We start from the raw sequence: 101095 nt of genomic DNA, 5'->3' as shown, positions 1-101095 counted from the left end.
CTGAAGGTTGTGGGAAGCTGCTGGATCTGATAGCCGCAAGGAACACAGGTCCAGTATCTCTTGTCACTAGTTAGGACACTGGGGCTTGAGCACATTGGCACAGGTGCTTACTACAGTGAGTATGGAGAGTTGAAGACTGTGAATCTATCCTCTTATTGCTGAGGGTTGGCACCCAGTTCCTCTGAAGGAATCTGTCTTAGCTGCATTAGAAAGGAGAAGGTTAGGATTACCTGTGGGCCTACAGAAGTACTTATCCTGGTTGTAGGACCCTGACTCAGAACACTCCTGGAGGGTGTGGCTGTGAGACAGCAGCATCTTGAGAGAGCTGGGCCAGGCTGCCTGCAAAGGCTCAGACATGGAGAAGAATACCCTGGTCATTTTTGCTGCAGATTCTTGGAACCCTTGTGAATGTGATATCTAATATAGATATATCGTATATGCTTTTTACAGTTATTATTTTAATTGGAGAATGAGGTGTTGTTGGAAATGGGATGGTCCGATCCTGGGATACTGAGTGGAAGATGAGGTGTGAGAGAACTGTGGGCACGATGGGAAGGATGAGGCTGTGTAGAACCTCCTGCCACCTGGCCTGGAACCAACAGAACCCAACAATATACTGGGAGAATTTGGCCCAGAATTGGAGATTCTAGAGAGTGGGAGCTCACTTGTATTGGAGGAGGAAACTCTGTGTGGCCTGAAGAATACCTCTTTGAGAATTCAAGACCTCACATGCTGCAAGGGCTGGGCACCTCGCAGAGTCAACAATTGTCTCTTGGATGCTAGCTTTTTCTTCCGACTTACCAAGAGCTCAGAGTAATGTCTTTGAAGCTGGTAAAGGGCCAGATGGTACAGGCAGCCTGGGAGAGACTTGTGGCTGCAATCTCTCTGCTCTCATCCTGCTCATCAGCTACAAAAGGCAATACTAACTCCTCCTTCCCAACCAAAGTGTCATGTTACCCAAGAGCTTTTGTCTTAGGGAGTCTGATCATTAGACAGACTCAGATGCTTCAGCCACTGGAAGGGGCTCTCTTTATCTTTTGGGGGTTTTAAGGGAAGAGTAGATTAGGATGGAATTGGACTCTGACTTCTGGCCTGACTGCCCCCCCTACCCCCGTGTAGACCTTATAGGGCTCTGACATTCTCTCAGGCACTATCCTAGAGGCCCCAGGATAACTTGCTGAAAACACTTCTGATTTTCCAAGGATACTGAAGGAAAATGGGCTTTGTCCATGTAGTACAGGAAGGGCTTTAATATGAGTCCAGTTGGCTGTGTGTCCATCCTTCACTAACTTTTTCTGCAGTCTTCCAGGAGGCCAAAGGAGGATATAGCCACGTGTTTCTTAGTAAGATTTTTTTCAGGGAGGTTGGGCAAGAGACAAAGCAGCACATTCTATGTCCCTTCCCAGCTCACAACCTAACCCCTTCTAACCTACCCAAGCCTCCACACAAAGAGGGCTTTCCATTATTGGCTTTTGTTTGTTTGTTTGTTGTTTCTCTTAAAGTGATCATCCTTTCTTTGTCCATAAACCCTGTCCCATTTATGGTACTCATGCAACCAGCAAAATAAATCACTTTAGCATCCCAGGCCTCTCAGATATTTAGTACCCTCAGTAGATCTACAGTTGCTCTAAAACTCTACTTCTTCCCACATTATACTCAAGGCTTGATCCTTAAGAATCCTCAGCAGCATCAAAGTATACAAGGTCAAAAGTTGTTGACCACATTCCCATTTCATTCTTTAACCTTTAGTTGACTCTTCATTTAGGGAAAGAAAAGTGAAGACAGGGGACATAGCCCTTACTTTGGAATTTTGGAGCTTGGAGGGGATGTAATGCTTTCTTCTACCCTTTTCATGATCCTGGCCATAAGCCCTCAGAAAGATGGTGAGAAGATAGACACTGAAGGGGGGAAGGATAGATAACTTAATGTAGATCTCCAGTTTCTCTGAAGAACCAGCCTTTTACAAAGGCACAGGAAGCAAAATGGTTTGAGATCTGATTATATAGGGAGTAAGCAAGATTTCCTATCTTTGAACCTCTCAGTTAATGGAATGGGACAGGTTGATGGGATGGGTGCTCTGATTAGGCCTGCGAGGCCCATAGCCCCTGTTGGGAACATGAGCTGTTCTAAGCTCTAAGCCCAACATAAGCTTGCACCATGCTCCTTGGTCCCCCTGTGGTAGAAGGGATTTTGAAGGTAGAAGGGTTTTGCTTTTCCCTTTTGGTAGCTGGTGGCAGAACCTGTGGAGTTGTTTTACTTTTGCTACCTCTGTCTGCTAGATGGAACAAGAGTTTGGAGTAGACTCAGTCACTGGGAATTTTTCACCCAGGGATCTGGGTGGGTCATATCCTTTCCCTCTTTATCATCAACCAGGAGCTTGGGGAAGAGGGGTTTATCTATTGCTCTTTGGCTTGTTGGTAGGCCCTTCCACTCTCCTTAGCTGTAGATGTCCATTTTGCCCCACTTTGGGCAATATAAATATAAAAAGTGGGAGGTGGGGAAACAGGAGAGCCTGCACAGAACTCCTCTTGTCCTTAAGGGATTGGCCACGATACTGGACGGTGGGGGTCTCTCCTGCTGTTTAGTAAACCACACTGCAGTACCCAGGGACTGGGAGGGAATGCTTTATGGAATGATCTCAACTGCTGGAACTTTAGATGGAATGGTTGGTTTAGGGAAGAATAGCAGTTTAAAGCCTCATGTACCAAGTCGTATACATCAATCTCAAAAGATCTTTTGACATCTCATTCAGATTTCATTTCCACACTACCATCTGTGGGGCCAGAGACCAAGGGCAGCACGGATGGCATGCGCTTTCCCCCGTTGCTCCTTTTCCACAACCATTGACTCGCAGGGACCACATCCTGCTTCATGCCAGGGATGCTTGGATCTCTTCACCTTCAGCTTTTTCTCTTCTACCAGGGCAGATTCTGTCATCCTGAGTAGACTTCTTCCATCACATACCTGGAGGCAATTTTGTATGAATTTCTTCTGCCCATTTCACCCGGTGGCCTGTGGACACACAGAGGGTGGGGGTGGCTACGCAGTGCGGGCGGGGAGGGGCTCCCAATGCCCCCTCCCCAAGACCTCTTAAAAACTCCATACCTCCAGATGCCTGGCAGGCTCTTCTATGAGTTCTTTTCTGAGGAACCTGGATGTGACTATCAGTTTCATCATGGCAGTTCTTGCTCTCATTTCAACCTCTTTCTTCCCCTTATTCAGCTTTCTTTGGGAGTTGCTCCCTACCCATGCCAGATCTTCTTGTGAAGACCATTCAAACCTCGTTTCCATTCTTGAATGTCAAGTATTACCACATAACTGCGCTAGGGTGCTTTATGGTGCTGTTCTTGAAGAGGCCAGCTGGCCTGAACCTCCTTCGTCCCACTGGTTCCTTAAATCTTGCTGTATTTTGTCTTCTATTTGATTTTTTTTCCCCCTAGGGGTTGGGGGTGGGAGACATGGGGGTGGCTTTTGTGTTCTCTCCCTTTTCTTTATGTATGGACTGGTTAAAGTCAGTTATCATGGGCAGCTGACTTCATGGTATTGGTTGGCTGACTTTGGTTAATTATTAAAGACAAACCAACAAATTGTACAGCTGCACACAGAACACCTTTAAGTGTGAATTTGAATGGCAACTAGAGGCTTACTTTTTGAACTTCAGGTATGTAACTCAAAAGTAAATAAAAACACTATTTTTTCAGTAAGCTTTTTTTTTTTCTTCTAAGAGACAATTTAGAAATCAAACTATAAGAACATTAAATCGGTGCTGTACCAAAGCCTTATATGAACATACTTACACTCTGTTTAGCCTGTCTCTGGTGAGCTTCCTGCTCTCTCTCACCCTCTTCTCAAAAGTCTGGGAGTGCCAGCGTGTGCCAAGCCTGGGGCTGGGGCTAGGGCTGGGGGACCTGTGGGTCAAGGGGACACCTTGAAGCAGAGAATGATGGTGAAGATGGGATACTGTTCTGCTCTGAAAGGAAACCAGGCATTTGTGTATGTGTGCCTGTGTGGATGTGTACGTGTGTGTGCTTACAGGTGTACAATGCCAAAGTGAATGCACTAACCGAGGGTCTGAAAGGGAGACCCAGGTTGGCTCTGGAAGTGGGTTAGTTGTAATGAAAGGGGGAGTGTGTCATCTCCCTTATTTCCTGTCCTTCCCTTTCCTCTCTGTCGGGGAATGGAGGTGTATGGAAACAGCTACACTCTTAACCAGGTGCTTTTCCCTCAAAATCTCCAAATGCTAAGCATCTATGAAGAGCCCATCCAAGAGGCAGGCACCTCCAACCACCAAATCACAGACTGCCAAGATGGGGAGAAACCTTTCATCTCTCCAGCTCTTGCTTGCTTTCTTGGGGAAGGGGGCTCCTCCTGCAGGGTCCCTTGACTTCCATTCCTGGGCTCCAGGTCTATTCTAGCTGCCACCCCTCCAGATGGGTTTCAATTGGCTGTCCTACCCCTGCTTCCCAAACCATAAAGAAGACCCGGTTTGAGATGACCCCCAAGCCACACCTGCTCTGTGGCCCTAAGCAATAATGCCTGCCCTGGCTACCAAGGACTCCTTTGGCCTTAGACTCTTGCCAGTTAAAAAACCGAGTGACACCCCAAACTCAATTAGGGAGAAGATCTGCAGCCTGTGTTGGCTCAGGCTGCCATGCCAGGCTCCACTTGCTGGTGCTTTCAGGCTTGCTGGATACTAACCAACTCATCGCCAGTAACACTGCACGTTCATATAGTGAGTTAAAAATCAAAACAAGCAAACACGTACATACGCAAACAAAAAGAGGACAAAGGGCATATCCAACGACAAGATGTGTAGCCGGTGAAGGTATCCTGGGAGTGTTGCAAGTTAAACTGATTAAAAGAAGTTGAGTATTCAATTGCTCCTCATGTAACATTACTCTGCTTCAGAAATGTTTTGTATTTTGATATAAATAAACATTTGCTAAAAAAGTTTATTTTCTAATTTTATTTATACCTAGGAAGTATTTTCTGGTATCTTCTAATCTCACCTCTGGCTTTAGGTATCTCTGATTAACCCTAAAATTTTTAAACTCGTGACTAAACCTGATTCTGGAAGGATTTGAGGCTTGGAGATTAAGGAAGGACTCTTCATTCATTGAGCAAATATGTACTGAGGGTATATTATGCGTGAGTCTCTGTTCCATTCAGTTGGAATCCATCAGCGAGCAAAGCAGATAAGGTTTCTGTTCTTCTAGGGCTTCTAATCTAGTGGCGGGGAGACACAATAAACAATTACCACAATAAGAAAATTACGTAGACTATAATAAGATGATAAGTGCTTTGGGGGAAAAAATAGAGCAGGATAAGGGACAGGTGGAGTGCAGAGGGAGGGTGTTGTTTGCACCCTAAAACATTGCCTGAATGGGCCTCTCTGGGAGGATAACACTCGAGCAAAAACTAATGGGTAGCTCAGCTCAGTCTAATGCCGGTAAAGTTCTTAAACTTGGTAGATTTTTTTACGTTGCCCGAGATCCTTACAAACTAGAAGATATGCTGGCTTTTCAATTATGGGATGAAGACAGATTTTGTTTGATTCCATCTTTGTCTAACTGGGCCCCCACTCTAACAGAAGATGGCCTGCGGCAAAATGTCACCACAGGAGTCAGTAGTGCCCTGACTCCTATGCTTCAATTATTCTTTCCCTTCACTTGAAAGATGAGCAGGTTTCCCATCTCAGTCCATCATTCCCAAGGTTGATTTGGTGGATTTGATGGCCTAAATAAACATGCTTTCCCTCCCATCTTTATTATTTTTCTCTCTCTCTTTTTTTAGAGAGTGAGAGCACTCCTGTGAGTGTATGCATATGCCAGTTGGGGGAGGGAGCAGAGGGGAAGGAGAGGGAATCTTAAGCAGCACAGAACACAAGGAAGGGCTTGATCTCAGGACTTGAGTCAAAATCAAGGGCTGGAGGCTTAACCCACTGAGCCACCCAGGTGCCCTTTTCTTGTTTCCTGATATCCTTCCTGTGTTCTATCTCTCCAGTACTCTCTGATTATCTATCATCTCATAGGAGGCTTGGTTTTAATTTCATTTGGTCTTTGGGTGCAGGGCAAATACCGTGATATCCCTTTTATGCTCAGAGTCTCAAGTGAAGAGACCAACCAACCAACCCATCAGCCAAACAAGCACAGTCAAAGCAAAAATAGGTCCATCTGCGAATTTAAAGACATTTGCCATAGAGTAAAAAGTCTCCATATAAAATTCCCTGAATGCTGTAGGACGGGGCTGTGATGCCTGGGACCTTTCTATCTAGCATCAGGTAGCTTGCCTTGCCCTTGATTACTGGTCACAGTTCTCATCCCTACCTAATTTCCATTTCACGGCCTCTGCCCTCCCTTTTTCTTAGCAGGCCATAATGAAAATCTTCTTGATACTTTTTATAGACTCTGGACTTGATTTTTAAACGCCGATACATGAAGGACCATTTTACAGCCTCCTAGTCACATAAATTAGTGTGGCTACATCGTCAAACCCACCCCTGCACGGGCCAGCTGCTCAATTTTGACACGTGAGGTGACAAACCCCAGTTGTCGATTCATCTCCTAGTCGTGTGTATTTGACAGGAGGAACTTGTGGACGGAAAAGAACATTTTTGTCACATTTGTCAGCTCTGTGGCAGAGCTGAGTTAAAAAAAAAAATTAACTAGTGGGGAAAAAAAACAATAAGTAGTATGGGTCAGGAGGCCCCCTCTCTGTGTTAAATTGTGTCATTTTAGGGACTTCAATCTATTTTTAAAATTGACCGTAACTTCACGTTGACCCAGTGCTCTATGCTTTAAAGAATTCTTCCACACGTATTTCATTTGCGGCTCATTGTAACCTTACGGCTTAAGTAAGTTGGGCGTTTCTCTGTTTTTTATAGAGGAATGAGAGGGTGAGAACCAACAAATGAGTCAACCAATCAATATCCCTTTTTTCCTCTTCTCCTCCCCCTCCCTCCTTCCACCTCCCCCCCCTCGCGCATCACTTCCTCCCCCTTTCTCTTCTTTCCTCCAGCCCGTCCAATACCCCACCTCATTCTGCAAAGGCTTTAAGGCAGCAAGAAGTTGCTTAGAAAATAAGAAGAGCCCTTAGACATTAGTTCTGGTCCTGTACTTTTTCCCTTAGGCTTCCTTTCAGATGGACACGACCCAGTGCCTGGATACTTGTATTCTCCCAGTGAGGGCCGCCGACTCTGGAGAATGAGACTCTGGGACCCTGCCAAGCAAAGCCAGTACATTTATTAGTGGGAATTCAGCTAAATGACAGTGACAAAGAAAGATGGGGAAAGATCACGTGATAAGCAAACTTTGTAAGCTGTATAAACCTGTATCAACACGACTGATTTCTGGGGTCAAGACCCTTTGCTTTTAGGTTTTAGAATGAAACCAGGCTGGTCCTGGTGGTAAGGGACCTTCTGTACTCATGCAGACTGCATGGTGAGCCCACGTCAGACTTATAAACTAGCAGAAGTTTCCTTTTGTATCCCTGGCCTTCCCTTTTGGGATCCTTTGCTCTGTTTCCATTGAATCCATTGAATCTATGTTCAGTGCCCCATACCCTTCTCTCCACAAACATGGTCTTAAGGAAAGATCTCAAGATACTTTAGTTTCTTCATCAGGGGAGGTGGGCAGGATCTTTCCCCAGGACCCTGAAATTTCAAATTGTAGCTCACTCTGCTTTTGGGAAGTTGCCTTTCTCCTTTATGCCCTCAGCCCCAGTCTATAAACCAGTTGTATTTATGATGGTTTGCTCCCCATCCCTCCCAGATCCCTGACTCCTTTTGTCTTGGTTCTGCCATTGAGCCCGATGAGTTTAGGGAAATCATTTAACCTTTCTGATGGAGTTACTCTTGTCAGCACCCCTCCTTTAAGAAACACTGGGTGGGAGGTGTGCATTCTCTGTGTTGACGCTTACTCTCAAACATCAGGATGCACTGGTCATTCTCTCTTGGGGAGCTCCCTTAGCAGTACCAGATTGAGCCACAAGTTTCTGTGGCTCGGCCAGTAGCCATTCCAAGGAGAGAGACAACATTCTTTCCCTCTTGCTGGCAACCCCAAACTCTATGACAAGTTATTTTAGAGCCCTTATTTCATTTGGTTTTGGGTGGAAAGCATACCCTTTCTGCCCAGATAGGGAGGTGAGAGATAAGCCTCTTAGTATTGACAGACAATACCCATAAGGCACTGACTGTAGACTTGAGTCTGTCCCTTCTCTTCCTTCCCCAGGCCTCTATCTTACCAGCACAGAGGTATGGGGTGGAGGGTGTTGCCTCTTGGTAGGTTATGGTAGAGTCACTGGCCCTCTTGACAACCGCAGCTATCCTGAGGAGAGTACTTAACTTCCCTTTATCCTTGGTTTGGAGCCTTAGTTGCCCATTTGAAGACAGCAAAAGTGTTGCCTGGTATGTGCCCCTTAACACTGTTACACTAGCTCATTGTGTGTCTGCCTCACTTGTGTGTAAGCTCCTTGGGGATTGGGCCCTATCTGACCTTTTCACTGCTGGCGTCTGAATACCTCTCACAAGAGAGATTTAATAAATACTTATTGAAAGAATGAGTGACTGGTCAGAAAATGCCTCTTCTGTTTGGCAGCACTGAGTTTGCTCCTCATTGGGGATCTTGGTAAGAGCAGCTTCAGTGCACTGGTGAGATAAGAAACTAGACTGGATCAGTTGAGGCAGGGGGATGAGCATGAGAGACAGGTCTAGAAGCAATACTTTCAAGAAGCCTAGAGTTTCAAAAAAAAATATAGAATATCTGAGGTGTAGTAGGGCCAACAGATCAGTAGACAATTGTCATTGGAAAGATGGTTGCTTCTAGTTCCCAAGGGGAGGGGACATGCCATGCCATTAGGGGTTACACAGGGGCACACCAGAGTTGTTCAGATAGAGGGGGGAGCTGAGAGCATGAGACTTTATTGTAGTTTCCACAGGAAGGAATGAGGAAAACAGGGGAAACAGGTGAAGGATTGGCTAGTTTGGATAATTTTGGCCTGCTCCATGGCACAGGGGTTGTTCCTAGTCATCTGGTCCCTGGCCCTGGTGTAATTCGGGCAGGGGATAATGGCCTGGAGTATGAGAGTTTGATAAAGGAGCTGATTAGGGTGTAGACACTGGATAGGTTAGTTTGTATTTGAAAAATACATTTGTGGGCAAATTATCTACTATCTGTAGGTATAGGCTAGCCCTGGGAGGGATAGTCCCTCCAGGGTCATTGAGTTGCAGATGTCAGTGCCTCAGAGTATAGGAAACAAAAGACAGAGTTAATATAGCTTGTAGCAAGGGGGAGCGGCAAAATGGGATGGGAGTGAAGGAATAATGTCACAAGGATAAGTTTTATTTGTTTTCAAGTCAGGAGATTAAAGTATGCTTTATGCCACTGGAATGAGCCAATGAAGGAAGAGCCTCATGATATCAGAGAGAATGGGTGGTAACAAAAAGTAACACGGTTCTTGATTAAATATCAACAAAGAGGATCCAGACCACATAAGAAGGAACTGGCCTTGAGAAAGGGTGGGATATATTATCCTTTGGGATGGGAAGGAAGATGATGCCAGGATGTCACAGGAATAGTGGAGAGATCTCATTTGTGCTTTCTTATGAAGTGAGAGACAAGGTTATCAGAAAGATGAAAGATCAGAGGGGTTGTGGTGGTGGTGGAAAAAATATGAAGAATAAATTAACTTCCTTGAGAAATGTTGAGAATTGCTGGGCTGTTTTGTGTGTCAGTTTGAGGTTGGTGACAATATATTGTGCTTTATCCAGACTTGGGGATTTTCTAGAAAAGTGTGATTTGGAGGAAGACAGACAATATAGTTGAGGGAGATTATAAGATAATAGTTATAATAAACCAGAGAATCTAATATTGATAAGTAAATAAAATAGAACAAGATCGCTAAGTACAGATAAAGTATAATACAGATAAATACAGATAAAGTCCAGTGGTTTGGAGTCTTGATTGCTACTTGGTTTTTGGGGGTAGGGCAGTTTGGGCCATAGTGTTTGAAAAATAGGAGCTTGTGGTTAGATCCTGTTAATAGTGTATTCATAACTTAAAGGAAGCGTAATTCTGGTAATGACCAGGTCCATGCTGTCACTGTGGATGGATGGCTTAAATAGGGTAAGAGAAAATTCACTAAAGATGTAGAGCCCAAAGAGTTAAGAAGGGGGCTGAATGGCTTACCTGGGCAGATCATCGTTGAAAGTGATGGCAGAAGTTGGGAGGAAAGGAAGACTGAGGCATGTGCTCAGTGAATGGAAGGGTCTTGAGGATGGGAGATGTGAGCAACAATGAGAGGGAGGAAGTGGTATCTTTGAAAGCCACATATCTCAAAGGTGCAGGTTTAGGGAAGAGAAATGGTCTGGAACCATCAGGTAGAGTCTCTGCTTTCCTACAACTTACATTCTGGTGTAGGAAGCCAGCCAACCAATCACTTAATCCATCGATATTAAATTGTAGTGGGCATTATGCAGAGAGAATAATTATTTGGCTGGTTTAGATTGGATGTTTAGTGAAGGCCTTTCCAAAGTAACATTTGAGTCTTGTCTCATTGGTGGTAAGAAGGGACCAACCAGAAAAGAGCATCCTAGGTAGAGGGTGCAGTTAATGCAAAGGCCCTAAGGCAGGAATGAATTTGATATGTCTGAGGAACAAAGAGCAGTGAGATGTGAGTGTGGAGGAAAGAGTGGCAGAGGCACAGAAGATAAAGCTTGAGAAATACACTGGGACTTTGCAAACCTGAATAAGGAATTTGATTTTGTTTTAGGGTGATGGAAACTCTTAGGGGAGTTTTAGATTGGGAAAAGGTATGATCTGATTTTTGCTTATTTTATTTTATTTTATTTTATTATTATTATTTTTTGATTTATGCTTTAAAAAGATCCTTCCACTGCTTGTGGAGAGTAGTAGGCTGTAGAAGGGTAAGGGCAGAGGCAGGGAGACCAGTGAGAAGACCACGCATGTAGTCCAACGTTGAGAAGATGGTGTTACAGATTAGGGCCGTCATAGTACAGATGGAGAGAAGGAATGCCAATTTGTTACATGTTTGTAGGGAGGTTTTAATAGGCTTGCCGAAAGATCTAATGTGGGAGGTGAGGGAAATAGAAGAGTTAAGAATGACTCCTAAAATTTTTACCTAAGTGAGAAGACAGAAGGAGCACGAGATATGAAAGGGGAGGGAAATCAAGAATTTGTAACATCTCATGATTATTAAATATCCATTTGGAGATGTCAAGTAGCCAACTGGATATATGAGTCAGGAATTCCAGAGGGAGACTAGGGCTAGAGATATGGATTGGGGGATCATCCTCAGAGAGATGGTATTTAAGTCTTAGGAAGAGAGTAGGTAGAGAGGAAAAGGGGTATGTAAGGGGTGTACTAAAAGCTACTGAGTGAAGAAAAGTAAAGTAAATACAGAGAAGTGACTATAGATTTGGGCAGTGTAGAGGTACCTAATTAGTGGTGGTGACAAAGGCAGCCTCAATGGAACGGTGCAGACAGCAGTCCAGCTGAAGTGGGCTAAGAAAGTCAAGACAGTGACTATTGACTAATCTAAGGCTAGGAAGCAGAGGGAAAGTTCTGATAACATGGGAGAATTTGCTGACCACTAAATGGACATTTTCCAGGGCATTGTTTAAAGGTTTAGGAGCACAGTGGGTGCTGTAATGTCCTAATTTGATCCCCTATATTGGACAGGTGCTTCCATCCTCCAGCTTCTCTGGTGGTGGTAACTAATGGCTCAAGTTCTCCATTGCTAGAGAAGCGCCCTTGACTGATAGAGTCTCTTTGCCAAGAGATCATATACCCCTCCTCCTGGGACAATGACTGCACAGGGATACAAAAGACCACATGGTATTTAAGTCTTAGGAAGAGGGTAGGAAGAGAGGACTAGGGCAACTTTATGGTGATCTCCTTGGATTAGGGCAAGGCTAGAACTTGGCTGAGACCACATCTCTCCTTTTTTTGTTTTTAAAAAGACTTTATTTATTTATTTGAGAGAGAGAGAGAGAACACATGCTTGTGAGCAGGGGAGGGGCAAAGGAAAGGGGGAGAGAGAGAATCTCAAGGAGACCCCCCACTGAGCATGGAGTCATTGTGGGTCTCGATTGCACCACTCTGAGATCATGACCTGAGCCAAAACCAAGAGTGGAACACTTAACTGACTAAGCCACCTAGGTGCCCCAGTCCATACCCTTCTTTCTCCAATTCTGTCTAGCCTTTCTTACCCTCTTATGTGTTTCTCTTGAAGGGTTTTTCTACCACATACCACATGTACCCAGTTGCTTGCCTTAGGCTCTGCACATAGGGAACCCATTCTAAGACTGGCTGCTAGGAGACTCTAAGGACAGCATTCTGGTGTTGGGCCATTTGCCAACTTTCTGGCAATATGATTCCATCATGGTGGTGAATACAGCGCTAAGAGTCCCTTTACTCCCCAGGCATGTTCTTACAGCGTAAATGCTAAGATACCACCTGTATCTGCTGAACTGAGACAGAGTTCACGTGAATGGGATGAACTGTAGAATATCGTAGATATCGTAGATATCGTAGAATATCTTCTATTTGAGAGATACTGGGGAAAATTATTGAGTGGCTGCTGCAGAATGCCATTGATCCTCTGAAGAGAGAAAAATGCAGGATCTGAGCAATCAATAACCAATTTCAATTAAAATGTTAGTCAAATGCTTCCTTTGCACCTAGAAAGAGGCTTCATGTCCTGCAGCAGGAGGGAAAACAAAGCTGAAGAGCAAATCTAGGACTTAATTGTGAGACTGGAAGAGTTCTGGAGAAGGCTGAATTTCAGCCTGGCAAGTCTCTTACCTAGTCAGAGCTTTGATAGAGAAGTCATGAGACCCTGTAATCCAGAATGGGAATATATAGATGAATGCATTGGAAATTGCTAAACCTCCAGGTTCCTCTCAAACTTCTGACATCTTGCTGGAAGGAAGAACACCTTCCTCGCTTGAAGAACATGCAGATTCCTTAAATAAGGCAGGTGTCTTGTAAGACACTTCCTTACCAGCTACCTCATTGTTCCCTTCTTATCATCAGACAAAATAATAAGGGTCAAACCTCTGGGCAACTGTTGAGTCTGCTGAGAAGACAGGGCTTTCCCTGGGGCCTGGATAATATGCCCCGGGAAGGGATTGAGAGAGTGTGTCTGCAAGTTGATTCAGTAGGGACTGAATCAAAGGAGCCAAAACAAACCAACAATCACCTCCCCCCTCCACCGCCAGAACATAAAAACATCTCTCTCTCTCTCTCTCTCTGTGGGAAAATTTGTTAGCAGGGGAGCACTCTCCCATGACACAGGACTTCACAATCTTGCAAGAGCCCTGGAAGGTGCTTCTAGTAGCTGCTGGAATGATCTTTTTTTTTTTTTTTTTTTTTTTTTTGAATGATCTTGAAGGCTAGATGAATGTGATGGCCCACATGAAGTGAAATAAATACATCAGAACTCGACTGCAGAATGTGGAAGAAGGAATCAAGAGGGTTGGAGAAAAGGGCATGCTAGAATGCACCATTATAGAGAATGAGGAAATATGTTGGTGAGAAGGGCACCCAGATGGATGGGAAGCTCAGCAGTGGCTGTCCTCTGAAGGCTGGGGCTGGTAATTGATCACACATTTTCAGAACAGAATGTTTACCAAAAACTTATAGAAGGTACTCTTATTAATGGTGAATCATTAGACGCATCCTTTTAAAGCCTTGAATAAGAAAAGAAACAAGGCATCAATTCTATTATGAAATATTGTACTGGAAATCCAACCACTGTAGTTGAAAAAGTTAAAAGTATAAGAGGGTTAAAAATTAGAAAGTAAAACAATATTTTCCCTTAGTTTCAAATACTATGAATAGCTACATAAAAAATCCGTGTTCATCTGTGGATATTTAGAAATAGTAGAGTGTGATTGGGTTATGGACATTGGGGAGCGTATGTGCTATGGTGAATGCTGTGAAGTATGTAAGCCTGATGATTCACAGACCTGTACCCCTGGGGCTAATAATACATTATATGTTAATTGAAAAAAAAAAGAAATAGTAAGAGAACTAAGTGAGATTGCTGGATTTAAGACGAGTGCTCTTTCTTTATACTAGCAACAGAAAATATAAATTAAAAGTCACCTTTATAATAGTGATGTCACCAACAAAATAATATACATGGGAATAAATCTAACAAAAGTTGGGCAAAACCTTTATGGATCGAATGGTAAAATTTAACTGAAAGACATAAGAAGGGACACCTGGGTGGCTCAGTCGGTTAAGTGTCTGCCTTCTGCTTAGGTCATGATCCCAGGGTTCTGGGATCAAGCCCTACATCTTGTTCCCGGCTCAACTGGGAGCTTGCTACTCCATCGCCCTCTGCCACTTCCTCTGCGTATGCTCTCTCAGTCTCTCTGACAAATAAATAAATAAAATCTAGAGAAAGAAAGAAAGAAAGAAAGAGAGAGAGAGAGAGAAAGAAAGGAAGGAAGAAAGAAAGAAAAAGGAGAGAGGAAGGAAGGAAAGAAGAAAGGAAGGAAGACTAAGGAAATCTGTGAACCACAGATTGACACAGACAAGTATCTCTGTCTCCCTGTGTTGGTGGCTGGATTTTTCCTGATTGTTTATTTCACTGAGGATATGGTTCTGCAGGGATCCTGGCTTTATGTGGCATATGAGGACCAACACTCAACCTTATGTGGGACTATGCCTTGGATGTTGTTTCCAGGTGTTAAAACCCCCACTCTTTACTTACAGGATTGGATCCTTCCTTCCCTCCCCTGCCGTCAGTTCAGGTCAACCATAGCATCAGTTTAAGCTTAGGATTCTAGTTTCCAATTCCCTTTTAACTTTTGGCTACTGGCAATTACTAGTACTTTCTTATGATCTCAGCTCCGCACTCAGAAATATATGTGCTTTATTTCATCCAACATCCTAGATTTTTTTTTTTTTTAGATTTTGTTTATTTATTTATTTGACAGACAGAGGTCACAAGTAGGCAGAGAGGTAGGCAGAGAGAGAGGAGGAAGCAGGCTCCCCGCCGAGCAGACAGCCCGATGTGGGGCTAGATCCCAGGACCCTGAAATCATGACCTGAGCCGAAGGCAGAGGCTTTAACCCACTGAGCCACCCAGGCGCCCCCAACATCCTAGAATTTTGAGGCAGGAAGGTTTCTAGGCCATCTAGTTAACCTTCATACCAACACTGACAGTCTCCAGTTTTTCTTTGTCTTTGTATTTTGCTTCTTTTCTTTTAAATAACATATTTATAATATATTTCTTAACTCAGTCTAATGGTGTCTTTTTCCAAAGGAACATTCAATTCATTTTATTCACACTGAGTCACAGCTATTACACTTTCTATAGCATTCTATCTTATTTCATATAGTTTTTCATTTCATCTTGTGGTCTCTTGGTTTTCCTTTTCTGTATTTTTGCTTGTTTGCTATTTACTTTTTGATTACTACTTATTGCTGTTTTGCCCTTCTATTAAATTTGGGAGTTTAAATATTATTTCCATTAATGATTATGTTTCTTTCCCTGAGTACTCAGTCTAGGGAAAGTCTACCTTTCCTTCACCACTATTAAATGGTGACAAATGCCAACAACTCCCCCCACAACCCCGATCATCTATTGTCTGGCTGCTTCCTACACCCTGCGTAAGAGGCTTTAGAACATTTCACTTTCCTACTTTCCTTTTCTCCAACCTGAAATAATAGCTTTGAATATTTTTTCTTCTACCTCCCCATCCTAATATGTTGTCCTGAGCGAGCTCAATACATTTACTCTAAGTTGTTTTTAAGATTTATCCTGCAATAGGTCTCTTCTGTTTTAAGAATCCTTATTTCTTAGATTATATATTCTTAGATACTCATTTTTAATATGCATTTGACTACATGTGCATATGTAGTCAAAATGACATCTAGGTGTGTATTTATTACTCACCACTTTCTTATCTCCATCACTGTCTATCTTGAAGTCTTTGACTTAAAGAAAATTGAGAGTAAGGATTTTCCTCAAGTTTTTTTCTTATATAGGGTCGTAGGTGTTATAGTGTCTGGACCATGTCTATCTGCAAATACAATTTTTTTAAATTTTTAAATAAACACATAATGTATTATTAGCCCCAGGGGTACAGGTGCAAATACAATTTTTGACTCCTTGTGATAACAACAGCAGGGAGTTTTCAACCCTCTTTTGAGGCACCAGAGTGAAGCCTCTCAGCTCTCTGATCATCTCTCACTTTTCTGGGCTTGGGGAGAGAGAACACTGAACTCATTTGCTCAGCCCTTCCTCTGCTCCTTGGAGAACTGAGAGAACAGGCACAGTCCCATGAGCTATTATTACTTCTCCCCTGGGGCTCAAGTATCTCTGCGCACCAATTTCCTCTCTGACCTTGCGATATTCTCAACACTTGTACCTAAGTTAATACGTTGCAGAGGAAGAACAAATGAAACCTCATGATAAATCATGGAAGTGGTCAAGATTGCTTGTGAGAACATGGCAAGAGGGATGAGCAGGGGGCCAAGAACAGAAATTTGGGAAACACCATATTTAAGGGGAAGGCAGAGAAAAGGGAACCTAAGAAGCAGACCTAAAAGGACAGGTCAGAAAGGGGAGGAGAAACAGGGAGTAGAAAGTCTCAAGGAGGAAGTGGTCAGTTGAGTCAAAATATAATTGAAAGGTCATTTAAATATTATCTATATGTCTTCACAAGCTGGGGTGAAATCACATTAGCTTTCCATTGAAACCAAGTATTTCAATGACTCCATGTCTCATTTGCCAAATAAGCAGGAAGGATACAAACATGAATGCTGTGCTCCACAGTCTAGAGAAAGCCACATATTGCCTACATGAAGTGCTGGTTCCTTCTGTTTTAGGTGTTTGTTTTTGTTTCCTGTGAGGACATCTTAATTCCTAAAATTCCAAGGGATAGGGATCAGGGACTCTGCATTTTCTCCCTCTCTTCCTCAATATAAATTATTGTATGTGATTGCATGAGTGAAAGGAGCAGCATCTCAGTCCTAAATGTAAATGGACATACGGGGATGGAGATAATAATGAATGATGCTACATTGTATCAGTTCGTGTTCCATAAAGAAGCAGATAGTGAGAGTAAGGTTTACTTATAAAGAGGTTGTTTGATAGGTGAGGGAGGGATGTAGGAAGATCACAGTGAGGTAACACAGGCACAGAGGGCAATTAGTGGCTGACTGACACCATCTTATGCCTGAAGGCAAGAATAGAAGGAGCAGTCACCATAATTGGGAAGGAGAAGGTGTCATATAGAGCGGGCCACCTTGAGAAGAGCAGTGACAAGGGCGAGAGCCAGCTCCAGGTGACCTCACAGGCTTAGAACCAAGAGAATAAATACCATGATTCCCTCCTTTCTATCTCCAATCTCCTGACAAGGATTCCAAGTTGGAGCCAATTAGAGGACAGAGGGTACAGGAATTCATTGATGTAACCCATATAGCAGAAGTGAGAATGGAGGAGAGGGGTGGAGAATGGATGGTGAGGGGCAATAGGAGGATTTCTGGCACAAACGTATCTGCCTACAGAATGTAAGACTTAGATTGATGCTCAATGAACAGGCTCTGTCACATAAGATAAGGACCAAAAAATGCATACTGGATTTGGAAATTTAGAGTCCACTGGCAACCTTAATTGAAAACAGGTCTGGTGGAAATATCAGAAGAGGAAGCCAAATTGCAGTGGACTGGGTTAAAGGGGAGATGAAGACATGGAGAGAGTGATAAAGACTTTGAAGAAGCTCCAGATGATAAGAGGAGATCTGGAATAAACTGGATCTGGGAAACATCAGGATATAGTAGATGTTGTCCATTCTTTATCCCTTCTTGTGTTCAAACCTTTTGCCATGTAGTTTTCTAGTGCTTTCCTTCTTGAACTCTGGAACTGATCAGGTACCTTGCTTCAGCCAATGAGACATCAGCAGATATTGCAGATATTCAAGCAAAAGCTTGAATGAGCCTGTGCTTTAGGGCTGCTATTGCCATGAAAACATGCTCTTGGTAGCCTGCTGGAAGATTACCGAGACAAGGAGCAGAGTGCTCTAATTGCTCCAGTTGAAGCCAGCCTCTGTAGAAGTCAGAGCAGATCAACTGATCCCCAGAAATTAAGGTGACTCAGGAGAGATATCTAGCTGACACCTGACAATTCTAGATAATTGGAGCAAACACTTAACTGTTATATGCCACTGACATTTTATGGTTGATTTTTAATGTATGTGCGTATGCATGTGCATATACTTTTTAAGTAAGAAAGAAAGGGAAATAAGAATAGATTTTAGAATTTCTCCTAGATTGGATGACAGCAGCCCAACTTTAAAAAAGCCAGAAACATTATATGAGTGTATTTTAAAAGACTTTGGAGATCATGTAAGCAATAAGGAAGAAAAGAATTGGGATTCCAGAGAGAATGGAACCCTTCTGAGGAAAGGCGGTCACTGCTGGTGATTTTCTCCTCTGGAGGCATTTATTGATTTTAGGACCAGTTCTATATTTAGTCTTGGCCCCCCACAGAAGGGACAATACTGGCAAACAGAAGTCAGGAAGCTTTAGGGTTCACACAGAGCTGGTGTGGCAGATTGGAAACGCAAGGATCCCCAAATGTATGGTTAAGTTCTCCCAAAAGGAGATTTTTCTGATATTGGGGTTGTGCACAGGAGGGTGGGGAAGTAGGCAAGGACTTGGAAAAGGCAGAGGGAAATATTCTATAATCTCGAAGGAGACTAAATCTAGATAGATTAAATTCAGTCTGCCTTTTCTTCAAGGCATTTGTCAGATTTTGAAACTGTAAGGGGGAAGAAGACTGAAGAACTAAAGTTAAAGTCTTCAAAGAGCTTAAGAAATTTCTAACAGAAAAATATATTGAGAAAACTGGACATGCCAGAAGACAGGGCTAAGGAACCAGAAGCCAGGATAATAGATGTGCAGAGACAAAAAGGAAAAGGGAAAGAAAGGAATGGAGTAAAAGAGACATGTGGAATACAAACAAAACGGTCTAATAGTACATATAATTGGAGGCCCAGACAGGGAAGAGACAATGAATGGGCAGAAGCAATATTGGAGGAGATAATGTCAGAGAAATGTTCTAAACTTGTGGAAGATATCTCACAGATTCAAGATGCTCAATGAATCATAAAGAAAGTAAATACAAAGGAAAATGCACCAGGCACATCACAGTCAATCTGCTGAAAACCAAAGAGAAAAAGAAAAATCTTAAAAGGTTCAGAAAAAAAAACAACCCAGTACATTATCTTCAAAAGAACAACAGTAAGATTAATGACAGCCTTTTCAGCACACACAATGGAAGACAGAAGACAATGGAATATCTTTAAAGTGCTGAAAGGAACAGTCAACCTATAACACAGTAAACAATGGAATAATTTAAAACACTTGATTTAAAATAAAATAAAGGAAAGGATAAAAAATACATGATACCAATAGAAAAATATTAATCCTAAAACTATCTAAAATATATTGGTTATTGGCTTTAAATTGGCTAAGAAACCCAATTAATAAGATAAACATTGTCAAACTGGATTTAAAAACCACAACTAGATGCTATCTATAGGAGCATATTATATAAGTAAAGGGAAAAGTGGGAAGCAATAAAATTTAAAAATATATACCACAGAAGTACTAATAAAATGGAAGTTCCCAAAACTTAATTAAATCAAACAAAGTCAATTTTTTTTCCAATAAGGAATGAGTTTTATTGGCTTGTTATCGCTTAATCTTCTGCTTTTCTTTCCCCTGAAGTTTTTCATTGGCCTAAACCTAGTGACTTTGAACATATGTGCTTTAATATGGGGTCCATGGCTCCCTGTAGACCCCAAGAGAGTCTTAAAATTTTTTATGAGGATTTATTTTAATTAGGGGTTTTCCCTTTGATCATAGTCTTAAAATTGAATTTTATCATTTTCTTGCATCATTCTGACTCCATATAATCAAATCATGCCATGGAATCCCAATGTCCTTGCTTGTTCCAGTGGTACAGATATAGACAGATTAAGTTAATTTTAAGTAAGAAATTATTTTTGGTCATTAAAGCTATTTGATGATAATAAAGCAGGCAATTTATTTTTATTTTTATATTTATTTATTTATTTAAAATATTTTATTTATTTATTTGACATAGAGAGAGACACAGCGAGAGAGGGAACATAAACAAGGGGAGTGGGAGAGGAAGAAGCGGGCTTCCTGCTGAGCAGGGAGCCCCATGTGGGGCTCAATCCCATAGCCCTGGGATCATGACTTGAGTTGGAGGCAGACACTCAATCATGAAGCCACCCAGGCGCCCCCACTTTTTTATTTTTTAATTAACTACTTTATTTTTCAGAGAGAGAAAGAGAGCACAAGCAGGAGGAGCTGCATGCAGAGGGACAAGCAAGCTCCCTGCTGAGCAAGGAGCATGATAGGGGGCTCCATCCCAGGACCCTGAGATCATGACCTGAGCTGAAGGCAGATGCTTAACGGACTGAGCCACCCAGGCACCCCTAAAATGGACAATTTAATAGGAAGATACATCAATGCTAAATTTGTGTGTACTTAATATCATACTTTCAAAATGTATGAAGTCAAAACTGACAGAACTAAGATTAAAAAATATGCAAACACAATCATAGTTGGAGATTCTAATATATTTTTCTCAGTAATTTATAGAACAAGTAAGGAAAAATTAGTAAAGATTTAGAATAACAGAACAAATGATCAACTAACTTGAACTAATTGGCATATGTAGATCTCTACACTCAACAACAGCAGGGTACATATTCTTTTTCAGTGCTCATGGGTCAGTTACCAAATAGACTATCTATGGGACCAGAACACTTATCTTGTTAATTCTGAAAGCCGGAAATCAGAGTAGTTCTAGAGTGGAATTAAATTATAAATTAATAATTATAATACTTCTAAAAGTTTTTCAGTTAAAGGATTCTAAGTAAACCAAAGTTCAAAGAAGAAATCACAATATAAGTCAGAAAACATTTTGGTTATATAATAATAAAAATGTTTGTGAAATGCAACTAAATTGATGTTCTGAGGGTAATTTTCAGTTCTAAATGTATATATCAGAAAAGGAAAAAAGTTGAAAATCAATGATCTGAAGCACCAGCTCTAGAAGCTGAAACAATAACAATGAGCTAAACCTAAAGAAGACAGAACAAAGGAAGTAATAAAGGTGTGTGTTATTGAAATTCAACATAGATACACACATGAAAGTTGACAAAAGATAGTTATTTGAAAAGATTAATAAACCAACAAACCTCTAGCAAGACTGGTGAAAATAAAAAAACAAAAACAACAAATTAGCATTAACAGGATTCACATCAAATTCTACAAAAAAAGTGGAATTCCCAACAAATTCTAAAAATATTATAAAGATGACAAAAGAATATCATGAACACCTTATGCCAGTAAATTTGACAACTTAGATAAAATAGATACATTCCTTGAGATACAGCAAAATTTACACAAGCAGAAAAACAAATCTGAATAATCCTATATATATTAAAGAAATTAGTTTTGTAATTAAAAACTATCCAACAAAGAAAGCTCCAGGTCCAGATAGATAGATTCACAGAAGAATTTCTTTAAACACATACGGAAGATACAATCTTATGTGAATTGTTCTAAAGAATAGAAATAGGGAGTGCTTCTAAATTCATTTTATGAATTCGGTACAACATTGATAACAATATCTGACAAAAAATATAAGAAAAAGAAATTATAAGTTAAATCTGTTATTGTCATAGATTCAAAAGTTCTAATAAGACTACATATTTATATATAATGTGTATACCATGTAATTTATATGATATGTATTATATGCATGTGTGTATATGTATCTATATCCTGAACAAGTGGGGTTAGCATAGAATTTCAATGTTGCTTGAACATTTTAAAGTCAGTTAGTGGAACGCACTATAATAATAGAATAAAAGAAAGCCCATATGATCATCTCAAGTAGACGCAGAAGAAAATTGGTAAAATTCAACACACTTTCATGCCAAAAACTCCACAAACTGGGAGTAGAAGGAACAATATTTAATTGGGTGAAGGAATTTACCAAAGACCTAACACCAGAGTTAATTATGAAATAGTGACCATTTTTCTTTTAAGATTAGAAACAGAGCAAAGATTATTTTTATCAGTTATATTTAACATTTTACTGAAGATACTAGCTAGGTCAAGAGGGGAAGCAAAAACAAAACAAAACAAAACAAAGCAGATAAACAAAGAAACCCCCCAAATTCCAAAACAAACAAACCAAAAAAATCCCATGATTTCATACTCAGAAAATCTAAAAAAAAATCTGTATGTGATTCGGCGGCGGCTCCTGAGCAGACCGGTCTTCTCTCGCTCGTGCACCTCGCTCCGCTTCCTCTGCAACTATGTCTGACAAACCCGATATGGCTGAGATTGAGAAATTCGATAAGTCGAAATTGAAGAAGACAGAAACACAAGAGAAAAATCCACTGCCTTCAAAAGAAACGATTGAACAGGAGAAGCAAGCGGGCGAATCATAATGAGGCGGGCGCCGCTGATACGCACTATACATTCCACAAGCATTGCCTTCTTATGTCTTTTTAGCTGTTTAACTTTTAAGATGCAAAGAGGTTGGATCAAGTTTAAATGACTGTGGTCCCCTCGTTCTTATCAAAGAATCTGAACTACTGACTGGGAAGCCAAACCTCCTATACATCGGCGGGGGAAGGAAAATAACTTGTATGCGGGCGAAGGAAGAAGCTGGGTGGACACAACTAGTAAAAACTAAGCTGGTCCAAGGTGTCTTGCCGGGCGGTAAACTGCAGTTTAGTCAGAGTGCCATTTTTTTCTTTGAATGATTTTAAGTATTGGAATGCATAATTTTTTAATACGCAAATAAAAAGTTTAAAATGTGAAAAAAAATCTGTATGTAATCACTATTAGTAAGTGAATTTCACAAGTTTACTGGATACAGGAACAACATAAAAAACTTCTATTTACTGCCAAAAATTGGCTGAAATAGAACCGAAGTAGAAAAGGAAATACAATTGGAAGCGCTAAGATATCAAATATCTAGAGATAAATCTAATGATTACTATACAAATTCTCTACACTGAAATCTATAAAACATGTTGATAAAATTAGAACTTACATAAATGAAAGAATATAGCATGTTTAAGGATGGAAATCTCACTTTAAATAAATGCCATTTCTTTCCCCTTGAGCTATAGATATAATAAAATACCAATCAAAATTCCAGAACCGTTTTGTGGTAACTGACAATTTAATTTTAAATATTTATGGGAATGCAAAGACCTAGAAAAGCCAAGATAATCATTAAGAAGAATGAAAAAGCAGGACTCACGCTACCAGACAGCAAAACCAACAGTAAGGTTAAAAGTAAGGAAGAGTGCTGTTGATGCTAAAGAAGAGCAAGAAGGAGGAGAAAGAAGGAGGAGGAGAGGGGAAGAAGTAGGTAGATCAGTAGAACAGAAAAGAAAGTCTAGAAATAGCTTGCACCTGTGCTGCCATCTTTTTTATGACAAAGGCACAATTATCATTCAATGGGATAGTATAAATGAATCTAGATGTATAACACATCATACAACACACAAAATTGATTTGACACGGATCATAGATCCAAGTATAAAACCTTCTAAAATGATAACGTTTCTAGAAAAAAAGCTGAGTATGTCTTCATGATTTTGGGGTAGAGATATTTCCTTAAACATGAAAGAAAAGCATAATATAAGGGAAAAATGATAAATTGACCAGAGGATCTGGAATATTGGTAATCCTGCCTGAATTGGGTTGTTTTGGTTTTCCATTCACCTTAATCATAGGCCAGTAATAAGATCCATCCTAGTAGATATCCTACATTCCAGACATACTCACTTCATAGCAGTCCAAGTTCCTCTTGGTAATCAGGATCAAGTACCCCAGCTAGTATAATTCAAAGGCATGAGGGACCCAAAATGCTGAGGTGGCAGTATTAACTACCACTTGATCGGAATCATTGTAGTGTCCCCTGGTGGAAGCATTCCACCCTTTAGAACTAAGGTCTCTAAGATCAGTAGAGCACAAGGTCATGGGGATAGAAAGAAAATTTTTGGTACTGGATAATTAGGGGTAATAGTGAGTAGTTCCACAGCCATTTCCATTCCTTGATTCCGGGACCTGTGAATCCTGGTTATGGTAGAAATAGCACAATACATTGGACCCTGATATAGAACATGCACCACTTCCTGTAGAATATTGCTTCAGCCCTGCAAGGTATTTCCACCTAGCTGGCACTATAAATGAATCTTCAAAAGGCCATTCCACTGTTCTACCAAACCAGCTTCTATAAGGTGGTAGGGAACATGGTAAGATGAATGAATATCATGAGAATAGACTCATTGCTGCACTTAATTTGCTGTAAGGTCCCTTGATCAAAGGCAATGTTGTGTAGAATACTATGATAAGGCATTCTGTAAGTCCACTGATGGTAGTTTTGGCAGAGGCATTGTGTTTAGAGGAGACGAATTCATATGCAGAGTAAATATCTGTTCCAGTAAGGACAAAACATTGTCTCTTACATAATGGAAGTAAGCCAGTATAATCAATCTGCTGTCTGGTAGCTGGCTGATTACCTCAAGGAATGGCACCACAGCTGGGACTCAGTATTGGTCTCTGCTTCTGTCAAATAGTCAGTTGTGGCTTATAGGTCAGCCTTGGTGAGTGGAAGTCCATGTTGCTGAATCCATGCCTAGCCTCTGTCCATTGCCACTTTGTTGCTGGGCCCATTAGGTGATAACAGGGGTACCTGGGGAATGAGACTGACTAGTATCTACAGAATGGGTCATCTTATCCACTTATTAATAAAATGCTCCTCTGCTGAGGTCACCTTTGGTGAACATTCATATGGGACATGAATATCTTCACTTTTTTCTCCCCACCCAGAGAGATCTAACCACATACCTCTTTCCCACACTTCCTTGTTACCAGTTTTCCAATCATATTTCTTCGAAGTCCCTGACTCTCTAGCCAAACCATTGGCTATGACCCATTAATTAGCATACAGTCACGAGTGTGGCCACTTCTTCCAAGGAAAATGAACAACCAAGTGCACTGCTTGAAGCTCTGTCCTTCAGAACTTCAAAGGAAGATTTCTCTTCACTAACTTTCCTTTAGGGATGTCCCAGAAAGTAGTGTTGTAACAGTATACTTCCCAGTTTTGAGTATATATTATGCAGATTCATCTGTAAATCAGGCCTCAGTCTTCTCTCTGTCAACTGATCATATGGAACTCTGCACGAGGCCATAGGCATGTACTGGGAGCAAGAAGGTAGTGTAGCTGGAATAGGGAATGAGGATATTTGGGCCACTTCCTCATAAAACTTTTTTGCAACTTTAGGGCCAGTTTGTGCCTGATTTCAACCCTACCACTTCCATTCGATGGTACTGTACTGCTGCATGCACACAACTTTATGGTGCAATGGGTCAGATAACATCCAGTTCATAAAGGGCTGCTTAGGTTGCATGGTAACTTCATGGCCCATGGTTAAGCATTCATTCTCAAGGGGCCTTGTAGTAAATAAAAAGCTGTATATCAAAAGGGGAATAGTTATCTACAGAGGATGGCACAGCTTTGCTCCAAAACTTAATGGTTCCCACTGTGATTTACATATGGAGGACTGCTATAGGTTTCATAAAACATCTCTATCTGCTACTGACACTTTAAGCACTATCAAATCTACTGGATCATATGGCCCAAGTGACAGAACTACTTCTGGTGGTTTTACTAGCAGATATTGAGAAAAAAGCATTTGCTGGATACATTTCTATGTATCACATACCATGTACAAGGGACCGTTATAATTTGCTCAAGCAATGAAACCACATCTGGAATAGCACCTGCAGTTGGAGTCACCACCTGGTTAAGTTTATGATAATCCATTGTCATTCCCCAAGATCTTTCTGTCTTCTGTACAGACAAAACAGGCAAATTGCATGGGGATGTGGTGGGAATCATCATCCCTGCATCTTTCAAGTTCTTAATGGTGGCACTAATCTCTATAAATCCTTCAGGAATGTGGTATTGCTTTTGGTTTACTCTTTTCCCAGGTAGAGGGTGTTCTACTGGCTTCAACTTAGCCACTTCTACCATAATAGTCTTCACTCTACAGGTTAGGGAAGTAGTGTGGAGAGATTCTCCGTTGCTGGATATGTCTGTTATGCATTCTGGAAGTACAAAATCATAAAATGGGTTTAGGGACGAACTGGGTTCTCTGTGAGAGAGACTTGAGCTAAAACTTCATTGATCATCTGACCTCACTAAGCTTCTGCTCTGAATTATGGTCTCCTAGAATTAGTATATGTTCAGAGCCAGTGTCCAGTAATCCTTGAAAAGTTTGTTTCCTTCTTCTCAACGTACAGTCACCCCAGTAATAGGCTCTAAGTCCCTTTGAGAAGGGTGGAAGAAAGATTATGCATTTTTGGTAATGTATCAGTGTTCTTACTCAAGGAGATCTAGATTGTCCTTCATTCAAAAGGTTCTGGGTCTATACATTGGCTCAAGTCAGAATTGGTCAAAGGGCCAAGACTGTTTTAATGATCAAGTTAGATTTCTGTTCACTTGACCTAGAATTCTTCCTCTCATATAGATCAGGCAAGACCTGATCTATGTGTCCAGATCAAGCTTTATATTCCTTCCACCATTATCTAGTAGACCACCCATCTATTTTACCTCTAACCAGCCAACACTATAGATATTTGGAGTCACACTCTTTTTATTACTGCTTGGACTTCACTGTCTATTATAGTAACCATGCCCACCTTACTTTTGATGATTAAGGCTGCTGCATGGCCCCTGCTACCTGGGTTCTAAATATCCCTATTGCTTTTAGAGTCCCTACATTAAATGGCAGCAGTTCCCACTTTAATTTCTGACCTACAGAGAAGAGTGAACCCAGAGCTCTTTAAGGAGTTTGAGGTTCCCTTCACAAATTTATTTCTTTCAGTCATACCAGAAGTTGTGTCCTCTGGACCCTCCAGGAGTGGGTGTGCATGACTTACATGATAAATACACTCTATATCATTCCAATCTTGCTAAATCTTTGGATACCTTCCTCTATAATATACCAAGGCAATTCTGACATTTTAAATTCATTTAGTGTAGGTCATCTTTTGATCTATATTTCAGCTGAAGAACCAAGCAAACCATTAGGGCCCTTTCTAACTCCCTGAACTCCCATATTATATGTAGAATCTCTGCATAGTGGGCCCATATCAACAAATGTGTCCAGATCAAGCTTTATATTCCTTCCACCATTATCTTCTATCTTTCATATTCACCCACAAACATGTTCTCCAAAATTATGCCTGCATAAATTGGAAAAATCATGTTGTTCTTTTGGAGTGTAGTGCAACACCTCATCAGTCACACTTTGTAACTCACCTGTTGGGGACTGCTGAGACTTAAGTGTAGTTATAAATCTAAGAGCCAAGTGGGGTAATGAGGATGTGTCTTGGAGGAAAATCAACAGTGTCTTTAAAGGTAAGTACTTCAGGCAAAGCAGGATCAATATCTTCAGATGGGATGGAAGGACTGTTTCTACTGGCAAAGAAGAGTAAGAATTATTTAGGATTTAAATATCTCTAGCCTTATTAGAATCTTTCCATATATCGTCATACTAATTTTCAGGATTCCACTACTTCTCAATTAAGACCTTGATTTTAACAGCAGAAGACATAACCTTATATGCAGAAAATTCTAAGGAAACAAAAAACTATTATAAGAAATGGGTTCAGCAACATTGCAGGATACAGATTAATATTAAAAATTGAATATATTTCTGTACACTAGAAATGACAATTTCAAAAATAAAGTTAAGAAAATAATTCCATTTACAGTATCATCAAAAAGAATAAACTACATAGGAACAAACTTAACAAATGAGGTGCAAGACTTGCACATTGAAAACTATAAAGCTTTGTTGAAAGATATTAAAGAAGATGCAAATAAATAGATAATCACCTCATGTTTATGGGATGGTAGATTTAGTGTTACGAAGATAACAATACTCTCAAAATTGACCAACAGATTCAGTGCAATCCCTATTAAAATATCAACAGGTATTTAAAGTTATTTTTAGAGAAACTGACAAGCTGACTCAAAAACTCCAGTGGAAATTCCAGAAACTAACAATAGCCAAAACAGTCTTAAATAAGAATGAAGTTGGAGACTCACATTTCTCAAGGTCAAAACATACTACAATCAAGTAATCAAATAATCAAAACAGTGTGGTAGGTACATATATGAATGGAAAAGAATTTACAGTCCATGGGGCGCCTGGATGACTCGGTTGGTTAAGCATCCAACTCTTGGTTTTGGCCTCTGCGTCATGATCTTAGGGTCGTGAGAAGGAGCCCCACTTTAGTCTCCATACTCAGCATGGAGTCTGCCCGAGATTCTCTGCCTCTTCCTTTCCCTCTGCCCTGCCCCTCACTCATGTTCTCTCTCTTTCTCTCTCTCTAAAATAAATAAATAAAATCCTTAAAAAAAAAGTTTGCAGTCCAGAATTTTTATATTTATGGTTAATCAATTTGTGACAAGGGAACTAAGGCAATTTAATAGCAAAAGAAATTCTCTTTCTCTGGGGCTGGGACAACTAAATGCACATGCAAAAAGAATGAAGTTGGATCCCCTACCTCACACCATATCCAAAATTAATGAAAAATGGATGATAGACACAAATGTAAAAGCAACAATTATTAAATTATTAGAAAAAAAACATGGGAATAAATCTTCATGACTGTGTAATAGGTATATCTTAGATATGGCCCCAAAAGCACAAGCATCAAAAGTAAAAATAGATAAATTGCACCTTATTAAAAGTTCAGTTTATCATTTTGTGTGATAAAAGATAACTTCATTTCTTTCCTTCAAATGATATAATCTAGAACGTGAAAAGACAACCTATAGAATAGGAGTAAATATTTGCTAATCATATATCTGAGAAGACACTTGTACACAAAATATACAAATAGCTGTTACTTAAAATTCAACAATAAAAAGACAAATAACCCAATTATAAAATCAAAAGTATCTAAATAGATACTTCCCCAAAGAAGATATACAAATGATCTAGCATGTGAAAATATGCTCCACATCACTTATCATCAGGGAGATACAAATCAAAACCACAATGAGATGCCACTTCACACTTAGTAGAATGGCTAAAATTAGAATGACAGATAACACTGTTGGCAAGGTTGTGGGGAAATTGGAACTCTTACACACTTATGGTGGAGATGTGAAATGGTGCTGCCATTTAGCATCTTGACAGTTCCTCAAAAATAGAGTTACCATGTAACTCAGATGTTTAACACCATTAACTGATTAATTATTTACAAATTAAACTATCCTTGGTTACCAGTTTATCTCCACTAATCTGGCTAAACAATAAAAATGCCATGCCAAGTAAACTTAATTAAAAAAAAAAAAGAGAGAAAAGGATAGAATCAGGGAGGGATACACAGGGGATATAAAAAATAACAATAATGTTCTTTTTCTTTAATGGGTATCCTTGTATTGTTATTCTTTAAACTGTACATAAATTGTACTTTAATTATTATTTCATATGGATTAAATATTCAATAAAAATGAAATACCGAGTGTTGGCTAGAAGTTGAAGCTACTGTTCCTTTCATACATTGCTCATGGACTGTAGCAGGTACAAGCACTTTGGAATACACTTTGGTAGGTAGTAATACTAAATATATGTAAAGCCTACGACCATGGTATGTATATACTCAAGCTTTAGTGCTTATGTCAACCAAAACATAGCTTTAAAAGTGTTTATAGCAGCATTAGTTTAAAAAAGCATCAAAGTAGAATAACATAAATGTCCATTAATAGAAAATTTGATTAATAATATGTGTTCTGCTAATACAAAGGAATACTAGGCAAAACTTACCTTTGGTAATAGAGGTGAAAATGTTGGTCACCTTGTGGGAGGGTCTTACTTGGGTTTGCAAGGGGTACTGGAAGTGGTTCATTGTGTATATATGTACTCACACCCACTTAATTTTTCTGAACTGTACATGTGTTTGTATATTGTCCTGTATGCACTTTATAACATATTAATAAAAGGTGAGAATAGATTTATGCATATCTTTCATTTTGGAAACAAACACAAGAGGTATATCTTAAAAACTTATGAAAATCTTACTTCTGAAGTAAGAACAAGGTTGAACAGAGAAGAGATAGAACCCCCCTGAGTATTCCTTCTCATTTAGTTTTAACTTTTGAACCACATTAATAATTTTTATATTCAAAAAATTTTATCAATACAGATCAAAACATAATTCTTAGGGTATAATGGCAGAAACAGAGGTGTTGACAAGTAATTTCATCTTCTGTTTTTCAATTTCAGTCCCCCTGGGAGTTAGGTTGGGGTCATATGACTAATACTGGCCAACAACCTATAAGAAGAAGACTTTGGGCTTCAGCAGAAGGCCTGATTTTGTTTCACCATATGTTTTCTCTCCTTGCTTTGGGAATCATGGAAGTGATATCCTGAGACCCTGGGGCCACAGGATGGAATTCTTTCCAGATCTCTAACTCACCACATGGAGCGTGACTACCCTGAAGAACCTCTCACTTTGTACTGGAGTATCTGAGAGTGAGAAGTAAACCTTTTTTGTTGTTATTGTTTTGTTTTAATTTTTAATTCTAGTTAGTTAACCTAGTAGTGTTACATTAGTTTCAAGTCTACAATATAGTGATTCAACAGTTCCATACATCACCCTGTGTAAGAAGTAAACCTTTTTGGGGACTAGTTTGTTGCCTCAACAAAATCTAGAGTATTCCGATCAATAAAGATGTAAAATTGAGGTGATTTGTTGAGAGGGAAGAGAAATAGTGGCTATATGAGGAGAATTGGGGAGAGAGATACTCTGATATTCTTGGAAAAATGAGAATGAGAACATTTATAGAATATTAAATCTAAAAACTACAGACATTATTCCATTCTTTTCATTTTGAAGACGAAGAAACTAGAATGATTTGAAGAAGAAGAAACTAGAATGAAACACATAATGAGTTAGTGTAAAGACAAGATTGCAACCCTGGTTTTTAGGACCTTGAGAATGGTCTCAGAGTTAGGCTACTGTTACTTTGGGAGCAGCTGAACTTTTGTTTAGTATCCTTTAGACATTCTGAACTTCATTCAATTTTTTGGTGAAAATTCTAGATAGGAAGAGCAGCAGCCACTTGAACTATCAATGTTTTCCCCCAACACTGAAGTCACAACACAATCTCCTTTCCACTTCCACTTTACTGTCCTTCCATTGAAGCAGTCCACTGGAAATCATTAGGAAATTTTTTTTTTAATCGGAAATGGCATTTATACTTTTTACTCTATACCTCTAATTGTTTGGATTTTTTTTTTTTTTTTAATGATTTGAATCACCACTGTAAACAAAGTTAAAAAAAAAAGAAAGAAAGAAAATGTCCTTGGTGAGAGTTTTGTTCCTCCATCTTTGATTTTTTGGGGGGTGGACAAGTTCTTTCTTTCCCCACATGTAAGAATAAGAAGTATCTGTGGCATTGTTTGAATCAACTTCTTGGGGACCTGGATTATTTTGTGACAAATTTACTCTTTTGATTCATAAAATATCTTTCTGCTTCAGCATTCCTTAAAACCAGGTGACAAGACATACTCCCCCTTCCCCAACCATATCTCTATAATTTTGGTAATTTCCTTCTGTGTCTTCCTCAGGTTTATATTGGTTGTTCCTTACTTTTTGTTCCCATCCCCCTAACTCTCCATTTCTGAGCTATGGCCATCACTAAGGCAGATACTTCCTTACCTCTTTTTCATCTGACCCCAGAGATTAAAGGATGCCATTGTCACATCATCATTGGCCAGCCAATCAGGTGGGCACCTCCTAGCAATGACCTCCTTGTTCTGGAGGAATTCTCAGGCAGCTTCGATGGAAGGAGAGAGCCAAGAAGGAGTCCTGGCATAAGTTCAAAGATGATAATTACAACATGGATTGTGTACATTCTTGCCCGGAAAGGTGCAGGGTTCCCCTTCCCACCAAAAATCAGTTCAGTAAGTAGAGCTGGGGGTAGCTACCTGGAATTGTTTCTCATCTATATGCTCCTTTCTGAGCCCCCCACTGCACTTCCAAGAGATCTTTATATATATAAAGATGTATAACTTTGGATAAGAATGGAAGAGGGCTGTGTCTCTAGGTATTCTGAGGGCATTAACTTACCAATTTTTTGCAGGACGTTGAAGTTGTAGAAAGCGAGGCTGTATCTGTAGTACAGCACTGGTTGAAAAAAGTGAGTAATATTCCTCTATGACTCAGGGTACCCCAAATTCTAGAGAGCTGGCCTCCATGGGTGCAGGAATCTAGACTCCTTTCCCCTTAGAACTGGGAAACTCAAGTTCATTGCTAAACACCCTGCCTAGAGTTGTGTCTAATTCACCAAATGTCCTAGAAGACCCTGGGGCTTATGTGATCTTTTGGCAGAGATGTGTTGGAATCACCACTATCACCACCTGCATCTTAAGGATACTGGGTGAGGGGTTTCAGATATGTCATCCCCAGCTACAGGGCATCTCAGGAATACTTGAGATAGGGCCATGGACTTAATGAGTCCTCTGGAATTCTACAGGAAGGTAGTAATAGACATGCTTATGGCAGGAACAGTGAGATACAGAGTATGTAAATGAGGACACGTGGGATGTGTGTTGTGACAGAAGGGAAAACAGGGAAAAGGCAGAAGAGACAGACTTGGACTCAGATACAATTTCAGGAGAAATTGCTCACCTTTCAGACTGAAGAAGAAGCGTCCCAGGACATAAAGGAGAAGATGTCTGCCGGCTGCCTTCCCACCCATGGCCAAGATGTGCATGTTACCAGAGACGTGGTAACTGAGAGTTTAAGATAGTTATCCTAGGGGAGCGGGCAGAGAGGGAGGTGGGCAGGCACAAGGTCCAGTTGAAAAGGGTCTTGGGCAAGTGGACAGAGCTTGTCCAGGCTGGGCTCCATCCTGGCTACGGTGTCCTTGCCGAATAGTAATCACATGTACACTACGTGGATTTCCTAGGTGAAGCACCATCTCTCAAAGTCTGATTTGTTGGCAAACCAGAGTCAAGAGGTCCTGGAGGAAAGAACAAGAATCCAGTTCATAAGATGGAGGTAAAGCGTCTCATTTGCCCTGAGTGGAATTGTGGGATGGGAGGCAAAAGTCCCGCACCTTTGGGATTCCTGGCCAACACAAACATAGCTATTCTTCTCCAGAGATGTTGACTTCTCTGGCTGAGAAATTTTCCCCTTACTTTGGGGTCTTAAGGGAATATTTTTGCTATCTTGAAAGCCCAGCTCATTGCTAAGATTTAACATGACTTGGGGGGTTGCAAAACTGGGCTTGTTCACCATTTCTTCAATGCTTCTGAATAAATTTCAGACTTCTGTTACTTTTGCACTTGATTTGTTCAGAAGTGGCTGCACTTTAAAGAGCTAAAAGAAAATAAGCTCTTAAAATGCAAAAGCCTGAGCCCTCATCTGCAGCTGAGGTGAGAGGAGGTTTCTCAGAGCCCGAGGCTAGAATTCTGTGCTCCACATTTCGGTGATTTTGCCAGACTCCTGCCGTGCCTGCAGGAGCACGGACCACCTCCTTCTGCCTTTCTTGGCTCGGAAGGGGCTGAGACCCAATGTGGAGGGAGCTGAGCCTGGAAGCCAGCTCATTCCCTCTGGCGTAAGCTTCCCTATTTCCTTTTCAGAACTGTGTTCACTTGCGGTCTCTTTTCCCAGCAGAAGAATTGTGGAATTAAACTGGTCCTCCATGAAACTGTGGAGGCGCTCTCTCTCTCATTTCTGTACTTTCTTCCCATGCCCCTATCGCCCCTTTGTTCACTTCTATCAAGGTGGACGCATTTCTCAAGAAATGTATTTTTGCTTTGGGATATCCAGTTTTCTTGTGTTTACCCTTTACGGTGCCATTAGCATTTTACAACAGGATTCAAAAGCTCAGGAAGGAGTGGCAAATGGTGGAATTGGAGACCATCCAGGGAAAGACTTTTTGGATGGGAACCCCATTCTAAAATTGTAAATGTTGTGGACTGTAATCCAGCCAGCCTCACACGTGGGAGCCTGTCCCTGCCCAACATGGCTGCACTGGATGGGAGCGGTTCCTTGCGGCAGTTCCTTGGTCTGGATAATACGAATATCATCTTCAAAAATTTAGACCTAGCTGTATGGCACAAGTAGGTTAAAGCTTTGGAGACAAGCTACAGGAATCACAATTATCCATATATAATTTTTCCACTCTGGACTTTTTAAACCCATAAACTGTGCCTGTCTCCCCCTCCAATCCACTGGTTTGGCATTCTTTTATTAGTTTTAGTAAATATGTAGTCAGGGAATACATACCCCTTCATTAAGCAACAGCAGATACTCATTTATTTGGTAGATGTTTTCTAGGTCTAAAGATGGAGTCAGTCCCCAGTTTCAAAGGGATAAAAGTGAACTAGATGAATAAGGTGTGTGAATATTAGAGAAAATGGCAGAAAATTCAAGAGGAGTGCAAGAGCAAGAGCATAGTCTGAGGGACCCCGCTTTTTAAAGTTCTAGGCATTGCTGCCTGGGAGACCCTGGAAAGGTTTCTAGCAGGGCATTTACTTGGACTGACCCATGGGCTGGGCAGGGACTGAATAAACAGGAGAGGGGAGGAAGGGGCTTCCACAGGTCATGAGAGCCTTGGGAACTTGGCCAATTCCATCAGGCCAGTGTGCAGGGCTGCAGCCTTTTCTCTGAGGCCTACCCCTTTCTGCCTTGGGCTGGGAGTAATCTTTATTCTTTCTTACCCCTCATTTTGGGCACTGACCCAACTTTACCTTGAGAGAGTGATAAATGAGCACATTTGTCACCTCCAGGCTTCAAGCCCTTGAGGCAATATCAGTGTCTTCACACTGAAAGCCCCAGAGCACCTAGAACAATAGAGGCAAAGTTGGAAAATTCAGCGGGCAAACTGGTTTTGCTGGAACGGAGGGTTTGCGGGAGGAGAGGGGATGGAGCTGAGGAGGACATGAGCTGGACCACAGAGACAGAGGCAAATCGGCATGGTGAGAGAATTTTGCAGAATTATCCCTAAACCATAGTAAGTATGGCATAAAGTAGGTGATAAAGAGGTGATACGAGATGGAGAGGAACTCGGGGTGGGGGCGTGAATTCCACATCTTACAAGATCACTGACCTGCTGTGTAAAGGCACTTAACCTCTCTGTTTCTTCAACTCTTCTTAGGACCATTTGCTGCCAGCCCAGGATTACTGGGTGGCTCAGGGGTACTGATAGTAAAAAACAAAACAAAACAAAAACCTTTGTGTGCCTCATGCAAGAGGAGTGAAGGACCAGCTCAAGAGTTCATGGCGACAGGGTCAGAACTATCGTTTGTAGGATTCCAACCCATTCACTATGCCTAGTGAAAGAGAAACTCAGGAACCCCAATGTCTAAATGGTGTTTTGCAGCCATACCCGTATCTTCCAAGTGCCAAGTGAGGCGAGGACTGACATTGTGCGAGAACGAATAGAGCAGGTGAGACGAAGGTAAGCTGTGGGACACCTAATAGGGTCGGGTGATGGAGAGCGGCGGCAGTGGGCAGGTCTCTCTTCTGCAGGTTCCCTGATCATGTGTGGAGCGCTTCGTAGGACTCTGCTCCAGGACCTGAATGGGGCAATGGCTGCCCAGGCACCCCAGATCCATACCAAAGCTGGGCAGGCTTTGCCATCCCATCTGCCTTGCTCCTCTTCTCTATCCCTGCAGCATATGCAGCCTTACAGATGAATCATCTCAGGATATTCACAGCAGAAGTTCCTATGCAGAATGCTGAGAGCTACAGGTGAGAGGGCCGACCGTGGGGAGCTGGGCAGAAGAGACAGATGTGTTGGGTGTGAGACAGGACACTGGGATGGGAGCTTGATCATAAGGTTTAGCCTTTCCTTTGGTGAGGGGGCCTATACTTGGGGCCAGGGAGAGTGGGGGATAGGGCAGCTGCCTCAGGGTCCTGCAGTGCCTCTCTTAAATTTCTGGAAGGACTCTAAGTCAAGCTCAGATTGGCCTGACTCTTTTAGCTGTGGTGTCACAGTGAGTGCTTCTCAATTACACACAGGCCAGGGACCTCCTGGGGATCTTGTGTTAGTAGGTTGTGGGGGGCCTGCTGCTCTGCATTTCTAACACTCCCAGGCATTGCTGCTATAGGTCTACTGACCCCACATTGAACCCCAAGATCACAGAGCACTGCGGTCAGGAGTGAGGGCACATAGATTTTGGCCCTGCCACCCATTAGGGCCTTGACATTAGCTCCTGTGACTTCTTGACCTGTCCTGGGAACCAGTGGTCACAAGTAGCCATTTATGTGGCTCTGGGAGGTAGAAGGCCAATGACACGGATGTACTACAGAGGCCATTCATTCAGGAAAACGTTACTGCACTTTTCCAGGGGTGAGGACTGAATTGGCAGTCACAGGGGGCTGAAGGAGTGTTTTAGACCCAGCCAACTCCCGACAGGCTTAAAGGAAGGCCGTGGAGATATTGCGCTGGCATTTATATCCCAGCTTTAGCATAAAGCATTGTCAAGATTTTTCATCTGATCCAAAAGAAACTTAAGAGAAGGGGCGCCTGGGTGGCTCAGTGGGTTAAAGCCTCTGCCTTCAGCTCAGGTCATGATCCCCAGGGTCCTGGGATCAAGCCCCACATCGGGCTCTCTGCTCGGCGAGGCGCCTGCTTCCTCCTCTCTCTCTGCCTACTTGTGATCTCTGTCTGTCAAATAAATAAATAAAATCTTAAAAAAAAAAAAAAAGAACCTTAAGAGGAAGGCATTGTTCATGCCCATTATACAGATGGCAGCAGTTAGGCCAAGCCTTAGGAATGGACACTGTCTTTCAGTCCAGCTCCATCCTGGGCGAGTTGAGTTATGCCTCTGTGCCTTGATTTCATCAGACTTCAGAACAGTGTCCTGAGGAAAATGGCTATCAACACTTCGTAAATGACATGATGTGCCATGTCAACTGTTTCCTAATATTAAACACATGAGGAATCAGGGTGCTTGCATGGTCTTCTGAAGTTTGAGGAAGCAGATCCAGGTCTGTCTGGTGCACCACCATCCTTTCCTGCTGTGGGTTTTCTGGTCTAACGCAGCTCTAGGAAAGTCGGGAAGGTGTGATCATCAAGCCCTTTAGCCATCCTGCATTTCTGTGACATGGCCCCTGGACATTCCTCTGCTTCCTAGGTTCATGTCCTTCAGGGTCAAGGAACAGCCTTTGTCAAAAGAACGTCTATCACCCCTTGACCAGAGGAGTGACCACACCTGGACAGAGAGGATCTGGCGGCCGAGCCCTCCTTCCTTGTGACAGTGGCACCACTGGAATCTTCCCGCTGAACTGTTAATAAAGAGACTAGCTATTTAATCACTGTCCTGGCCTCCAGTGTGAATGCTTTCTACTCATGGACTTGGCTCTGGGGACACATAGATGAGGGACACCCGGCTTTTGGGGAGAGAGACACCAAGCCAGCATAGAACTGTGTCAGTAGGCCATGCTGGGTGCTCCTGGAACACTAGAAGGGGTGTTGGACGAGGCCGAGACAGGAAGACTTACTGGGGAAGGTGTGGTTTGTTTGTTTCACTCAAGTATTTATTTTATCTTTATTTCTTTTCTAGCTTGCTTCCTGTCTTTATGTAGATCCAAGCTTTCTTTCTTTCTTTTTTTTTTTTTTAAGGTTTTATTTATCTGTCAGAGAAAGAAAGAGAGTGGGCACTAGGAGGGGGAGTGACAGGTAGAGGGAGAAGCAGGCTCCCCACTGAGCAGGGACCCGGATGAGGGACTTGATCTCAGGACCCTGGGATCATGACCTGAACTGAAGGCAGATGCTTAACCCACTGAGCCACCCGGTGTCCCTACAGATCCAAGTTTCTGACCTATATTCTTTTCCCTCTCTGAAGAACTTTCATTTGAGGAGATCTTTTCATTTGATTTCTGGCTGAGAAAGTATTTCTACTCACTCTTGAAGGACAATTTTGAAGGACATAAAATTCTAGTTTTTTTTTCCTTTGACACGTTACGTGCCCCACACTCTTCTGGCTTGCATAGTTTCTGAAGGGAAGTCACGTAATTTTTATCCTCACTCCTCCTCAGGCAGATTTTTTTTCTTTTTCTGGCTTTTAAGATTTGTTCTGTGTCTGATTTTCTGCAGTTTGAATATGCTATGCCTAGGTGTAGAGTTTTGGGTATTCACCCTGCTTAGTTTTCTGAGTTTCCTGGATCTGTTTTATGGGACCCACCATTGCAAAATTCTCAACTACTATTACTTTGAATATATATATTTTTTCTGTTCCCTTCGTTTTTCTCCTGGTATTCTCATTATGCGTATGTTACCTTTTTTGTAATTGCCACACAGGTTTAAGATACTCTGTTCCATATTTTTTTCTATTTTCTTTTTTCTTTTATTTTTTGCTTTTCAGTCAGGGAACTTACTATGGACCTTTTTTTCAAACTCACTGATTCTTTCCCTGGTTGTGTCTAGGCTACAGACGAGTCCATCAAAGTCATTCTTCATTTCTGTGACAGACTTCTTATTCCTGGGATCTCTTGTTCACTTTTTCATAAGGTTTCCATTCTCTCTGCAGACATAGTCTATCTATTCTTGTGTGTCACTCACTATTTCTATTCGATCTCTTTGTATATTATTTATTACAGTTTTAAATTCCCAGTCTGACAATTCCAACATCTCTGCCTTATCTGAGTGTGGTTCTGATGCTCGCCTTGTCTCTTCAGACTGTATTTTTACCTTGTGTCATACAGCGTCATGTTTCGTTGAAAGCCAGGTAATGCTGCAGGAGGTAGAGGAGTGGAGGTAGAGAGTGTGAGGTTTTATATTTCTCTGGTTAGGAGTTAGGCTGTATTTACTCTCCCCAGCAGCTATAGTTTCAGAGATTAACATTTTTTTATTGTGCTCTTGTTTTCGTCTCCCTTGTTGCCTTTAGGTTTCCCTAGAGGTTCCTTCTTAAACAGGGTCCGAGGCTTTTACCTCTTCCAGCTGAAATCCCTGTGGTGGTGGGGCCTGAGGGGAGAGTGGAGGGTCTTCTGATCAGGCCCCAGTCTCTTAGTGAGCCTGTGTCCTCGGCCCGTGTCCTCCTTGCCTTTTCCCCCTTCACTGCCCCTACTTTGGGAGAGACAGGAAAGTCAAAGGGAGCCAGAATGGAATGTTTTCCTTCCCTCAGGTTAGGTAGGCTCTGAAATAGCAGTCTGTCTTGAGGGCAGGCCTTTGTTAGGGAGAACCAATTGCTCTGGATATATTTCTCTTTTTTTCTTTATTTAAAAAAAAAAATTTTTTTTTTTTTGACAGGGATCACAAGTAGGCAAAGAGGCAAGCAGAGAGAGAGGAAGCAGGCTACCTGCTGAGCAGAGAGCCCGATGTGAGGCTCGATCCCAGGACCCTGGGATCATGACCTGAGCCAAAGGCAGAGGCTTTAACCCACTGAGCCACCCAGGTGCTCCATCTCTGGATTTATTTCAAAATGGCTATTTTCCTCTCCCCTTGCTGAAGTGGGCAGGAGGGTGGGGTTCCTTGATCTTCACTGTGAAAACCTAATGTGGCTCTTGGGGGCAAAATTCAGGAAGTTGGGAGCCTTCTAACACTGGGGCCTCTGGACTTGTTTAATCTCAAGCTTGTCCACATTCAGCCACCAGCAATTCTCAATTATATTTAAGCTTCCCTACTCTGGTGCTATTTCCTCAAAGTTTGTGTGTCTTCAAAGTTGTGATTCTCCATAATAACCTGTCTGTCTCTCTGATTCTCAGATCAGTGTTTTGCCCTATGACCTAAATTCTCTCGGATCTAGGTAGTATTGTTGGTTTTTGGTTTGTTTGGCTTTTTTTCTAATTGTAAAAATGGGAGTAAAACTTCCAAGCTCTTTACATATCAGACCAGAAAATGGAAGTCTTATTCAAGTCTTCATTGAGTGTCTGCTAGAACAACAACCAGCGTGGACTGAGCACCTACTGTGTGCCAGGTGGAGCTAAGTAGGTTCTTACCCACCCCGATGCATTATTCCCTGAGGTCAGGAGTACCTGCAGTTTCCCTCTCCAGGGTGGGAGGTAGGGGAGGAAGGATGCAGGTAGGAGTCAACCAGCTAGGGGACAGGGGCACAGCCCTGAGCAGAGGCAAGTAGGAGGGCTGTGGAATGAGGAGAGGAGCATGATGCAAAAAGGCCACTCTGGCCGGATGGGAGCAGGAGGAAGAAAGGCCACAGAGGAGGCTGTTGAAAGGGGACCAGGGCCAGGTCATGTGGGCTGGGAGCCTTGACGGAGCAGAGAGGGAAAGGGCAGGAATGTTGGGGACAGAAGAGGATCACACATGTGGAGGTGGGCTGTGGCACAGAGTGGAAGCAGGGACCCCAGGAGGGGACTCTTGGGAAGGTGAGGGGACAGAGAAACCAAAGGATTTGAGACAGGACAAATGTGACTTGGTGGTGTGTGGCAGCTGGAGAATGGGGGAGAAGGAAGGTCCTGGGCAGCTGGACACGAGCTGCCATTTGCTTAGACAGGGAGGTCTCAGCTGGGGGAGAGGAGTTTGGTTTGGGTAATGATTTAGGTCTCTGTAGGATATCACAGCGGTGATGTCAAGCAGGACAGACAGGACTGGGCTAGCAGGTGGGAGTCTTGGTAGAAAAGGGGCCCCTGGTGGCAAGGAAGAGCCTGTCCTTCTTGGGAGTACACTTGCAGGAAAAGAGGTAGAGAAGTAAGAACCCTTTCCTCAGCAGTTGTAGACATGACCTTACTTTACCAAACCCTCACTCTAGTTCTCAAGAGGCAAGGAGTAGCATGCATCTGGCCAGAGCTTCCCCACAATCTTCGTTACCCAGCTGAGACGCTGTTTTGCCAGAAACCACCAGATGGCGCCATTTCCACACAAAAATCATTTTCTGAAGGCAAACTAGTGGAGTCAGGCAGCGATTGCAGGGCGGGATTTAAATTTTAGCACCAGTCAGGAAGCCTAAACAGATGGAAGGCCTTTGAGTATCTTAGTTTAATGATGAATACAGTTCGCATCCACATACATGAACTACAGAGGGGCTATTCATTCAAATAAAAGTTATTGAGTGTTTACATCCAGCGCTGACTAGAGTATGGGCATACCCAGATGAATATTCTGTCATACCCTCAGGGAGCTCAGAGTGGTGGAGGGGCTGACATGCAAACACATTTTTAATGTGTGTAAACAAACAGAAAGCGTATATGTATGGTAGTGCAGAAGAGGGAGTGATTTTCCCTGCTTGAGAGGAAAGGTGCTGACTTCCCAGCAGCGGGGACATTGAAGCAGAGGTTTGCCAGCCTGTGGCAGCAATGGAGGGGTCTTCCAGGGAAAGAGAATACCCACATAGGAAGGCCGAATGTTCAGGGGGTTGAGTCTGGGCCTCAATGTTTAGAAATCGGGATACAGTGGGGGAGAATAGCAGGCCAGGAGGTTGAGAAGTGCACAGGTAGGGATCCTACAGGAGAGTGCAAAGTAAGCCCATGAAACCTGGCTGCAGGACCCCAGGGGAGCTGAGCCAACCCTGCAATGCTGGCTAGGCAAGGCTTCTCAGGAGACAGATGTGCAGAGGTTTCCAGGCACTTGGAAGAGGGGGAGCCCACTGCACTCAGAAAGAAAGGGAGCCCTACAGTGTTGGGCTCTGACTTGGGAGGTAATGGTTAAAGGAGCTCACAGGCCCCCACCGGTTTGTTCTCTCACACACAAACATCTGGAGTTTGGGGAGAGAGGGACCTACATTAGTATTATAGCCGCAGCTCCTTCAAACCTAGGGTGGAAATGAAATCATTAAGTGGCTCAAATGGAGTTTTGTTCTGTGCATGATTAACCCCAGGAGGGGAGTTTGGGAACAAATATGCCTCCTCTACCTGTATTACAGGGGGACTGAGCCATGGTAAATTAAAAGAAAATCACTGGCAAATTTGGGATCAGTCAGCTGTGACCAAGCCATTTGTGTAGTTAAATGGAGCTGAAAGAGCTAATAAAGGCTTTGTGGGTCATGGATCTTTCTGTGAGGGGAGGGCATGGGAGATGGGGGTGGGTTGGTGGGTGAGGGGCTGGTCCAGGCTGATGCTTGTAGAAGTCTTGTCTGGTGGTGCTGGTGGTAGTGGTAGTGGTGGTGGGAATGTTGGCTTCTTCTTATCAGGTGTGTGTCAAGACGTAATGGGGAAGTTGCTGATTCTAGACAGAGACAGTGACACAAACCCAGTCATATCTCTCTCAAAGAAGATAGCCTTGGGACACTAGGGGGTAGGAACCAGAGTTTCCTGACTCTGTCACTGCAGAGTGAGGCACATGTAGGGGACTTAGGAGCCACATGATGTAAGGATCAGCACCAGACGTAGGGGATTGCTGGAGGAAGACACAGCCATTGTCCACTGAGAGGTGGGATGGAGCTCTGGTCCATCCCCAGAGGAGAATGGAAGGCACCCAGCCAAACCAGAACATGAATTGGGGTGGGCTGGTCTGGCAGAGCCAAGGGTGCAGGACAGAGGGCAAACCCAGGAGAGGATGCCTGGCAAGTGGGCTACCCCAGAGCAGACAGCGGGAGGGCTTGGGGAGGAGGAGTCTAGACAGCAGGGAGGTGTTAAAAAACAATTCAACCTAGTTAATTAGAAGACTTAATTGTCTTCATCAAACTACTGGGCAGCATACCATCTAGCTAATAGAGGGGATCTTCTGAGGAGTTGTACAAATGGAAGGTTTTTATTGGAAAGGGGGATGAGGCAAGGAAGTTATTAACAAAAGAAAAGGATTGCTCCTCTTAAGAACAGGGGCTTCTATCATGCAGATTGCCTCCTCTTTGGGCGAGGGGTGGGGGTGGTGGGAGTGGGGTTGGGCGCTGCAGAGTGTCCAGGTAGCAGATTACCTCAGTGGCACTGCCAGGGAAATTCCTGACTGATTAGGACACCATTTCTGGGGGAGGTTGAACTGCAGGGAGCCTGGGTTTGAGGACTCCACGTGACGCCGGCGGTTTTCCTTTTCACAGAGGAACCGGGCTCCAGCCTCCTGCCGGCACCTCCTTCCGACTCCTGAGGCTGAACACCAGGGTGTGGCTGCAGGTGTGAAGAGGGGAGGGCACACAGTCTGGAGGGCCGAGTGGGGCCTGGGCTGACTTCTGCTCGACTGACCGGGGGATGCTAAAGGCAGGCCCCGCACCTCGGGGACTGGCTCTGCTTCTGTTTACTTCCCTCCCCAAGTGCTCTGCCACCCGTGCCCATGCCTTCTCCCCCCTCCTCTCCTCTACCTGGCGGCCTGGGACGGCGGGGGCCGACCCGGAGACCTCCGCTGAGCCACCAGACACAGTGTTCGACATGCTTTCCAATTACTTGGCAGGCTCGGCAGCGATGCTCGAAATTCATTTTCCATCCTGAGAGGGGAAAACAAAGGCAGGGGAGAGCAGCAGCTGCTCTGGGCCAGCTTGGGAAACTTTGCTCGCAGCCAGGCGGAACTGAGCCAGCGGGGCGGGCCAGGCGGCAGGGGGCGCTGTCGGACCCCCCTCCGGCCTCGGCCCGGGCCCCGCCTCCCGCTCCCCGCGCCTCTGCGGGTCCTCCCGTCTCCCCCGCCCCCAGACCCCCGCCGGGACTGCCCCTTGTCTCTCCCCCACCGTATCCCTCCCCCTCTGTCTGGCTCTCTTCCTCACCGCCCCATTCCCTCTACACTCTACCTCGCTCCCTTCCCCCCACGCTGCCCCTCTTCCCTACCCTCCTCTCCCCCACCTCTCCCCCACCGCACCTGCTCCTTCACTCTGTCTCTTCTCCCTTTACCCGACCTGCCTCCTCCCCAACCCCTTCTCCCACCTTGATCTCTCGCCACTGTCTTTCCCTTTGTCCCAGCTCCCCTCACCCCTGCTTATCTCCTCACCCTAGCCCCCCTCCTCTTGTCCAGTGGTGGGACCTGGGGACTTCTGTAGCACGACCAGACGGGGTGCACTCTGGTACTCTCGAGGAGGGTGGAGACTAAAGCCAACAGCCAGGAGTCCACAGTGAGTGCGCTTGGTCGGGGTGAGGGAGACCATGGAGGGACTTTGAGGGGAAGGTAGCAAAGCAGCAGCTGGTAAGTGGAGAAGGTCCAAACCAACAACTTTCTGAACAGCTCTCTTGGCATAACCCTGACCAGTTTCTTTACTGACTGGCTCCTTTCGAGCGTGCACCTGCAGAGGGTAAGGTGTGCTTTCCCTGTCCCCGCAGAGTGCCTGATAACAGGTGCTCAGTAAATCCTGATGGAAGGAACACGTGGCTGCAATGTGCCCTCCAGGATTTGTGTTACTATTTTCTTAGCATGCACCTCGGTTCTGGGGCCTCCTCCGCCCTTCCAGGGCCCATTTGCTGTGCCTCCCATAAGCTACGTGTTGTGGGTGGGCCTGGGGGTCTTGCAGTTGAAAGAATGAGTCTTTGAGAAGTGGTCTGGTCTGTGAGAGGCCATCATAGAGAGACCAGCAGCCACAGCAGGTTGTACCTCATAAGTGGAATGCATGGCAGGCCGGGCGACAAACTACATGTGGCACACTTCTGGTAAAGAGATTGCATTTACTAACTGGGTGTGCACATGTGTGCTTTTTCTGGGAGGCAATATTGCATGACTGCTGAGACCAAGCACTAGATTGCTTGCACTGGAATTCTGGTTCTGCTATTTGTTATGCCCCAATAATGGGTCCGTGATTAAAGGAGAGAGACATACAAAGCGAAGGTCAAGCAAAGCTTTATTTCATGCCAAGCATCAAGAATCTAACCAAACGTTTGGGCTGCACATCTTGCAAGAGAGGGAGACCCCTCTCTGCTTCACAGACTAGCTTTTAAGGGCAAAGGCCATGTGGTCAGGTCTGGCCACGCACAGGTGGCCAATGAGATTGTAACACACAGGAGATTGCACACAGGAAACTCCACAGTGATGCTAGGTGACCAATTGAGTTACAATTTACCCTAGTAGACATTTGAACCAGCCTATTACACCTTGATTGGGATTGGCGCCAAAAGGATTCCCAAAGAGCGGGGCCCATACTCATTGGTAACCAGGGAGACAGTATGCATCCCCCCACTGATGAGATGTGTCTCCACCTGGCCTGACCCACCTTTGTATCTGGGCTTTGTTACCTGTAAATCCCCTGGGGGAAGGGGAGCAGGGACAGTTTCTAAATAGGTCCTTACACTATTCAGTGGTGGTCTGCCTTTGAGCAAGTTGCTTAACCTCTCTGTGATGCAGTTTCCTTGTATCTTTGGGAAGATCCAGTGAGACCATCCCTGTACAGAAGATGCCAGGCACTTGGGAAAATGCCAACTGTCCAAACGTGGTGGCCGGATGATGATCATCCCCAGGAAGAGGCATCTGTCCCCGTGCAAGCCTTTTCTGACAGTGATGGATTGGCTTTTTTTCTTCACATTCGTAAAATACTCTCCTCAGCACTTTGGAGTGAGAGGTGGTGATCTAGTCATTCGGTAAAGGAATACTCAGTCCCTGGCCCGCAGGAGCTTATACTGGAAGGTGAAAGATTCTGGATACATCTAAGGATGCTGGGGGGACTACAGACAGTAGGTAAAATAAAATTGTTCATAATGCATCTGGGAGCCAGTGTGTGTTGGAGATCTACACAGAATCAGGGCAGGTTCTGCATCTCTTTAAGGGAGGCGGAGTTTGCCTAGAGGAACCAAGTCCCAGCTCTGCAGACTCTCAGGACATGTGCTCTTGGGGACGGGTTGTACACCATGACTCTCCCCTCATACTCTGGGGAGAAGCGTCTCTTGGTTAGTGTGCCAACTGAAAAAAGGCACTGCTTCCTCTGAACTCAGGCGTACTTGGGGTCTGGGGAGAGAGGCCCCCACATGGCCTGGACCAAGAAGGAGGAGGATGTGGCATCTTGTGGCCAGCAGGTGATGCTGTTGATCCAGTGTTACCAGCTGCTGGTCCCTAAATGGTGCCGCCTTCTCCCATTCAACCTCAAGCTGTGAATTTCTCAGCTGTGTCCACCGTGTGCACCATACAGGGAAGTCGTTGCCTTGTTCCCGACTGCAGGCAGAGACCTGGGGAATGCTGTCTCCTGGCCACTCCACAAAGTGGCAGCCCCTTCCTGCACACCGCTCCTGGCTTCTGGGATGCCCTGAGAGAAGGGATAGGATGGGGGTAGAGGTATGCAGAGTGTGTGTGGACAAAGGAAGGAGAATCACTGTGAATCAGCCCTAGGGTTTTGGAGCCCCTTTTTAAACCTAAGTCCCGCTTCTTCTTTGTGCAGAGCGGGAAGTAAAGGAGTGTTTCTCCAACTTTGGTGGGCAGCAGAGTTCCACCAAAGCACCAGGACACTTGTTAAAGATGGAGATTTTTGAGCCCACCTGATTTATTTGGATGGGTAGGCTTGGGGTGGAACCCAGGAACCTGAATTTTTATTAGACCTATCCAAGGATTCTGAGACAGCTGTCCTCAGCCTACACGTTGAGATGCACAGGGATTAAAATCACTACCTGCCTTTTCTTAATAGAGGAGAGCTTGGGAACTCCAGGGTTAGCACCAGGAGGAGAACATTCTGCTCAGTTCGGCTGCTTCCTTTACCAGGTCTTTGGTGGCATCTTTTACCAATCACCCCTGCATCCACCTCTGGACTTTCTCTTCTGCTTTGTCCAATAGAGTTAACAAAGGGAAGAGAAGCAGAGAGAGAAACAAGTCCTGGAAAATTGGGTTTATTTGTAATCTTATTCAACTTGAGACCATGAAATACCCCTCTCCTTTCCTGGATTCCTCCTCTTTAATCTCTCTCACCCAGGATCTCTCGGTTTCCAGCTTGTTCAGAGTCCTTCCTGAAGGGTGTGAGAGTATGTGTGTGTGTGTGTGTGTGTGCGCGCGCGTGCGCGCGCTTGATGTGCATTTTGCTTCCCTGGGTCTCATACTGTTAGCATCAAATAGCAACTGGTGAGGCAAAGGGAGTGAAAAGGATGCTTTTCTTTGTTTGCACTGTTTGGACTCCCTTTTCTCAGGACCCTTGGTTGACTCCCCGGGAAGCTGTGAGAGGGAAAAGAGGCAGCAGCTCTGTGACCATTGCTGATTTGCTTGTACCAGCTGCGTGAGTGAGGTTGAGTTACCTAACTTCTCTCGACTTGGGCTATTGCCAGCTGTAAGATAATAGTATCCTTCTTTCAGTGTTGGTTCAACACTAGGTAAGGCAGCATGTGTGAAGTCCCCTGTGTGGTGCTGGGCAAGGCAGAGCTGGTGTTCAGTGGTGTCACCTACTCTGACCTCTCCCTATGCTCCATTTCTCCAGAGTTCAGAAGGGCAAACCTTTGGGAAAATCATTCAGTGTGTCCAGAACCCAGCTTACCTGTCTGGAAAATGGGACTGTTGGAGCACCTGCAACCAGAGTTGGTCCTGGCTGAATCAGTGGAGTGGATAGATATTTCATTCCCTCCTGCTTTAGGGTCCTGGCCAGGACCTTGATGTCTGCCAGGTCTTTGCTCTGTCCAGTCTTCTGAGATCTGCCTGTACCCTTATCCCAGCCTGGGTTGGGCAGCCTGGCCTTGAGAGTCACATAGAATAAATAAATTGTGTCGAGGGAATCAAACTTTGGTTTGAGTGTGTGGCCTTGGGCTCATGGGCAAAATGGGAATGATACTATTTACATAGCAGGGACAGAATGAGTGTGTGTAGAACTTTGAACAGTGCCCTGCATACTTCCTAAGTGCCCACATAAATGTGACTATGAAGAGTGTAGCTCTGAAGGAGGGCCTTTCCTGTCTCCACCTCTCCAAGGACTTTTTTAAATCAAAAAAGCTGTGTTTCTGGGGTGCCTCAGTGACCCAGCTGGCTAGGCATCTGCCTTCAACTCAGTTTATGATCCCAGGGTCCTGAGATAAAGCCTCAATGAACTCCCTGCTCAGCGGGGAGTCTGCTTTTCCCTCCCTCTGCCCCTCTCTCCTCCTCCCTACCTCTTCCCCCCTGCTCACACGCTCTGTCTGCCTCTCTCTCTCTCAGATAAATAAATAATTTTTTTTTTTTTAAGAAAAGCTATGTTTCTATCTAAGCACACCCTACCCTGTGTTTTGAAGGGGTGGAGAAAAGGCTCAGAATGTCGCCAAGGAGTAAGGTTTAATTCCTGATGGATGGAAACACATTGTTTTCATTTCCACAGCAGGAGAGGAGAAAGCCACAGCACAGTTAAGGCTGACTCTCTGCCACATCCCCAAATCTGAGATCTGTCCACTTTCAACTCCAGGAGCCCCGAGGGTTTGCACCAGGAAGTTCAGTTTGGGCAATTAATTTATGTTCTTCCTTCATATGCAGTTATGGGCAGGGATTGCATGTGTGTAATTCTCCTTATGATGTTTGTGCATCTATGGACTTCCAAGAGTTATTTTATTTTGTTTAATTTTTAAAGATTTCTTTATTTGAGAGAGAGAGAGAGAGAGAGAGAGAGAGAGGGAAAGTGCACACATGGAGAGGGGACAGGGGAGCAGAAGGAGAGGGAGAGAAACAAACTCTTCTGTGAGCATAGAACCCTACACAGGGCTCAATCCCGTGATGCATGAGATCATGACCTGAGCTGAAATCGAGTCAGACACCTAACCAACTGAGTTATTTTTGATGATGAGGCAGGATCTCCAGATGTCATCTGATCTGTGCACCCAGAGACCCATTTCAGAGAGGCGCAGATCTGTAAGCTTCATTGGTACCTTATTCCTCTGTCCTACAACTCTGTGTGAATCTTCTATTCTTCAGGCTTAAATACCCTTCATACCTCCATTCTCTGTTTTGGACTTTACACTTGCCTTTGAGACCCCGCTCAAATGCCACCTACCCTGTGAAATGTTTCTCTTGTTCCTTGCTCCGAGCTTGCCAACAAGGATCTAGTTTATTTTTACATCTCACTGTCTGTGTCTCTATTTAGCATATTTTTTATATTTATTTTTAAATAGTTTTTTTTTTCTTTGTAATGGCTTTTTCCAGATTTGCTAGATTGCAAGATTCCTTAGGGCAAGATCTAGGTTTTGTTTATCTTTCATAGGTGCTCAATAGAACCTGATTTGATGCAGGGTGGTCTAAACCACCCCACTGAAATGCAAACTGATTTGCTTGTTATGTTCTGGGACCCATGCTAACAACACCCTATCTGTGTTACTAAAACTTGGATTTTTCCATGGCCCATCTCCCTCACCTCTGATCAGTGTCTGCAATCTGATGTGCAAACTGTGTTTCCTTCTTTGAATGCAACCCTGCCCTGGGTTAAATGAGGCTCCCCAGAAAAGAACCTTGGTTGTGAAAGCATCTTTCCAAATTCCTATAGTGATTAGCAGCCTCAGGGACGATCTTTGGGGACTGCTGTTTCTATTTCGTACTGAACACACAGGCCTCTCAAGGAACCGGAAGACAGAAAGAAGGGATGGACATAATGCGGTTTTTGCAGACTTACTCCCCTTGTGGGTCTCTCTCTTTCTATCTTTCCTCGAATCTTACCTTCAGCATTGCAATTCCTATCTGGATGCTTGCTTCCCTGCTAGGAGTATACCCCTCACCCCTTCTTTGTGATCAGGGTAAAAAAGAATACTTACAGGGTAATCTGCCACTGATACAGCTGTATTTGGCAAAAAGGCTGAAGAATTCCTTCAAAGAAGGACCCGAAGGAAGTGGTCCTGTGCTTTTTGGCCGCTTGGTCATGATCCTCTGAGTATGAGCCCAGGTCTGTCCTATTCTCTCAACTCTAGGTCACCCCTAAGTGTTGCCCAGACATGAGAGACTGGCTGTAGGAGAAATGGCTTCCTGGATCATTGCAGGTTGTCCTTGAGCATAGGAGTCCTCTTTGTATTGTCAGAAGTTTCTAAGTTACACAAGTAAAACCAATGAATCACTCCAGTAAGAATTAAAAGTTTATTGTGCACAAGCAAAGAAGATAGTTTGTAAACTGGGAGCCCTCAAACCAGAACATGGAATGAAGCTCAGGAATGTGTTGTTATAAAACAGCTTTCATAGAAGGCAGTGAATTTTTTTCTTCACAGTGATTGTTTATAATATTAGACTTTTCTTAAGTAGTAGAGAATTGGTTAGTGGTTATATCATATCAGTCTTGGGAACCAGTTTAACTCTTGCTTACCATTTCCAGAGACAGAACAAGAAATGACCCAGGTTAGGTTAGTCTTGCAAAATAAGCTCAATTAAACTTTATTTGACCAAATTAGTTTTGTCTTCTCAGAGAATTTCAAAGTTGGTCTCCACTGGTTTTGGTTTTAGCAATTCCTCTCTTTCCATTGTAGTGTGATTCTCATTGCCACGGATGATGTAGTCAGGCCCAAGAATCACACATTCACTGATTCCATTATGTGGCCACTGTCTCTATCACTTCTGTGGTTGTTGTGGATTTCAGGCAGTTGTCTGATCCTGATGGATACCATGTCGCATGTGGGTGACAGCTGATAGGCACTGAAAGCTCTTGAGGGTATACAAGGCACAGAGAGGACAATAGGATGACTATAAGGAGGCAGAGACCAAGGACTGAAATGTTTCCCGGAGCAGAGAGTCTCAGGAGCCAAGATTTAACCAAAAAAATAACTCAAGTGAGTTGTATTTATTTTTAAAGTGATCTACATGTGCATAGCATGATATATCATCAAACATGTATTTTTCACATATGATGAATGAATAGGACAGAATGAATAGGAGCATGTTTAATTCAGGAGGGGGTAAGAAGAACGTGAATGTCCACCTAAATTAGGGCTCTATATAATGTGAGCAACCAGGTGCATTTCTGAGATGCATTTCTGTAGGAATAAAAGAAAACAAAGGTCATTATTTGGAGCTAATTGTAAATTAAGTTTCTAAGTTTGGAGAGCAGCCATTTGAGAAATCTTCTAGATGTTGGGTTCTAAGCACCCTTGGGTAGAGTGAGGACAACCAGTGACCATCACATAGATGTTCTAGCTTATAGTGTGAATGTCTGGGAGTCTTTCTGAGAGGCCATACAACAGTCATCACAAAGGTTGTCCACACAGGAGCTATTGTGGTGACATCTCTGAAGTTTATGACGTGCTCTCTGGCTTTAGCGTGCATGGCTTCAGGAAAGGGGCAGTGTTAGTTTCATAGTGATCCCAAGTCAAAAGAGCAGGAGAACATTGGAGATGTTAATTTGGAGCATTCTAGCCAAATACTTGAGGAAACTGGAAGATTCTAGGATCCAGTCCAGTTTACAGGCAAAAAGCAAGACCTCAAAGACAATTAATAGCACCAGAATCTGATCCACTAAGGTGTGCTACTTTCCCCCTATAATCTTCGCCCTTGCTATCACAGATAACCACTGTAAGACTAATTTGCTTGCAAATTAATCTAGTTTCAATAAACTTGGCCTGATTATTTACTCAAGTGCAGCAAGAATAACAATTGATCTAATGGGTGCTTTTAAATCTGCTTTGCTGGAGCTTTTCATAAGGAATCTCAGATTAAACTTTCAAAAGCCTCTAGAGGCTAAGAAGCCAAGCCAAGGACTTGTCCAATTGTGCCTGTTACAAGGAGAACAGATTCTTAATTGAACTTATGCAAATACATATATTGTCATGAAAATCAAGAATATTAATAAGAATTTCTGAATTCTGGAGGGATCAGGTAGGAAGAAAAAGATAAATGTTTCAACCTTTGTTGCAAAGAGACACTTTACCAAATTGCTGTAAGTTATAGATAGCTTAAAAGAGAGGACAAAAAGGGGTCCTTTAAATCTGAAAATTAAGGACATTAAGGAACCAGCACTGTTTTAAATGAAGTCATACAAATTATAATCATCTTTATCAGTTCACTCAGTCTGATGTAATTAATTCTTATTTTGCTTCATCTTGGGCTAGTAGCTTTATGAATCAATCAAGTTTTCCATCAAAGTTTTAGAAATTCTTCCCCAGTTTACTGTTGGGATCTTAAAGTTATCAGAAACCTGCATTTTAGAGTACTTGCAGGGTTTTCCATAAGTCCCTTTGAAGATGAAGTTCTTCTTCAGGAACACTTCTATGAAAACATCACTTCTGTGAAAACACTTCATGTGAAAACATGAGCGGAACAGTAAATGTCTGTTAATACCAAAAAGACTTAAAAGTAGCTATGGTTAAAGATCTGGTGAGATTTCACCATAACAAAGAATGCGATTGACAAGTACATTTGTTTATTTTGTGATATACAAGATTTTAAGATAATAGCTGAAATCATGATTGGTAACATTATACCAGGATGTATCCATTTTTCCTAAAGAAAGTTTCACGACACTTCTTATTTGGCAATGCTTCCCTATGAAATGTAACATGAGCAAAAAAATTACATAGTTATTAAAAAACTTAGGTCTTTTGAGAGAGAAGATTCCATTTTCTTAAGAAATCGGAGACCTGGTAAAGACAACCCATGATGCTTTGTTTTCTAGCAGATCAAATTAAAGGTAAAGAAAACCTGTGTCTGTAATCTCTTACTAAGAGCTGACCAACAATCTAAAAATATTTGTGATTTTAATAGAGAGGAAATCAAATTCTTTTACACCCCTATACTTTCAACATTAACTTCAGTGAATCTATTCTAATCTTAGCTTGATCACACATAAAATTCCTTTCTCAACATTCTTACTCCACAGATCTTCCAGAATTGTCTATATCGATTCAGCTTTTGCCATTTCCCTTTTCTTATTCTGGAAAAATCATTTTACTTTAAGACAAAATCCACTTCCTTTTTTTTTTCAGCACAAAGCAAACTCATGTCCTTCATATCTTTCCTTATCCAAAAATAAGTGCTGTTTTACTTATCCACTTTAAATATACAGTGACTTTCTTTTTACCCCTACTATTTCCAGTAGTTTTATTTTTACAAATTAGTTATACATTTTAACAATTAGTAATTTTTGCTTCCCAGCAAAAACTGGGAAGCAGGCAATTGTGAACTATCTGTCATACATTAGCGTTGTGGAATACATTAGCAAATTTGTAAACACATTTTATAATTTTTAGAACTATATTCTTCCTTAAAGTAAATTTTTCTATGTGGCATAAAACATGCCTATTAATAGATCCAAATATATCCTGTCTGTTTGTAAATTGTCAAAAGGCTAAAAGCAGATAAACTTATGTTTAACATCAAATGTCTGTCTTGTTTGGAAATGATTTTGATATCAATGAATATCCAGTATATTAACTTATTCATATATATATCATATATTAACTTATTCATATATATATCATATATTAACTTATTCATATATATATATATATATATATATATTTTTTTTTTTTTTTTTTTTTTAATAAAGAGGGAGGAGGTGAGAGGGGCTGAGGGAGAGGATCTTAAGCAGGGCTCCGTGCTGGAGCCCAACATGGAGCTCCATCTCACAATCCTGAGATCATGACCTGACTGTAATCAAGAGTCAGTTGCTTAACCAACTGAGCCATTCAGGAGCCCATATTCATATTTATTTTAAATTACTTGCTTTTAACAGTTACACTTGGGTTAGATATCAAATAGCTAATCGTCATCTTAAGTTACTTTTCTTGTCAAATTTTGAGGACATGCCTGCTTGTATTAAGCCAACAAACTTAAAGTAACTCTTATTTCCATAATGAGAAAGAGAGGACAAGGTGGCTGGACAGGGAACAGGTAGTGTGGCTACAAGTCCGGGGGAGACAAAGGTGTATGTGGCTGTGGGTGGGGTGCTCTGTGCAGAGTGGGGTGAAGCTAGGAGAGCCGTCTGCTCCCTGTACCTCTCTTTGGACTGTGGAAAAGGGAGAGTGAGGGGCACTGTGACAGGAATTCTGTCTGGGGAGAGATGAATGGGCTCTGCTTCCAGCTGTGGTAGACACTTATTCTGTGACTTTGTTCTATGAACTTCACTGAGCCTTTTAAAAAATACATTTTTAAAGCATCATTATATTTATTGGGACTAACTCACAGGGTTAATACTCATGATGATGATGGTGACAGTTGTAATAAAGTCATTGGTCACGTGTACCAAGCACTTACTATGTGTTCAGTTATAATATTTACTTCTCGAAACAACCTTACGATGCTGGTGCCATTCGTATCATCACTTTACAGAAAATAAAACAGACAGAGGCATTAAGAAGCTGGCATAAGATCATATAGGTTATAAATGGAGGAATGCAATTTTAGCTTATTCTGTCTGGCTCCTAACCTGTGCGTTTAACTGTTAAACATATTGCCTCCAGGTAGCTGAGATGATTGTGAGATTCTTGTGCGTGAAGTGCAGTAATAGTAATGATCGCTGCTGTGTGTTGAGGACATTGTATTTGTCAGGTACTCTTACAGGACCTGAAGTTATGGTAGTGGGTAAAAGACATCCTGACTCTTTCTTCTAGTGAGGGCAGAGCAAATTGGTAGGTGATTGATCGATCGATTGATTGATGGAGAAATAGAAGAGCTGGTGGTAGTGTATGCTTTGAAGGAAAGAAAAAGCAGAGGGAGGACCCAGAGAATGCCTGGGAATTGTTCATCTGTTTAACATGGTCCAGATGGCAGTGCTGTAGAGGTAAGATCTGAGGATGGATTGAAGGAAGTGATGAGTGAGCGTGGATATCTGGGCAGAGGGGGCGGTAAGTGCTAAGGCCTGAAACACACGTGCCAGGCCTGTCTGAGAAGTGGGTGCTGCAGCTGGAGCGGACGTTGCCCCATGAACGGAGGACTGTGCAGCAACATGGACAGACAGGGCCGCTGGGTGGAGCAGGAGGGCCCCGCAGGCCAGGAGGAGAGCAGGGAGGGTGTCCTGGTCAGGCGAGGGGGGCCATAGGCTCCGATTATGATTCTGGTATGCCTCTTTCCTAAAGGAAAAGTTCAGGGCAGCTGCAGAAGGGCATGATCAGCTTTGCAGCTTGAAAGATCTCTTGGTGTCACTGTCATCCAGTTTCCTCATCTCCTAAACGAGGATATGAGAGCTCTGCCGCCGAGCCTCATAAGACATTGTTGAGATGATGAAATGAAAAGTTTGCTAGGGGCTGCTGAGAGCCCTGAAATCCGATGCAAAGGCAGACTGCCGTAATGTCAGCTAGGCCCTCTCCAGACTGTTGCATGGCTTTCTGTTTCTACAGGCTTAGTGGCCAGATAACAGTCTCAAAACTCAAAGAGCACGTTCCTCAGAGATGATCTCACGTAATCTTTATAGCCCATCCGGAGTGGTTAAATTCTTTATTGTTCCCATTTAATGAGAAAGAAAACTGAGGCTCAGAGAAGTCAGAGAGGTTGCTGTTACACAGCCAGTCAGCACTGGGAGTGTGCTTATAACCAATGCCTTCTGATTCAAAATTCATTTGGCCCTCAAAAGGTGTTAGGTGTTTTTGTACAGGTGGGGTGGGGAGGTCAGGTATTGATTTAAAATTTGATTGGATGTGGGCAGACATGGGCTTATTTAGAGTGATAACTGTTGTTTTGATCACACACACAGTCCTTGGAAAATAATGCAGCATTATATACAGCACAGATTAATACACAATAAAAATTGCTGAAAATACTCCAGGCAGATGCTCGCTATAACACAGAAAGCTTAGGAAAATAAGGCGAAATCATAACATACCAGCTGATGGCAATTAAATACAGATGACAAAAGAACAACACAGTTCTGCTAAGATCTGAGAGCCTTTCTCTGAATGTGACAATGTCCCTGAGAAGATCAAGGAGCACAGGGGAACTGGGTTGGCGGTGGTGCTTCCACTTACCAAGAAATGCCCCCAGCCCCAGCCCTGCCAGGAACACTTCTTAGGAAGCCAGAGGAGCCAGGAAGGAGTGGGAAATAGTCTCTAGGAATTTTACCCCCAAACCCTAAAGTCTACTCTATAAACTTTAAAGGCATGCCTGAGGTTCTTTGAAAATTGGAGTCTATAGGGCTTTTGCTGGTTTTGGAAGTGCCAGCAGTCATGGGAACCCTGCAAATGTCCCACACCTGATGGGCAGCTTACCAAGGAACACTTCAGAGAGGTCGCTTAGGGCAACCCTCAGCTTCCAAGCAAGACAACCCTTTATCAGAGCCAACGTGCGACTTTTGCATCTTCAGACTGTAGAGAACCAACTTTGGTATGTAGCCTTGATCCTTTCCTCCTCATCTGAATCTTCTCTGCCGAAATGGAGGCTTAGTTCTTCTTCTCATTCATTCTCCATCTCTTGTCCTGGCTTCCGTGGTTCTCAGACAAGCTCACTGATGCTGAGTTTGCGTCTTTGTGGGGAGCAGAAGTGAAGTAGGAGTTTGAGTGAAGAGTGAGAGGAGGAGGGAAAGGAGAGGAGACCAGCTATGGTTCTCAGGGGCCACAGGGGTGGGGGAGGTGTCCCTGGTGTGCTTTTATCAGTGTTCCCATGCACTATTCCCAGCCTGCTTTGTCTTTGCTTTGCATTTTATCAATACCACCAGCGGATCCTGCTGTCCCTTTCTGTGGGTTTATTAATATTGCCCTCTGATCTATGGGTAGCCGCCACACTTTATATTCCAGCCCCATCCCGGCTTCTCCAAACTCAGACACCATATTTAATTAGATTTTCTCCCTGGCTCAGGCAAACAGAAATTGAACTCCCAGTATATCTCTATTGCTCTGGAGCCTGCACCTGACAGAAGTAGACGGCTCTCTTTCCCTCTCTGGCTTTCTCTGCCTTGTCCCCTCCACTCCCACCTCTGACATTAATATTCCAACACAACCTCATTTCTGAGTTCAATCTTTGGCTCCAAATTCTGAAATTCATCCTCACACAAACCCCTGGCATTCAAAGGAACAATGTGCCGAAGGGTTTTGGGGCTGTGACTTTTTGACTGCCCTCCAGGCTGGCCCACCTGAGTGTTTGCAGGTGGTCGGGAGTGGGGCGCTTCAGGGGCCGGAGGGTCATCTCCATCTGTATTGCGAGGGTTGGTGGGAGTTCTGCCTGAAAACAGGAGGCAAATTAAATGTCCTTTCAAGATGATGACTCCATCCTTGGAAGAGTCTGGAGGAAAAACCACTTACTTTTTCTGTGTTAAAATTTCTCTGTCCATAAATTGGGGGAGGGGAAACAGAATGGGCTTTTATTGAAGTTACGAGAAAATGGAGACCTCTGATTTCACTTTTTGTCAACAAAATGTGGAGAAGGAAGGGGTTAAAGAAGAGATTTGGAAGGAGTTGGTCTTGGACCAGCTCTCCTGGGCCAAGAAAAGCCCCTCAGGCGTTGGTGGGGGTTGGTTTGGACTGCTGGGCTCCCAGGCAGGCCTTAGTAGTCCCAAGATCTTGTTTACAGAGCCTGGGACCCAGCAGGGCCTCCACCATTTCTCCAGCCATCGCATACTATTTCTCAGTCTCTCAAAACATTCATTTAATATATTTGAGACTCCGTTTCCTTATCAACTAGATGGAGATAATGGCAGCTGTGCGGTGCATGGCTGATAGATGTGAGAAAGAAAACTGGGCTTCATAAACTCTGCTTCTCTTCTTTAGGATCAAACATCCCCTTCTCAGTTAAATATTGATTCGCATTTGGTACTGGGGGAGAACAAGGGCTGGGCCCCATAAAATAGAGGACAGTAAAATAGAATTTACTTGGCTTTGAAGTGATTTTTATTTTCTTTAGCCAGGAAATTAACCAGTATAATTAGCATACATTGTCTGAGCACTTAGACTGGTATCAGAGGGATTTAAGCTGAAAAAAAAAAAGAAAGACAGAAAGAAGGAAAAAAGCAAGCAGTTATGCAAACGGTAGAGAAGGTATTTACTGGATCCCTTGGATAATGTTTGAAATGGCTTCATACCAGTCTGTAAAAATATGTACATTTACTTTATGTTATAGTGGTTATTTAAGAAATGTAAATGTGCCGAGCTGAGGAGCAGGCCTCAGAGCTTTGGAGGAAGGACCTCACCTGTCCACACACTCGGAGCATCGACCTGACCCTCACTCCCACCATCCTCAGAGCAGCAGGGGGCAAGGGGCAAGTGGGCAAGGAGAGCTCATCCCGATTTCAGTGGCCATGGTAAGTGCAGTGAGGGGCACGTGGCAGCAGAGAGAAGACCCAGCACATATCCTCACCCACTGAACAAATAGAGAGTGAAGTGGACATGGCATTGGGTTGGAGGAAAGGCTTTAGAGTCAGATGGACATGGATTGGAATCCTGGCTGGGCCACTTACTAGCACTGTGACTTCTGGCAGGTTATATAGCTCCCTGAACCTCAGGTTTGTTGTTGTTGTTTTTAACCTGCATCAAAGGGAAATGATGCCTGTTTCATGGGGTTGTTGTGAGGATGAAATAGAGTTGTACATTGGAGGCATCAACATGATGCCTGTCCCATGCTGCCTCTGGTCTCTGTGTTAGTGTTTTTGTTGTCTCCATGTCTGAGCTCCCAGAACCCCTCCGAGGCAGGGCTCAGGGTCATAGGTTGGGACATGCTCTGATCAGATTTTCATAGAAGCCACATTTGTGTTTTGACTGGGAGTTTTAACTGGCTGGCAGCCTGGTGTGAGTGAGTCAAGAGAGGGTAAAAGGATTTGAGTGCCATGGTAAAAATAAAGGTCCTCAGAGATTCCCACGGAACAGGGACCTCAAACTTTATTTTTATCAACACATCCTTTAAGATGTCATTTCTCCAAACAAAATTCTTACTTGAAAAACAACATAGACCCAACAGGTAAAGGTGAGATGATTCTGTGTGGTGTTGTCTGGAGCCCCAGGTGCTTAGCCTGGGAGGTGCTGTGTGGAAGCCCTGAGCAGGGCAGGCCTTCTAGGGCAGACCTACACTCTTAGGTGAAGTGACTTGTTTGGGGATAAGGGGATGGCTAATGGTAGTTCTGACTCTAGAACCAAACCATAATCCAGGATTATCTCATGATACCTTGAGGCGTCGGCAGAGAAGTTCTTGTTATTCCCTGTTGATTGGATTGCTGCATATATTAGATGAGATGATGCTAGCTGATCCAAAATGTCCGGTGTTAGTACAACTAGAGGTTTATTCCTTGTCCCTGTAACACTGGTATGGAATTCCTGATCAGCAGATGGTGTTCCGTCCCATGATGATTTAAGAACTCAAGATCTTTCATCTTGTGGTTCTTTGATTTGGAAAGTCTTGATGCCCCTCTGTGTAGATGACAGAAGGGGAAAGAGAGCAAGGTGGGGGCATGGGCACTTCTTAAAAGCTGTGGCCTAGACAAGAGACCCACCACCTTCACTCATGTTCTGCTGGTAAGAGCTCATATTTGAGGCCACACTTAACCACCAGAGAGTAGGAAACATAACCTAGCTGTGAGCCCAGAGAATAGAAAAAATCGGAAAACTGGATATTGTGGACAGCTGGGAAGCTCTACCACAGGTAGCCCTTCCCATTGCCAAGTGTCTGCTGGTACTCTGCTTCCAATACAAAACACTCAGGCACTGTGGCCTCTGAGATCCATGGTGTCTCCTGTCAAGCTTCCTTGCTCCTTCTCATAGTCCAGCTACCTATGAACTAGAAAGGCAAACTATCCAAGATACAATGGGGGAGTGAGGACGAGATCCTCACAAGACCCTGCCCATTTGGCCAGTGCTAATTGGCAGCCACACAGCAGCCATGGAATGGTGAAATCTTGCTGGGCAGGCAACATGAAGATGCTGACCCTGACCTGGGGGTGTTCATTCCTTGATAACACCCTCCTTGAGCTCTCTGTGAGAGGTGTCCCTGTCGGTTGCTCTCTGAAGCTCCTGCTCAGCCCTTTGTCTATCACCCTCCACAGTCATATCTGAGGAGGGTGCCGGGGAGATTGTCCTCTGGAGAGCTGCATAAATTTCACAGCTTGCTTCCTGCGGGTCCGAATTTTCCACTCACTGGCTCTCTTAGGCCAGGTAGTAGTTTCTTCTGTGTTCAATCACCCTAAAAACTTGGGTAGGTTTCTGAACAGTTAGCTTCCATTCAGTTCCAAATGCTATTGACAGCACCCAGAGTTCTCAATGTATAATTCTCAAGTGCGCTTGTTGTTTCCTCTTTGCCTCAGCCTTCTGCCTTCCTCCCTCTCCATTTCCTAACAGCCACCACGAGCATGGGCAACAGGCTGGGCAGGTGTATTCCTTTGCCAGGGCTGCCCTGAAGCAGATATCACAAACAGAATGACTTGAACACAAGAAATGGGTTGTCTCACAAGTTTTGGAGGCTGGAAGTCAGAAACGAAGGTGTCAGCAGAGTGGTTCCTTCCCTGTCTAGGAGGGCAATCTGTTCCGTGCCCCTCTGCTAGTTTCTGACTGTCTGCTGCCAGTCTGTGGTGTTCCTTGGCTTCTGCTGCATCACCCCAGTCTTCCTTGCATCTTCACACGGAGCTCTTCCTGTGTGGGGGGCCTCCTGTCCAAATGTCTCCTTTTCATGAGGGTGCCAGTCATGCTGGCTAGGGCCCCCCACTCCAGGGGATCTCATCCTCACCGATTTCATCTGCAAAGGACCTTTTTCCGAAGAAGAGATATGGGAGGTTAGGACTTCAACATATGAATTTTAAGGGAACGCAGTTCAACCCCTGGCAGGACAGGCAGCTCCTTCATTTGATCTTCATTACAGGGCTGAGTTCCCTTCCTTGAGAGGATTATTAATGGGCCTTTGTTACTGAAAGCTCCTTTGATTTCATCTCTTTTTCATTCCCCCTTCGCTGCCCCCGTAGCTACCAGTCTGTTCTCTGTCTACGAGCTCCTTTTTCCAATTGTTTTGTTTTTAGATTCCACATAGAAGTGATATCATTTGGTATTTGTCTTTTTGTGTCTGACTTACCTCACTTAGCAAAATGCCCTCAAGGTCCAAGCATGTTGTTGCCATCCACAAGCAACTTTTGAACCACATGCTTCCTCCCTAACCTTTTCAATTCTTTGTCCAGATGTCAATTTCTAGGTGAGCATTCTCTGAACACTCTATTTAAAATTATGCTGCTCCAGCATTTCTGAATTCCCCTTTCTTGCTTTTTTCCCCGTGGCACTTATCCTCACCACCTTGTCACAGGGTATGTCATTTTCTAAGTTTTATGTTTATTGTCTGCCTCTCGGCACTGCATGGGTAGTCCAAGGGGACAGCAGATGCTTGCCTGCTTTTCTCAGCATAGTGCTCTCAGTGCCCAGAAGAGTGCTGGACACCTAGTCTGTTCAGTAAATAAATGCCTGTTGAATGGCTGAATTGAAGGTATCTGGTTGTACCTGCAAGCCTGGGGCCGAGGATGTGTCCCCAGGGGCTGAATCAGTATTTTGGGTCAGCAGGTGGGCCAACCCAGATCTGGTTTGAGTCCTGGGTCCATGATTTCCCACGTGTGAATTACTTCATCTTTGTGTTCTCTAGTTTCCTCACTGGGAAATGGGAACAGGAATACTTCTGTCTTGGGATTGTTAGGAAGGTCTGTTGGCAGAATGCACAAGGAGTGCTGTGCAGAGGGTCTGGCATGCTCAATAAATGTTAGGCTTTACTTGTTATAGTTGTTAATAATACCAGTTCTCACCAAAGAAAACCTCTCTGCCTCTTCTCATGCCTTTTACACTGTTGATGTGTTTTGAATTCCACCCCTTATCTCAGACATCATGAAATGATAGCTCTGTAGGTAAGGACGCAAAGGATGGCTTTTGCTGTGAAATCCTGTTTCATCCCACTTTGTTTCTCCCTGGGCCCTCGGACAGTGATTCAGTCGTATGTACGACTGTGAGACCGTTGGACTGGCCAAGAGCAAACCTGGTCTCCAGGTACTGCCCTGCTCGCACCTGACTGGACCCCTTCGGTCCTGAGTCTTATCCTGTCTCTCGCCTCAGTTCTTCCTTTGTGAAATGAAAGGGTTTCTTTGTGGGTAGAATATTTGTAGCACATTCTGACATTTGGGGCTCCTCAGGGTTGTCATACAGATGGAACTAAAGGGGCTCTGAGGTGCACAGACCCAGTAATAAATTCAGTTAAACTAAGGGAACCAGATGATGTCCAACGTTCCTTCAGTCCTAACTTTTCCTGCACCTATGGTTTAGCCAGAAATATTTATCCACAGTGATTGTCTGGTTGCCCAAAAGTAGATTCTGCATGTTTGTGTGCCTGCCCACTCCTTGTCTTCTCCTAATGCCCCCTGGACCTGATTCTTCTTTGGCCTCGGGGAAGTCCTTCCATTAACCATCCCAGACCAATGGGATAACCTTTGATTCTGCAACTTCAATGTGCAGTTTTCCTTCCATGTAGGAGAACTGGTGCCAAGTTCCTCTCAGTCCAGGAGGGCTGGGATGTGCTGGGATGTGCAGAGACAGGGTTGCAAGGAAATGGGCATGTCAGAGGGAAAAGTCGATAACACCCTATTTTCTCTACCTTCCCTTTTGCACATGGGAGCTAATTCAGGGACAGGGACGATGGGACTAGACAATTACATTTAGAGTATGTGTTTATTAATGAAGGGAGCAGACAGTAGAGGAAGTGTAATGACATCATAGTGTGTCTGATCTAATTATGCTAATGGATTTTTACGGCTCATCACAGGGAATCCCAGTTGGGCTCGTGTCAGGAATTCCCCAGAGGATCTGGAAAGACTGTTGGGAATCTCCTTGTGCTCTTCAAGCACCTGTGGGCCCGATCCAGCCCGATGGCTGGGAGGTTTTGCCCTGGAGGCTGAGAACAGCCCTGCAAATTTAGAAATAGGCCTGCAGGAGCCAGGAGAGCTAGGGACTCCAGGAGCTATGGTTCCAAGGGGAGCTGCAGAGGCCTGGAGCTGCTGGGTGGGCTGCGTGCTTGGCACCATTCCTCTGCGAGCAGGAATGGTGACCTAACCACAAGGCAATGGACTGTGAGACAAAGGACTTTGCCCTAGTGACAATGCATGAACTAGGCCACCACCTGCTCCTCTCTGCTCTCTTCCCAGCCATAAACTTTAAAGCACACTTTTAACCCCCATTGGGTTCATGTAACCTAAATAATATCCGGTTCTATGTCTGTGCCTTCAATTCTGACCCCTTTCCAGCTCTCTTCTCCAGCCCCTTCTCTTCCCTCAAATGCGTGTATGTCATCGTGGTTGGGCTTGACATCATTCACAGGGGGGAAGGCAGCATATTGTTTGTTCAAGGCATCCTGAGAAAATTCGGAAACCCTCATAATATTTCTCTCACCTCACCAGCTGCCTAAAATCTCACACTTCATTTTTTTTTCTTAAATTATAGATTTATGTTAAAGGGGCCCATCTTCCATGGGCTTCTGTAAAAAACGTGTAGTCCTTTAAGCTATTATCCGCCAGGTACATATCCATCATATCCCTCAAGGGAAGTCATTTTCAGATCCTTTCCTGAGGGGAGATACTGAAGATGGTAGGAGGAAGGGAGGCTGAGAGCCTTGTGGGGCAGGAGGGAGGCTTCTAAAGAGAAGGGGGGAGAGGAGTGAGACTGGGGTGACCATATGATCCTAATTATTTATTTATTTATGTTGCTGAGCTGTGCAGGGCTCCATCTCCAATGGTCACTTGTAGGATATATTGATGTCCGTGTGGAGCCTGGGCCTGCTCTTCTCCAGAGGGCTCTGTTCAAAGACGTGCCTTTGGACAGAACAGCAGCAGTGCCTGGTCAGCCCGTGTATCTGCCCCAGCAGAGGCTGAGCTCCAGCAGGTCACGGCCATGACTGACAGTGTGTGCACAGAACAGTACTCAGACCCAGTACTTGCTGACTTCAGGGCAGCTCGCATAAATTCCAGAGGGCTAAAGAGAGTGGGGTGTGGACATAGCAGTTCAGAGTTCTGGTAGAGTTACCAGATTCAAGTTTGAAGACCATGGAGTGTATTTCTGTGGAGCACTGGATGCTACACACTACTGAGAGATTAGACTCAGAATTTAGAGCTGAGAGCAGTTACTGGCTGTATTAGTTTCCCATTGCTGCCATAACAAATCCTCAAGAACGTAGTGGCTTAAGAAGCAAATTTGTTTTTTGACAGTGTTGTAGGTCAGAAGTCCAACATGGGTCGCACTGAGTTAAAATTGAGGTGTCAGCGGGGCCTCATTCCTTTCTGGATATCCTGTCTGCCTCTGCTTGCCTCTTCCAGCTTCTAGGGTTCCTCGGCTCATGGACCTTTCCTTTGTTTTCAAAGCCAATGTCATTCATCTCTCTGACCCTTCTTTCACTGACATGTCTCGCTCTCTGACCACAGCTGAGGGAACTTTCTCTGCTTTCGAGGACTTGTGCCATTAGATTGGGCCCACCAGGGTCCTCTCCCCATCTCAAGGTCCTCAACCTTACATCTGCAAGTGAGGTAACATATTCACAGAATTGGGGGATTAAGACATGTACATCTTTGAGGCCGTTTTCCTGTTATCACCCTGGTCGTACCTAGACAAACCTTGAGCAAGTCTATAAGAAGAGGCTATTGGGAAGACCGAGCAGAGATTCTAGGGAGAGGGGTCTGTCAGAGCACAGCATAAATGTAGCGTTGTACTGTTGTGCCTGCACTCTCTGACTGTGGGCACAGTGGAAGAGACTGGCCAGCTGCCCATCAAACCTGTTTCTTCTTCCTGGGGTACAGCTGAGCCATGCAAGCTTTCCCCATAGTTATGTGGGACCATAGGACTGAGTTGTGCCAGTCAGGATGGAAGTGAGCTCTGCTACTTGCAGGCCTTGTCACAAGACAAACTACCTGTTCTCCATGCTGCAGGGTGCAGAGTCAAACTGAGTCGGACAGGCTCTCCCATCTCAACGTACATCAGATGTGATACGAGTGACAAAGAAGACTTTAAAATGTTAAGCTGTTGAATTCTGGAATTCTTTGTTATAGAAGTCAGTCCACCCCAAATCATATAGAAACTGGTCCCAGAAGTGGGTACTTCCATCACAAATAGTCTAAAACATGAGACATTGACTGCATAGCCAGGTGGCAAGAGGCGAAGAGACACCTGTGGAGGCCAGAAGGCTGGAGAGCTTGTGTTGCTGTGGCAAAGCATTTGAGAGAACCTCACAGTGATAAAGTGGAAAGGAGACCATGCACTCCTGAGATTCAGCTCTGGGAGCAGAGTTTAGAAACTAGAATAGCAGCAGTGTGTGCATGTTTATGTATGGTGGGCTTCTATTAGAATGTCTTCTTTGGCAAGGTATCACAAGCAAAAGGAAGTTAGGAATTAGCTGAAATTAGAATTAGCTGGCTTGCAAGAAACATGAAAGGGGATAGAGAAACTATGGACCTTTGGTCATCCAACACGTCCCAGCTATTACTACTGTGTAAGAAATTATAGATCTTCCTCAACTTAAGATGGGGTTACATCCAGACAAACCCATCATAAATTGAGAGTATCATTAAGTCAAAAATGCATTTAATATGTCTAATGTACCAAATCTCAGAGCTGAGCCCAGCCTCCCTTGCATGTGCTCAGAACATTTACATTAGCTCACATCAGGTCACAATCTTCTCACACGAAGCCTGTTTTATAATCAAGTGTTGAATGTCTCACGTAATGTGTTGAATTCTGTGAAGAAAGTGAACAACGGGATGGGTAAATAATGGTTGCAAGTGTACTGGTTGTCGACCCTTGTGACCGTGTGGCTGATTGGCAGCTGTGGCTCCCCCTGCCCAGCACCAGGAAAGAGGATCTCACTGCAGGCTGCTAGCCCAGGGAAGACCAACATGCAAAACTCATGTAGAAGTATAGCTTCTACTGAATGTGTATCACCTTCACACCATAGGATGGATAGTCAAAAAATTGTAAGTTGAATCACTTTAGGTAGAGGACCATCTGTACTTGAAAACTTAGTGCTGTAAGCCTAAGCTGACACTGAGCTTAAAGATTTATTATACTCAAAGAGTTTGTGCCTGAGGAATTCAGGCAAGGACATATTGTCTTTGCTCTGCAGTGTTTGGGGCTCAGCTGGAAGACCTGAAGGCTGGGGCCTGGAATCATCGGGAGGCTCACCTGCTCATGCCTGGTGGCTATTCTGGCTGTGCCTGGGGACCTCTTTGCCACTCCACAAAGGCCTACTCCATTTGGTCTCCCATATCGGTGAGTTTGAACTTCCTTACAAGATGGTGACTGGGTCTCCAGGTGGAAAGTGCATCATCTTTGTTTCATGGCTTCAGAGGTCATGCAGTGTCCCTTCTGCCTCATGCTCTTCATTTTTTATCAAATCTCTAAGGGCTGCCTGTACTTGGAGGGATGGGAAGCAGACTCTACCTCATGATGGCTGCGGGTCAAGGTTCTCGGAGAATATGTGACACAGGCGAAACTACTATGGCCATGGCTGTATTTGGGAAAGCATAGTCTGCCACAAAGGGTTTGGAAAAGCTGATGGCTTTTTAAACAGTAGGAGGTTTGACTGAGGGAGTTTGTGTGAGAGAGTGACCCATTAAAACTTTTCAGTTGTTCTGTTCACCGTAAGACCTCATGACAGCTGCTGAGAAAAAGGCACGAGAGTGAGAGAAGAAACGAAGAAATCACATTTTAGAATTATATTTAGGAAAGAACCCTGAATATGTGTGTGTTTGTGTATTTTAATAAATGAAACTGACTGGAATCAAATGGATCAGACGCTACTAAAGTTTTGAGGAATTTTATTGCAAAAAGCAAGGGAGCGAGAAAGCAAAAACCCATGAGCCTCACATCTCTCATTTGGCAGGAACCAGCAGTGCGCGTCTCCCAGAATCTGAGGAGGCATAACCCCTAACATCTAGTTAACACGTGGCCCAGAAGGATGGTCAATGGGGAACAACTTCCTGATGGTCAGAGGTAAGGGTCATAGGGAAGATATCTGCCCAGGTATATATCAGATCTGCTTCAGACTGGTCTCCCATTCTACTTTTTTTTTCTCTCAGATGGGACAGTTTAATGTGTCTGTTGTGGTTATGGTAGTTACCTGTCCCTATTTCACTATTTTAAGTTGGGTTTCTGGATGGCAAACAGCTTACCTTTACTTCATAGGCCACCACTCACAGGAGCCATAGCCACACCAGATGGATAGGGCTTTGAGGCAGGGAGTGTGCTGTTCTACCTGGGAGGGGGGTGTCTATGTGGTCTAGGCATGGGAAAAGGAATGAAACAAAAAGGTGGGCCATAGCACACACTAGCCAGTGCTTAGCAAAGCCTTTTAGTCTTCTCAGTGGTCCATGACTATGTGGTCCATGGTTAGCTGTGGCCAGGAGCCTGTCAGTGAAGGTAATGTACACCACTTCCAGATTCTTCCCTAGCCCTTTCCTCTCACTGGCTGCCAGCTGGGCTCAAAAGGTCCAGTTCAGGACGCTAAGATCCTGAAAAGTAGGGAGACTATAGATGGAAGGGTGTGTGGTCCCTGAATGACCATAGCAGCAGTGTCTCCTGGCCCCTCTCTGCCACCACTCTCCCCCACCCCCACCACACTGGTCTAAAGTAGACTGGGAAATGAGCAAGAAATCAGCCTTTGGGATTTTTGTAAATAGCAGTTAGTCTACCCTGACTAATACAGGCTGTTTTCCTGGCATATCCTTTGAAGAAACAGTAAATAACATTTGTAAGTAAGTCCATTTCTTTAACGGACTGGCACGTCAATTCCCTGCCTTTCTTGTTCCCGCCAGCCACGGCTGACTACTTCCAGGGTGTCCAGATGACATAAACTGAGTCAGCCAGATCACCTACCCTAGACATTTGGATTGGGAGTTTAGTCAGTTGGTGTTATGCATTACGGATGAGAGAGGTCCAGCAGGGCAGCCCTGGGTTACTGCTGTGCCCAGAAGCAGGGGACTGGGCTGCAGAGGCTGACACTCGGTGCAGAGAGAGTAGAGATAGGGCACCATGTGCCTTAGAGAGCTGTGAGCTGGCACTGGCCCCTCCTGTCCCAGCTATCCTTTCCTGGGTTCTAGGAGAGATTCCTGAGTCATAGAATAAATTCCCTTTGATTCTAGTTACACTGGATTTCTGGTGCTCTGAACAACTGTGGACTGAGAAGCAACATTGTGTTTCAGGTGGAGACAGTGAATCACAAAATAGATCGTATGTGATGAACTTGAACTTGTGACAATAATTATATATAATTATATAAAGAATATGGAACACACACTGACATAAACAATGGCTTTCTGGAAGACAGGGAGGGCAATGTAGGCAAGTTTTTAACTTTCCCGTGCTTTGGTATTTAAAATTTCATACTGCCAGCTCATTCTGTTCCCTGCTCTGATTGGCTTTTCTGAAGAGATAGTTGGCCAGATTTGAAGGCTGCCTTGTACCCTTTGGTTCCTGTTGAATTCTTTGGCTTTTGTTCCAGCCTTGTCCTCTTTGGCCTGGCCATATCTTCCTAGGAGCCAGGTGGCTTGGATTTATCTCGTTCCCTAAAGCAGGGATGATTGTCTTACTTCAGCCCCATGAATGTTCATTCTCCTTCCAGCTTGTCTCTCAGAGGCTTGATAGTTCAGAAGCCTAGAAATCACATTGCAAAAGCAGCAAACTCCCAGCAGGAGAGAAGAAAAAGGAAAAAAAAAAAAAAACCAACCTGAGAAAGTGCCCTCTTCTGGCCAAATCCCAGGTGGTCCCAGCCAGACTCTCGTAGAAGGACACAGGTGGTCTCCCTGCTTCTGAGGACTTAGGATGTTTGCCAAAAGGGAATTGTCCAACTTCCATATACAGTGCTGTTGGTTGAAACTTGTATTTTGAAAATGCTGATAAATTTTTCATTTTATTGTTTATTCTAATTGTCATGCTCTTATTGCCTTGCAGCAATGTTCCTTCCCCCTGCAGGGATGGTAGCCCAAACACAGCTGCATCCTTGGGTTAGTGTGGGAGAAGGGCCAGAGGAGTGAAACAGACTGCAGGCAGGAAATGAGTTTAATTCTCCCAGTCTGCAAGGGCCCTGGGTTTGGGAAATATCCCGACCACTAAAATGAACAGCCCCTGAGAGTAAACAACAAACTTCGAGGAAAAGGTAGATGACCAGTGCTGTAGAAGCTACCATATGCAGTCTCAGAGATGTTCGTCCTCAGTTGGATGTGAGGATGTGTTTTCAGTCTTCCTTTTGGGAGACAGGGGATTTGTTTAGGAAATTAGAAGTTGCAACTATGCAGGAATGCATAGTTCATAGTCACTGAAGCACAATTCAGAAATGACTTTGTTGCCTTAAATGATATCTCTGTTTACACAAGAGGCATCTTGTATAATTCATGAGGATTTTCTATCATTTACCAGTAAGGATCAACAAACATGGCTTTCACGTTCTTGTAATTTTGCAGGTCCTACTGATGCACTGCCTTGCCTGACTAGGGCAGTATTTTGTGATGACGAGAATTTTGTGATGAGCATGGCAGCCTCTCACAAATCACAAACACCATTGATAACAGTTAGTGGCCTCAAAATACACCAAAGAATATGACATTACTCCCATCCATATCCTTCTTTCTACCCCAGGGAATCGATGTTCTAAGAAGTTGAGTGTTTTATCCAAGGTTAAAACATTGTGGGCCTGCGGTAAAACTCAAAACTGCCTCATTCCCAGGTTTGTGGTATTTCTCTAAACATAGGGATAGTGGAACCCAAAGCCACAGCAACACAACATAGCACCTTGTTGCTTCCAGTGTTGGAGAGACAATTTCCTCCCCTGCGTGGTAGGAGGTGTCTTAATGCTTCAGTTTCCTAGTCTTCTTGGATTTACTCTTCTTTGACCTAGTTAGCCGGTGACTTGGTGAGGAGGGAGACATCACCTAAGTGTATCCAAATCCTCTGAATATTTTGATACTTATTTTGACATAACAGGATTTGGCAGGGGCTTTGCTAGGGAAATCCTGGGTTGGTGTGTAGCAGTGATGGTCAGAACTTGTAATGTGTGATGGTGCAAGAAAATATCAACAAGGATTAAGTAAAAATACCTTGAGTTTTTCCTAATGGCATTACTGTTCAACACTTATCCCTCCATTCATTTGGTCAGTGTCTTATCTTTCTGATTCCCCCCTCTCCTCATAAATTCCCCCAATTCTCTTATGGGTGGAGTGACACTACTATACCTATGCACTAACAATTTCAGAGCACATCTATGGGACTGTATGCTTAAGGCTTTCTCTCTTTATGGATTCTTTGAAATTTCATTGTCTCATCAGAGGATTGAATCCAGCGAATCTTTTACAATTAGGTTTCTACGGATCAGAGATGGAGAGAAATACCAGTATCACAACATTCACTTGCAAATATCACTTGTTACTCTGACAAGCCAGGGGGATTTAGGACGTTCTGAGTCAGACACTGAGAGACTGAACATTTTTAGTCTCCAAAGCTCAGGAACTGGGCCCAACAATCCAGCAGGATCACTTCCTTGCCGTGTAAATTTGTGGTTTAGCCGAGGGTCCTTCTCAGTGCAGGCAGAGGCCTCTGTCAAAAGGAGGCTGGGTATGGCAGCTGGCCCAGGCCTGGCTCTGTTCCCTTCCCTCCCCCGCTCCTCCTTTCTCGTGCGATTTTCTGTGGGGCTGGGACCTCTTGGGACTTATCAGGTGCACCTCATTCACTGGGCTCCACTGTATGAGATGGGGCTCAGCTGGAGGCAGCAAGTGTAGGGGGAAAAAGGGCTGATTGATTTTGCTTTGGGACCAGCTCCAAGTCCTGCAAGGCTTGCAAATGTTTGGGGGGTGATTTCCATATCACTCTAAAGTTGCTTGTCTCTCTCCCAAAAGCAAGGGCTGCTGCCAACGGTGGAGGACTTAAAGCTGGAGGCTGCCCTAAAGATGGGGAAATGAAATAAACTCCATTCCTGGAGCTCACAGTGTGTGTGTGTGTATGTGTGTGTGTGGCAGTCTTTGGCTCCTTGCTAATTCCCTATAATAGAGATCACAGTGCCGAGGAGAAGCCTAGGGCTTTGCTAGGCATTTGGCCAGTGACAGAGGCACAGTGTGACACCCAGAAAGGGGATTCTTGGAAGAAAATGGGATGTTGTAAAGTGCGAATCTTGGATACGACGGAAGGACATGCAGGGCAGGTTGGCGAGGAGTTGAGAATGACCCTCAATGAAACTATGCAGATGAGGAAATTAAGCAGAAGGAGCCAGAATGAGTATATTTGTAGTTGGATCTGTTGGAGTCTCTTTAGACAAGTCACTCGCTAGCTCCGTGCCACATAGTTTCTAGGTTGTGGACAAAGATAATCATCTTTTTGGAACTCTCTAGTCTAGTTAGTGGTTCTAGAGAGGAAGGAGATACCAAGATGAATAAGCTGCTGTCCTTGTCCTTGAGGAGCTCCCTACTGCCTGGGGAGACAGGTGCAAAATTTGGAAGAGGCTGTGAAGTGTGTGATGTGGGCATTTGGCAGCAGGCAAGATAGGTGACTTCTGGGTCCTTTTCAATTCTAAGATGGAGTTTCTACAGAGCCAAAATGGTCATATCATTGATCCATTGGTCTCTTTATTCAGCAGTTATATATTAAGCATGTTTAATAATCCACACCCTGGGGATATAGTGAGGAAGAAGACAGAAGTGTCCCTGCACATATGGAGTGTAGAGTTCTAACAGATGTTGACGAGACAGTTGCAAGGGCATTTGGTGTAAGGAAGGAACAATTTATATGATACACAGATTTGGGATGACCCTCTTGTTAGGGGTTTTAGGATGTGGCTTCTCAGAGCAAGGGGATGTTTAACTGCTAATTGACAGATGATTGGTTAGATGATGGGGGCTGAGGGGAAGAGGACAAGAAGCAGCTTTTTTGTTGATGCAGGTGCTGACACGTGGGAGAAAATAGCATTTTCATGGATTGGAGAGGTGTTCTCATCGCTGAGAGGGGAGAGCTAGAGAGGAGGAGGAGGTGAAGTTGGGCAGGAAGGGAAGCAGAAGCTGAACTGTGCCTGGCCTTGCCATAGATTACATTTATCCTAAAAAGGGGGGATAATTAAAAGTTTTAAGTGACAGTTTTCAGTCAAAAGTCATTCTTCCTGAGAGAAGGCCTGGCCAGTTGCCTCAATTTACATTAGGTTTCCCTAGTTAAAAAGTCTCAAAGAACACAGCTCTTTCCCTTCAGAGCCCGTACCCAACTTTTAGTGATTTTAAGCTTTATGTTTTTAATGGTTGTCATCACTAAAAATGCAAGGGCCACCATGGCTTTTCTAACTAGTGCCTACACAGGGCTTATACTTTGGCTAACGCATGGTGGACATGTTAGAGATGATGATTGAATGAAAACATAAATCACATTGCTGGTGTTTGGAGACTCATTCACCAGCATCATGGGCAACTCTTGCAGAAGAACAGGTGAGATGAAAGAGGTGGGAGATGTCAACAAGAAATGGGAAGCGTGGGCAAACACTGAGAAGCACAGGGGGTAGAAACAGTAGGATGTTGAGATGGGTTAAATGAGAGAGAATGAAGAAGGGTTGCTTGAGCTTCTGGTTAAAGCAATTAGATAAATAGCAATTAGATAAATATTGAGATCATAGTTCTAGGACAGGACCCCAACGGGTGGGGATAGTGACTTCAGTCTGGGGCCTGGCTCTCCTAAAGCTCATCTTTAGTGTTAGGTTTGACTTCTTATTCACATAAGGGTCTGCTCACAGATGGAGAAATTTCTCTCTCCCCATTCTCTATGCCATGCTACTTTTCTGCCTACCTCTCATTTGTTCATTGAGTCTGTTGTCCGTGCAAAGAGTCTAATGTGAGGAATTCTCTTTTTTCAACTTTTCAGATGGCCACTCAAGAAGTAGTGTGGGAAACATCCACATAAGAATGCTTCAGTGTCATATATATTCTTGAATTCTGAGCAGACTCCTGTTCTAATTCCATGTACTTTCCTTCCAACTTAAACTGGATTGTTGAACTGGCCAGAAAAGTTTGTGTACTTTTGTCAAACCTTGCTTGAGATTATGTCTTGCCCACAACTCCTAGGAGGGATTCATGTTGATCATAATCTCCTCTTCCGTCAGGTGAAGCTTGTTGAATTAGAAGTAGACTCTTGGTCCAAGGCCAGCTGTCCATAGCAGTGGTCAGTCAGATTCTTTCAGGAATTTGAACTCAGAGATACAGAAGGGGACATTGTAGGTATATGGGCTAAAAAGTCATGTAGTTTTGGGACTGGGGTGCTTTGAGGGACCAGGAAGATATAAGGAGTAGATAACCCATGGTGAAGAGACAGAAACAGGAAATAGATACAGCAAAGACCAGTTGGAGGGAGGGAGGGAAGAGAGTAGGCTCCCATTTCTAGAAGGTCCAGCTGTACTGTTTCAATGGGATTGACAGACCTTATTCCCTTTCTCTTCACATATCAACTGTGCAGCCCACAGAGGATGGGAATTTTACCTTTTTTCATGCAGGAGCAAGCTGGTGAGGAAGTCTCCAGTACTCCTTTCTATCTGCTAACTTTTCAAAGAAAATGTAAAAGAATTATGAAATGTTTCAGAAATACAATCAGATAAAGAGAATGATAGAGAACATTCATGTATTCACCAACCAGACTTACCAAATCTTAACATTTTCTCTCTTGCTGTATTTAGTTGAGATCCATTATACTCCCCCCCAATCCCATTCTTTTCCCCTTCCTCAGAGGTACCAATGCTCTACATTTGTTGTTTTTCTTTACTTAACAGTCAACAAAACCGAAAGACAACTGACAGAATGGGAGAAGATATTCACAAATTACATGTCAGATAAAGGGCTAATATCCAAAATCCATAAATAACTTATCAAACTCAACACCCAATGAACAAATAATACAATCAAGAAATGGGCAGAAGAAGAACCATAAGATACCTGGGAATAAACCTAACCAAAGAGGTAAAGGATCTGTACTCAAGGAACTACAGAACACTCATGAAAGAATTGAAGAAGACACAAAAAGATGGAAGACCATCCCATGCTCATGGATCGGAAGAATAAACATTGTTAAAATGTCTATGCTGCCTAGAGCAATCTATACTTTCAATGCCATTCCAATCAAAATTCCACTGGCATTTTTCAAAGAGCTGGAGCAAGCTATCTTAAAATTTGTATGGAATCAGAAGAGACCCCGAATTTCTAAGGAAATGTTGAAAAAGAAAAAACTGAGGGCATCACGTTGCCTGATTTCAAGCTTTACTACAAAGCTATAATCACCAAGACAACATGGTACTGGCATAAAAACAGACACATAGACCAGTGGAACAGAGTAGGGAGCCCAGATATGGACCCTCAGGAAAAAATGTACAGTGGAAAAAAGACAGTCTCTTCAATAAATGGTGCTGGTAAAATTGGACAGCTATGTGTAGAAGAATGAAAGTCAACCATTCTCTTACACATATACAAAGATAAATTTGAAATGGATAAAAGACCTCAACATGAGGCAGGAATCCATCAAAAACCTAGAGGAGAACATAGGCAGTAACCTCTTCGACATCGGCCACAGAAACTTCTTTCAAGATTTGTCTCCAAAGGCAAAGGAAACAAAAGTGAAAATGAATTTTTGGGACTTCATCAAGGTTGAAAGCTTCTGCACAGCAAAGGAAACAGACAACACAACAAAGAGGCAACCCACGGAATTGAAGAAGATATTCGCAAATGACAATATATACAAAGGGCCGATATCCAAGATCTATAAAGAACTCAAACATAAAACAGATAATCATGTCAAAAAATGGGGAGAAGACATGAACAGATACTTCTCCAATGAAGGCATACAAATGGCTAGCAGACACATGAAAAAATGTTCATCATCACTAGCCATCAAGGAGATTCAAATCAAAACTACATGAGATACCACCTTACACCAGTTAGAATGGCCAAAATTAACAAGACAGGAAACAATAGGTGTTGGAGAGGATGTGGGGAAAGGGGAATCCTCTTACACTGTTGGTGGGAATGCAAGTTGGTGCAGCCACTTTGGAGAACAGTGTGAAGATTCCTTAAGAAACTAAAAATAGAGTTTCCCTATGACCCTGCAACTGCACTACTGGGTATTTACCCCAAAGATACTGATGTAGTGAAAAGAAGGGCCATCTGTACCCCAATGTTCATAGCAGTAATGGCCACAGTCACCAAACTGTGGAAAGAACCAAGATGCCCTTCAACGGACAAATGGGTAAGGAAGATGTGGTTCATATATAGCATGGAGTATTATGCCTCCATCGGAAAGGATGGATACCCAACTTTTGTATCAACATGGATAGGACCAGAAGAGATTATGCTGAGTGAAATAAGTCAAGCAGAGAGAGTCAATTATCATATGGTTTTGTTTATTTGTGGAGCATAAGGAATAACACGGAGGACATGGGGAGATGGAGAGGAGAAGGGAGTTGGGAAAAGTTGAAGTGAGAGACTATGGACTCTGAAAAACAATCTGAGGGTTTTGGAGGGGCGGGGAGTGGGAGATTGGGTGAGCCTGGTGGTGGGTATTATGGAGGGCATGCATTGCATGGGGCACTGGGTGTGGTACATAAACTATGAATTCTGGAACACTGAAAAGAAATTAAAATAATAAATAAAAATTTAAAAAAAAAGAAGAAAAGAAATGGGCAGAAGACATGAACAGACATTTCTGCAAAGAAGATATCCAGATGGCCAACAGACACATGAAAAAGTGCTCCATATCACTCGGCATCAGGGAAATACAGACCAAAACCCCAATGAGATACCACCTCACACTAGTCAGAATGGCTAAAATTAACAAGTCAGGAAATGACAGATGTTGACGAGGATATGGAGAAAAGGAAACCCTCCTACAGTGTTGGTGGGAATGCCGGCTGGTGCAGCTACTCTGGAAAACAGTATGGAGGTTCTTCAAGAAGTTGAAAATAGAACTACCCTATGACCCAGCAGTTGCACTACCAGATATTTACCCTAAAGATACAAATGTAGTGATCTGAAGGGGCATGTGCACCCAAATATTTATAGCAGCAATGTCCACAATAGCCAAACTATGGAAAGAACCTAGATGTCCATCAATGGACTAATGGATAAAGAAGATGTGGTGTGGGGTGCCTGGGTGGCTCAGTGGGTTAAAACCTCTGCCTTCAGGGGCGCCTGGGTGGCTCAGTGGGTTAAGCCGCTGCCTTCGGCTCAGGTCATGATCTCAGGGTCCTGGGATCGAGTCCCGCATCGGGCTCTCTGCTCAGCAGGGAGCCTGCTTCCCTCTCTCTCTCTCTGCCTGCCTCTCCATCTACTTGTGATTTCTCTCTGTCAAATAAATAAATAAAATCTTAAAAAAAAAAAAAAAAAAAAAAAACCTCTGCCTTCAGCTCAGGTCATGATCCCAGGGTCCCAGGATCAAGCCCTGAATCAGGCTCTGTGTTCGGCAGGGAGCCTGCTTCCCTTCCTCTCTCTCTGCCTACCTGTGATCTCTGTCTGTCAAATAAATAAATAAAATCTAAAAAAAAAAAAAAAAAGATGTGGTGTAGGGAATGGAATGGAATACTACGGAATACTATGCAGCCATCAAAAAGTGAAATCTTGCCATTTGCAGTGATGTGGATGGAACTACAGGGTATTATGCTATGAAAAATAAGTCAATCAGAGAAAGATAATTATCATATGATCTCTCTGATATGAGGAATTTGAGAGTCACGGAAGGGGGTCGTTGGGGGTAGGGAGGGGTAAAATGAAACAAGATGAGATTGGGAGGGAGACAAACCATGGGAGACTCTTTATCTCACAAAACAAACTGAGGGTTGCTGGGGGGTTGGGGGTAAGGATAGGGGGGCTGGGTTATGGACATTGGGGAGGGTATGTGCTATGGTGAGTGCTGTGAAATGTGTAAGCCTGATGATTCATAGACCTGTACCCCTGAAACAAACAATACATTATATGTTAGTTTAGAAAAGAAAATAAAAAAAAAATCTGTACATTCAACGTGGGCTCAAAATCATGACCCTTAGATCAAGAGTTGCATGTTCCACTGACTGAGCCAGCCAGGTGCCCCTCATTTGTTGTTTTTACAATTTAATTTTACTATATTTATTACATGTGTTAACATCATAAATGATTGTTTTCCTTGGTATTAAATTTCATAAAATTGTTTTATTTGTAAAAAACAAATACCCTTTTTGGTCAATGATATATATTTTAGATTTGTCTGTGTTACTAACTGTAGGTCTATTTTTTTTTTTTCATGTAGAATTCTTTGGTGCATGATTATATCATAATGTATCCTTTCTTCAACTGCTGGTCTCTCAATTGTTTCCCTGTATTTTTCCAGTTACAAAAAATGTTGCAATGAATATTCTCATGGATGGCTCCTAATGCATACACATGGGGTTTCCCTGGGGAACATAGAATTGCAGTTGCTAGACTTTAAGGCTATGCACATCTTCAGCCTAATGGGATTTAGCCAAATTATTTCCTGAAGTGTTTGTACTAATTTTGCTTGCTGCTAGTTCCAATTGCTCCACATTCTCACTATCATTTGATATCATTAGACATTTTAATTTTTGTCAAATACATGGATATGAAATGTAATTTACATTTCTATGAGTGTAAGTTTGTAAATATGAGGTTGTCTGTATTTTCACATTTTGGCCATTTCCACTTTAATCCCCCTGTGAATTGCCTGTTTCTTCCAGTTGCCAATCTTTCCATAGGATTGTTTGTGTTTTGCTTATTTAGTTGTTTTTATTTGTTCTGAATAGAAATATTTTGTTAGTTATATGTCTTACATCTTTTTCTTATCTGTAGTTTGTATTTTCAACTTGCTTATGGTAACTTTTCATGTTACAGGTTTTCAGTTTTAATGGGAATTTTATAAGCCTTCTTTATAACTGGTGCTTTTTGTGCTTTAAATAATTCTTCCCTACCCTGAGGACATAAAGATTTTCTTTCATTTTCTTCCAAAGTTTTTTTTTTTTTTTTAAGATTTTATTTATTTGAGAGAGAAAGCAAGAGAGAGCGATTGAGAGAAGGAGTGTGGGGAGGGGTAGAAGGAGAAGCAGACTGCCTGCAGAGCAGGGAGCCTGATGTGGGATTCGATCCCAGCACCCTGGATAAAGACCTTAGCCAAAGGCAAATGCTTAACTGAGCCACCCAGGTGCCCCCTTCCAAAGGTTTTTAAGAATTTCTTCTGCATTTAGTTTTTAGATCTGTGTGGAATATATTTTTGGTACGGAGTGAGGAATATATGTTTTTGCCCCACATGAGTGCTGAGTTGGGTGAACACCATTTATTTATCATTTCACTCTTCCCTCAGAGACCTATGTCATCACTCTGTTAGGTAATGAACCGTGGTTCATTATATTGAAGGTTTTATCATTTGATTTTTTTTTAAAGATTTTATTTATTTATTTGACAGAGAGAAATCACAAGTAGATAGAGAAGCAGGCAGAGAGAGAGAGGGAAGCAGGCTCCCTGCTGAGCAGAGAGCCCGATGCGGGACTCGATCCCAGGACCCTGAGATCATGACCTGAGCCGAAGGCAGCAGCTTAACCCACTGAGCCACCCAGGTGCCCTCATCATTTGATTTTTATGTACACATTTTAGAAGTGGCTTTTCAGTGTTCCTGAAGATTCTTGTCTGAATTTAGTTAAATGACACATAATATTTAGATTAATTTGAAGAGAATAGTTTTATAATATCACCTTTTTCTTTTATGTTTTCTTTAACATCTTTCAACAAAATTTTATAATTCAGACATATGATGTATGGCTTTTTTATTATTATTCCTTGACATTATGATTTTTCTATTATTTGGTCAATTTAAAAATTTTAATATTATTTTAAGATATCATTGTATGTAGGAGCACAACTGATTTTTAGAAATTGATTACCTCTGTAACAAACTTGTCAAACTTTCTTATTGGCTCTAATTTTTGTTTTGTTTTGTTTTGTTTTTTAAATATATTATTTATTTATTTGACAGAAAGAGAAATGAGAGAGAGCACAAGCCGGGGGGGTGGTGACAGAGGGATAAGCAGGCTCCCCACTGAGCAAGGAGCCTGATGCAGAACTCAATCCCAGGACCATGGGATCATGACCTGAGCTGAAGGCAGCTGCCCAGTGACTGAGCCACCCAGATATCCCTAATCTTTATTTTCTATATATTTTGTTTTTAGTTTTTTTATTATTATCATTATTTAAGTTCTGTACACTACGTTGTTATTATTTTCTATATTCTTGCTATTTAGGTATTTTTCAATCTTTATTTTCTAGTAAATGCATTTATGGCTATATATTTACCTCTAAATACAACTTTAGCTGCATCCTGTAAGTTTTAATATATAAATATAATATGTATAGTTTTGCTCACTTTTAAATATTAGCTAATGATTTGCTATATCCAAGGATTATTTAAGAATGCATTGAAATTTCTAACATGTATTTATTAAACTTTCTTGCTTAGAATATTTGTTCTATATGTATTTACATATATATCATTTGATATCATTAGACATTAGACATATATATGTAAATATATATGTAAATACATATAGAACAAATATTCTAAAATATATACATATATGTATAAATATATGTATATATGTATATGAGATATTAAACTATCTTGCTTAGCTTAGAATATTTGTTCTATATGATGTTGATACTTTTAAAATTTCTGAGCTGTCTCTCTGTGCTGGGTCAAGTTAATTTATTCTTTTTGGTTCAAGTTCAATTTTTATGCATGCTCCATGGATAGTCTCTGTTGTTGCAGCATTCTTTTTAAAATTAATTAATTAATTAATTTTATTTTTAAAAAAGATTTTATTTTTTTATTTGTGAGAGAGAAAGAGCATAAGCAGGTGGAGCAACAGGCAGAGGAAAAGTAGGCTCCCTCTGAACCACTCAGGTGTCCCATTGGTGCAGTATTCTTTCTGCATGTCTGTTTGATCAAACTTCCTTACATTGTTGCTTGAGTCTTCAATGTCTTTAGTAATTCCATGTACTTGCTTTATCCATTTTGGATAGAAATATCTTAAATCTCCAAGTATGATTTTGAAATTTTCATTTTCTAAATGTAATTTTGTCAGTTTAAAAATATTTTGAGGTTTAAATAATTATTTGCATGAAATGACAGTATTTTTGTAACAGGTGAATTGTTTTCTTGATCATTCTGCAGTGGTCCAATATGATAGATAGTAGTATTGTTAAAATATTTACTCTCCCAACTAAGGTAAGATTTTACTTCTCTTCCCCTTGGCAAGATTTTGTTGTGTGACTTGGTTTGGGCAGTGAAGTCAAGTGGAAGTGAGAAGCATTACTTGCAAATGGATTTAATAGCCAACACATTGTTCATAATATCTTTTTCTTTCCTTCTGGCTCAGACACCAGCAGTTTTAGACAGAGACTAATCTGTTAGTCTGAATCCAAGGAGTGGACGTATTATAAAGCAGAGTTGGTCTCAATCTGTGATGAACGTGTTGCCGAGTGAGAAATGAGAATTTTTTTTTTCCTTTGGAAGTTACTGCAAATTTGGGGTTGTTTATTATTGCACCATAAGCTATCATGATTAATACTTCCAACTAATTCTTACTAATGCCTTTTGCCTCAAGGTTGATTTTGTCTGTCATTAATTTGGCTGCTCAAGGTTTCTCTGAAATAGGGTTTGCTGGAATGTCCTTTTCAGTCTCTCTTTCTTCAAACTTTCTGAATCTTATAATTTTGGTGTGTCTTCTGTAAACCACATTTAGCTAATTTTTTTTCCCATTCTGAGATGCTCTGGCCATTTAAATTTATTGTTTTTATGATGTATTTCTCTCATCTTATTTTGTGATTTCTGTTTACCAGACCTTTTACTTTTGCCTTTGTCCTCTCTTTTCTCATCTATAAGCTGGTATAATAGGCTGAACGGTAGCCTCTAAAAAAGGTATGCCCAATTCCTGAATCCCAGAATGTATGACCATTACCCAATATGGCAAAAGAGTGAGTATTAACTTATTGGGCAAAAAAATGTGATTAAAGATCTTGTGAGATTTTTGTCCTGTTTTATCCAGGTGGGCCTAAGTGCAGTCATGCACTGACAAACAGAAGAGGAGGAGGCAGTGTGACAATGGAGGGAGGATTGGAATGAGGCAGCTACAAGTCAAGGAATGCTGACAGCCACCAGAAGCTGGAACAGGCAAAGAGCAGTTTATCCCGTAGAGCTTCCAGAAGGGCTGTGACTTTGCCAATACCCTCATTGGGACCTCTGGCCTCCAGAGTTGTAAAAGAATAAATTTCTGTTGTAAATCATTCAGCTTGTGGTGATGGGTTACAGCAGCCACAGAAAACTAATACAAGTGGAATAATAGTGTTCTTATTCCATAGGGTCATTGTGAGAATTGTATGGAATAATACAGGTAAAGAACTTATCTCTCCATGTCCATTCTACATTAAGTGCTCAGTAATGTTTAGACATTATTCTAATCATTAGTACTAGTAAAAATATGTTTTAGGTAGAGTTCTCTAGAAGAACCTGAGATGGAGATTCTTTTTTAATTAAAAAAAAAATTTTAGTTGGTTAATTTATTATTTATTTGACACAGAGAGAGAGAGAGACATAGTGAGAGAGGGAACACAAGCAGAGGGAGTGGGAGAAGGAGAAGCAGGCTTCCTGACAGCAGAGAGCCTGACATGGGGCTCAATCCCAGGACCTTGGGATCATGACCTGAGCTGAATGCAGATGCTTAACGACTGAGCCACCCAGGTGCCCCTGAGATGGAGATTCTTATGCAACTTACTTACTGAAGGGACAAAACCTGTAACGGAGTGAGGGCAGTAAGTTAGAGCAAGGGAACAGTCTAGAGTCTACTTGTTAGACAAGAACTAAAGTCTAGTCTTAGTCCAGTCCTTGGGGATCAATGAATGGCACCAGAGGTGCCATTTCCACCTTGAGGCAACAAAGCTATGCTTCTCTACTCATGTAAGTCAGTCATTGGATGAGGCAGCGGGAATGGGAGAAGGAGGAGGAGGGAGTGAAGTGTGGGGGTAACGTAGCCTCCTTGTAATTTCAGGGTAAGCCAGCTCTTCTCAGCCAAGGGCAAATCTCCTGAGAAGGGTGTAGCTGTGACCTGTCAACAACAGTCCTCACAGCAGCTGGGGAATAAGCCCTAGCTCAGGTAGAGGATGTGTTGCTGGGACACACATATTGTGTCTATTACACAATGGAAGCTGAAAGACAAAGGGGTAGTATTTCAAAGTTCTAAAGAAAAAAAATCACTGTCAACTCAGGAGTTTAAGCTCCAATTCAAATATTATTCAAGTGCTAGAAAAAACACAATAGAGTTTTCAGACAATAGAGTTTTCCAATCATGCCCTCACAAAAAGATGTGTTAAAGAATGTATTTCAGCAAGGAGAAAAGTGAATCCAACGATGAATAAGTGGAATTTGAAATGAAAAACACATTACTGTTTGGAGTAGCACTCCCCGAAATGAAACATTTAGGTATAAATCTAACAAAATATATACAAGATCTATATGGGGAAAACTACAAAACTCTAATGAAAGATATTAAAGAAGAACTAAACAAATGGAGAGATATTCCAGGTTTATGAGTAAAAGGTTCAGTATCATCAAAATGTAAATTCTTCCCAACTTGATCTATAGATTTAATGCAATCCTAATAAAAATCATAGCAAGTTGTTTTGTGGATATCTCCATAGTTTATATGAAGAAGCAAAAGACAGTCAACATATTCTTGAAGGAGAAGAACAAAGCTGGAAGACTGATGCTACCCAACTTAAAGACTCACTGTAAAGCTACTTTAATTAAGACAGTGTGTTATTGGTGAAAGCATAGATAATAGATCAGTAGAATAGAGAGCCAAGAAATAGACCCAATAAATATAACCAAATGATCTTTGGCAGGGGAGCGAAGGCAATACAATGAACTAATGTTGTTGGAATAACTGGACATGTGCATGTGAAAAATGAATCTAAACACAGACCTTGCACCTTCACAAAAATCAGTTTAGAATAGATCAGAGACCTTCAGGTGAAGCAAAGAACTATAAAACTCCTAAAAAGATAACATAAGAGGAAATCTAGATGAACTTGGGTATGGCAGTGACTTTTTATATACAATATCTAAGGCATAATCCTCAAAGGAAACAACTGATAGGCTGGACTTCATTATAATTAAAACCTCCATGCTGTGAAAAACAATGTCAAGGGAATGAGGAGTAAGCCACAGACAGGCATAAAATATTTTTTGAAGACATATTTGATAAAATATATCTGCAATATACAGAGAGCTCTTAAAACTTAATAAAAATATGAAGAGCCTGATAAAGAAGTGACCAAAATCTTTAAGAGACACCTCACCAAAGAAAATATACAGATGGAAAATAAGCATATGGAAAGATGTTCCACATTATATGTCATTAGAGAATTATAAATTAAGATAACAATAAGATACAACTACACACCTATTAGAATGGCCAAAATCAAAACACTGACAGGACCAAATGCTGACAAGAATTTGAAGCAGCAGGAACACTTATTCACTGCTGATAGGAACGTGAAATGGTATAGTCACTTTGGAAGATGTTTCAGATGTTTCTTACCAAACTCAACATGCTTTTGCCATACCATTCCAGTAATCACACTCCTTGGTAGTTAGCCAAAAGAACTGAAAATTATGTCTACACAAAAACTGTGTATGGATATTTATGGCAATTTTATTCATGATAGCCAAAAATAGAGGCAATCAAGATATTAATTAATTAGTTAATAAAGATTTTATTCATTTATTGACAGGTCACAAGTAGGCAGAGGGAGAGGGGAAGTAGGCTCCCCGCTGAGCAGAGAGCCCAATGCGGGGCTCGATCCCAGACCCTGAGACCATGACCCAAGCCAAAGGCAGAGGCTTAACCCACTGAGCCACCCAGGTGCCCCCAAAATGTATTTTAGTAAGTGAATCAATAAACTGTGGTACATCTAAGACATTGAATATTATTTAGCACTGAAGAGAAGAGAACTATCAAGCCACAAAAAGACATGGAGGAAATTTAACTGCATATTACTAAGTGAAAGAAACCAATCTGAGGTGACTGCATATTGTATGATCTCAATTATATGACATTCTACAAAAGGCATTTAAGACCTATGGAGACAGTAAGAGGATTGCCAGAGGCTAAGTGGAATGAAAGATGAATAGGCAGAGTACAGAGAATTTTTAGGGCAGTGAAACTATTCTGTATGATGCTGTAGTGGTAGATATATGTCACCACACTTTATTAAAACCCACAGAAGGTACAACAGCAAGAGGGAACCCTACTGTAAACCATGGATGCTGAGTGATAATGATGTGTCAATGTAGTTTCATTGACTGTAACAAACGTAAAGGTGCGATGAGGGATGTTAATAGTAGGCGAAGTTTCGTTTGTGTGTGATGGGGGTGGAACACGAGGCTTACACATTGATAATGTGTTCCAATGCAGAACAGCATACAAATATGAATCCACATCTAGATACCACACAGTAAAATAGCAACATATCAAGGAAAAAAAAGATAAAAATTAATTTAAAGTTCTCTTCTAAAGAAAGAAATCAGATTACTTACAGATGAGTTAAATTAGAACAAGGTCCCTTTTGTTATCAACAGTGTTTGGTATGGGTAAAGGGATTTAAAAACAGGAACAGAAACTGTGTGTGGGTTTGTGTAAAGTGTTGGAAGGTCTAACATGAACTAGAAATAAGAGGATGGGGAAGAGGTTTAGTGGTATAATGATTTACTGAACTTTAGATGGGCTGAATGTGAAACATTGAGATCAAGGGAATGGCAGAAATGGAAGCAGATCAGATATGACCACAGAGCCAACTCAGAGTAGAGGATCCCATGGCCAGCTGTGTGTCCCACAAATGAAGAAGGCTGGTTGCATCCATGCTTTGAACTACCACATAGGGTCCTTGGCCCTGTTCATATGAGTTCTTAAATTGCTTATGGCTCAGCAAGATCTGAAATAATAGGGGCAAGTGAACTAGAGTTCAGAGAGTATAAAGAGCTTCACTCCAAAGGTGGGGATGAAGAGAAGGAGAAGAGCAACTGTAGAGGCCAAGTAACTGGGAATTAGAGGTCAAGTGGGGCAACCATTGATATTAGCGAGTCTAGAGGACATAATGCCTTCCCAGTGAATAAATACAATGACAACAAGATCCAGTTCTGCTTCAGGAGAGTTGGAAGGAGCTAGGAGAGTGTCAGATTTTGAGGTACAGACTAGAATCCAGTGTATGAAGCTGTATGTGGAAATGTGGGCAGATCTCCTTGTCTGGACTGGGAAGGAGAGTGGAGAGAACTGTGATTTGGGTGTAGAGAAAGATACGTGTGTTCTTAGACTTTTCTCTTAGCACTACTGGGTTTGTAACAATTAAGTCACCGTCTCCCTCACTGTCCCCCTTACTCCCACCACCTGCTTGCTCTTGCTCAAATGTGACAGTGCACACCAGACCTCTTCCTGCAGCCTCCATGTGGGAGAGCGCCGCCATCTTTGCATGGCTTGCTTGCTTCTATGGCTCAGGTCTTGGCTCCAGTGCCGCTTGCTTAGAGAAGCCATCTCTGACATCCAACTTAAAATGGTTCTTGCCTAATCTCTATTACTTTATCCTGCTTTGTTTTTTTCTTCATAATACTCATGATCTGAAATTATCCTGTTAATTTTATTGTTATTGTTGTCTTCTCCCCTAGAATAGAAGTGTCTGGAAGGCAGGAGTCTGAACTTGTAGTACCTGCCACATACTGCATTTTCAATAATATTGAAGGAGTGAGTATGTGGTGTTCCTTCAGTTGATCTTCTCAGAGTGAAGCTTTGTCCGTGCCACATCCTAATGAAGTGGATTGTTCATTGCCCTTCAACATGCTTCAAAATCTTCTCCAAGCTCCTTTATATTCTTATGCTGTATAAATGTCCCTTCATATCACTTGTACCCTACCCCAAGTGAGCTGTATGCTGTTATCCAGATACTCTGCTGTTTGTCACCTTTGAGATTTTCTTCACATCAGTTTCTCTACCGAGTATATCATTCCCCTCATGCCCTCACTTTTTCTTAAAATAAAGCACATCCCATTGTTTCTTCTTTTGTAACAGTGTTGCTCTACTATATTGCTCTGCTTAAGGAGCTCTGTATTTGTTAAGTTTTTGTTCTAATTTCAGGTAGACAAGGTATAATATTACATTAGTTTCAGATATACAATATAGTGATTCAACACTTCCATGTATCACTTGGTGCTCATCACAAATACCCTCCTTATTCCTCATCATCTCTTTTCTTCTCTATCCCCACATCCTTCATGGTAACTATCAAGTTTGTTTTCTGTAGTTAAGAGTCTGGTTAAAAATCTTTTTTTTTTTTTTTTTTAAATTCTGAATTGAGACTTTTGTGCTATAACTTATAGCATTTTACTTTGTACCTGCCATAATCATTCATAACAATATCCTGGGTATCCAACACTTGCCTCATAATAGGTACCCACTACATATTTGTTAAGTAGATATTATAGTTTTGTGCATCTCTCTCTTTTCTAACTTTTTCCAATTTTGAGATACAATTGACATATAACATTGTTGTATACAATGTGTTGATTTGATACACTCATATAGCAACATGATCACCACTCTAGTTTTAGCTCATGCATCTATCAAGTGACATAATTACCATTTATTTTTTTCACATTCTAATGTATTATTTTTTATTTTTTGATGGAATACAATGTTCTCATGCTTTTATTTTATTTGTTTTTGTTTTTATTTCTAATGCATTAAAATTTTTTTTTGTTAAATTCAATTTAGTTAACATATGGTATATTATGAATCTCAGGGATAGAGTTTAGTGATTCACCAGTTGTGTATAACACCCAGTGTTTATTACATCAAATGCCCTCCTTAATATCCACCACCATTTACCCCATCCCTCAATTCCCACCAACCCTGGGTTTGTTACATATAGTTACGTTTCCCTTATGATTTCCCTCTGTCTCTGTGTCATCTTATTCTGTTTTTCCTTCCCTTCTCCTATGTTCATGTGTTTTATTTCTTAAATTTCATTTATGAGTGAAATCAGATGGTATTTGTCTTTCTCTGACTGACTTATTTCATTTAGCATAATGCCCTCTACTTCCACCCACATCATTGCAAATGGCAAGATTTCATTCTTTTTGATGACTGAGTAATATTCCATTATACGTATGTATGTGTTTATCCATTCATCTTTGGATGGACATCTGGGCTCTTCCCATAGTTTGGTTATTGTGCACATTGCTGCTATAAACATCAGGGTACATTTGCCTCTTCAAATCTCTATGTTTGAATCCTTTGAATAAATACATAGTAGTGTAATTGCTGGTTATAGAATAGTTCTATTTTTACCTTTTTGGGGAATCTCCATTATTGTTTTCCAGAGTGTCTGCATGAGTTTGCATTCCCACCAACAGTGTAAGAGGGTTCCCTTTTCTCCACATCCTCACCAACATCTGTTATTTCCTATCGTGTTAGTTTTTGCCATTCTAACTGGTGTGACATAGTCTTTCCTTGTGGTTTTGATTTGTATTTCCCTGATGCCGAGTGATGTTGAGCACTTTTTCATGTGTTTGTTGGTCATTTGTATGTCTTCTTTGGAGAAATGTTGTTCATGTCTTCTGCCCATTTCTTGACTGACATTTTTATTTTTTGGGTGTTGAGTTTGATAAGTTCTTTATAGATTTTGGATACTAGCCCTTTTTCTGACATGTCATCTGTGAATATTTTCTCCCATTCCATAGGTTGCCTTTTAGTTTTGTTGGCTGTTTCTTTAGCTGTGCAAAAGCTTTTTATTCTGATAAAGTCCCAATAGTTCGTTTTTGGTTTTGTTTGCCTTAGCTTCGGAGATGTGTCTAGTAAGACATTGCCACAGCCAAGGTCAAAGAGGTTGATGCCTGTGTTGTCCTCTAGGATTTTGTTGGATTCCTGTCTTACATTTAGGTCTTTCATCCATTTTGAGTTTATTTTTGTGTACAGGGTAATAAAGTGTTCCAGTTTCCTTTTTCTGCATTGTAGCTGCCAGATTTTCCCAACACGATTTGTTGAAGAGATTGTATTTTTTCTGTTGGATACTCTTTCCTGCTTTGTCAAAGCCTCATTGTCCATAGACTTGAAGGTCCATTTCTGGGTTCAATTGTTCCATTGATCTACGTATCTGTTTTAGTGCTGGCATACTGTCTTGATGATTATAGCTTTGTAATACAGCTTGAAGTCCAGAATTGTGGCAACTTTGGTTTTCTTTTTCAACATTACTTTAACTATTCGGGATCTTTTCTGGTTCCATACAAATTTTAGAATTGCTTGTTCCAACTCTGTGACAAATGCTGGTGATATTTTGATAGGGATTGCATTGAATGTGTAGATTGTTTTGGCTAACATAGACATTTTAACAATATTTGTTCTTCCAATCCATGCACGTGGCATGTTTTTCCATTTCTTTGGATCTTCCTCAATTTCTTTCAAAAGTGTTCTACAGTTTTCAGAGTACAGATCTTTTACCTTCTTGGGTAAGTTTATTCTTAGGTATCTTACAGTTTTTGGTGCAATTGTGAACAGGATCAATTTCTTGATTTCTCTTTCTGGTGCTTCTTTGTTAGTGTATAGAAATCCAACAGAATTCTATGCATTGATTTTATACCCTATGACTTTGCTGAATTCCTGTATCAGTTCTAGCAATTGTTTTTGGTGGAGTCTTTTGGGTTTTCTACGCAGATTATCATATCATCTGTAACGTGTGAAAGTTTGACTTCTTCTTTGCTGATTTGGATGCCTTTTATTTCTGTTTGTTGTCTGATTGATCAGACTAGGACATCCAGTACTATGTTGAACAATGGTGGTGAGAGTGGACATTCCTGTTGTATTCCTGACCATTTCTTTTTTGTGGTGAGAACATTTATGATATTCCTTAGAAACTTTCAAGTATATAGTACAGTACTGATATCAATAACCACAATGCTATTGCATTAGATACCCAGAATTTATTCAGCTTCTAACTGAAAGTTTGTACTATTTGACCAACATTTTCCCTTTTCACCCATCCCCCAGCCCCTGTTACCCACCTTTCTACTCTCCGTTTCTGAGTTTGGCTTTGTTAGATTCCACAGAAAAGTGATATTATACAGTATTTGTCTTTCTGTTGGACTTACTTCACTTAGCATAATATCCTCAAGGGCCATCCATGTTATCACAAATGGGAGGCTTTCATTCTTTTTCATGGCTGAGTAATACTCTGTTGTATGTAATACAATGTATGCTTTATTCATCCATCCATAGATGGACATTTAGGCTGTTTTCATATCTTGGCTATCAGGAATAATGCTTCAAGGATCATAGGAGTTCAGATATTTCTTCAATAACCTGATTTCATTCTTTTGAATACCCAGAAGTAGAATTGCTGATCATATGACAGTTCTATTTTTAAATTTGTTGAGGAACTTCCATACTATTCTCACAGTGGCTGTACCAGTTTATATTCCCACCAACAGTGCACAAGGATTCCCTTTCTATATACATCCTCACAAACACTTGATATCTCTTGTGTTTTTTGTTTGTTTGTTTGTTTTATGATAGCCATTCTAACAGGTATGAGGTGATATCTCATTGTAGTTTTGACTAACATTTTCCTGATAATTAATGATGTTGAGCATTTTTTATGTCCCTGTTGATCATCTGCATGTCTTCTTTGACAAATGTCTGTTTGGTTTCACTACACATTCTTTAATTGGGTATTTTGTTATTTATTTGTTTATATATTTTGAGTATTTTGGATATTAGCCCACTATAAAATATTTGATCCCATTATATAGGTTGCCTTTTCATTTTGTTGATTGTTTTGCTGTGCTGAAGTCTTTATTTTGGTGTAGTTCCACTTACTATTTTTTCTTTGTTGTTGTGCTTTTGGTGTCGTTGCTAAGACATATGTCAAAGGGCTTTCCCCCTATATTTTTTCCTAGAAGTTTTATGGCTTAGAGTCTTATATTTAAATCTTTAATCCATTTGGATTTAATTTTTGTGAGTGGTGTAGAATAAGGGTCCAATTTAATTTTTCTGCATTGTTATTCAGCTTTCCCTACCCCATTTATTGATAAGACTGTCCTTTCTCTATTAAGTACTTTGGGTCACTTGTCAAATAGTTAACAGTATATGTGGGTTTTACTTCTGGGATCTGGATTCTGTTTCAGTGTTCTATATGTCTATTTTTATGCCAATACTATAATGCTCTTTTTTGTTTATTTATTTATTTTTAAATATTTTATTTATTTATTTGACAGACAGAGATCACAAGTAGGCAGAGAGGCAGGCAGAGAGAGAGAGGGAGAAGCAGGCTTCCTGCTGAGCAGAAAGCCTCTCATGTGGGGCAGAAAGCCCCATATGAGATCATGAGATCATGACATGAGCTGGCAGAGGCTTAATCCACTGAGCCACCCAAGCACCTATTTTTTTTTTTTAAGAGAGAGAAATGGGGGAGGGGTAGAAGGAGGGAGAGAGAGAGAATTTTAAGGAGACTCCATGCTCAATATGGAACCCCATGTGGGACTTGATCTCATAACCCTGAGATTATGACCTGAGCTAAAATCAGGAGTTGGATGTTCAACCAGCTGAGCTACCCAGGCACCCTAGTACTATACTGTTTTGATTACTATAGCTTTGTAGTATAGTTTGAAATCAGGGAGTATATGTGTTCAGCTTCATTCTTCTTTCTCAGGATTACTTTAGCCATTTGGGTCTTTTGTGATTTCTCGTCTTTTTAAGCTGGAAATGTCATGGGATGCCTAACATGTTTGTTGAATGAGTGAATGAATAAAAGCCATTATTCCCAATTCCAGGGTATACTTCAACTCAAAAACTTAAGAAATCTCCCTGTTGCACAGAACATTCCTTGACATTCTCCTCTCTGGGTGTATTAATTTGTTTACACCGCTATGAAACCTTTGTTCAGAATAACGGAATTAGCAATTGGTGATTGAATTCTAAGGTAATCTGCCAAGATTCTTGGCCCCTGGTTTACCCATACATTTCCCCAGTTATTCAAATGTTGAACTAGATATGGCTGTGAAGAATTGCAGACATAATTAAGATCTCAAATCAACTGGCTTTAAGATAGGGAAATTATCCAGGCAGGTCTGCCCTAACCATCTGAGCCCTATAAAAGCAGAGTTTTCTCCTGTCACAACACAAAGAAGTCCGAGATTAGAAGCATGGGGGATCTGGACACAAGAAATTTTCTGTTGCTAACTTTATTTTTTTTTAAAGATTTTATTTGTTTGCTTGACGGACAGAGATCACAAGTAGGCAGAGAGAGAGGAGGAAGCAGGCTCCCTGTTGAGCAGAGAGCCCAATGTCGGGCTTTATCTCAAGACCCCGAGATCATGACCTGAGCCAAAGGCAGAGGCTTTAACCCACTGAGCCACCCAGACGCCCCTGCCGCTAACTTTGAAGATGGAGTGGGCTGTGGAATAAGGAACGAGGGCAGCTTCTGGGAGTTGAGGGCGACCCCCTATAACAGCTAGAAAGGAAACGAGGACCTCAGTCATACAACTGCAAAGAGCTGATTTTTACCAAAGTCTGATTGAGCAGCAGATTCTGTTCAGACCCAGAGAGAACCACAGCTCTTTTCAACATGTAGATTTCACCAGGTCAGACCCAGAGTGGAGAGCCCAGCCATGCCATTCATGCCCAGACTTTTGACCTACAGAGACTTTGTGATAATAAGTTTAGGTCATTTTAAGCTGCTCAGTATGGTATTTTATTATACAGCAATAAGAAAATAATACAGGGATGACGATGATGATGATGAAGAAGAAAAATAAACTTTAGGAAGGGCTGGAGGAAAGAAAGAGCCAGGGAAGCTCCCCCCAAATTTTCAGTCTCAATCTTATGACTCGGGCTCTCCCTCCTTTAAGTGCCAGAGCGACTACAGGTCTTGATTCTGCACTGGGCCACTTCAGGCTGGCTCCAGAAGAGAGGATTCAGACATGATTAGTGAACGAATGTCTTCCTTTTGCCTGGCTTTTCCTTTTAGGCTTAGAACAGAGGCACACAGTGTTTTTCCGCTGATCCCCTCTCTAATAAGTGTACCGACCTGAAACAATTGACCTTAAAAAATAAAAATAAGTAAGCAGCCCCCAGAGCCCTAGCAGGCAGCATTAGCATTCTCTAGTCTCCCTGGTTGTGTCCTGGGAGTCTCAAAGAAATGAATCTTATTATTAGTCTGCTGCTAGTGACGTCTCCTGATGGCTCCTTCCTCCCAGCCACAGCTGCTGAGCCTGGCACAGGTGTCAGAAGTCTGATGGCTCTGCAGGGAAGAGGTAGAGGCACACGGAGCCATCAGTCCCAAGCTCAGGGCAGGCTGTTTGGGTTTCCACATGTCAGAGGAGCCTCCAAATCTGTGTTTCTAGGACTTTTTCAAGCCGTTATTATGAATGGTGGTAAGAGAGCACCATTCAGAGGTCTGCACTCCCTTCTTTTTTGTTGTGAGATATATCCTTTATACAGAGGTTTGCATATAGTTTAAATTTTTAAAAGCAACCACCAGTGTGAAAAAGAAAAACAGACATTGCCAGCACCTGGTAAATCCTGTGCTGTCCTATCCCCATACACAATCTCTTCTTCCCCCACTCCCTGCCCCCCCCACCATCTTGAAGTTTGTGAAAACCACTTTCTTGCCTCTAAAAAAAACCTCTACTTTTTTTTTTTTTTAATACCGTTGTATGTATCTCTAAATAGGAACAGCCTAGTTTTGCCTGTTTGCAAACTTTATGGAAATGGAATTTGTGTACCCTTTTTGCATCTTGCTTCTTTATGTATTATGTTTTTGAGATTCATCCATATTATCATAGAACCATAGTTTGCTCATTTTCAATGTTGATCAGTATTCCATTTTCTGAATATACCACCATTTATTTATTCTCATCTTGATAGACATTTAATTTAGATTGTTTTTAGCGTCTGGCTATTTAAGCCACACTGCGATGAACATTCTTATACATATGCACTAGGCAGGAGTTTATCTAGGATATGTACGAAAGCTCAGAATTGGATGGACGTGGTGAATGTGCATCTTCAAACTTGCCAGATAATGCCAAACTGCCTTCCAAATGGAATTCAAGTACATTCCCATAAAGAGTTAGGGACAATTTCTTAATTCTCTACATTTTTGCCAGCACTCAGTATATTAGTTTCCTATGGCTGCATTAAAAAAAAAAAAAAATGTTACAGGTGGTTGGGTTATGGGCTTTGGGAAGGGTATGCGATATGGTGAGCACTGTGAAATGTGTAAGCCTGACGATTCACAGACCTGTGCCCCTGGGGCTAATAACACAATATGTGTTAATAAAAACAATGAATAAAAAAAAGTTACAAACATAGTGGTTTAAAACAACTTAAATGTGCTACCTTACAATTTGCATGAGTCAGAGTCTGGGTACAGATTAATAGGGTTTTCTGCTCAGGGTCCCTCCAGGCGTTGGCTTGGGTTGGGGGCTATCTGAACCTTGGGTTCTTTTCTGAGCTCTCACAGTTGTTTGTAGAATTCATTTCTTTGAAGCTGTAGGACTCATGGAGGATTCTACATCTGCAAGGCCACTCAAGGCCTCTCTGACACTTCACCTTCTTCTAAAGGCAGTGCTGATTAGGTCAGGCTTATCCAGGATAAGATCCCTTTTGATTAACTGAAAAGTCAGTGGGTACAAATATAATCATAAGGCAGATACTATATTCACCAATTTTGCTCATACCCAAGGGGAGGCATTATATAGCATGTGTACATCAGGGGCCTTCGTGATCATCATGGAATCACTTGCCATATTTGGTATTGCCAGTTTGTTTAATTTTTAATTAATTACATTATTTAATTTTTGAATATCTAAGGTTAAGTAATTTTTCATTTGTCTATTGATGACTGGTGTATCTTGGGGTATTTTTAAAAAATATATTCTTCATTTGCAGATATTTCTCTGATGTGGTTGAACAATATTCTGTAATAATAAAATACCATGATATAACTTTTATTGAATGCTTAGTCTTTGTGAGCCATACATGAACTGCCTGTTTTTACATAGTTAAAATTGTTGGAATAGGTCCTACACATTTTAGAGATGAAGAAATTGAGGCTGAGAGGAGTCAGGCAACCTAATGAGATCCTATAGCTAGTAAGTCAGTGATTTGGGCTTTGAACTGGATCTGCATGACTCTGGAGACTATGTCCTTAAACTCTAAGGAAATCTTGCATACTTGACGGAAGGGGCAAGGAGACTTGTTAAGGGGGCAAATGGTTTCTTATACCTTTTGTAATGAAAATACTGTTTTATGGATGAAAGAGTAACTCTTTATGTTTGCTAACTTAAGCCCTAATTTCTTTCTCTCAGTACTGTATTTCCCTAGCTAACTTCTTTCCAATCTGTCCTATACATGGTTGTTACATCAATTTCTTCCAATTTCTGAGTTCATCTTTTAGATTCTGCCCCAAAGCCTTAAGGGATCAGCTAGGAAGCTGACATCTGAATCCTTTCTCCCTCTCTTTGGGAGTCTGACTTCAGACTCCTTCCCAGCCTCATCCCCCATAAACCTCTCTGTTCTGGATAGGACTGGAACATCCACAGGCTAGTGTTTTACTCAGACCAGTACCCCTAATTGTAAACTCTAGTTTCACTTTTTCCCTCCAAATTCTAATCTTTCAAGTCCCACTTCAATTCATACCTCCTAGATGAATTACCCCTTAACCTCATGGTCCCAAGAGATCTTTTTCTCTCTCTTCTGAGTTCCTATAGCATTCATAATTTCTATCATTTTACCCTTAGTTAGCTCCTTCATTATAATCGTACTTAATTTTTCACATCTCAATAAAATCATATACCTATTGCTAGTTGGTAAATCCAGTGAATTGTTCTTGGTTCTTATCTCACTTGAATTGCATCTAAGCAAGGAATCATTTTTGAAATTTTCTTCCCTATTGGTTTCTATGAAATCTTTATATCTTAGTTTTCTTCCTACTTTGGGAATCTCATCTTCACCAATACCCTAAATGTCTGTTCTATGGGATTCTGTCTTTGGCCCTTTTTTCTTTCACCCTCTACTTCTATGCATAGCTTTTTATACCATTGCTTTGTTGAACTCTCTCTTCCATTGGACCATTAAATCCCTAAACTCAAGGGCAACATCCTGTCTTTATTATATCCCCAGGGTGTAACCCAGAAACTAACAGAATACATTACTTGAGAATGGGTATCTTGTTTATGTAATTTGTGAATGCCCACATTTGCTCTGACACCGCAGTGCTTGAGATGATGCTCGTTGAAGGAGGAAAGCAGAACTGTTGCTCATGGATGGTTAGACAGGATCTGAACTGATGGGACCAAGGAGATATAGTGCTTTCTGGAGAGGATCTTCTTTTCTGCACTTTCGACTTGAAGTGTGTCTAGTCTATGTAAGGAATGCTAGCTGTCTTCAAATATTTAAAATAAGTTATTTTAAAATATTAAAATTTAAAATAAGTATTGAGAAAGCTCTCGTGCCTTTAGTTCAATTCACACGCTTTAAGCTCACTCAGATCTATTCTGGTCCATTGTATCTGAGATAACTAGAGCTGTATCTCTGACTTGGCTCCCAAAATCAGACATAGAGAGTTAAATCAGATAACTCATATTTGGACACAGATTTTCTGTCTTCAAAATGTTTCTACATCTCATTTGGTTTTTATTAGAATACCATGTGTATGAAATCATTCATTAAAGATATTCCTTGATCTAGGCACTGTCCATGGTGCTGGAGGAGCCACAGGGAACAATTCCTGGCTTTCATGACATTCTGACATAGTGCCTCTGCCCTTACTCTCATTTGAAACTGAGGAAACTGAGGCCACAGCAAATTACAAGGTTTCCCATGGTTCCTCTCTTGTAAATGGAGGAGGTTGAACTTGAGTCTAGACTTTCTTACTGCAAGCGTATATTCTGTCTGTTATATCACCTTGCTAAGTGACCTTGCCAAGTTACCTGCTGCACTCTGAAGTTCAATAAAAATGTACTTTCATTGTGTGCAAGTTTTGTCTTTTTTTTCTGAAAGAGAAACACCTATCTGAAGGAGCACCAAGGATAATATTTGAAGCAATGCTTACCTTTTTCTTTCAAGTTCTTTAATGTTAGAGTGGCCCAGGTTCCAGGGTGATTTTTCCAGTAATAATTCCAAGACTCATCCAGGCCTGGGGGATCTGAACAACCTGAGCAGCTCTCCAGACCTCTTGGCCTCTGATTGTAGGCATACTTTCCATGGAGAATGGGCAGAGGTCAGGAAGATGTAAGAATTGTGCCCTACCCTACCTAGCTCATATACTTACTGATTTTCTCTTAGTCCTGGGGGCCCAGGCGCCTGGTTCTCCACTCCCACCCTCCTAACTTTCCTCAGAAGAAAGCAAAGGTTAACTGAGATCACACAGCCAGGTGGATGCCCGGATTTGCTTTCCCTGGGGCTAATTATGGAACTACATTAGATAAAAGTCAACATATGTTGTAAAAGGCACTGTGTATCACTGCTTGACAGTTTCTAACAATGTGCTCATGTAACAGCTGTCAAAGGCAGTGCTAGAAAATGAGTAATATGTTGATTTATGTATATCAGATCTGTCCTCGCGCTCTGCGGTGGAGCAGACCAGGCAAGCTCAGCTCTGTGGGTGGAGAATCTAGGAGGGCGGTGAAAGCAGGAAGGAAATTCCCTCATCTTCAGAAGCGCCTGGAAGGCATGGCTGAAGCCTGTAGCAGCTGTTACTTTCTGAGGTCCTTTGGAGAAAAATTGCCTAGGGGACATCTGTTCCCTTTCTACAACAGTGGGAAGAGTAAAATCTAAGTCTCCTAAGGCAACGGGGGCTGCTGAGGTAATCTGTGCCATTCTTGGCCTCTGGATAGAGCTAAGGATAACACCACAAGTCCCCACTCTAAATGGTTTTGGGAGTTTCTCTCGAAGGAACCACTCTGAATTTTCTTTATAGTCAGGGCATGTTTTAATGACCAACTCAATTTTCTTATTTGTTTTATAAGTATCTTATTTTATTTCCAAAGTATGTTAAAAGAGGAAGTAGAATGAGTTTTTTTCGTGCATTTCAAAAGCTGTCTGCCTGTGCTGTTTTCTCTTGAGGCCCTCTGGTCTCTGAAAAGATCTGGTTATTACATAGGGGAAATCAGTTTGATATTGCCTTGGGAATTCCCACTAGTTTCCACATTTAAGATTGGCTCCTCTCTCTTTGGCGTCCTCTCAGTTCTCATTCTCTTTGACTTGGCTATGCTGTTTGCTCAGTTATAATATTCCTCTTTAAATGGTAAGAAGTGACTTAATAAAACGATTAGGTCCAAAGCACAAAGCCAGCCCCTGAATGTTAGCAGCAAATCCAAATTCTTTCTTTTTTAAATTGATTATTTATTTGAGAGAGAGAGAGAGTGCACATGCACACAAGAGGGGGAGGGGCAGAAGGAGAAGGGGAAATGGGCTCCCCAGTACAGAGGGAGCCTGAATGGGACTCCATGCCAGGACGCTGAGATCATGACCTGAGCAAAAGGCAGATGCTTAACCATCTGAGCCACACAAGTAAACTGCAAATTCAAATTCTTAAATAATCACCATTAAATTTATAGTTTCTGGGGAAATCTTTCACTTATAACCACATATAAATAGTTCTGTTTATTTGTTGGTATTTATTGGGACAAAAGTAGAAGTTTTCCACTTATTTTATAGACCCCAGAACAGTATCCCTGCCGTAAGATGTGGGGATGGATTGCAGAACACAGTTGCCTTTTTTTTTTTTTTTTTTTTTTTAAGGTGGGAAACACTGATCAATGTAGCAGGCTTGAGGGCTTTCACTACAGGTCTGAGGGCATAGCAGACAGGACAACCTTTTCTCTCTTAGAGATTGAATTCTTCTGGGTTGTGGTAATAATTGTGTTGACAAAGGTACACTGCTGTTCCATTTTTTACACACACTGCAGCTACCACACATGCCCTGGTGGGTGGCAGATGCCCATGGTGCTCTCCATCCCATGCAGAAGCCTTGGATGCTGCCACCATGGAACATGTCTTTTTTAGGAAAATGCATCTTCAACTGTAGATTGGATGCACTCCCGTGAGCTCATGTCCAGCCAAACTCCTGCAATCAAGTCAACTTCTAGCAATCTAGTTAATGGAGAAAGCCATTTACAAACTTCTACTCTGATCACTAAAATGTTGTAGAGATCGTTGATTGCACACCTAATTAATGAAAGCTTTGTGGGCATTCCATATTTATCAGGCCAAAGATTTAGAAAAAAGTTAAGATTCACAATCAGCCAAGGATAATTAATGCAGCCAATTCAAAGTTTAAATCTACAAAAGCAGGTATCTCTCCTCCAGAGATATGTGAGGATCCATTAGAGCTTTTGGTCAGGGATCCAAATCTATTCTTGGAGGACTGTTTCCTTTTGGGACAGCTGTTTCTCTATTCAACCCAACAACCTACAATGGTTATGAAACTTGATTAATAGGTTGGAATGAAGATAACCTTTCCTAAGTATGAAAGAATTTCAAGAGCAATTATGAGAAATCTAATGTAGTAGTCTTTTTAAACATTATTTTTCCCTACTAGTGGCCAGCAAAAATATTTTAGATAAAAAAAGTTCTACTAGTTTAAGATGGGAAGGTAATAGGGGTAGTGGAAAAAATATGGAATTTAGAATTGAAGAGTTATGGTACTGGTTTATTAACAATATGATCTTGAGCAAGTTAATGTCCTGGAGGCTCAGCTTTTTAATCTAGAAAATTGGAATAATAATCGTAGTGCCTTATAAAATTGTGGTAGAATTAAATTAGAAAATGGATATATAAGTGCTCTTCAAACTAAGTATAAATTTAAGTTTACAGTGTTTTTTTTTAAGACTCATTTTTTTCCTATGCCTTAACATTTCTAAAATGAATGTATTTCTTATAGTTGATATGTACATTCTATGTGATAGTTGCTTTCCTTTTCCACCTGGAAAGTTATTAAATTGATGGTATGTCTTATAATCAATGGCTTCCTGAGACATGAAAATATGGTAGTTCAGTCAAAAGAGGTCAGATTAGCTATTTTTTATTTAGGTATATAGAGTCATTATATTAATATGATATAGCCACCATTTAGTAAATGCATTTTGTTATTTGCAATAAAATATTACCTAGTACAAATATTTTTCTATGAATTTCCACTTCCTTCAAATTATACTTGAAATCGTAATTGGAACAACACTTGCTTGTCAACATTATTGATTGGCAAGTTGAGGGATGGTTATTGTGAGGAACCTGCTGCATGGCAGAGGCCACTTGTACTGATGGAAGGAAGATGGAGGATTTTAGACAAATCCTTAGATTCTGGGGGCATTGTCTACCCCATTCCAGCTTTTGGCTGGCAAACTCATAGAGACTCTCAAGAAAGATCCCTATAAAGTGGAAATTTTATTGTTATTAAAAGATAAGATTACTTAGGCACCAAAATAGAGCATGTTTTCTTCTAGATTGATTTTTATTAACTTGAATGCAGACTCTTCTTTGTACCTGATTGTACCATTCTATTTTCAAATACACACAATGTATCGACAATCTTATTCCCTCATTGAATTTTCTGCAGGTCTTTGTTGTCTTTTATGAGGCTATTCCAGTGAGGGAAAAAGTTAAATGGAATTTATGGCAATATATTTACCTGGCTAGGTTGTAACTATTTCTAAAATAAATAAAACTTTTAAGACAACAAAACTGAAAAAGCTCAGATATCCATTGAATACTTCTTCCTTTGGGAGGGATAAAAATGCATCCCGCTTACAGCATGCTTTTTTCTAAAGGCCTTTCTGGTTTTCCCAAATAACCATTGTCTAAATAGAGTAGCTTGTATGATATTGTACACTCTGTGGGTGGCCCTATAAATATTCATTAGTAAAATGTACATAAGGCACTGATCCATGGGTTTTTTATTGAAAGATACGGTCTTAGCAATAAAAAGCACAGTTTTGATCTACTGTGTAGAGTCGATGTAGGCCTAAAATTATGATCCCGAATACCAACCCTCACCCTTCCAGAACTGGAAAAAAAACATTAACAAATTTGGCCTAAAATGAAGCTGGGAAGACATGAAAATGAAGCAATAAATGTCATTAGATGCCAAGTTCAGAATTCATCTGCTCCTGTTGAAGGCCTCATGGTGTTTGCAATGCAAATCTCAGAGTCATGCCTTAATCATTACCTCAGGGAGACAATTAGGGTTAAAATATAGATTTCTAGATAATGAGAGCAAATAGTAGAGAAATAAATACACAAAACAAAGCGAGCTAATGTGACTCATTTATAGCAAAGCTTCATTCAAGGAGGCTTGAAAAGTTTTTCCTAGCCAGGAGATGGGCTTTCTAGGTGTGACAGTGTGTGTGATTTGGCCCAAGACTCTGCACTTTATGAGGGGAGGATGGGAATATCCTCTCAGGACCTTGGGCTCACGTCAAGGACTCCTAAAATGGAGGCACTCAAGTAACTTTGTGTTTTCCATTTTATACCCTCTTGGACACTCAAATATGATAGACCCATGTTTCACCCTTAGCTCAGCCAGGTAAGCTCTCTAACCTTGAGCAAATTACTATACCTCTTTAGGAGCGAAGAATTTAAGTTTCCTCATCCAAATGGTTATCAGCCTCACTGGTTTCTTGTAAAAGCTGAATGAGAGAATAGATATAGAACAATCCATCTCACCTGTTATTATTATTAAAGTTACTTGCTGTGCCAGTCACGTGTCCTCTTTTCTCCTGAGAGAAAACCCCGTTAAAGCCGTGCTTGCTGGCCATTCTTCATTCAATCTTCTTTCCTAATGAGAACATTCCATGATTGATTGCTGCTTCTCATGACTATATATCTTGTGGGTGAAGTTGGATGTCTGTGACTGGGAGATCATGCTACACTCCCCTCCTCTCTGCTGTGGCAATAACAGACTTTTCTGGAGGCCATCCATCAATCCACTCAGAAAGCAAGATTTTCTGAGGGTCTACTAGGAGCACAGTATCATCACTGGACTAGAATTCAGGGTCATGGGGTTCTAGTCTCGGCATGACCACTGACTGGCTGCACTGTCATTGTCATGTCACCATACTTCGCGGTACTTTAGTGTTTTGTTCGCATGTGAGAGGAGTTGTACTAGATCTGTGGTTCCCAACCCTGTCTGCATATTAGAATCACCAGGGGAGCTTTAACGAGCACACGTATTGCATGGAGCAATGAGTGTGGTGCATAAATGATGAATTTTGAAACACACACATACAATAAAATAAAATTAAATTAAAAAAAAGAAAAATATCAGTGCTCAGGTTCTACC

The 101095-nt window shown here is 42.0% G+C and overlaps 2 protein-coding genes and 1 long non-coding RNA gene across 3 annotated transcripts; all 3 read left to right on the top strand.

The window, feature by feature from the left end:
- Positions 1-22326: 22326 nt before the first annotated feature.
- LOC131820700 (thymosin beta-4) lies at positions 22327-22916 on the top strand. Its single transcript, XM_059156413.1, has one exon. It carries the CDS (start codon positions 22400-22402, stop codon positions 22532-22534), a length of 135 nt encoding a protein of 44 aa, XP_059012396.1. The 5' UTR covers positions 22327-22399; the 3' UTR covers positions 22535-22916.
- Positions 22917-31937: 9021 nt separating this feature from the next.
- Positions 31938-37460, top strand: SPATA19 (spermatogenesis associated 19). Its single transcript, XM_059156403.1, has 7 exons — positions 31938-32095; positions 32275-32331; positions 32830-32922; positions 33103-33194; positions 35524-35601; positions 35819-35894; positions 37283-37460. The coding sequence occupies exons 1-6, from the start codon at positions 32018-32020 to the stop codon at positions 35883-35885; spliced, it is 465 nt and encodes a 154-aa protein (XP_059012386.1). The 5' UTR covers positions 31938-32017; the 3' UTR covers positions 35886-35894; positions 37283-37460.
- Positions 37461-43722: 6262 nt separating this feature from the next.
- LOC131820691 (uncharacterized) lies at positions 43723-80968 on the top strand. Its single transcript, XR_009349739.1, has 4 exons — positions 43723-44068; positions 65803-65948; positions 66562-66671; positions 80758-80968. It is a non-coding gene; the product is annotated as an uncharacterized LOC131820691 (long non-coding RNA).
- The last annotated feature ends 20127 nt before the right edge of the window (positions 80969-101095 follow it).

The sequence above is a fragment of the Mustela lutreola genome, chromosome 1, assembly GCF_030435805.1.
Source record: "Mustela lutreola isolate mMusLut2 chromosome 1, mMusLut2.pri, whole genome shotgun sequence".
In the NCBI taxonomy this organism is placed as follows: domain Eukaryota; kingdom Metazoa; phylum Chordata; class Mammalia; order Carnivora; family Mustelidae; genus Mustela; species Mustela lutreola.
Note: the sequence above shows the minus strand (reverse complement) of the source record. Positions and strands in the feature narration are given on the sequence as shown.

What these genes read in the sequence shown, in the direction of transcription:
- LOC131820700 (XM_059156413.1), top strand. Translation starts at nt 22,400, where the DNA reads ATGTCTGACAAACCCGATATGGCTGAGATTGAGAAATTCGATAAGTCG.
- SPATA19 (XM_059156403.1), top strand. Translation starts at nt 32,018, where the DNA reads ATGATAATTACAACATGGATTGTGTACATTCTTGCCCGGAAAGGTGCA. An exon ending in TGCATGTTACCAGAGACGTG is followed by an intron (nt 32,923 to 33,102) that starts GTAACTGAGAGT and finishes TGGATTTCCTAG; the next exon opens with GTGAAGCACCATCTCTCAAA. An exon ending in ATAGAGCAGGTGAGACGAAG is followed by an intron (nt 35,602 to 35,818) that starts GTAAGCTGTGGG and finishes CTATCCCTGCAG; the next exon opens with CATATGCAGCCTTACAGATG.